Consider the following 121,896-nt stretch of genomic DNA (forward strand, 5'->3'; position numbering starts at 1 on the left):
TGTCCTCAGCTAGGGCAAAGTGTGCTGTCCTTGCCTTCTCTTGATCTCCTTGCAGATCTCATGTACTCCTTCTTTTTACATATCAGCCCACCTACCAGAATGGGGGTTTTAAATCCTCTATCCATGCTGAAAAAAAATACATTTTCTTCACATCTCTAACAAACCGTGAATAGTGAGTTGTATTTCCAAGATGATTCCCTGGCAGAAAGCATGTTTTTCTTCCTTTTAAGACTAGGTAAATTGTGAGTACCCAGATAACGTGGTTTTCTTTTTTTCACTCTTGTTGAAGTTTTTAGCTGCGCTCAGCTGTTCTACATTTTGCATCACCTTTCTAAACAGCTGTCACCACCCTCATACATAGTAGCCTACACAGCTTTTTAAAATGAGGTGGTAATTTTGTTCACTATGGAAACAAATAGGAAAATATATCTAAAAGATATACAATGTTACAACAAAAGGAAACTGCAGTTTCATGACATGGCCATAATGAGTCTGTCCTGTGTCAGGCAGTACAGTCTGTACTGTAAGAACCTCTTGTCTTTATTTCAGTCCTGGTTTTAACTTTTTCAGCTGAATCCAATGAATACTGATACCTGAAAGCTGGCACCAATGAGTGCATTTGGACCAATCTGCCAGTACAAACGTGTGCTGCAAGAGCATGATAGAGAGAATCATGGGATCAGTTAAGTTAGAAAAGAACTTTAAGATCACTGAGCCCGACCGTTAACTCTGCACTGCCAAGTCCACCACTATACCATGTCCCCAAATGCCACATCTACACATCTTTTAAATGCCTCCAGCAATGGTGACTTCACCACTTCTTTGGGTCGCCTGTTCCAGTGCTTGATCACCCTTTCAGTGAAAAAAATTTTTCCTAATACCCAATCTAATCCTCTCCTGTGCAACTTGAGGCCATTTTGTCTCGTCCTGTAACTTGTTATCTGAGAGAATAGATCAACCCCCACTTCACTACTGCCTCCTTTCAGGTATTTGTAGAGAGCAATAAGGTTTTCCCTAAGCCTCCTTTCCTCCAGGCTAGACAACCCCTGCTCCTTGTAAGACCTGTGCTCCAGACCCTTCACCAGCTTTGCTGACCTTCTCTGGTCATGGTCTAAAGAGGGAGCTGATAGTTGAGACAAGCAAAACAAAATCAGCTCCCTTTCAGCCGGACTGGGCAGAGTCAAGAGTGAAAAATAGGAAGGGCCTAACAGTGTACCTTCTGAGAAATCACTCTGCCTTAAGGTTTGTTTAGTAAGTTGGTTTCATTGAGCTGGTCAAACTGGGTTTGGCTGGGAGTGCTCTTTATTTCATCTGCTGAGCAGGCTGCACTTGGGTCCTTCAGCTCCCTGGCCCTGCCCCTGCACTGGAATTGCAGCCAGGACACGCTGGAGGAACCTCATCCCCAGGTCTCAATAGATTGTTTAGGGCTGGCCAGACACAGAAAGATGTTTAAAAGACAAATGTGATTATTTGCAATGGGGGAACCGCAGGTTGGACAGTGAATGAAAAGCAAAGTATTTTCAAGCTGTGGACTTGGATAGTATTTTAAAACAATGTAACCATGCCTGTTGTACACCTCTGTACATCAGGGAATACTCTGACTGTGACCACAGTCCATGGAGAAGCTGTCTGTGTTCATGCATATAGAACTGAAAATAATGCCTGTAGGAAAAAAAAAAAAAAAACCTTTTCCTGGAGCAGCAGGTAATCAGCATTCAGCAACAGCCTTGTGTCAGCATGAAGCCTGATAGGAAGCAGAGAAGTAAGATAATTGAAAAGGAAAATGTTTCAGCACTTAGGACGACTTCTGCCAGTCTCTCTGAACTAAATCTCAACAACTGACTGGCAGACAGTGTCTGCCAGTGTCTCTCTGTCAATGGAATAGGTTGGCCCTGACCCTCTTCAGAAATTGAGACACATTAAACAAAAGACAACAAGACTCATCCTCATTTCATCTCACAGCTATTAATTTTACGGTGTGACTCCTCCAAATAACAGATGCATAGCCAGAGCTGTGCCCAGATTCCAAGTGATGGGAGACCAATTTCCACCACCTTGACTCCTCTAATTACACTGACAAGCCTCCTGAAATCTCTGCTGTGGTTTTTCATCTGAAACAAAAATGCAGATGATTCTCAGTAGCGTCTGTTGAGCTGAGAGGAACGAGAGGATTAATTAGTTGCACTTCATAAAACAATGAGATGAAAATCCATGAGTAACTGCAAAGTGCAATTGGCAATAATGATACAATCACCTCAGTGCAAGAAGGATGGGATTGGGCCCAGATATTTTACACCTGTAACAAAATACATCACTTGCACTGGGACCATGGACAGGGAGAAGTCCGGACCACCAGCTGGCTCTTCCACTTTGCTGGTTGGGGCAGCTGCCTGCTTCTCCTCGAGGCTGCCATGGGGGCAGAGCAACTGCTCAGCAGAGGAGCATCTCCTCTACAGCTCCAGACTTTTTTCCTCGAATGTGTGTGGCCAGTATTCAAGAGTGAAATTTAAACTAGTCTGTGGCCCTTTAGAATCACATTAAGAAAAAATGCATGTTCGAATCAATTGTTGCTTTTCACAGAAAGCTTATTTCACCAGCTTTGCTGACCTCCTCTGGACATGATCTGAGTAGGGAGCTGACTTGCAATTTGTCTTTGGGATTGACATAGCCTTTAATTCTTCTCATGAAAAGACACTTGGCCCACATATTTTCAAGGAGCTCTCAGTCGACTTCTTGAACTGCATCAATGCAGTTTCTAGAGCAAGGAGGGGATTCATCTTGCATAATTTGCACTATTCAAAAATTCTGTAATTCAAGCTCCAATAACCAGCTAGAATTCTATGAATATGCCAGGAAAAAAATCTACTTCTGTCTCAGGTAGGTTGTTTCCAGTTATGAGTTCATTTTACCACAGGAACTATTGTTGAGAACAGCTGATCTGTGCATTTGTCTTTTTATTTCATTACATTAGCTCACAAAAGCCACATATCAACTATGCACACCAAGGAGAACTGTTCATAAGTGAATATGACTTTCACACAGTGAGATAGGTCTACCACCCCATTTCCTTACATCAGTGTGTAATTGGTTCAATTAGCACAGAATCATTGAATCAGAAAATGATTGGGACTGGAATGGACCCTAAAGATCATCTACCTTAAACCTCCCACCATGGCATGCACTAGATCAGGCTACCTAGAGCCCCAACCAACGTGGTCTTGAGCACCTCCAGGGACAGGACGTCCACAACTTCTCTGGGCAACCTCTTTAGTGTCTTACTACTTTCTGAGTGAATTATTTCTTCCTAACATCTAATCTAAATCTCTCCTCTTTTTGTTTATTATAAGCATTTTCCTATCACTATCTGTCCACGTAAACTGTGATGCAAAATCTATGCTACACTTGACAGGTTCTAGGCTTTGATTTTCTTCTGTGGATGTGATATCACCTGAGGCAGCAATTCCCTGTGCATCACTACACAATGAGACACAGGGAGGACAACAGGCATGCTGGATTACATCCAAGTGTTCTCCTCATTTTGCCCTAGACTTCCTGTCATTGAAGCAAAGGAGAGACATATTGCCTAATTTTAGGCTCAACCTATAATGCACAGGTGTTAAGACTTCAGAAACAGTGATCTGAGACTTAACAGAACACAAGGAAATCTGTCATAAGATTGGGTGGCTGGTTAAGAGACAATGTGATGATGTGACTTAGAAAAATATGTGTAGGACTCACAAAAAGGCATTAAAAATTTAGTTGTTATGGAAACTATTAGAAAAAGTTAACTAATTACAGTTTGTAGCAGGTACAAAAAAAGGGTTGAGAATCCAAATGCCTTAGTGTTAGTAAGAAGATGATTTAAATAAACTATAAAGGACTCCGTGTTATGTCTTTATCATAAAAACAGAGAGAAACACAGCTTCAACTCTGAGTTATCTACTCATAATCAGACACAATCATGGAAATTTCTAACATCCTTTCTTAACAAAGGGGCCACCAAGCATCCTGCTGTTGCTTTACAGTATGAATAAAAAAGCAATGCCTTCTTCCCATATCTTGCAATCCAGCCAGATTTTCATTTTAATTATTTGTATTTCCACTCACAGTCTCACTGATCAGAGGAGTCCCTGTTGTCCTGTTTGTCATACAGGGATAAAAGAAAAAATGCTATCACTGTACACATTGCACTCCCTATGCACCCAGTAACTGTTTGGATCAGGAAGTTTGACACAACTTATAGAGTTTGCCAAGTATAAATCATTACATAAAATCTTAAAATTCATTAAAGTGTAGGCATATAGCCATATAACAATTTCCTAAAGTAAGGCAAGGAGTCACCCTTGCCCTGCCTCTTAGCCTGAGCAGTACTGGATCATAGCTTGTGAACAGTATGGTTTGGCTGAGAGGAATTTCCCAAAAACTTTTAAACTTATGCTTCTCATGAAGACAAATCTATACAAAAACCTTCTTCACAATATCTCATGGGGAAGCAACATAATTACAAGTGAAAAGAAAAATCTTTGTGTCTGTTAAACAAGCACAAGATATAGTTCACATACCAAATATGATGGTAGATGACACCATTCAGAAATTTACAGGCAAAAATCACTTTTGGGGAACTATAATTGAGCTGGAATTTGGGGAAAACATTGTGGTTTATAAGGAAAGCTTCACAACAAAAACCACAAGTAACAGAGGATATTTTTACATTATGGGTAAATAGAAAAAGGAAATACATGTTCTACACTTGCAGCATTAAGTCATCTTTGTAGTTAGATCTTCAGCTGGTGAATGTCAGTTTGCTCATGCAGACTGGAAAAAAACCTTGGCTGTTGGCACAGGCTGATTCAGCTGCTTCAAAACAGGCATTTATTGGAATATGTATTCAATAAGACAGGGTGAATTCAGCTTGTTGTCGCATTTGAGTAAATGATGCTTTACAGGACAGAACCACCGGTAAGAACATCCCTGGTGCAGTGACACTCAGCCAGTCACTCAAGCACAAAGAGGAAGCAGTACCGTGCTGTCAAGCCTGCCAGAAACAAAGTCAAGTTACTTGTTTCCATAAAAACAGTGGAAACCATGTGCACATTAAAATCTTTTACAGCTTCCCTCTTAGGATTACAGTAAATTTCTTTAGTAAGAATGCATAATGCCTGGAAAAGATACTGACTTATAGTGGAAGACAGATTTTATCAAATTATATATTTTGAAAAATATTGAAAAACATGAAACACTTGATAATTACATTGTTTATTTAAAAAATTATCACAGCAAGAATATCATTGTCTGAATTCTATTTCTAACTTTTAAATGTCTGACTTGTGGGGTTTCACATGTTTCCAACAGAAAATTACTCATTTTCCCATAAAAAATGCATATATGCTGTTTTGTACATGTATTCTCAAACTATCCATATAAATCCTGTAATTGTACATGCAACATCCTCTGAGTATTGTGACATCCTCTTGTTAAGAGGAAAAGAACTCCCAAGATCTATAGATGCCCATCATTGAAAAGGAACAACAGAAGTCAGAGGGTTTGCAAAAACTTAAAAATTTTATTTGGGAGAGAGACAATGAATGAATGAATTACCAGTCCTAGTTCCAGCATCATCCTGGGTTTTTTTTCGCAGCATGTTGTTACTAACAAACTTTGGTTGGCTGCATGACCATCCAGCTATAGGTGTTTGAGACAAATACATTAGCACTTTATCTTCTGGGCTTCTACAAATATCTGAACTAATTTAAAAGAAAAATAAAAAAAGCCTTTTTTCACACAACTTTCATCATGCATATGTTTATTTTTGCTTGTCCAGTCCAGATTTTTCTATCTGTCCATCAAGCTTATAAAAATTAGAACTAGAAATACACCACATCAATCATGCTTGATGCATTCAACAATTCAAATTCTGAAAATACCTGTGTTTTTCCATGACCCATCAGATAAAGTATTCTTTGCATCCAGTCTGTTTTCAAATAACAAAATCTCTTGTCCTAAGGAGAACTACCAACACCTACAAACAGATTTCCAGATTCTCACTTTTACTGTACAAGAATCAACACATAAGAACAACCATTCTCCTCATTTTTAGCTCCCATCTTTCCTTTAATACACTCAATAAGGTAATTTGCATGAAACTATCCATTGGAAACCATTACTCATTATAATTAAGAGAAATTACATGAAGCAAGAGAACACATGCAAGACAAGACAAATGTATTTGTCCAGACGTTTAATAACTGGTGCAAAGCATTATTTCAAAGTTGTGTTCCAGACAGGTTCTAGCAACTCATTTTGGCTGAAGGGTTTTTTAAAGCCTTCTAGGGAGTCCTCCTATGAAATGGTCAGTGTATCCTAATTTTTCTCAGAACAGACCCCACAGCCTGGCTCCAGCATTATAAACAGATGCAAAACATGTTTACTGCAAAAGTGACATCAGCGAGTGTCACCCCGAGCCTCATGCGTTTTGGTGTCCTCAGGAATTACCTCAGCAGGTATGAACTGTTTGCATTACAGAGCAGGAAATCCAGAACTGTTGGATGCAGTACTCAAGGTAGGGCCTCAAGAGAGTCGAATAGGGGGGAAGATCACCTCTCTTCACTTGTTGACCACACTGCTTGTGATACAACCCAGGATGCCTTCTGGGCCACAAGCAAATCATGGGACCTTTCAAAATAATAATTTCAGCCCAAACTGCAGCCCACCACTCCAGATTTAATCTGAAGCCAGAGATCTGATTGGGCTGTTAAGATTCTGTTAAGAGTGGTATAAAAGCACCAGCATGCCAAAGTCAGTTTAATCACCTTTATTTTAGAGCCAGCCCAGACCAGATGAGCACTGCAGGCCTGCAGACAGTACAGGACACTGTCATGATAAAGGTGGGAAAAGATAACCAGGCTGCCTGGCACTGGCAGCTCTCTTGCTTGAAAAACTGTGGTGTTACCACTCATTTTCCTGCTTAAATTATGAAGACATAAAGCTTTCTCCTGCATCTGCTAGCCAGGAACAGCTGACAAATGAAAATTAACCTTCAGAACCCTCCCAGCATTCCAGCCATGGAGTGGCTTTTTCTAATGAAAAGGGGCTGGAGCAGAAATCACCATCATTTCCAGCTACAGATCCTCAGATTTATCCTCTTTCATCTGCTGCCATTAGCTTCCTAGACACTTGCATTCCCAGTTTTTTGTGTCTGTACACCTAAAGAAATTAAGAGCACAAGGTCCTTTGCATTCTAGTGACATTTATTTCCTCAACAAAATATGTTTCATTTCCTTTAAAATGCAAGGAAACAGGTGTGTATCTTATACCTGTGATGCTAGGCTATCCCAAGGATTCAAGACTGGGTTATATCACCAGTATTTCAAATAACATATGGAGAGACAATATAGGTACAAATTATGAATATTAAAATATTAGAAGCCACTTTCTTACCTTGTCACAGACAGAATGGAGCTATAACTGCAAGCTTCCATTAGATGTCATGTTTATCAGTACAATAATTACATAGCAGGCTTGCTTTTTAATTATTAAATCTAGAAACACTGAATTATCTATGTATCTTTCATGTAGCATTTAATTTCAGCAAGTTTTAATGGAAACCATGTAGATGCTTGAGATCACTCTGTCCTTGGTACCTACATGTCAGCACATATGTCACTCTTTTAGCACCTGCCTACGATTTCAGACTTGACAGCTACATGTATGTCAATTAGCTGCAAATTCCACTAAATTAGTACAAGCTGCAGATCTTCAATCAGCCTGAAGAACATTAGGTCTCCAAATGCAACAGCTTCAACAGAACAGCCAACTTCTATGTTTAAAAATTTCATTTGCAGAAGAATTATACTGTCCAGAAATGTGCACAAATTTTGAGAATATCTTGTAAGAGTTATATATTTACACTACACCATTAATGAACTCTCTTAGGACTTGGATAACTCTTTGGTGTATCAGTGTATTCACTCTATTAAAGAAGATAAGTGAATCATCTAAATCATAAACCTTTAAAAACCTTCACCCTCAACTGATTGTTCTATACCTTTATGGAGACTCTGACATTATTGCTTAAGATTGGCAGGATTATCAGGAATATTAGAAGAATGAGCAATGTACAGAAGACAATGAAAGGAGAGGTTTCGGTCAAGTTCAAGAAAGATACTTTAAAATTAGGACATGGAGTTGTAAAACCCTGTGCTCCTACTGATCTTTTAGGAAATTCAGAATGATTGGAGCCTGTAGGTGAACCTGCATGCTGTCAGAGACAGTCCATCCCATACACCTGAGGCCAGCACCAGGAATAGGCAGGGAAGTAAAACTTAGCATCTTTCATGCCTTGGCTCAGAGTATCTCCACATACAACAGAGAACCTTGTCAGAATGCAGATGCTTGTAGTAAAAAAAAAAAAGAAAAGTCAGTAAAGGATCATTCACTATAATGAAAAAGAAAGTTTATAATAGAAAGTTAAAAGTAAATTTTCTCCTTCTTAAGAAATAAATTGCTAAGAGCTGTTGAATCAGAGGCCTTGAGCATAAATGAGTTAGAAGAATCATGCCTTCCTGAGATTGTGTAATCTGAATCAAGAGGATTGAGTGCTATCCTTCCTGTGAATCATATATTGTCCATCATTTGTCTCTTCTGTAGAACCTTTCGCTTATCTCGGCAGCCAAATTAATTCTTCTCTGTACAACAGAAAGAATATTTGCAGGGGGTGCTTAACTATTCTCAATTCACTTATGTGATATGCTTACTGCAGCAGAGCCTTAAAAGATTCTGAGTTCCTGGAGGCTACAAAGAAGTGGAAATGTGCTCTCAGAAAGTAATTAGATAAGGGTATGACAAAGCCAATAAAACTATACTTTTGTCTTTCCTTTCATTCAGTGGTAGTTTTAGGGCCAAATTTTCTCATGGGTTTATACACCTATGGAGTGTGTCCAAAGCTGTTTTTTCTGGTCTTTCCACTCTCAGAAATCAAGGAGCACCCAGTGCAATTATGAAAGCCAGGACCAAAGCCTTCCCACTGATCCATATCACAGATGAAAGAAGGAGAACATAAGCATGGCATTATCCCACAGCCTCTACCAAAAAAGTGCTGGCTGTCTCTGTGCAAACTTTCCTGAGAATCACCTCACCATGAGCACCATACCAAAGCCTGGGGACAGAAATATGCAAGAGGGAGAAGCCAACAGACTAAGCACCAGGCAAAGCAGTATTTCCAAATTTGATTGTGACTACACTGGTGGTCTGGTCTTGGTAGTTTGATGTTGCTCAAGTTTTCATCGCCCAGTGCAATTATGAAAGCCAAGAACAAAGCCTTCCCACTGATCCAGATGAAAAGGAACATAAAAAAGAAGGAATATAAAAAGAAGGAACACAAAAAGAAGGAACACAGATGAAAGAAGGAGAACATAAGCATGGCACTATCCCATAGCCTCTACCAGAAAAGTGCTGGCTGTCTCTGTGCAAACTTTGCTGAGAATCACCTCACCATGAGCACCATACCAAAGCCTGGGGACAGAAATATGCAAGAGGGAGAAGCCAACAGACTAAGCACCAGGCAAAGCAGTATTTCCAAATTTGATTGTGACTACACTGGTGGTCTGGTCTTGGTAGTTTGATGTTGCTCAAGTTTTCATCAGTAAGGGAGATATTTGCCATGATTTCCCATATTGAAGAGTTTCATTGTGCATAGAAATCATGAAACTAGCCAGTTAACATTCCACAGAACTGTAGTTTGCTGAACTGTAAAGCTAAGGCATATTGCAATTTTGTCTCGTAAAATATTCCAAGGCAATTATGGCAAAGTCTGAAAAGCAACAGATAAGAACAACCGATAGTATTATTCCTACCCTGGGATGAAAGGGATGAAAATGGTATTCATCAGGCTGTAACAGAAGTCCGATGAACTTGGGATGACTAGAGGCTGTCTCACACTCTTGATCTGTCCTCCTTTACCTCTGTAATCCTTTCCCAGGTTTTAAAAAAAAACTAAAGTGTACTTCTTCCCAAGATGCCTGCGAGCTTTATAGGACCTGGAAAGCCTTGGGTTTTTATACATGCAGCAGTGATCACTATAAATGAGCTAGTCAAATGAGAACATGCAAAAATGAAGGCAGTTTTCCTGAAAGGTCTGAAGCCTAATGAAACAGGTTTTTTCATCTGAACAATGCTCAAATAGGGATCTGAAAGCACTTCTTTCAAGAGTCACTGTTATAAATATTTCTGCTACTCAAAAATAAAAGTCAATCATAAATGTGATCACCTGTGTTAAAATAAGGGAAACTCAATTTCATATTCTGCCCAGATGAAACATATTTTCTTCCTTAACACGATTTGACAGTAACACACATTCAACATATTCTTTATCAGTCCTCTCATTCCCTTGCCAAAAATCTTACTGACTCCACCTCTAATCAATAAATATTATTAAGTCAATAGTGCAAGTCTGGCATTAAGACTATTTGTGTCTTCATGTAGATTCTTGCCATTCATGTGCAGTTAGAAACAGCACACTTACCACTAATCCCCAAAGAGCTTTGAAATGCCTGCAGCAAATCACAGTACTGCTTAGCTTTACCAATAAAACATCTGTTTAAAGTGGCCAAAATAAAAAAAGAGGCATTAAATGGGTGTAATTCTTCTTTCACATCAAGAGTAGATTTACACATTGTAATGAATTACTGAGATTTAGCATCTCGTATCCCATAGTTGAGGGTCTTCTGTGAAGAGTAACCTTTATCCGATTTGATTTACATTATATTTCCTTCTATGCTCATAGATTTTCCCACCTGTAATTGGCCACATATTTCAAGACTGCCTGTACCAGTGCATGTTTAATACTTCGAGTTTTAGAGTAGTGTAACACCTTCCATTAATGTTTGTGGTAAAATTCCTAGAAATTAAAAAAAATATATATAACGAGGATTGAAAAGTCACAATCACTATGCCCATGCATTGTAAAAAAACAATTTAAGATAAATTAGCCTCCATGGTGTGCAGGTCAGGAATTTTTCTCCCAAAATTTTTCTCTGGAATTACATTCCAAAATTTAACAAAATCAGTTTCTCCAGTGAACAATTTTAGGAGAGAGATGTGAATTATTCAACCTTTTCCTTTTCATCCAAACGATTAATCAGTGTTTGAAATCATGTACTTCAGAGGTATCTCAGGTTACCTACACAAAGAAACACAAGCTGAATGCCAGGAGTTTTGTCCAAGGTCGTACTCAAAGTCAGAATTGGAACAAAAACTGAGCACAATCCCCCAGACTAAAGCCTTCATGATTTAAATTGAATGTACTGCAGACAATTCAGAGATGGTTCTTGGACAAATGTTTGATGAGATATCTTGAAATGTCTAGAGAGTACTAAGCTTGGTTTCTGAAACAGCTTAATACCAAGGAACTTCTGGGGGAGAGGCAATTTTCTACATCTCTGCTCACATTCATAATATTTATCTGTATTATCTATTGTGCTCAGAGCATGTTTTCTCCAGAAGTTGTCAAACCCGTGCATCAGTGAAGAGGTCACATGAGAACAATCATGTCCTCTGTATGTATTATAATTGATTTTTATGGAACTGTATAATAATAAAAGCAATACCAGTTATCCAACCTTGCAAATTCACAAGCACCAACAGCACTACAAAACTCCCATTAAATTTTTCAAAGGTCTTGCAAATGTCATTCTAAAACAGCACAGAAAAAAACACTGCAGACAGATGTTTTAACATGGGAAGTAGATTAATCATAATGTTACCTGTGTTTTATTGTTCTTTTTTAGTAAAAATATTCAATGCTAATAAACAAATAGATTAAAATTAGTTTTAATTGAGTGCTATGGTATAGTTATGTTAATATGTTTTAGGAAAGTGATAGCTACTTAATGTACAAGGCAAGAAAGATTAAAGGAAACTGCAGGAACTAGGTAAACCTATATGCTTACACAGGCATTTCCATGGAGCCTCAAAACACAGGCAGCCTCCAAGCAAGAGCTTCCATAGTCATATTTCTGTGCTTAGTCAGAATTGTAAAAGTCTCATTTTAAGTGCCCAGGTAATTTTCTGGCTTTAGCTAAGAATATAAAGCTTGGGCATTATTTAATGTCCCCTTAAACTGCAACAGATTGAACTCTCTCAAATTTCAGGAAAGGGGTTATTAAATTTAGGAGAGTCTGTATCTCAGGTATCCTATATGTCAGCTTTGAACAGTGCTACTATAAAGTCAAGGCAAGATGGATATTGCTCAGCTTTTCCTGGAAAAATCTGTTGTGAATGGAGTTAAAGTAATGAAAGAGGTTCTGTCAGCTGTCTTCATGTTGGTCTGAAATACACGGTGGCACAACTCCAAAAAATGTCAGTGGTATCACTTGCTTTCCTGCTATGGAGCCAGACCTTGACAACCCCCTGAGACCTCACTGCCATGCATGTGAGAGCAGGAGCAAAATGAGGACACTGACATGTGAAAAAAATGTCAATATAGCGGCTAGAGCAGATATGTAAAATCTCCCACATACAGGGTTTGACACATCACACAATTTAAGGGTAACAACCTCAGGTGCAACTTTCTTCTACCACAGTCAGAAAAAAAGGAAAAAGTCTATAAAAGACAAGTCCTTTTATTTATTTTGGTTTTTCTCCTCTCACAGGTTTATTGTCTTAACCAGTATTAGAGAGATTATCTGAAGCTGTTCTTGGCAAATGGAAGTTACCACAAAAATATGATGACGAAAGTTCAGGAAAATCCTCTAGATATATTCTTAGGCCCTTGTTTGAGATAATACATTTCCACTGTTGGTCATTTCTCACTTTCTCTTTAATTTCATTGAAGTTTTTTTTTTTTTTTTTTTTTTTTTTTTTTTGTCAAGGGAAATCTCTTGTTTCCTGCTTGATCACTGTGAAATGCAGCTGGCTCTTGCTCCACTGACAGCAGCTCACAATGAAATGGCAGCACAGCTTTACATGTTTGACTTGAGGGAAATGTGGGATATCTGAGAAAAAAAGGCACCTGGAGAATTTAAGACATCTCAGCAAACAGTTAAAGTTCACACTTAAGTCCTAAAGCACCTAAATCCACTGCATTTGAACTCACTGCTGGGTACCAACACCAAATAGTGACCTTGTAGCTGCATTTTTTTCCTTCAGTGTAATAAGAGAAAGTATCTAAATTCAACTTGCCATCTTCCTATAAGCTGCTTATTCTCACTGTAGCCCATCACTTGGTTCTACATAAACTCTTCTCAGTTTCTGTAATCCAGGACACCACCAATGAAACCAAAGAGGATGCCTGTTCATTCACCAGGAGCTCATTCAGGGAGAATTTTAAACCTCGTGCCTAAGACTAATAATATTCATGACATTTTAATTTTACCATTATTGGTTCCATTCATTAAACAAATGCAGCAGCAATTATATCAGAAGCCTCAGCTCTAGCACTTTCCTGGTGGCCAGTGCTGCAGCATGTGACTTTCCTTCAAGAAACCATAACAAATATGATGACAGGACACTGATCTGCTTTTTCCCAGTTTTCACTTGCCACTCTAAATGAAAATCACTTCAAGGCTGTTGTAGATTATTTAATTCTTTCTGTTATGGAAACTCTATTCCTACTAGCTCTCTTTGTCATATTTCCAGCACCAGATTGTGTGTAAAAATGGTAAGGATAACTGTGTCAGCCTTCTGTGTGATATCAAAATAGGAAAATAAAAACATATATAGGAATTTTAAAGATCAAGTAAATAAGACCACATCCTTGTTGATAAAAATAAACTCAGAAAATGTCCATTAAACAACATTTTGAGAATCACCTGAGCAGTCATTTCCAATTGTTCTTATTTGCAGTGTTTGAAAATCCCCATTCTTCTGAGCACTGTAAATATTTCTCTTTATTCTTTTGCAGTAAATTTTTATTTAAAATTTCACTTTCTTAGGACCAGTAAAGCTATTTTAATCTTTAATTCCCAAGCTGCTAAATCTCCAGAAACCTGCCACTTAAGCAGTTTCCAAGAACCTCCCCTTTTGCAGATATTTGTAGTAGTTTTAGAGCTAAATATAGTGATTAATTTTGCACATTAGAAGTCAATAACCCTGAATGGATTACATAAAAAAGGTTTAAAAACAAACAAAGAAAATTGAATGAAAAATTTCTTGTCACATAAGAATTCTATATCTGCTTTTAAAAAGGTATAAAAGGTGGAAAGGTTCTAAAAAATGTGCTGAATTACATTTTGAATTTTGTGCTTTCAGACACTCCAAGAGGGCACCACGCTCACTCTGACAGCAGTGCTGATGGTAAGGGAAGTGAAGTACTGCAAGGGGAATTGGGTACCTTGGGAACACCTCATCACAGCACTGCCCTTAATTTTCATTTCCTCAAAAAGGCGTTCTTTGGCTTTATTTCCCATATTTCCAGAGCACATGTCATATTACCTTCATTTTCAATAGCAATTCTCTCAGGAATTCTGAAAATAAAAGCAGAATGCAAGAACAGAGACCAATGTGAGCCCAAAGGTGCAGAGCTGATCATAGCAAGGCAACATGACAGAGAGTCCTCAGAACAGCCAAAGTTCCTGTTTTGGCTGTTATCACTGCTGGTCTTATTCCCTGGATTCATACTGTAGTTTTGGCCAGGAGGAAATGGGAAAGGAAACTTCCAGCAAATGAGAAAACATTTCCATCACACCATTCTGGTTTCTTTAGTTAACTGAATATTTTTACCAAATCTTTCAATTTATCCAGTGCAATTGCTAGAGTATTTGTAATTTTGTTCTACTTGTTTCAATAACTGAAACAGTAATGAGACTCCATATTTTATATAAATCTCTAAATGTTCTCAAGTACTCTATTTCCCGTCTCATTTATAAGGTGGAAAAAGACACTCAAATTTTCTACTTTCCATTTAGTTGTTTGCTACAATGCCTATGGGAAGCAGCTATTGTCCTCATTTTGATTTTTTTTTTTAAAGTACTATTTAAGAGCCCTTATTTGGTTTTGAGAATCCTTGCCAAAACAAAACCAGATAATGAATTACTGGAAATACAATTTACTCCCACACTGTAGATTTAATGGAACCCTACATCAAAGTAACAGTAGAGTTTGTGACCTGCAGGAAAACCTGACAGAAGACAGTTTCCCCCCTCAACAAGAATTTAGTTATAAAGTTCAGTGTCAGGATCAGGTGCTGCCATAGGAACCTCCTTGAGGCCAGGAAGTTCAGTGAGAGGAAGTCAGTTCTGAGAAAAGGACTAAATTTTAGGGGTCACAATAAGTAAGAGGTGGAAATACGATGCCTTGTTATCCCTGCAGGAACCTATTACTTCAATTTCCTTTTTTATTGTAAGTAGGATAAATACACCGGGTATTTCTCATTTTCTGTCTGTGCTGAAGGCTCTTCTAAAGTTATTCTGCTACTGCCACAGCACCCTCTAAGGATCACAGATGGCACTTTGAGAGACCTGTTGGTCTCTTACTAATGGAACATCCTCAACTAAGATTTCCATAAAAATACAGCTGGTATAGGAAGTTAATCGCCAAATGAAAAAAGATACCTAGCCTGCAAATTTCCTCCAAGCCACCAGTTAATAACAGAAGCACTGTTTTCTTCAAGAAGATGTCGTATCTCTTGTATTTTGCAACTTACAATGCCCAGCTACACCTCACTCCAATATGCACATGACCATGTACATCCTCACACGAGGTGGAAAAACATTTCTTAGAGATTAAGATCTGAAACAGATGAGGGAATCTCTTCTCTGATGTCCTGCTGTCAGTCCCTGTCTTGTGAGGAAGAAGTTGCATCACTTCAAATCTTCAAATTTACATCCTAGATTGCCAAAGTGATGTGGTCAAGTACACCAGACCAGCTAGAAGAAGAGTAAGGAGAAGGGGGATGGGGGGGTGAATGAAGGGGAAAAACACACTAACAAAGAGAAAATGTCATCCTGGAATGATGGGCTCCAGAACAAGCCATGCTTGCCAGCTCTGAACCAAAAAGATTCTTTCTGTAAGCAGGTGCTTTGACAGTGACAGCACAAAGGTCAAGCACTCACATGCTGGCTGCTGCTTTACAGACAGACACTGCTCCTCACTCCCTGCTCATCTGACATAGATGAACTTTTGACAGACATATGGAAGAATTTTATTCCTTTCAGATTAGAATTAGCTCAGAATGGATCCAAACTATTTCTTCAGAAGTGCTTCTTATTTCCACAACCATCCTAGCTGCCAGTGATAAACTGACAATGGATAATGAATGGGAAATATGTCCTCACTATTGTTTCTACTTCTTCCTTGAAAAATTGAAGAAGAGTCTTGTAGGTGTTGTTCTTCTAAGTTGGAGGAGTAAGATTTACGTATCTATAAAAACTTTGGAAGTATCTTACATTAGAAATCATGACAGAATTTTTCTAGCAGCTAGGAAAAGCTGCATGTGTCTCAGCCTGGGATCCTGAGTCTGGGTCAGAGAAAGAGTTTAAAGTCAATTTTTATGTACAACCTTCAGGAAATATTACTATTCCAAACTAACCTACTGGTCAAGCTTGAAGGAAAGGGGAAAGTTTTTCTAGGAATAGGAATCATGAAAAATACATTTCTTCAGTGCACAAACAGAAAGTAGATAGACATCAAGATTTGCAGAGTGACATGGTAAGACTAGACATGATTTTTTGACTTTTGCCAAAGGCATTCTAAGATTATTTTAATACCACAGTTCTGTTCAAAAAGTTTGCATTGTTGTTGGATTTTGCCACACAATAAAGGAGAAAAACCAGAGTATTTTCCAGGAGTTTTTTATGGCTCCAAATTCTTGCTAGTGTTTAGAATGACTCCTTAGGGAAAGAAACCAAACAGGAAAGGGTAATAAACAATCATTAACCAGAAAAAGAGAATACCCAGCAATGTGCAGAGGGAGGTCTTCAAGTGAAATGGATTCCTTATTCCTGAAGGATGAGACCATAACTCTGATATTGTTTTTATGAAAGAGAACTAAAATTGCCTTCTCCTTAGGGACTGGGCATGATCTTCCAGCTCAACTACAATGCCAACTAAGGAACTTCTCTTTGGAAGCAAGAGAAAACACATTGTAACTTAGAATTGCCTGGTCTGTGGCTTCCCCCAGGCCTGGCAGATGATAATAAGTAGATTTCTTCAATCCTGAGCAGTTCAAATGGAAAAGAATGAGAAGGAAAAAACCTTCAGCCCCCCTGCATGATTCAGAAGACTGGGCAATATAACGTTTATTCCCCCCCACAACACTACCTTTTCCTGGGACCAAGAAATGAGAAAGTAAAAGACCCACAGGATCAGCATCAAGCATCTGTTTTACCAGGGAATCCTCTTGCTCAGAAGCAGTGTTCAAATCTCAGAAGCATCTTCCAGGTTGAAAGGTTACATAGGCAAAAAGTCTTGGTCCCACTGCCACAGGACCCTGACATCATCAAGTCCAGAACCTCTACCTCCCATCTGGCCAAGGGAAAACAGCACAAAGTGGTTTTTCTTCCTATAGCAGTCAGGATCACAACCTGTAGCTGCTCAGAAAATCCCAGTTTTATAAAGGTTCTATGTCTGACAGAAGGCTGGATTTTTGAAGAAAAATAGTGTATTTCAGTCATGAAATATCTTGGCTATCAGCAAGAATTTGCTATTGGGGTTTGAAAGATGCCAGAAAACATATGTGCCATGCATGAATCCTGATTGCTACCAACAGGAACTCTTCCTGACAGGCCTAATACAGCATTCCTGTATTTAAATCTGATAGGCAAAATGCAAAAACCTCACCCTTCAACATTAGATAACATAGAAAATGTTGCAGTAAACAGACAGTTTCTTCATGCAGGAAAGCTAATTCTTTATTACCAATGCTCAAATTTACAGGAAAAATCAGAAGGCACTGTGTTAGACTTAATTGGCTAATAATACATTTGTACTCAGTTTATTGGTCAGTAAACGGCCAATGTACATCTCTTACATTTCTTTATTTTTGGTTAGTTTACATATTTTGTTCACTGATTCTTATGGGATAGACTTCTTGTTTATTACAGGTGCAAACAGTTCTCTTACCAGGATAGTTTGTTGTGCTAATTGCTTTTATTCTTATGATTTTTCACATGAGAAGTACAAGCTGACTGCTAGCTTAGCTAGAGTAGTAGCAGGGCCTAAACTATATTTTATAAAGTCTTTTTTTTATAATTTCTCTACTTGTATGCAACAAAAAAATGCCAGCATCATTCAGCTATGAGCAATCATCCAAAACACAAATTGTTCCAGTTCTTACTCCTTTCCAAGAGATGGCACACCTACAATAAATATCATGAGGTGTGTTGATGATCCCCCCATTCATTCCAACATTCCTCTGCAAGCAGCAACACTTTTCAGTTTGGGAAGGTATGTACTTATATCTGACCAAACATTCCCCAATGCCAAAATAGTCCCTGCATGCAGCCCAGAGATTTACAAGTCCACTCACATCATACTCTCTTTTAAGCTTCAATTCATTCTGACACAGAAACCCCATAATAGTTAGTCAGAACATTATCTCTTAATGGAATTTCTTTTTTTCTGTTTAAAAGAAATGTTTCTTGTTTAATTAAAAAAGAACCTCCTTTGGTCAGCTCTGACAGCAATTCTTCTTATGCAAACCAGAAGTATTCTCTCAGCTGGAGAAGCAGCATCTCGAGCAAAAAGACAAAAGCTCTTGGCATGAAATTCTTTCTGTCCAGTGCCTGCTCCCCCAGCCTCTTACACCCCTCCTTAGGATCTCACACATTCACAGCCGCTTGGTTTCTCTGCAAGGGAAGATGTGCTCCAGTGCTGTGCTGCGCCTGAGACTTTGTGTCTCCGAACATCCATAACTTGATGTTGAGATCAATAACCCCAGATCAATAACTTGGTAGTTGAGATACAAGACAGCGGAAAACCCAAAGTTTGCTTTCCACAGCTCAGTCCTTTCAAAAAGTGTTGAATATTTCAGATTCTCAGGTCTCACTTGCTGCTCCTCAATGTCTGATTAGAGGCAGATCATGTGCCCCTCTGCCCAGTCGCCAGGGCAGATGGGCTGTCTCTGTTTATCAGTGTCCAGAGGAGAGGTGATCCAGCACATCCCATGTTTCTTTCAAAGAGCTGACCTAAGGAGCCAAACTCATTGGCCCGAATCAGCTTTCAGCTTGGATGCAGCAGGCCATCAGCCTGCAAGTGATTCCTCCTCAGAGGCTCTGTCCTGCAGGAAGAATTGGAATACAGGGAAACTTGCCCTCCATGGAGCAGGACCAGGTTAAGGAACTTTTACACAAACTGAACAATCACAAGCCTATGGCCTCTGATCTGACACAACTGTGAGTGCCAAGTGAGTTGGCAGATGTTACCAAGAGGTCACACTCTATTTCTGAAATGTCATGGTGATCAGGATAGGTTCCCAAGGACTGAAAGAAACTCACACTAATTTTCCACTTCCTTTCTTAATTTATTTTTCAAGTGTTCTAAAGTAAAGCTAAAATAAAGCTATTCTTTCATAACAGAGAATACAGCTTTACCATGTGTTTTATCTAAATAGACATATGCACAAACAAATATCATATACATATATCTCCCAGGGAGGATATCTTCACCTGATAGCCATTTTTAAGCACCATCCTGCTCTTCCCTCACTTCTGTGTAAGAAAGTCTTCCAAAAGAGCCAGAAGGGCTTTGAGCCCTCCTTGAGGGCTAAGAGCACTCCATGAAGTGTTGACACTGATCAAAAACAAAGGTAAAGATCTTTCACCTTACAGAAAACAGATAAATAGAAAAGTATGATACGAGACCAACATGTTCTCAGGCAACTAAGATCTTTCTGCATGCTTAACTAAAACCCATGTGCAACGCAGTGAACACTTATTTTATTTGGAAGGTCACCAACCACACCATTCCACACACAAAACCTTTAAGTTTGGCATTGCCTGGTTTTTGTAGAAACAGTCCTAATTTCTGGTTGTTCAATGTGGATCTCACCCACAGGATGACAAAATGTGGCCAGTTCTAGTTTGCTCTTCCTGATAGACACTTCTGTGGAGCATTTTTAAGAGTGTCTCATGAGGGACATGGTATGGTCCCCTTATGGCGCTGTTAGTGTTTTACAAGGCTCAGAAATATGTTACTGTTAGAAAGCTTGTCCTAATTCTTCCTGATCTATCCAGGATGGCTACCCAAAATAAATTAATCCCCTTCCTCTTTGCAACAGCCTCGAATAATAGATAAAATGCTGTTATATTCCCCTCCCACTTCTTCCTCCTCTGAGCGAAACTCCTTTTCCAATATTTTTCATGCTTTCCTTTTAGGCAGTATTTTCTTTAAAATCCCAACCCATTCTTTTTCTGCATACCAGACTTCATCCTTCAGTTTACGGCCTCAAACTTGTTGCCATGACCTCTACAGCCCATAGGCACATATCTGTGGTTCCTTAACCAAGCATAAATTTGAACTAAATTCTGCTTGCTTTTATACTCTGTTTAAAAAATCTGGAATCCTCTGCAGTCACTGGTGGCTTTGGAAATGGGTAGTTTTAGAGATTTTCCATTCTTGCATCACAAGTTTTTTCCCCTGTGTTTAACAGAGATCATTAGAAACACAGTGGGTTATAAATGTTAGTACCTCATGCCCTGATCACATTGCCAACCCTCCCAGCAGTTACTCTGCTGACAGACAAACACTACACAGAGCTCAGGGAACAGACAGAACAGATGCCTATGGATCCACCAAACAAGCCCTTTTTCCCTGAACAGCAAATGCTTGAGTTTTGGACTTGGTTTGGTTTGTTTTAAAAGAGCAATTAACTCACTGGCCTGGCTCAGTGGTACACTCAAACCAGCAGATCATAAAGGATGATTCTCTTTAGAATCTTCATTTTTCGGCATTTTGCCCACAAAAAGTAATGGTAGACATAAAATAGTGGAGTGCAGCTACAAGCAAATTCTTTCTTCTTGCAGGAATTCTTTTCTAGACCTTTGATATTCACTGCACCTTTTCTTGTCCTGCTACATAGTTTTGGGGATGCACAGGCTACAGCCACAGGTAATACCAGTATATTGTGGAACTCCCCACCTGTAGCTGAGTAACAATTGCTCTCACACGAAGTCCATCAGCCCTTCAAATGACTTTGCTTTATACCAAATACTTAAGCCATTCTCTTCTCTATCTCAAGCACTTTACTTAAGAATTCCAGGATTACTTTGTCCAGCTTCTCAAAAGGACAGGTACAATACTTTCACTTAACTGTATCATTTCTGCATTTGTCATTGTCCTCATCTGTTTCTCTTAGCTGTCCCTTACTCTACCTTCTTGCACGCCAAATTTATTTTGCTTTCTTTTTTTTTTTCAGTTGTCCCCCTTTTGTACTTTAAAGCAGAGTTTGAAGATTACACATCTTTTTAGCCTTTCTCCTCGTATTCCTTTGTAAACATTTTTATTGGCTGTAGTGTCTTGATATTATAGAACTTCCATCATGTCACAGGAAAAAAATTATAAAGAACTCTCCTTCCATGACCTCCACCAGGACAGCTGTGACAGAGCCCCCAGATGATCTTCATGGCATCAGGCTTAGTCATTCACTGCCTGAAGAATCCTTTCTGTATGGAGTCTAATTCCCTGTGACTTAAAGGAACATTTCTTATGTCTCATATGATATTTCTGTAAGCCCTGAGGTCTTGCAGGATGCTTGGAAAGCTGCTTCAAGGTTTTTCTCATAAGTGAGAGTTTCTGGAGTTCTGGGGCTTTTGAAACCTCAGCGATTCTTGATATGGTGCCATGAACATGCAGATGCAGAAACGTTACAGGGTGCTAAAGAAACCTGGCACAGACCTACATGAAACCATGTAATACATTTGCAGCAAAATTAATGCTACCTGGATATTACCTCCTCCAGGAATTCCCACATGATGCTTTCAGGCACATGGTGTGATTCTTAGGGCTGTCCTGTGCAGGACAGCCAGGAGCTGCACTTTGATGATCCTTGTGGATCCCTTCCATCTCAGACACTGGCACCCATTCCCTGAAGAATCACTTCCTCAGTTTTGGGGGAAGAGGAGGATGGTGAGGCAAAGGAGGGAATAGCTTAACTTTGAGTTTTGTCTCCTCAACTGATGACTTTAGCCACTTCTGCCAACTTTGTTGAGTGGTTTCCGTTCATTCTGGTTTCTCTCCCAGAATAAATAATTTGCAACCTCCTAATCTAAAGGAAAAATACTGTTTGTAGAACATTCTTGCAGCATCCTGAAACAGTCTGAGGTTCAGGTGCCATGCACACCCTTCATGTGGTACTGAAAGTCTTTGAAACCCTCTGATGGTGGTTACACTCTTTCAGTTGACTCCCTATCATCTGGTTTGGAGCTCTGAGAAAACCTGCCCAAGTGTTCCAGTGTTTGGACACAGCTGCTCACATTTCCTGCTGCCACACAACAGCTCCTGCCTCCCTGTGTAGGAAAAGATTAGTACACATTGCTCTAAAAATTGGCATTATCCTTTCACCATGTGACTATTAGTGAAAAACTGAAGATGAACTGCAGAAAAATGTCAAATCTAATTTTCTATTATCACATGGGAATAAAAACCACAGTTCTTGGTGTTTAAATTTCTCTTCTTATGAACTTGTCTGAACTGAATTTATATTTACCATCACAAAAATCCAGTAGGAAACTGGTTTAAACACTGGATGTGTTTAATACCTAAGAAACATTTTTTGTTTCAGGTCAAAGTACAAGCAGTTTATGAGGTGCTAAAAAAAATGAGGAACGAATCCATCTCCTCTACCTTCACTAATCACATCTCAACTTCTCTAACAAATATTCGAACACCTGGAGAAATCATTTTCTAAGCTGTGACAGGCAAAGATACATTAAAAATATCTCTATGCAAAAGCACTGCGAGAATAATAAATTATATTGGCCCTTCTACTAACCTCAGGAGCACTAACTCGTGCAGTGTGGCTCCAGAGAATCACTTAATTTTTTTATGGATCATGGGATTTTACGAGAGTAAATTCCAAATTTCCATTCTTTGCCTAATGTTTTGAGAGACTAAGAAGTAATGCCTTCAAGCTTCCAGCTCGGTGGATAGTAGCCTACTGTGAATCTACAGATTTCCTGTAATTGCCTGGATCCCAGAACTGGCACTCCAAGCATGATGACGAGGCGACACGGAGCAAGCAATTCACGAATGGAGAAGGTCAGCAGGATGAACATCGGTGCAAAGCTCCGTAGATTCCATAACTGCATCACAGATACAACACCCCTCATGGTGCATCAGCGAATGTCCCGGGACGCCTTTAGAGCAGGAGCACCCCAGGGCTGCCAGCAGGCAGGTGACAGAGGACAAGGACGGTGAGCAGGAGCGCTCCGGGCCGGGGACACGGCACAGCTCGCCCAAGAAATGCTCTGCCAGCCAGAGCCCGGCCTGGAGCCGTCCCGATTTGAACATCCCACCCCTGCAAAGCGGCGGCGAAAGACGCGCTGCTCCGGCCGTGCAGTCATCCATCCGCAGGTTTGCGGGGACTCACGGACGGGGCGAGGAAGGGATGGATGGAGCCTTGCGGGGAGCCGGTCCCTGCGCCCCGCAGCCGCCCGCAAGAGCCCGAGCCCTGCGGTTCCGCCCGGCCCGACACGGGAGCGTCCCGGCGCCTCCGCCCGGGAGCCCGCAGCCGCTCCGAACCCGGCCCCGGCTCCCCGAGATGTGACACACGATGTGACACACGATGGGACACACACAGCACAGAGCTGTAGCTGTTCCTGTCTCGCCGGGAAAAATCTCCATCCCGGATTCCACAACACAGGGGTAATAAAACTCCAACGAAAACGCAAACCAAACCATTTATCTCTGCCATAAAATGTGGCGTGGTCTCACCAGTTAAAAGCCCACCTCAAAATCTTCTGCTGCATACAGAGAGGTGAAGGGGCAGCCCATCTGATTAACCAAAGCAGCTCTAGAGCAAACCCGGTTCAGCCCTGGAATGTCCCTGCTGCCACACCGTGCTCTGGGGCTCACATCACATCCAGACCAGAGCAGAGGAACCAGGGATGCTCCACATCCCTGCCGGGACCCAAATCCCCACAAGCACCCAGGAGTCACTGCAGCCAACCTCTTCCATCCTTCCCAGGTACCAGAGGAGGCCACTGGGTCAAATACAAGAAAGCCATAAAAGTAGCACACACACACATCCACACCCACACCTGGCAAGAAACACAGATCTATTTGTCACACTTTCAGCACAAGCTGAACCCAAAATGTCTCTGAAAATAGAAACTGCCCCCAAAAGACCAGCACGTGGTGCCGAGGCAGAGGGTGGAGGGTGGCATGCCAGCAACACCACCAACCACACAGCACCATTTCTGAGTGTCCTCTAAGCCATGACACACAGGCACTGAGTTGAAATTATTGCTCCTAAATAGTCATATTTTATAATTTTCCAAAAAGTTAAAAAGAAAAGAAAAATCCAATAAAAAGCACCTCCACTTAAAACCACTGATTTTTGTACAAAAAAAAGAGAAAAGCTATTATTTTCCATAAAGTTCACATTTTATTCCCACCAAAATATGATAATGAAACAGAGAATAATGCAAATCAGCCTTCTTGCCATTTTTTATTTTCTCGCCATTGAAATATGCCTTTATTTTGATTTATTCCTGTTCTGCAAATCAAGAAGTCACATAGACTGTTGATATTACAAGCTAAATTATGGCACAGTATACAATTCCCAATATAAGCATATCTCCCAGAAAACCTAAATCTTGTTTTCAAAGCTAGTGTGCACCTGGAAACTGCTCTGACTTTAACAAAAGCCTCCAAAATATCACCAGTCTCTGAACTGATAGACTAGGAAGCAAAGTAACAATATGTACTATTCTGTCCCAAAAAGTAACGCTTTTAAAGAAAGGGTTTCTTAGGAAGCAATATAACCTTATGGTCATTTTTGACCTGAAAAATTAATAGTCAAGGAATTTGAATTGATTTGCACTGATTATTAAAGTGAAGCAATACTTTGATGGAATGCAAAGAGACAATACCAGGAATCCTGAAAGTCCCTATCTTCCCTGGTTCTTAAACTGCTCCTTTTCATTTTGAAGCTCTGCCCACAGACTTCCTGCCTTAGATTTCTGTCTGAGCCACAATACAAATACTACTTCTCCTTCTGTAATTTTTAGGTTTGTTTTGCCAGTTTCATTTTGCTTTTGCAGAAGATAGTTGTCATAAGTAGCAATTTTAGAGTGGTCTGTGATTATCCGTCGAATTCTTCTGACCTCCAGCCTAATATTCTTTAAAGCAGTATAAAGGATAATACAGATTTCATCCTTGTAAAAACCAAAACAAAACAAAAAAAAAAAAAAAAAAACAAAAACAAAAAAACAAACAAAAAAAAAAAAACCACAACAAAAAACCAAAACAAACCCTTTAGAAAAGTTCTCTATTATAGGACACAAGTCTCATGTGAAAAATGAAAAGCTCTATCAAGCATATTCCCTGGGTTTTGCCGGAAATATCCACCAGAGCATACCTGCCCCTACTGGTGTTTCCTGATATTTCTACAGGAATCTGAGGGAGAAGGAGGCTAAGGCTTTTATGTTTATCTCCTTTTCCCATACAAGATGAGGAATGATGGTTATATCTTTCCTTCTTCCATTCTGCTCATGAACTAAGAGCAGGCAATTTCAAATAGCAAACTTACACAACTTTTCAGATACCATTTTCCACCCTCTTCCTTCTCTTGGCCACAGGTGCAACTGCTCATTGTCCTCATTTACCCTATCACTTTGTCTTAGGTCCAGTATCAGGACAGAATAAATTTAATTGAGATTAAATATTTATTTGGATTTTTTCCCCTCTGTCCCTTTTTAGTTGCCTAGTGACTGTCCTACTTGCAGATGGGATAGAGTTCATTTTTTCTTAGTGGAATGAGAATATGGACTCAGGCATTTTTGTCCCTGCTCCTAAAGAAATATAGCAATCTTCAATTAATTTCATAGACACAGACACTCTATCAATCAGTGATTTCCAATGTCAAACAATAGCAGAGCATCAAACAGTTGGTTTTGTACTATTAATGTGTAAAAGCAGAATTTTGAAATGGAGACGTTGACTTTTTTCTCCTCAGTCAGGAGCCAGTGCTGTCAGTGCTGTCATTTCTCATCTCTGTGTCTTTGGAAACATTGCATTTATCAATGCATCCCTCATACAGGTGCTGTATAAGGAACAGCAGACCTGACTGTACAATGATAAGCAGCCACACATGACTGAACACCCCTGACAGGAATAATTACCTGTTTAACAAATTTAACTGTCTTCAGCAGCATACAGGATTTTTACTGAGACAGTTGAAGCAGAGCATTCTTAATGAGCAGGACCACAGCAGGATACTCACAGCAGACAATTCTATTTGGTAAACTGCCCTGATTAAGGATATGGATAACATAGTCCTCATTTCATTGACCACCAAAGTGTTGGAATTTAGCAACTTGCTTTTAGTTGCTAAGTTCCTCCTAAACTATTTTTGCAAGCAGGAGTTTCTGGACTGGTGTCTCATCTGCCCTGAGGGTGCCAGTGCAGGTGTGTTGGTCTCACAGCTCACTCTGGGATAGCTCATGAGATCAACCAAAGAGCAGGTGCTTGAGCTCTTGTTTTCATACTATTTCTCCAGGGCTGCTTGGGGCTGCAGGAATCCCACCAGGCTGGAACCCTCCTGTCATGCTCTCCTCACTCTCACTGGGATATAGAGCACTGACTACACAGGCAGAGCACCAACTCATAGAAAGGATGTTGGTTTCAAACCAACACAACTAAATGCACAAAAAGGAGGGGAGGGGGAAGCCACAAAGCTGCTCCTCCACAACATTTCCACCAATACTTAATGAAGCCAAAGTGAGGAAGAGGGTGGTAGCACAGTGAAGAAGGTTTCCACTACATATCTGCCCTTGCACTGTCATCCCAATGCACATGTTCTTGTTAGTCTTGTGTAACAAAGACCTACCACTGCGCAAAGACCTCCACTGAAAGGGATTTAAACATCCTGTTTTTAATTGGCATTTTCCCATGCCAAGGAAATGAATGCGTTTTCATGGCAACCTTCATCAATGTCAAGTTTCACACACAGAAATTATAGTGCAAAAAGCTGAAAACACCTACGAAGCCTTCTGAGAAATTCCAGCCCATAGCCAGTTACATGAAAGAGTAAACAAAAGTAAACTTTTCTCAGGAGTATGTTCAACACCCACACAGATTTGCCGAACTCTGCTTATAGAGTAAAAGAAAGTCTTATCTGGTAGGAAAAAATGTGGTGACAAGCAACAATAAATTATTCCCTATCTGCTTGCAATCTTTTACAGATTCATTATTGAAAAAGTCCCAGATATTACTCTAAAAATATATGTACTTTAAAGTGGCATTTCAATAAGCTAATAAAATATTCTGCTCTAATTTGCATCTGTAACAGAACAAATGAATTTAATAGTGTTTTTAGTACATCTGAGGATACAATTCATCTAGAATGCTTAGCACTCATGTGACCTACAGATGAAGAGAGTGGACTTGAAAAGCAGCCAGAAAGAGAACATGAACCTCTAAGGCAGTGACATGTCCCCTCTGTGATCTGGAAAATAAAAGCTGTGATCCTTGAGGACAGATGTTAAAATGAAAAACAGTATTGCTGTGATTCCTGAGTCTTGTCCTCTTAACCTGACTGACGTGTTCAATCAGTTCTGTCAGAGCAGGAAAACTTTCTGGGACAGTCTTCTCTCGTAAGCCTCACACTGCTCCTCCCAAGCAGAGCCAGAAGTGCTTTGAACAGCCACTGCCCTTTCCTCTCTCTGGCAGCTCCCTCCAGTTGCCCATGGCATTACAATTGGGATGGATTTTTACAGAGGTTTTTTTGGTTGTTTTTTGTGGTGGTGGGGGGGGGGGAGGTTTGTTTGTTGGTCCATTTTTTAAACTTGTCTCGTGGCTGCAGAACTCTTGGTACAAGCGAATCATGTTTTCAAGTATTTCCCGTACATCATGAGAGCTACCAGTGCATATTACAAAAACCTGGTATTTTCAAAGCATCTCCTGGGTTCAAGAGCTTAAGGTTAACTGCCACTAAAACCAAATGCACCTAATACAACCCTGGTGTCAGCAACTATAACAAGTGGAGCCCATGTCCTGAGTACACTTTTGTCTCCCCCTGGCATGCCCCAAACAACAGCATCTACACTGACAAGTGGGGAAAGGTGGGTCTATCACTGATGCTTTCTTCACAAGGATAGCAAGAAATACGTGAATTTCAGAAAGTATTTCTGTTCTTGGTCAGAAAGGGTTCTTACTTCCTCCATAGACTCCTCAATACACAGAAATACCCCCCTCATCCTAGGGCTTCAAAGTACCCGAGGATTGTAAGGTAGCTGTTTAATGATCATTATTAAGTTATTTCCCTCAGTAAGTAAAAATCTATAGGCAGTCTTCTTTTCTTGTTTCTTTTTTTTATGCAGAATTTTCATAATCCTGGAGGAAATGGTAAGGAACTATGCCACAATAATCAGGAGGAGAACAATACATCTGTTCTAACTTACAAAGAGGAAAACCCACAGGAATAACATTTGCAAGCATCAGCTGAATTGATGCATACACTGCTATAGTCTACAAGCAACAATTTTTAAACTGTGTTCATTTTTCCACTTCTTCAGCTACCACTAAGCAATTAGCAGAACTCATTAACCAAGTGACATTTTACAAATTAATGATTTACTCCTGTAAACTAGAAATGTGTAGTAAATAAATCTTGACTTAAATAGGATCAGGAAACACTCAGTGTTTAATCAGTACTCACAGTTTTAAAAACAGAAGTGTTGAAAAAATTATCTTCTGTTCCAGCCTAGCTTTTACTCTGTAAGAATAATTTTTTTTCATGAAATTGTTCAAGAGACTGAAGAAAAGGCAATGTGCATATGAAGAAAGACTGGAGTTCCCTCAGTGGATTTCTGTTACTGCATACATCTTTAATATATTCAGAAATAATCCCTTATCTCACTGGAGCAAGAGTGTAATAAGTGAAAAACACCCAGGAGTCTCTACTGCATTCATTGCAATTCAGTGACCTGACTTCTGATACACCTGGGCTGGGTGACACCTTTGGGGTAGACAGCTCTGTGTCACGGTAGATTCTGAATTAAAGACAATTTTTAATATTAAAAGTTCTGCCCCCATTAATCTGACTGTGGCTGTCATCGCACCACATGGTTGCATTCTCCAGGCAGTCTTACAGGCAGGGTGATGGCTTCTCAGTAAGGCAGCTGTACTTACATTTACAGCTGAAGAATAACAAAAATGTTGATTCTGTAGTTTAGTCAGAGGAGGGAAATTTTAACTTTAGATCAGTAAGAAAGCTTTGGTATAGTGCCCAGATTCTTTACATTGCGTGGTTTCTTCAAATCAGATCTTCAAACTGTGACCTTAGGTTTAAATAATGAAAAACAACCTTTTTTTTTTTTTTTTCCATTTTCATTATTCCATTATACACTATCCTCTTTTCCAAGGCATGTTCCAGTCACTCTAGCACTTTGACAGAATTTTTCTCACAACTTAATTATACTATCTTCTTTTCTTAACAAACATGCTAAACATGTATGTCTCTGTGTTACACAGGGAAAGAAATTTGGTAACAGCTCAAAATACAGCCCATGCAGTGGGACCCACATTGGCCGTGGGCATTCAAGTATTATTTCTGCAGAAATTCACTATGTCAGTGAATCCAAATTTGAAATCCTTCTATTTTTATCTTGGAACTTTATGTATTTCTTCTGGAGCAGCACACAATTTGAGCGACTGCCAAAGAACAGTTACTTTGAACCTCTCTATTCTGCTACTGGACTTGGCAAAATCCTATCACAAAAATGAAACTAAAGCGCAGCTAACTTTATGCTTCTAGAAACAGGAGAATTTCCTAATACCAAGAACTTTTTCAAAAACATCATGAAATTGTACTTAATAGCTTAGGTACTTTTCCTGTCCAGAGGGAAGAAATACAACTCCAGAAGGAGCCCAAAGTCATTTAGTAAATGAAACTAAATTTTTTTTTGTAGAAAGTTGATGTTTCAAGGCACAGGTCACTAGAGCATTTGTACCTGAACAAAAACTAGTTACTATCAAAACTGAAAATGAACTGGTGCTCATTTCCTTTGCTAGCTTCAAGTCTAGGATCCTGAGAGTCAGTAATTACCAATGACCTATGAGATGAGGGATAATAAGGAATACTATTTGGCTTTGTGTGTAAGGACTCGGTGGGAGAGAAACAGATCTTCAAATCTGCTATTTGAAGATAAGTTTCTAAACACAGATCTGACCTCTCCTTACATCATTTTTACCTCCTGCTATTTTCACCTTTGATCGATCAATCTCTGATACCACAAGGTTGTTATGAGTTGCTGAATCTGTCCTCAGGCAAGTAGCAAGTTCTTGACGGACAGAATAAGTTCATTTTCCCTCCCTATAATGGTCATATCTTTAATGCCATTGTAGTGGGTACATCTCAGTTATTGCAATTTATCCATAACCTTCCCAGTGCATGTCTATGGTGCTTTTCCCAAAAACTACCAACATTTTTGGGAAACATTTGTGTTTCTGATTTTGCTTTGATTTTTTATATACTATCTCATTTATCACTGTAAAAAAACAAGATGAAAAAGTTATTTTGAGTGGAATTTTTAGAAGTCTCTGGGAAATCTATTAGGAGAAATTTCCTTTTACTTAGGAAAAAATGTTATAAAAATGCAAAATGGATAAACTGGTTCAGTGCCCTTTTTCTACTTAGAAAGTTAATGTTTTATTATTTTGAAAAAAAAAAAATTTACTTCTTTTTCCCCCCTCACCTTTCATTCCAAATTTTTCACTGACCCTATGTGTCTAGTCCTACTTGTTTCACTGTACAGTCTTTCCAGGACAAGTAAATTATTTCAGAAACCTGGCAAATTTTAAACTTTACAAAACTCTATTTAAATGCAGGGGACTTGAGTGGATTTTGTATTAATTGGTATCAAGTCAGGCTGAGTGGCAAAGACCAATTATCTCCAAACTTCCAAACCCGGAATTGTAACCAACTCCTGCAGAGAGCACAGGTTTTCACACATGCTGAATATCAGGAGAATATAACCTGTCTTAAACCATGGTAAGAATGGACTTTTTATGTAATTTACCAGACACTTTTCTAGTAAGACAACAATAATAAATTAAAATTACAACAATCACAAGAGTAAGTAAACAGCCATTTTGTCTACAAGTTAAGCAATTAATACTGCTTTTGCTACAAACTTTTAGCTATTTATTGCTAGTTAAGTCATTATTGCATTACTCAACATTTAGACAGGATTTTAATAATGTCATTTCAGCTAGAGACAAAGTGAATTTCTGTCATAAGTAATTTAAGCATTAAAGTTATGTTAATTTTTCCTGTTTTGAAGCACAGAAAAGTTTAGCTTACAAGACAAGGCAACAAATTCAGAAAACTCCACAGCTTTATCAGCATAACCACCCCTTCAAAAGAATTTTTAGAATAGAATAGTGTCCTACTTTCAGCCAAGACAAGTACACAGTATAAAAAATGTAAGAGGAATACTCCATGTAGAACGATTTCTGCTATTTTTGAGGAAGCAGATGGGAATTGCTGTTTGAGACAAGTAAAAGCACAAGACCTTGCTACGTTATCACAGTCCTCTCCTACAGGATCCACAGACTCTGACTAACTCTGTAAAACCTATCACTCCAGATTTGCATTGCACAAAATAGTAATCTGTCAATGCAGCATTTCAGCAATTTTTGGCAAAGCAACTTACAACCACCTGAATTCCTCTGACAAAGGATGGAGCAACACATGCCATGAACTATGGAAGGAATGGCAGAATTCACCTCATCTCAGGAACAGGTTTGTTGGTTACTCAGCTCAAAGGAAAAGCCTAATTTTATGTGTATTAGTATATGGAATTATTTCTGTATTTTAAGTAATACAAGATAAAAATTTTCCCAAATTCCCCAGACTGAAACAGGGCATTTTATTTTCACCAAAACCTCCAGCTTGGCAAGTTTTATGTTGCAAAGACAGCAAGACAGAAATCAAGATTCCTAGTGCAAAAAAGAACCCTTGGATCTCATTGTCTTTGAGAGCTTTTGCTAGCTATCTCAAAAGTAAGATGTGGTATTACGATCTACTGTGAGCCACAACATTGCTGTGACAGAACCACAAGCATGCCTTTGCAGATTACTTATTTACTCAACAGCAAGACAGGATTAATTTTCATTTCAATAGAACTGCTTTCCATCATCACTGGGAGTCCACAATGTGGACACAGAGTTTGCCTTGTGAGAATCCACTAAGGAGGCATGTTTTAGCTCTACTTCCATGCTAGCTCCTCTCCTAAGCAATCATGATTTTTAGAGCTCCCAAGCTTAGAATTCCTAATGACACACCAGGAGAGACAAAGAGCATGTCTCCAGCTAACCATTGCTACTGCAATTCCAAGACAGGAAAAGCTCCACCATTATATTTAAAATCCAGAAAAGCAGGTTGCCAAGGACCCTCCTCCCCCAAACACCCACAGCTCCTGCTGAGTCTCAGACTGATGAATCACAGATGGCATAGACGTGCAGGTGAGCGTCACAGCTTACGCATTTGGGTCTGCAGTGCTGAGAAGCTCCAGGAGCTGCTTTGCCCTCCATCATCTCATCTCACTGCTCCGTCATTAAAAGATTCACAAATTCTCACCTGCTTTTTACCTGCCAGCCACCGCTCAACAGCCAGATCTCACTGTAAGTTGCCATTTGTATCATCTCCAGCCTCCATCAGAGAAGTTCCCAGTTCCCTCTACAGGGTCCCTCTTCATCCAGTTTCTAAACATGATGCTCTTGATAACCTGCTTTGGACAGGCTATCTTAAAATATACACCAACTGAGACTTAGAACATTGTGGCCTACAGAGCTCAGCTGAATGGCATCAATAATGACTCCTTTCCCTAAATGGGTGTGAGACAGGAAAAGCAATGATGACGCAGCTTAAGGCTACAATGCCGAGAACCTTTTAGATTATTCCTTCAAGCTGTACATCAGCAGAGGACTTAAGACCTAAAGCAACATATTCATTGATAGAGAATATTTCAGTATTCTACTGATATAGCCACACAATCCACAGTCCTATTATGCTTGACTATGAAAGGTTATGTGCTGTAAATGGGTTCCAAGACTCAGGAAGTCTGAAGTCCTGGAAACAGTCGTACGAAACACGAGTAAAATTGGAAGCCTTACCTAAAAAGAATAAAATGCATCAGAAAGTAGATGCACTGTCTCATACACCAGCGCTGTCCTGTGATGGCAGCAGCACCTGTGGATTGCTACAGCTGTATGCAAAGGGAAGCAAAAAGGCCACCAGTCCATACAGTGAATATGGTGTATGCTTTATTCTATTTACAGTACATTTGTTATAAATATAATACATTTCTTGAAAATCTTGAGTAGATTTTTTTTTAAACAGATCAGTTGTTATAGTTACATAATAAAGTAAGTGACAATTTAAATGACAATCTCATGGTTGTGAAATAGTGCATTCTGTTTTGAGATGAATGAGAAAATACTCAAACTGGTTCAAATTTTTTTTTTAAACACCCTAGGTGGACTTTTATGTAAACCATGAAAAGTCACCTGTTTCCATAAATATGAAACCAAAATCTTAAACTAAAGAACCGAGAATCAGAAATGGATTTGAGAGACCTTATTGAACTTCACAGTAGGGTTGGGATTTACCTTGACTAATGGCTTCAGACAGGAAAAAGCCAGTGAGGTTTTCTTCCTGAATCATATCCTAATACAGCCACAAATATTAAACACACCATGCTGGAAGTTGTAACAGCAGTCAAGCTGCACTTTTGACAGGGCATTGGACATACAAGTATGTTCAGATCTGCAGTTAAGAGTATTTTATGTTATGAGTATCTTAATTACCAGAGAAGAAGTACATTATAAAAGGATAAACGTATGTTCAGTCCAACGTGCATTGCATTGAGAAACAAACTGACAAGTCATTTGAATATTTTGCTATTTTCTTTTCTACACAATCTTTAGTAACAAGTTAGATGTTTGAGGTGCTATTTCAAAAAAACTGCAGCAAAATGTCAACCAGCAATGTAAGAAAAGAATCCCATTTATTTTTTCTTTTAGTGCCTTTTTTGTTTTTTTAAGAAGTGGTCAGATATTATTGATAATAATCAGTGCAGGCATGGAGTTCTGCTGACTTGTTTCAAACAAAGTAACTTGGTCCACGAGCTTGGCAAATACTCTGGGGGTTCCAAGGTTATAGACACCTGTATGAACGAAGCAAGCCTTGAGCTGCAAGCTATAGACCTCCTGGCCTTTAAGCTGAAGCTTGTACTGTGTTTGCCCAAGCCATGTAAAAGATCCATGTATTTCTAGCGCTTCAGAGCTGAAAAAAAAAAAAAAAGATTAAAATGTTAATTCTCTGAACTTGAAGCATGTATTACCAATTTACAGGACTCCCTCCAGGTTTTCCCAAGATTTCAGAACACACTGTGTCCCCCTCACCAGGCCCTTACAAAGTTTGATACTTTCTAGAAACTTTTCAGAAGTCAGCAGGGAACTTGTTACTATTCTAGCTCTCCTCTCTCTTTGATGCTGCTGAGTCTTTTTGACTACTTGCCTACAATCACTAACCTTAAATCACTGCCTTCCCCAAATGCATACTGCTATCTTTGCTCTGCAAACCCTCCTTATCTTTAAGAGCAGGTTTTCTAGTAGGAGGAAGCTGGACTTTGCCAGGATTAACAGCTGCCATTATAGCTTCACACAGAACTTCACTTAACATTTTATTGAGATACTGTAATACAACTTTAAAAAAAAAAAAAGATCACCTGTGTTTGTCTTCTTTCCTACTACATCCCCATCCACTCACACCCGTTCCCACAAATACATAAATACATGCAGACTCAGAGTGCCCTGGGTAAATTTAGGGATGCTTATGTCCATCCATCAGCTCAACTTAACTCTGGGTCTTACCAAGTATTTTTTGATGTTCTCTGTCTCACTTAAAAACCTTTAGAGCGGCTCTCCCCTTAGCTCAGATGAATCATTACAAACCTTTAATGCGTTTCTTTGGTTCCTAATGTACTGTACACTATACACAGGACATTAATTACACATAGATGTATAATGAAGAACTCCGTGTATTCTCAGCTTTCTACAAAACTGGCAAGTAACACTAACACTAAATGTAGTAACAAGATTCAAATTGTCACAGTTTAAGGAATTCCTATTTCAGGCATTCTTAGGTCTGTCCCATGAGCTAGAATTAAATCAGAATGCATGTCACACAGGAATAATCAAGATGGTGCTCTAGAGACACTGCACTAATACATTAAGAGAGAGTGTGTGGGGGCTTTCTTTTTAAGCAGTTTCAAGGTACATGAGGAGTACCCTAACTTTCCAAAGACATGTCTCATAATGTAACACAACATGACTATCTTTTGAAAAAACAGATCAGTGAATGGCTTCCTAACTGCACCTGAAAAGTAAACCACACTTAAATTTTCTGTCTTCTATTTCCGAATCCATGTATTAGGCTCTGGGCTTTTAGTATCTTATTTGGCTCCATGGACTGCTGACAAGAAGGCACTGCTCCCCCATGACTGAGCCCCCACAATGTCTTCACAATCTTTCTCTCCTCCCTGGTGGCAAACAGACCAGGTCGTACTATACTTAAGAGGGTAGAAGGGGAGCTGGCACCTGCACTAATCATGAGTTGAAGTTGCCTTGTTTAAACAGAAGTCTCAGAATTACAATGGTATAGATATCATGTACTGAATTCTCTATCCCACAAAAATTCTTCCGTAAAACTTTTAGAAGCAATTCATTAACACTTCCTCAAGGTTAATATTTTCCCACATACTACTACACTACTAAGCAAAAAGGCAGCCATAAGAATCAGGTGCTAAACCTAGAGGAAGTCTTAAAAATATCCAAGGTTCTCTGAAATTTTACACTAAGCCAAATTGCGGGAGGAAGTTGCTGTCTCCAGATTACTCAGAATTTTAAAAATGAAAACCTAACAACTTATGTTTAATAAAATTTGGTGAGGCTCCTATTTCACTAGTGGAAAAGCATTTGCCTTTCTCTAGGAAAGATGTGCTGAGTTTTAACTATTGAAGAGTCAGAATTAAAGGCCCTGTCTTAGCAGAAACCGAAGACTCACAGTTAACTATGAGCCCTTTATCAACTTCCATTCTTTCAAAGAAGCCACTGTTGAAAAAATCCTATTCTAGATATTCAATACAGTTAAAATATTACAAGACTCCCCAAGCTAGGAAGGGTTCTTAAAAAATATTTGTTTATTAACATTTGCACACTACCTTGCTGGTTTATGCCGCAAATCAATCATCACATCTACAACAGCTTGGGAACAATTGGAAAGTAGGAGAGTGACAGGTACCAGGCAGAGGCTGCAAAGAGAAACAGTTCCACATTAAAGAAAAAAAAAAGTTATTTTGTATAGTCTTAATTATGCTCCTAAATAGTTAAAATGAATTCCAGTTACATGGAATTTATATATAGTTGTCAATTATGCCAGAGTCAAGACACTGTAGGTAGAAATATAATCACTTACACTGTTAGAGCTACTTAGAATAAAAGTTGTCAATTACGGCAAACAGCATTGGCTCATTTGGGCCAAATGAAGTTACCACTGCCCTTCATTCAGCTGAGAAAGGACAGAAAAAGCGTAAATACCATCACAGTTTACAGGAAATTTGCTTGTGTGACATAAGACATTCCAGAATGGGATAACATGGTCCAGTACACTATTTTCTGAATTTCTGATTGGCACACTTTGACTGGATACTTTTCTTCTGCACTGCCTCCTGTAGCAGAGTTGCTGACACTGGGCCTTAAATTATAACCTGAACAGTGCCCAGCCAGAATAGATAGCACATGCTTTTACAGGCTCCAACCAATTCACTCTAGCAGCAGGCTTTCTGAGAGAGGTTAATACTGATATTCTTCCAGGAGACAAGCCCCAGTGATCTGAATTGTTACCACCTTTCCTTCTGACCTAAGTCAGAACCATGTGCAGCTAATTTGGCAAGTGAGATGTTGTAGACATAACAATTCCTTTGAGCTAAAAAAGTACATCTTTCTTTCTGTCTGGCTTCTCAAAGAAATCACATTGTTTACTCTGACAACAAAAATAAACACAAAGGGAGCAGATTATTTTTTTTCCAGTAAGTTTGATAACATTACTTGTTAACAGTGAAACTATGATCTATGGTATTACAGTCCATTATTTTCTACATGAAACTTTTATTTTACCTATAAACTTCTGAAGCAGTGAGTTTAAAAATTAAACAAGATTTCACTCTTGCATACCAGACTTTAATATCATAACACACACAGCATCTCTCAAAAGGATTTATGTCCAAATAACAATATTTTTAAAGTTTCTAAAAGTAATGTTTCACTAACCTTTTTTGATGAAAAGAATGATTAAAAGACTCTGGATAATGAAGACTTGTCTTAATAAGGTTAGAAAGCTGCTCTGGTGTTGGTCTTGCAGGTACTGGTGTGTTTTCTGGTCGAAAAAACTTTAACAGAACTGTTTCTGGTAGTTCCTGAAACAAATTTAGAATAACATTGAAAATAGTAACATAAGGTATGAGAAATCCATTCACAGAAGTCTTACTTCTCCATTATGAACTATAACTCATAAGGAAAGAAGTTTGCAGCATCATGAAGCTCACATTTTTTTCCAATGTGGTTTGTATTTAAGCATGCTGGATGAGGAACTGGTATGATTTGTCTATTACCTTCTTTTGAGACAGATTTCACAGTTGCTTATGAAAACACTATCTGTGCAAGTTTCACAAAAGCACACTATTGTTGCAGTGGTTTGCTAGTGCTTGGGTTTGGCCTCTAGGGAAGAGGGACAGCATTTACACTGTTCCCTGTTTAGCAGCTGTACCTAACAACAAAAAAATTAATTACTTGCCCTAGGAAGTTCAAAACAGGAAAGCCAATGCACAAGTTTCCCTCAACAGATCCAAAGTAAAGCAAACAGAAACTTACAGGAACATGTTAACACTGACAGAAGGATTGAACAACAGAGTTTCTTTGAAATTGCATAACAAGCAGTTACAGATATGAAAGTTACCTTTCATCCCCAGCTGAAGGCCTAAGACTATCTCTAACACACTACTTGGGATTCCCCCCTAACCCTTTGGATCTAATGAGTCTCTGAAGCAGAAGAAATTAAGTGATACAGAAAGCTGCAACCAGCCTGCATTTGGTGCAGCATTTCTGTCCAACATCATCTAATCTGGTTTGTGAGCAGTATTTATTCAGGAAGGGGCTGCCCTTTAGTACTTCCTTATGAACCTACTCTGCAGAAAATCCATCTTTAAAGGAAAAAAAGAATTTGCAGCAGTAAATGTCACTGCCTACTAAAAACACATGAAACAAGATTTTTAAAAAGCCACCAGTAAGTTGGGTACAGTACAATAAAATTACTATTTTTCATTAAAAGCTGATAAATTGCACCTTTTAAGTTGAAAAGAAACAGTACAGGCAATGAAACCTGATTTAAAAAGCAAACACACTGGGCATTCGGAAATGTGTGTGCACACCTTAGTCACTGTGCTGATAATACCAGGAAGACACCAAATGTTTTCACAGGCTTATAAGTCTTCCCTTTGAAATGAAGAGTAGTTTTTTCAAAAAGCAATTTGAGAAGAAAAAAGATATTCCATAGTAACAATAAAATGTATTTGAAGTGTATTTGGTGTTTCCATCCTACCCTATCTAACAATGCAAACTGACAGCATGAAACACAGCAGAGATTATAGGTTTTCATTTAAATTATTCTCTCCCCTCAAATAATAGTCCAACCAATTTTCAAGGCTGCCTTCAACCACACAGCAATATCCTATGTACTGTAGTTTGCCCTAGAGTCAATTACCTGTTCCAAGTCCTCCCAATCAGAATTCCCGAGTATTTTTTTAAAACCCTACAAAAGACAAATACGAATATTTACCTCTACAAGTAGACAAGAACATCATGAAATGTAGCAGAAACATTTACTGGTGAAAGTCCACAGTGCTGTTAACACTTCAAACCTTTAGTTCTAATATTACACCTCTGATGAAGGACTGGAAAGCAGCAAAATTAATAATTTTCCAGCAGAGCTAAACCTTAAATCCAGCCACCTTCTGAGTGTCAGAGTCAGAAAAGATGTCTGTCTCTCCAAGTTTAGCTGCTCAGACTCTAGGCTTTTTGTGATTGTGTACCTAGAACAAAGGCTAAGATACAATATTTAGCCCATTTTTCTCTTACCTAATGAATGGTTCAGGAAAGAATTAAGGACTTCCAAACAATAACCAAGTAGATGTGCATACAGATCAGAAAGCTACCGCTAATAAATGCTAAGTTTAAGGATGCATTAAACTCCTGCCCTACTCCAGAGCTTGTGAAACTGGATCAAGGCTTAAAAAAAACAAACCAAAAGCCCATACCTACTTGGCACCTGTATCTTCCCTTCAAGAATACACACCAAGCAGTAACAGCCTTATACACACAAACAAAGCAAAAGAAAAATCAAGAACTGAACAGGTGATATTTTGTTGCTGAAGTCCATGCCTATCAGCCCAAGTGAACTACTGCCTTTTAAAAGGAAAAAAAAAAAAAAAAAAAAAAAAAAAAAAAAAAAAGAAAGAAATTCTGACACCTTAAAATCTGCTTGCTGACCCCATGTGGTTCTTTGTAAAGCCTCCAGAAGTGTCACAAGCTCCAGTAACCACCATAAACTGCATACAAGAAAATGCCATAAACGGTTAGGATTGTCCCTTTCGAAAAACAAGTTATGGTGTAATTTGAGTGTCTCATCTATACAAACTGGTAGAGGTAGAGAGGCTTGACTGGAAGAGGTTGGAAGAAGGGTGTGTGTTTTTGTTATTGTTTTACATTTTACAGCTGCATTTTAAAGCTTTTTCAGTTTTGCCTAAAAATACACAACAAGCATTAGCACCAAAACAACAGTGCTCCCTCAGTTATGTTCCCAAGAGCTACAAACTGTCCAACTGGTGCTTGGAAAGTTATTTTCTATTTTTAGAAAGCTTCTTGTTGCCCAAAGCCATTTACAAAGGCCAGCTTCAAACAAATACACTCAAATCTAGACAAAAGATTTCGAATTCAAATAGAATAATCTCAATAGCTCCACTTATTTGTGTTACAAGAAAGTCATTAGTATCTGGTATTTTGCTACTTTGAAATAGCTATAAATCATCTCTGTATACACTTTTGAAATGGTGCTTTAGTCACTCATACCAGTTTCAGCTCTCTCCTGCAATTATACTTAGCTAAAAGTTGAAAAAGCAATGTTTTAACAATTCAAAGCATCTTTTAATAGATGTAACAGACAGACCTACCTATAATACATTCCTCAGTATCTTAGAATACATTTTCAAATTGACAAGTTCTTCCTTTCCAGCAGATGAACACAAGTGATGGTATCTTCACATACAGTCACTTTAAAAGATTTCTATACCCAATATCATACAACCTAAAGTTTTCAGTTTCATAAACAGTATTCTTAGAGACTGGGTCAATGTGCCCTTAAGCACACCAGAAAAAGGTAAGCACTGTAATTTGATTTCCAAGTTGTACAGAAAATCAGCATATTTGCCCCATAAACCACAAGTCACACGTAGCCAAAAGGATTGACATGCTCAGTCAAATATGACGGACCAGTATGCACAGCACAGAAGAAAACCTAAACAGGAAACTCTTGAATGGAGCTAAGTATAAGTAAAAGCAGAATATAAAAAAGCAGTAGAATAAGAGTGAGACATTTAAATTATGTGCTTTTCTCCCTTTCCCATTTTAGATCTGAGAATTTCCATTTTAAAACCTCAGTTTTAACTTGCTTCCTTCAACATGTGACTCATCTATATTCATTCTAGCTCCCAACTACAGAAATGATAGCTCCAGGAACAGTATTTTACTGACACCAGGAATAACACATTTGAAAACAGATACCTTCAGCTCTGCAGTCCATAATGGGTAAAGCAGCAGATCAAATGTTGCAGCTATTTGTAATATCTCATTCATGGCAATAACATAAGCCAGACCTCCCAAACTGGTACTGTATCTGCTCCATTAATTGATACAACAGAGTGAAAAATGTGCGTTTCAGCTCCTGATGTTGATTTACCCTTAAGAACTTTGCTTTTTCTCTACTGAGGTGGTTTAAGGAAAGTCTTAAATTCATTCCAACAATCTCTGTTTTATTCAACCATTTCCCCCCACGTTTTCTGTAAAAAAATTCCTGAACTAGCAAAAGATGTCACTTCCAATAATAGGAAAAATAGTTACTTAAACCCTACCCTCTCCTACATTTCAAGAATTCCTGCTTCCAACCAAACTGTTGCTGACTCACTAAGCTGCATGTATTTTAAGAAGCAGTCTTACCTGAAGTTATCCTCTCTGAAGTGAAATACTGCCAAAAAGCCTGCATCCATTCTATACACATTCTATGGATTTTACTTTGGGCTAGCACTGGTCTAATTCACAGGACTAAATGTGCAGTCCTGAAGCACACCTGGAAAGGATGGATGCTATTCCCAACATGCCAACATTCAAATGACAAGCCTCTAGGCTGCTTCTCACCTTCCATCGGTGTGAAGTCTGCAAACCAGAAGCGTGTCAAATGTCCTATTACTTCCACTACTGCTTCCATCCCACCATATTATGCTGCACTTTTCTTTCGGAATCTTTTGGATTGAACTCACCAGATTAGAAAAACAGGGAAGAGAGCAGTAAGAAATAATATTAATCAACAGCCCTAACTGTGACTGGATATTTAATGCATTTCACTAATTTAAGGCAGAGAAGTCAGGAAGAAGAGACAGAGTAGCTGTATTTCAGGTGCAAACTTAAATTGACCTTCAGTTAAAACAACTTGATTCCAAAAAGCATGCTTCAGAAGAGAAACAGAACCTACAGCAGTACCACAGTCAAAAAAATCAGCCATGATTTACAAATACTCAGCTGAATTTATAAGTGGGGCTTTTATTACTTGGCCTGAAATGGATCTATTCTCAAAGCAATTCACTTTACTTACACCTTATGTGATTTTTTCTTCATATACTGTTGTCTGTGACTATTAACGCATCACTTTGGAGCACGTTCTGATTCAAGGCAACAAACTATATTTAGCATTTTTTCCCCTACCTTTAGCCAAAGGACATTTTTTCAAAAATACAAATGAGAGGAAGAATAAGATGATAAAAGTTTTCCATATAATACAGAGAGATTTCTAGAGGAAACATACACTTTAACAAAGTCAATATTCTGTAAGTGCTCCTTCAGCACACTACATGTTATGACGCCAAAGTTCTAGAACATAAACGTGTAAGTAGCTTGTCACATCTCCTGGTAGACCTACTATGTCCAGTAGCCTATGCTCAAAAGTAGTGCTATCTTGCTATTTAAAAAAACTCTAGTGTAAACAACAACAAAAAACTGTATTCAGTGACAGAAAACCAGCTTTAAAGCCATAGTTATTGTAGTGGTTGGAATGAAAAAGGATTAGTATCTCTAATTGTCTTTTGAACAAATATGGGAAGAAAAGGGAGCACATGAATTTGAGCATCAAAGAACTTGTACAGAATTTTACTGTTACTTACATTTTAATAGGTCTGTACATATAGAAATTTTACCCAGAAAAACATTTTAGCCTTTTCTCAAGCCCCACTGCAACCAGGAGTTATATCTTGATTTTATCAAATACTACAGCAAGATATGCTACTGTGATACAGGAATAATTGCACCTGTTGATTGTTCCACATCCCTGCTGTGCATTAAATGTCCCAAAAGGAGCCAAGCAGAAGTATCCACCCATCACCATGGCTCAGTCAGCAGTCTAACATCTTACAGACATATGAGGATGAATTTATGTCAGTTCACCCAACTACCACTACCAGCAACTGCTGGAACAACTTAAACATATCAGTGCTGAAAAATATTCATCTCCTGTTCTTCACTACAGCGCTTTCTTTACTGAAGCTTTGTTTCCCTGAACAGTAGTAAACTATGTGTTAATCTGAGATACATCACAATTGACAATGTAGCAAAAAGCCAACCAGTACAGAGAATTTAACCAAAATATAAAGTAAGTGATCTCATTTTTTTCAACAGAATTATCTGATTAATTTGGCTAAGATTTGAGCCATTTCTCAGAGGACTAAAAGAAATAAGGGGTGGCAGGGCAGAGAGGAATTTTGTTCATGTTTCCTCAATGTCCACTGTAAGACTGTTCTTGGGCTGGGGATAGTTGTCTGTGTCTGCCAGACAGACAAAAATTCTTTTACTGGAATTCAATGGCATGAAGCAAAAGAAGTCAAGAAGAAAGTCACTGTAGAGAAGCAACAAACAAAACTCAGCAATAAATGCAGACAGTGGACTCTTGCATCCTAGGTGACACCCTTTTCAGAGTGCAGAATTATTTTTGTTTTTTCCAGATCAGAGCAGCCCTCTATCATTTATGAACTGGTAACCCACATGTGTTGGTAAAAAGCATGCATCTCCATCTCCCTCTGCTGTCGAGTCCTCAGAAAACAACTAACTTCAATACTGTCAGCACAAGGCAAATCAGAAAGAGTCTAGAGTAGTTTCCAACCCTGTTCATGACTTAAGAGAATAAATACAGACGTACAAGACAAAATTATATTCTTAAAATACTAAATCAGAGGTAAATTCTGAGTTTGGGATTTTCTACCACTGCTCCCCCCAGCTTTTCACTGCTTGTGTCACATTAAAAGAGCAAGGTAATTCGAAGACAATATACAATTCTTAAGAGGTTAAGGATATTATTTTCTTTATCTAGACTAATTTAATTCTATTTTGGGGAGTCTTAATTTGGAAATGTGGACTGAATGAAGTAAACTGCTACAAAGTCTCCATTCAATCAATTAGTTACACCTCACCTCCTCCCTCAGAGTAGTCTATCTGCTCTCCTCACACTGTTAAGAGCCAGTTAAGAAAAAAAGTAGTATGTGAGGACACGCAATTTCTTAATTCTTAGCAGTCCTGAAATCCTAGCATGAATTAGCATGAATTTTAAGAACCTGAGATCACAGGTTCTTAAAATTAATGCTAACTCTGGGCTTTGGTTATCATGAGGACACAATCTTCATGTTTATGAAAAAAACCCTAACAACCAATTACTCATAGCAGATTTCAATTGCATGACAATTCAGATGCTTTTTTGCTTCCAAGCAAAGTACAGAATGTTTCAAAGGCAGTGTACTCCTCATGCTCAAGGAAGTGAATACAATAATCAATGTAGAATCTATGAAGATAGTTGCAATAATACCTGATGAGAAACAGATTTTAGACAGAGAATGCTAATATAGTAGCAGACATTCCTCAAAAAAACATTGAGAGTACATACAGATCCTCCTTGCTGCTGGTGGCAGGATCAATTTCTTTAATTTGAAATTGATTACGATACAGACAAATAGGGTTCCAGTCAACAAGAAATGTGAATTTCTACCCATACCCTAATTCAGTAATTTGTTTATTTTAGGATGCAGATGTGATTAATTTCTATTTTGTCTTCCTATTCATTTGTGAGAACCAGAACTTGATGAGATCAGAAGCTCACAGTATTATGCCTCCTAACCTTAGATGTCTACAGTGTCATCTACTGTTCCACATATACATTAAGACAGGGAAAGTAATACATGAGGGGGCAGTTGTCATTAGATTAATACAGCCTCTTGTACTGCTCAGCATAGCTAGAGCACATGTGTGCCAATTCCTATTTATTTCACATAGCACAAATAACTAAGTGGAAAAAATTATCTTAGCAATGTACAAATACTTAAAGGCTGATGAACCAAAGTGAAATGCACAGCTTCAGAGTGATTCACTACTTGCATTATAGCATGGTATTTATAGGAAGACATTTGTCCTGTACTGTTTTCTTGACAAAATTAGTTCATTGTACTCTTTCCTGCAACTTTAAGAGCTCACTAAAAGCTATATATATGTTTGCAATATTGGTAAAAACATTAAGAATGAAACCAAAATAAGAGGGAACAGCAATGTGCTGCTCAGGAGAAGTCTAAACAAGCATAAGATTTATTTCCTCTTTTTCTAAACATTACTATTCCTCATCCACATAAACTGAATTTAGTACAGAACCATGTTTTTACAGAACCTTATCTGTAACTTCCATAGTTGTTATCAATTCATGTACCAGAAGACAGCCACCAGTTTCTTATAGATGCTGTTTTCTTTAATCAAGCCAAACAACTATAAACTTCACCATTTTACTATTAACGTTCTTATGAAATAATCATTACCTTTCATACCATTAACAAGTTTCTAGTTCTACTTGAAACACCAAAGAAGAGTTTACTTCAACAGCTCATCAACATGCTTACCGCATAATGCTTTTCTCATGTTTCAACTGGGCCTGGCTAGTTCAATACAGAAGACTAAGCAAATCTGGAGTCAGCCTGAATTATTTAGTAATAACACATATCTGATGTTAAGATTATACAAAAGCTTCCACTTACATACTAGGGAATTCATTAAGTCTATTTAGAGAAAGAAGCAATTGTAAAGGAAAACTTCACAGTAGATTACCTGCTTCTGAGGAAATGAAAAGGCCTCCTTCCCAACTGTGTTAAGGGCAACATGATGCTGGCCCTCCAAAATAAGCTGCTTGCTGTCTTCCACAACATATGCCTACAGAACATAACAGAAAGACAACTGCAGACCATCATTAGATTCATAACATAGAATTACTGACTGCTCCCTAACTTAGGCAGAACATACTGTACTGATCAAAACTTAGAGGCTAGCATGACATGTTTATGCCAATTTCCACTTCAAATTAGACTCTTTTCTTCAAAGCAAACTGGGTCACTCTTACACTCTATAAGACCAAGCATTAACAAATCTCTTAGTTTAAGATTTCATAAATTTCTCTTTTAAAAGAGAAATTAGAAGAACTGGATGCATCCAGAGTAATGTAAAACCATTTAGGACACTTATTACAGTAGATACCAGATACTAATAGATACGATGACTATCTTTGCTGCTTATATCATTATAGTCTGTTTGATTGTTTTCAGGAAAAAAATTTCACCCATAAATTTCATATGTTCATATGCCTGAAAGTTCAGGATACCACACAGAATTATTTTCTAACTGTAATGTTTCATGTCCAAATTACCACAAAGGCCACAACCATACATACCTTCCACAGTACCACAATGTTCAAATCAACTTCACTGCATCTTTGTATCAATCTGACTGTTTCATCAAATGTTTGTTTCACTGCCCTTTGAGACGCATGAGTATGAGATTGCACATGTGTTCTTTTAAATTCAGAAGATAAGCTTTGGAAAAAAAAGTCTGCACAAGGACTCGCTGAACTTATTATCTACAAGAGAAAAAAAGGAAGAAAGTGTTCAGAACAGGATGTGAGCTGACTCAAGTTGCTCTAACAGAGCTAGCTCATCAGTGTAGCATTTCAGTTTCATTATCCCAGTGGGCTTCCAGGATGCCAGACACCTTGGTTTCTGTGCCTGACCTGTTAGAGATCAGTCTATCTAAAGGGCCGCTAAAGGTAACATACGCAACACAGCACTGTAACTTGCTAGTTTAGAACTACAAATACCAAATCTGGAAATAGGAGCTTTGATTACTATCACAAAGCAGGCTACTGTGATATTTCAAATCTATTAAAGAGAGCTGAAGCATCCAACTAATTCACATAAAAGTCATTTTTGCTTACTAATATTTTCCTCAGCTTAGCTACAATTATTTATCTAAGTTTAGAAACATACACTCTGCTAGCAGCAGCAGAGATAATAGATGTGCACAGCACATCCCCACAGACACATGGCACAAACAGAAGCACTGTGCTGTCATGTGTACCAAGCTCTTCCAACACCAAAAGCCTGGTAAAGAAACTGGTTTCTCAAAGCAACAGCAATGATACTGTGTCCTGTTGGAGGCAACAAGATAAGCAAGGAATTTCAGCTTTGCATCCCCTCCCTTTCAAAAATGCTAGCTTTTCCAGAATATGCTGCTGCAAACTCCTAATTATTGCACTAGCAGAATGCTGATAACCAGGGAGAAAATCCACCTTTGGAGCCACTGCTTGGAAGGGAGGACTCCCTCCCCATCTTGCCACTGTAATAAAATGTTCTCAAGGAAAGCTAAAGTTCCTGTAGCTCACATTCCAACTCTAAAAATGCACAGAAGTATCATCTACCTCATATTTTTAGTCTAAACTTCAATTTATATGCCTATGAAATGAAATGGCAGTGAATAGGTTTTCTTTGGCATTAAAAGCTGAATAAATACAGGAAAAATGCATGCTCAGCATAAAATAAGCAATCTGTCATTCAACTGACTAAATCCACTGCGCAGATTTCTGATCTAATGCAAGCGGCCTATTTTCCTCAGGTTTTGGGAAAGCATTTGTAGTACCAAGATAATTTACTGAAAGGATTATTCAATATCTGTATGTTTAAAAAAGATTGGAAGAGCATGGCAGTCTAGAATCCTAAACTTCTAGAAAAATCAAACAGACTCCTTGAATCCACTGTAACCTCCTGTAGTAGTTTTTTTTTTTTCCTGTAGAAATTCTGGGACCAACATTGATTAGTTTTCCAGTTTTTCAAATAAGCTGTAATTAGAATTTTTAGCCTGTCTTAGTAAAAGTATAATCAAGAACAAGAATCTAATATCCACAGGCCTCTACCAGAAAACTAGAGGGCTGGGACATATTTAAAATAACTACTCTGAAGAGCTGAAGAGGAAGGAAAAGCATTAGCAAAAAAAGCCAGCATTGTAATGTGATTCCAAAGTAGTTCAGTTGTGGAGCTGGGATCCTAATATTCCTGACTACAAGCTAGCCAAAGTTACCTTACCACGTCTTTGTCCTTTCACATGACAGGGACACCTTACACAAGACAAAATATGTAGTTATACACATCCACCTACCTGTTCATTTCCAAAGACAATATCTGCAAATGTGTAATTTTCTAAGGGATAAAAAGAGAAAGCACTGTTTAAGCATCATGGGAATTCACAACTTCAACATACAGTATCCAAAAGAGTATTTTTTTCAAAAAGTTACCACATTCAGGAAAAAACCTACCTTCTGAGTTTTTGCATCTCACGGCTTTAAAACACAACTTTGCTCTCTCTCTGCTAGCCAGTTTAGTATCTGAAAGAAAAAGGTGGCAAGATTTTTTTATTTGCCCTCAGCATAGTCAGAGTCCCTTAGACAAAAGCCACAAGTCTTGAACATTCACAAACAGGAAACACACTGATGACACTCAACAAGCACAGCTGATCAGGCATAGCACTGGCACACAACACAACCATATTTCTTGTGGGGAAAATTATCAGCCACCCCACACATGGATTTCTCTACGTCACAGAAAGAATTTATCTGTAAATTAAACTTATTTTTAAAATGCCTTAAGTCTGAATAAGTTATCTGTAAATATACATTTCTTGAAATATAACAAAAGAAGGGCTTTAGTATTTTTGGAATCGAATTATTAGAAACTAATTATTCTGAAAGCCAAATTCAGCTCCATGTAAGATTCTTTTAACTGTTTTTATCAGCCAGAAGATAGACTTGCTATCATTTTGGTGATAAAGATACACACCTTTGTCTCCAGAGATGTTAACAGATTTTTGAAGCTTCCAGTGCTTGCTGTTGCTTGAAACTTGCACTATATGAAACTCCTTAACACCCGTCTCACTCTATGGAACAGACAAAAGTTATGTCAAAGAAAACCAACCACAACTGTGATGTGCTACATTGCACAATAAGTGTTCACTGCAAGGTGACACTTAGAATCTTAACTCATTATTCACACCACTCATAAAACACAGAACTTAGAGACAAGGAGAGATTTAAGACCCACTGTAAAGTAAAGCAACAGACCCAGATCATAGCAATTTCCAATTCCAGTAAACAAAGCCACAAAAAGAGGAAATAAGGATCCCCCAGAAAAAGACTCACAAGCTAGTATTTTAGATGAAGAACAACTTGAACAAAAATTAGGCTTTTTAACTCCAATGCAGAACACTGTCCACAAGGCTGCTTAGTTTCTAGGATTACTTTAGGAGCATTTCTACATCATAAATCCTAGAAACTCAAGGTCTATTTTGGGTTTACATATATATACAATAAAATGTAGGCTTTTGGAGTTGGTTTCCTTTCTTGTAAAGAGTGAGGCGGTAGTAGAAAAATAAGCCTCACATTGTTAACTTGGTATGTCCTTTATAAAAACATTCCCCCCTCCTTAAAGGGGTGGACAATATTCAGTAAATGAAGAAAAAAACCAGAGTGTACACACCTTTAAAAGAAATCAACAAATCAGCTCAGTGGTTCCATTACCAACTAAGTGTCTATGAATTTTATGAAGAGACAATTCAGTTACCTTGCTTTGTGATTGAAAAAATGGGAGCAGCTTTGCCAAAAAAATGAGTAAATTTAAATTAGCATGGTTTGAAAAACTGAGTATTTTCATCTGCTTTAGTAAGTTAACAGACATCTGTATTTGGATTATATTAGTAAAAATGTCTTTATAGTTTGGTGATAAATGTAAACAGAGAAACTTCCTTCAAACTGGAGCTTAAATTCTGACTTGGACATTACCACTAATTCTACCAGTGTTTTCACTGAAAGGGGACATACTTCTGAATTAGACAACCTTGGAAGCTGAGATCAAGAACACTCATCAATTTGGAATAAATCTTCCTAAAAACTCTATGAACTGTAGTCTTGTAATATGATTAGTATAGGAGATTTCCAGAGAGTTAGGATATAACTTCACATTAATACTCTTTCCAACAGTAAGTGAATGATCAAATACGCAAGGTTAAATTTTTTTGTTTTGTTTGTTTGTTTGTAAAGTTACTGTAGAAAAACTTGAGTCTTGGTTCATATCTGCTGAGCCTCAGGACAGCACTATTACTATTAATACAAATAAGAACTTACAGTATTGATATTTTCTACATCCACAAAGAGCAACATGTTGTCCCCTCTGCCTTCTTCATCCCCAAGTGCATTACTTCTGCAGACAGTAGCCCGAATGTGCAGAGACCGACTGGTACAAATAACTGCAGTGTGCCTTAATACTCTGTGACTAGGAAAGGGAGGAGAGAAAGACAATATTTTGAACAACCAGGACTGCCCAGAATATGACATCAAGAAATTTAGCTTTTATGTTTGTCAATATTAAGGCCATTAGACAATTTGTTCATTCCAACCACCAAAGATACACTTTTCACTGAAGATATCCTAGCAAACCTACTTCATTTTTAACCATCTTGCCGCATGGGTAGGTGCTCTTTAAACATGCAGTCTAAGCCAGTGTGAAATACTGGAGAGAAAGTTTCAGGTGTTTTACCATGAGGAAAAACACTTCAGAAATGTTTCAGATGTAACACAACTGGCAGAGTGAAAGCAAACAGACCTGTATTAGCATACAGATATCATTAAGCTTTTTAATGCCACCAAACGCTCTGGAAAACAGTTTCTGAGTAAATAAGTGAGAGAAAGACCACTACTTAGTCACAACTCTTGCCATAAATATTTACTAAAAAACACTTAGAATACCACTGCATTCAATAAAGTCTCCTGAAAAGAGAATTTAAAAAAAATAAAATCAAACCATAGCTACCCTGCCTATTCCAGGTATGCTCAACCTCCAGGACAGCAGTCCCTTTTGAAAGTTATCTTCCCACTTTTCTAAAAATGAGTACAATTCCATTCCTAAACACCAACAAAACATATGAGCTTTTCCTATGTAGAAGCTTTTAGTTACTATAACTTCCACTTGGAAGCATTTTAGAGGCATGTAAAAGTTTGATACACATTTCCTACTAAATATGTTGAAACATCATGTGACACTTGGTTTTGGGAGGGAAAAATCAGTGGCTGCCTAAACTCTACTTCACAATGTCACAATTACATAAGAAACTTTTAAGTTTTGCAGTTAATTTTCAGATATACAGATATCTGTATAGCTTTCAAGTGGTACAAATTACATAATTTTTTGAACACTATGCTCAGTCTAGCAAAAGCACTCTTAAACCAGAGCAGTTCCCTTAAGTTCCCCTCAAAATTGCAGTACAGTAAGGAACAAGTACATGAGTCAAAAAACTCTCTTCCATCTCTCAAGCACCTCCACTTCTGAATACTATGAGTCGTGAGGGGACAAATTCCCTATTCCTATAGACTAGCTTAGAGCCAAATGAAATGCTAACTTTGGTATTTCAGAAGTTACAGAAAAATCTAAACCAAGGGTGCATTTGCATGACTTCAGTTTTGAGAATATGCTACTGACCCGTTCTCTCAACCATCTTCAACTTACTCTGCTTTGGTTCACACCCCAAACCAGTCTCAGAGTACATGAACTTCGTTTCTCTCTCAGAACTAGCCTAGAAAATAAGCTTCAGCCACAAGAAAATATTCAGTCCATCTTACTAGAGCTTATTTGAAGTAACCTTGGTACAGACACCAAGCAGGTTTAGGCTAGGATAGTTAATTTTCTTCACAATAGCTGGTAAGTGGCCAGGTTTTGGATTTGTGCTAGAAATTGTGTTGACATAGGAAATGTTTTTGTTATTGCTGAGAAAGGCTTGCACAGGAACAAGGACTTTTCTGCTCCTCACCCCACCCCACCAGCAAGCAGGCTGGGGCTGGGACAGGGGGGAAAAAAGGGTGGGAGGGGACACATTGGGATGGCTGACCCCCAGGTGACCAACAGGATATTCCATACCACATGGTGTTATGCTCAGCAACAAAAATAGGAAGAAGGACAAAGCAGGGCCTGACGATGTCTTCCCAAGTAATCATTACACATGATGGAGCCCCCCTTTTCTGAAAACCTGCCTGCCCACCAGAAGCAGTGAATTCATTTCTTGGGAGTGTTTTAGCTTGTGGTGTCAAACTCGACTGGATTCTCTCAAGATTAAATTAAACTAAATTAAACTTATAAAAATAAGCTAAATAGTATAGTTGTATAGTTCCAAAAAGGAACTATACAACAGCGTGCAAGTCAAACTTGGTATTTAACTCCTCCAAAGGGAACATCCTTCATCACAATACAATTAGTAACTAAATTTTAACTAACAACAAAATCCTTCAGTCAAGGTAGACAAGATTTTGTTTTATAAAATGTAGAAACAAATTAAGTTATGATTTTTCACCCTATACCTTAGAACAATGTGGTTCCAGAGGAACTAAATACAAAGGTTGTTTTAACAGAATTCTATTAACCCTCCTTCTATTAATTTATTTTAATAATTTAGTATTTACTACTTCAATAGAGGCAGCATAGGCTACCCAATTTCCTATGGAAATTAGATCATATAGTAGAAAAAATATTGCTTAGAATAGCAGGTAATAGACCATTTTCACATCATCACAGTGACTGAGAGAAATTCAGTAATATTTACTTTTACCATTACAATCACAGAATCTAATGTGTCTAATAAGTATGACAGAGAAGGTAGATTAGAAGAACTTACCACATTTTTGAGTGCTTTTTAATACTTTCGTAGTAAAACAAGAAGTTAATTTCATGAACACCTTCTTCATCTGGTCCCCGTAACCACATTGGCAGCTGCACTGAAGCCCCAGGAAGAAGAACAGCATCAGGAAGCGGAACCTGTATTACTTCAGGTGAACCTCCCGTGCCAACCCCAAAGTCTGCAGAAGAAGCTGAAGACAGCAGTGCTGTTCGCACAGAGGTAGGATCTGTCACAACAGTCTTGTAAGCACTACAGTTCTCAGAGGCTGAAGGACTTAGTGGTGTTAAAACAGCAGTATTTCCACCAAAAGTGAAAAATTCTGGATGCTTGGACACGACCTTCAGTGCAGTAAGAGGACACTTGCTTACGTTCACAAATTCTACATACGCTTTTCTGATTTCTCCACAGAGAAGTCCTGTAGGAAAATTTATAAAGAACACCTGTATGGGAGAGAAAATGAAAAAATAAAAACCTAAATACTGAGCCAAGTTGGGAATGCCATGCAAAAAACCATTAACACAAGCTATACTGCTGCCTAGAGCTTCCTGAGGAGAAGTGAAGAGGGAGGTGGAGATCTCTTCACCCAGAAATCCAGTGATCAGACATGTGGGAATGGCTCAAAGCTGCACCAGGGGATTTTTAGATTGGACATTAAGATGCATTTCTGTATGGAAAAGGTGGCCAAACAGTGGAACTTTCCAGAGAGGTGGTTGATGTCCCAAGCCTGACACTGTTCAAGAGGCATTTAGACAAAGCTGGACTGGATGATCACTGTAGTCCCTTCCCTTCCAGCCAATCCATCCCACTCTATAGGCCCCTGTCATTAACCAGTTACCCAGACCATTTTTAATAACCCTACAAAGGAAAAGCACTGTATTTTAATTAACCACTGGAATAACTTTCCTAGGTGAATGGCAAGCAAACAGAAAAAAGCTTCTTTGCCTGTCCCTGTTTACTTTAAAATCTGGCTACCAAAGGTGTTGCCAACTAAAATTCTAAAGGGAATATAGCAATTCCAGAAGGATCCTAATTTTGAGGCTTCAAGTTTCAATTAAAAAAAACCTACACAAGTTGGTCACTGACAGATCAGAAATTACCCAGAAAGATTTAGGCACTAACAAGATCCAAGCCGCCATTGCTAGAATTACGTTTATAAACTGCATTCAGCTATTTTCTCAGAACTGCCAACAGGAACTAGCTACATACCTCTAACAAAGGCATTTCTTCTGTAATAATGGGATCTAACCGTCGATCGGGTCCATATTTAATCGATGTTTTTTCCTCTTTTGTGTTATTAAGTCGAGGTCCTTGGATTTCTAAATCTTGTCTTCCTCGTACAGATAACCCATTGGAAACAAACTTTCCTGAAAAAATTTTAGAACTTTCATTTAGTTGAGGTTTTTTTAAGTAATTCCTGACCTCGTCTCTAAGAAATGATCCAAAGCTCTCAATCCAATTTCAAAAGTTAATTTTTGATATTGAGCTCATGCAGTGTTCATTGATTAAGAAGCATCACCAACAAAGAACTATTCAAAGCTTACAGTCACGTAACACATGGCTAGCTCAAGTTCCAACAGCCAGTTATCCATCATTGTGGATTTACTCTGCCCTTCAATAGTTTGACTACAACTGGAAGGGAAGGAGCAGACATAGTGCATGAAGTTGATGCATTTATTTCCTATCTCAATTTCTGCCAGGCTGGAAAAGTCACTTAGAGGATAATTTCCTTTAAAGACAGCCACCACTCTCCAAATGGTTTTTATTCAAAAGGTTTCCAGCCTCTAAACAAGCTTCTTTTTCTTTCAGACACTTTCATACATTTTCATCTCCATTTCATCTAGCAACTAAATTCTGCATGTGAGAGTTTCAGGTGAATGATTCAACAAAACAATTCAAGTAACATGCAATTAATTGTCAATTTATATAGCAATGTAAAGGAAAGAAAATTAAAGATGCTAAAAAAAAAACCTATCAGCCAAATTTAAATTTAGAAATCTATAAAAAGAACTTCAGTGCAACATTTAGACAAAAGCTGAAAGTTAACAATGCAAAAAGATGCGGAAGAAAAATTAACAGCAAGAGTCCATGGAAGTTCTTATAGATTCAACACGGCTTACATGGAATATTTACATTTTTATTTTTTTACTGGTTTCAAAAATTCAGCAGATTTAAAAGCAACAATGAAGTATGGATCTGGCATCCTTCCTTGTGGAATTCCTACAAGAGCCAATTTGTTCTTTTCCCATTTCAGTTGTTTCTCTTATTTCTACATCCCTACCTGACGGAAGACCTTGTACCACGGTAGTCAAACACTAGACACTAGAATTCAGCTCTATTCTACAGAAGCCATGTTTCCTCCTTCCAGAAACACACAATTTAAGGTAATAATACACTTACCTGTCTGTAATCCAATAGAAGGATCTAGCCCATCTAATGACACAGCACCTTGAACACTGCCAAGATTATAAACGACTCCCAGAATATGTAGCTCCCCTGTTTGATGGGGAAAGAGCTTTAGTCTTGCCTGTGGAGATATGTTAAATTTTTGTTGTTGTTGCTACTAGAAAGAAGTATTATTACAGTTAAATGTCCAATTGCTAAACACACAGCTACATTTACTTTATAGCTGTGTCAGCTACAACTGCAACAGCAAATATAGATAATTTACTAGATTGAAAATTTCATATACACAGAATTTACCAAACCAGTTCACAGCTGAGAAATGCTCATTACTTTAGAAAAAAAAATCCTTAAAGTTCACTTCTACTGTGATTAACAGGGGCAGAATCACAGAATGATTGAAGCTGGAATGGACTTCTGGAGGTCATCGTGCCCAACTTGCCTGCTCGAGCAGGGCCATCTAGAGCCAGCTGCCGAGGACCACATCTAAAGAGCTCTGAACATCTCCAAAGATGAATACTCCACAATCTCTCTGGGCAGCCTGTGCCAAGTCCATCACATTTACAAAATAAGTAAGTGTTATAAATGAAGCTATAAATGTTTCCTGATGTTCAGGAGGAGCCTCTTGTGCCCACTGTCTCTGGCCCTGTCACATTTATACAAATTGATAAGATATGAGGTACTGGAATTTCTGATTCAGTCATGTTCTGTCAGTTTAGTGTTAAGTTCAGATCATAACAAGTCTGAAATGCACACTCACTAAAGTTCAAAGCTAAAAAGACTTTTTAAAACCAAGTATAGTACTTACCACTTTTGTCTCCTCACTATTAATTAAAAATTCTGCTATTGCTTCAGTTCCTACCATATCTTCATCACATGTACCCTGAAAGAAGAAACAGCTCTTTAGATACTATTACTCCTAGGCAGATAAAGTGCCATAAATAATATTTCCAATATCCTTCCTAAAGTGCTCAAGGGAAAAAATTATACAAATTTCCAAACAGTTAGGAAAAGCAAGTGCTGCATGCTCAGCTTCTCGGCATTTACGAATTTAAAAAGCAGCTTGAGAGATCAGTAAACATTTAAGAGAAATTTAAGATTTAGCACTGTAAATTGGAACCATTCCCAGTCTGTTTCACGAACATTCACAGAAGTATTTATCACATCATTAAAGTACCAGTTCAGATCAGAACAGAAGGGAAAGTGTATGGTAAGCCTTGAGACTTAAACTATGTAGAAACACGTTTAGAACTTTGGTAAATACTTACAGAACCTTTAGAGATCTCTGTGTTCCCAAAGTTCTGGCCAGGAAAACAAATTATTGAGGAATTTACTGTACTATTCAGTATTAGAATATATTAAAACCTTTAAAACCTGGATATGACAACAGTCTATCAGAGCTTTTGTCAGAATTAGTTGAAGTATTAAGTCAGACAGTAGCACAACAGCTCATCTAAAGTATTCAAAACATTAATTTTTAATACAGTAAGTTTTCATTTCTCTTCTAATCAAGATACTAATATGTTCCTATGTTATATGAGCACAGTTTTTCAGAACAAACATTTCACTATGTACAGCAGCTCAAATAAGAAAAGGGTATTTGATAATCTACCTACTGACGCTCATACTGGCAAGTCAAGGCTAGTGTGATTCAAAATAGCCGTGGTAAATATATCATGAAATCTTGTAAGTATTTTGTTTTGCATTCAGCTTTACAATACACATTAGAATTTTTTGCTAACTTGGATGCTTCGTGCCCTACAGACCTAGAAAAATCTAGATAATATAAAAATTATTTCAGTAGCTACTGTTTTTCTTGCCTTTTTTTTTTTTTTTTTAGTTTACTCTTAAACCTTTAATGTTTAATGTTTATGCTGAAACATCTTCATACTACAAAATTTTGAATACTCAATATATACTCCATACCTGCATCTGTTTGGGTTGGAAAAGGATGAAGCTTTCTTTACCTGCTCTTTTGTTTCTCCATCATGCTTTGCACTGAAGTCTTTAGGTTGAAACTTCCACAGCAATGAAAGGTCAGTCAAAAGAAGCGGAACTTTCAGAGGATTTCGGAAGGACACTTCTACAGTTATCGGTTCTATTAAAAAAGTGCAAGAAAATAATGACAACAGGCTTTCCCCACCACAATCTGAAGGCTATCTCAGAGTATTCACATAGAAATAACTTGCATGAGAAGAGTGGCTCAAATCTCCAAGACAGGAAATATCAATACAAATTTATCTAACCCAGTTTATTTCTGAAGTGTAAAAATCTTAACTTTACCTTCTATGACAGCAAGCGGAAATTTGGAGTTATCTGAGTAGCGATTTAAACAGAATTGCGTTGGTTGAAAGTTTGAAGGTATTGTTCCTTTATTTATCACAGACACAACCTGCTCCTCGAGTTCCTTCCACTGTTGTGATGATTCTGAGTCATACTCCTGATCCAGGCTTACGTGCGTAGCTGCCTGCTTTTCACCTGCAGAGAGAAAGGTCTTAAAGGTGAGAACGGCGATGTGCAACAGCTGCATCGGAGGGTTGCACTGGCAGTTTGGTAACTATTCTTAAAATATCGAAGTTCTAGGTCACTACCATTCTTATGCTATAATTGATTTTTAAAAGTGAATTGCAGGACATTTTGAAATACACACATGGAAGACAACACTGAGAATAATTTGAGTACAGTTCCATTCAGATACCACAGCATTCCAAGATTTTAGCATGCTACATAGTATACTCAGGCTACAGATAATTTTTACTTTATAACTGACTACAACCCCATAATACACACTTGGAATATATAAGAATTTCCAGTCAGCTTTCTTTACACTCAGGAATCAGAATATTTCAAATATTTCATCCTAGAGGAAGTTAACTGTAAAGCTAATTTGCAGCATCGCCACTAGCCTCCAGTATTTACTACAGCAATAATAATCCCTTTCATGAAGTTCATTACAGACTTGCATTGAAGCTTTCCAGGTGTGAAAAACAGTGACAGTCCGGACAACCACATACACAGATTTCATATTTACACAGAAAGTCTGAAAACATCCAACCAGTAGATACTAAGATCAAGCTTTTATTTTGAAATATTTTTAAGTTATCCAGCCACTTGAGTTTTACATAATGCCAGACTTCTTGTAAATGGCACCAACTCCTACATGTATTTTGGTTCCTTAAAAAAGGAACTTGAAACTGTTTACTTTAAATTTTCTAACCTTCTGCTGGTCGTCGATCATGGCCAAAGAAAACACGAGTTGCTGAGCTGTTAATATATGGTAAAGGAAGCTGCGGTAAGGGACCATCAGGTGACAGCTGGGTTGCATTCTGGAGCAAAGGATCAAGAAAACAGAGTGTCACATACATCACCAATGGATGAATGAAAGCCAAGTTAAAAACACTCAATGTTTGAATAGGGAGTACATTTAAGATGAAATAAATAATTTCAATTAACTGTTTAACATAGTTTTGGTTTTTTTTTTTTCTTTAATAGGAGTTTGAAGTTTGTGAAATCCTTATGGGAAAAGGAGAATAATTATTTTAACCCTGAAACCTTAATCACTACCGTGGTTGCATTGCTGTTACGAGCTTTATTTGATGCAAAGCTTGACTCTCTAACTCAGAATTTGATAAACTGTATCTACTATCCCAACACCATTAAACAAGACTCTCACCAAGCTGAGCTGTGGATTCAAATACCAGCCTTTGAGTAGGGTCTGACATAACTTAAACACCACAGAAATTCTGTTCATAAGCTTTAAAAGACAGTATCTACATGGCTGCATATTGTGTGGCAATATCAGCACTAAACACCCCATGATGTGTACGGTATTCTGCAATCCAGAATCACCCATGAACTTAAACACAACTCAATGAGTCACTTGATCCATCAAATTCTATCCTTATTAAAGAATGAAATTCACTATATAGATGATGACAGAGCTACCTAGTCTTTATTAAACATGTATTACCAAAAGCCCTCAAAAGCATTATATATTGATCAAAACAGAACAGATCCATTTCCTCTAAAAGACTATGAAACTTATCACAACTATAATTCAGCTATGACCCTCAAAAAGAAGACTTTATTGTAATAAAAACACATACATTACTGTGATAATAACCCATACTTATACCCATCTGTGAAAGTACTACACATGTGAAAAGCAGCATGCGCAGGTTTTTTTAAGTCTGAAGTAAAAAATTGAACACATCAACTAGATTAAAAAAAAGAAAAGCCCAACTCTGGAACAAAGCAGATAAAACAGAAAATAATTTAATGATTTAACAGAAAATTGGTGGTAATAAAATTACTTATTACTCAAGAAACAGAGACAAGGCAGTCATTTACCTTATAGACATAAAGATATTCTCTTAAAAAAGCTCCTTGCTGGGCTGGAGGTTGTTTACTGTCATTGATCAAAATATGCCTGAAGGCAGACACAGCGTTGTCCAGCTGACGAAGCGTAAAGGACTGACGACCGATGGTGAAGTTAATGTGGTCTTCTGCAAGAGACCAGCCCTTCCCTTTGTACACCTGCATGGCTTGACAGTAGCAACGTAAGGCATGTTTCTTCTGCAAGAAAAAAGGTAATTTGTCAAATTATCGTTATCCACTGACTGTAATTATAACATTACAAAGACTGAACAGTAAGTCAGAAAAGTACTTTTTACCACATCCCTGCCACTATGTGAACTGTAGTGTTTCAAAACTGTGCCTCAGAATCTGGTCAATACTAATCTAAGCACAGAAGTGCTTGTTCCTACAGTACAGAGCCTGGCCTCCAGATTAAGTTCACATTTTCAAAGACTATAGCAACAGGCAGTAAGTTAGAAAAACAAGTAAGAAAAGATTACTTTTAAAACAGTGTTTGAAGTTCCTTTAGGACTGGCTGCTAAAGTCTACAGAGCTCTACTGCCAAGCCTCAGGACACAAGCCAGATTTAATAGATTTCATGCCACCCAAACTGAACTTTCAGTGTGATACTTTCAGCCAACTGTTGCACAGCATATATGTATCTGGGACAAAAATCCATGCCAAGAAAACCAACAAAACACAGCCCTACACAAGAAAAATTACCAATCGTCATATCAGCCACTGGGAGATAGATGGTCTGATCCTAGTCAGCCACATAGCTCCTTCCTTGCACATACCACAGGACCCAGGCATTCAATCCCAAGTCTAGGTATTGAACAGCTGTATAGATATTCACTGTACAGGTAAGTCTCAGCTTCTAAAAAATGGCAATACCATTCCCTTATTTACAGCACTAATGGGGAAAAAATCCAATATACATTCACATCGGTATGGTGATGACAGCAGAGTACAACCAGTAAATCCTTAACATCAGCACATACTAGTGACACTTTAAAATATGGTATTATGGTCTGCAGCTAAACAGCCTGGCTGATTTCTCTTCAGTAGCATTTTATATCTTCATACCTCTAAGGAAAAATAAAACAGCTACATTTCCTGTAACACTGAAAAAGTACTTCTTGGAAACCAGAATCCCTACAAATATTATACAAAAACAACAAAGAGAGCTGTTACACAAAGTCAAAACTTCACAAAATGCATTCACTTTCCCAGACAAAGGAACAGGATATAAAAGAATGAATACATGAAAAACTGCTCAATAGCTTCCTGTCATTACTGTTCTGTCATAACAATAGACAGGAAAACTATTGCATGAAGAAAACCAAGGAGGGGTTGAAGTACTCCTATTCCTCACATCACAGAAGCCAACAATGCAAAAATGCTTTTCCTAGTCCTTACCAGGACAGTGAGACTAGGTAGGGTGGGAGAAAATCCACAGCCACGACCACAGGGTTTTGTTCAAAACAGCTCCTATTCCTCACATCACAGAAGCCAACAATGCAAAAATGCTTTTTCTAGTCCTTACCAGGACAGTGAGACTGAGATTGGGTAGGGTGGGAGAAAATCCACAGCCAAGACCACAGGGTTTTGTTCAAAACAAAATTTTAACACCTTGGTTCTCCTGTATTATTGTCTTGCAATAACAACCCCAGCAGCATTCAAGCACAAGCTATCTTTACAGTATGTATCCCACAACTAATGCAAGAACAAAGCACAAAAGTTTTATCCAAAAAAGTATATCTACCACTGTTAGAGCTGCCTGCAAAGGAATGTGAATGGGAGTAAAAACAATCTGATCTGTATTGCTTTAACTGCCACTTAAGTCTAACACCCACAGAGATGCTTTGGTTTGTCATGTAGTAACTGCTCATGCACCTGCACCTCCAATAAAGAACATGTATTTAAGTCACCAGGAAAAACAAATATCTAAATTTTGCTATTATTCTAATAAGCTAAATTTAACAAATAATTATCTCCCACAATTCACTCTTATCTCAAGAGTCAAAATATTCCTTTGCCTAAAAAAGCAAAATTACTGTGTATAAAATGAGACCCAGAAATGAAAACACATATGACTTAAGTTTCAAGTCAGCGATCTTCAGCATTACTTCAAAAACAGAGGTAAAAGGCTAGGATGACCAATCCAGAAATCATTTTCTGAAGACTGTAGAACAGAATACTGCAGACTAACACAAAAGTGTCAGAAGCCAAGCATCTTTTTCCAAGACTAATGACACACTTCACATATTTTTCAAAGTGCCTAATACCAGGCATATTTTCCATATGGAAAGATAATACTTACCTGGCCTGCTTTACTAAATCTGTGGCCAGCCAATATCATATGAAATGCAAACTTTCTAACCATGGGACTTTTCATGTTTATAAAACAATGGGCTGCCTGCTCCAACAGGAGTGCACTGCGAAGATCTGAATCCTGTTTAAAAGGAAGAAAGAAGAATTAGCCTGAGTTGAATAAAACCATAAAGGTAACAGTGGTCTTGTTTTAATGCTAAGAGGGACAGTAAGTTTTAAGAGTTCTGTGAAGCTGAAGATTATTTTATATGCAAACATTATATACATATGTGAGCACATAAAAATAAGACTAAAAGTATTTTTCAATAGTATTCAATACCATAATGTTCTTATTTATTCTAGTGAAGCATATATGAGCCTGTTTCAGTCTGAGCAACAAAAGAAGTATTTTCTGCTTTTTCAGTTACTCAGGCTACAGTTCCAAACACTAACCATTACCTCTGAAGCACTCTCCCACCTTTTCCCCTCCCCTTCCCCTGCAGATATTAAGGCTAAAACCAAAAAATAAGACCTCTACCAGAGGTCTTGAAAAATGACTAAAAAATACAGGGAGCAATGAAACTTGGTGAATTTTTATCACATGAACCTTTTAAACCTATTGATTTCTTAATGTACAATTTCTTACTATTATATCCTTCTCTTCTGGCAAGACACAGCTATATTACTTTACCCAACCAGAAGAGAATCTACTTGATTTTACCACAGCTGAACTCCACGCTATCAGTGATGCTCAAGTATGTATCTTGACTACAAATATACTCTGGGACACCAATATATTATCCTGTGAAGATTTTCCTTGCAACTACCAAAATGCTCCACAGGCACACTACGTGGAATTTTAAGCTGTAAAATGACCGTGCAGAGCTCACAGTATTTAAATTCCTCGCTTAAATATCTTAGGCTGCTCTTGTAAACACTGCTAGAAAGCTTAAGTTGAAAGGGAAAGAATGAAGCTACAGAGACACTTGAGAAAGAAAATTACAGAATTAAACAGATTTATTCCATGCTTAAGTAGTCCAAGGAAGGTCTCAGAAGCATCACATTTGGTGCAGCTGACCATGAAATCAGAATTACCAGTCAGACTTTCCTCCAAGCTTTAAAGGAGATGCTACACTATTCCTGGAATTACATTTTCTTCACTCATTGTAAAGCAAGACAATTCCTGGGTTAGAAGCTGACCCATGCTTAACTTCCACCAATTAATATCATAGAAGTGTAGAGTTTCACTTACACAGCAAGGTTCAAATGATTCATACCAGCTGAGCTACAGTAATCTCTTAGCGGCTTAAACTACAGAGAACTTTTGATTATATATGGGGTAACATCCATTATGGCTCTAGCAAGCCATGCTAGCACTTTTAACACTTGAGTTTGTAAGCAGATGTCAAAGAAAATTAGTTACAAAGCCAAAGATAACATATTTAGCATGGTTAAGGAAGTCAAGCAAGTAATTTGACTAGAAAAAGAGTAACTGTACTAGTTCCTTCACTTACAATGTACACAGTTTTCTTCACTTCATGCTCTATACCTGTTCATTTGCTACCTTTGGCTAGAAAATATCAGAAGGTGAGCACAAGAATCAGAAGGTAACCTAGAAGTGTTTGGGTAAGAAAACAAATAGTGAGAAGGCAGAAACGGAAAAAGCTATTAAGTTTTACCTCACTGGTCAAACGAATCAGAAGAGCAGCTGCCTCTGAATATTTGCTTTGACTTTTTAAGATTTCAGCACTAAGCAGTACACAGCGTTCAGCCAGAACCATGTTCCTAAAGTAAAAACATGCATGTATTAATAAACATTTATCAAAATAAACCTCAGAGAACTTTTTTTATCTCAAATCTTACTGATTTCCTGCACATGGCATCAGACTGAGGTTCTGTTGCTTATTCTTCTTAAAGCAAATACATGAAAGTTCATGCCCCACGAAACAACCACATACAGATTGATACATTAAGTGTCCAATCCTACATACAATCCAATAACAGGAACTTTATTAAAGTCAAAGCTGGAGAGCATTTTCTAGAACAGTATTGTATTTGTAAGAGTACCAAATAAAATGATCTGATAAACAGAAGTCCAACAGCTAGAAGCAGGTTGTACTGTCAAGTTGTATCTATGTACCAGGTGCCCACCAAGCTGCTCTGACACACCCCCTGCCCAGCAACACAGGGGAAGAAGATCAGACTAAAAACCTCATGTGCCAAGAAAGGGACAGGGAGATCACTCACCATTTAGTCATGGGCAAAACAGACTTGTTTTGGGGAAGTTTGAATTAATTTATCAGCAATTAATAACTGAACAGCACAGTGATAAAGAAAAGCAGAAATAAAACACCTTTTCCTGACAAATCCTCCTTCCCAGGCTGAAGTTCACTCTGAATTCTTCTACCTCCTCCTCCCCACAAGCAAGGCAGGGGAACAGGGAAAAGGAGCTGTGGTCACTTAATAACATTTCTCCTCTGCTGTTTCTTCCTCCAAATCCTTCTCCCTTGTTCCAGTGTGGGGTCCCTCCCACAGATGCAGTTCTTTAAGAATTGCTCCAGCATGTATCCTCTTTGCAGTGTACAGCCCTTCAGGAACTGTTTCAGTGTGGTTTCCCCACAGGTCACAGCTCCTGACAGCAACCTGCTGTGGCACAGACTCTGTACAGACTACAGCCACCTTCAGGGTACACCCACCTGCTCTGGCATTGGGACAGATGCTACAGGGTAGATCCCTGCTTGCCCATGCACCTCCATGGGCTGCAAGGGAAAATCTGTTTCAGCAAGGTCTTCACCACAGGCTGCAGGGAAGTCCCGCCTTCTCCTGACCTTGGTATCAGCAGGGCTGTTTCTCTCATTTTCTCACTCCTTTCTCACAGCTGCTGCACAGCTATTTTTACCCTTTCTTAAATGTGTTATCACAGAGGTAACAGCAGCACTGCCAGCTTGGGCAGCAGCAGGTTCATTTTGGAGATGAGTGAAAACTGGTTCTGCCACAGGCAGCTCCTGCTGTCTTCTCACAGAAACCTTCCTTGCAGCCACCCCATTACCTAAAAATCTACCAGGTGAATTCAATACACAAGTTTAATAAACACTCTGTTAAGAAGAGCCCAGATCTCCTTTCATGCTATCCTAAATATGTTAGTTTGTCTTACTCCTTAAAATGTTACCATCATTCCGTGATCATCTGGCACTATTACTGTTCAAGGCAAGAAAGTTAAGCCACCAGATCTTTTAACTCTCACTGTACAAAGATCAGTACAAAAGTAAACAACATACTTGCAGATATCTCGATAGGTCTGAATTGCTGTCTCCATATAATGAGCAGGATACGGCCTAGGAGCTCCAGGCTGAAGAAAAGCTGATACTGCCGCCATTTCCTACGAGAGAAATTCAGTAGCGTCAATGTTATGTTTTTCAACAAATCATAAACCTCAAAAGACTGAGGAACATGTTTCAATAACTATTAGATTCAAGATCTTCATCTAATCAGTTACTGGCATATAAAAGTATACAATACACTGTAACTGATGAAAGGTTTAATACAACAGACTACTTATGGCTCTGCTTATAATTAGCCAGAGAGTTAGACACCAGTGTTGGCAGCTGACAGTACTCCCAATATTGTGCAGAAGAACTGATTCAGTACAGTTTTACAAATCCAAAAGAACTTCCTGTTATCAGGAAGATTGTTCCTGCAAAGTAGCACTACCATGTACTTTAAAATGAGGACTGTTTTTTGAGTTTTGCTTAACTGAAATTACATTAGGAGCTCCCAAGGAAACTCTAGAAAACATGCAGTCTGAACTTTTACTTCTTTTCTCATGGATTGAAAATATTACAGCAAAGATTTTCTGAAGGAAGTAAACACTTAAACTAATAGATTGCAAAAAATCTGTTATTAAGACTGCTTCCATTCATTAAGAAATTAAGATTTCTTAATATTTTTCTGCTTATTCAGATTATCCAAATGCAGAGCAAATTAATGAACTGTAAAAACAGGCATTTCAGTAAAAGTTTTAATCAAGATGCAAAGATGTACAATAATGCTTCCATGGCTCTGTGAAGCAGAGTTTCAAATTTTAGCAAGTTAACCAGACTAAAGTTTACAACACATATCTTCTAAAAATTGACAGAATTACTCATTTTCCCCCATACTCCCATTTATCTTTTTGAAAATTACTTTAGTCATAAACACCTTCAATCTTAGGAGAAAATTATGAATGAGTTGGTGTTTAGAGTGAAATTCAGTAGCAACATACTCAAAGTATAGCCTTCAAGTTTTAAGTCACCTGAAAACAGGTACAATACCATATTTATAGTGACAGAGTCCTGAATTTCTGGCAAATAAGTATTTTGCCTAAAGTCTAAAACAGGTAGTATAAAACTATTTTATGTCTGGCTTTGAGTTATCAGTTTAAAGATAAATTTTTCTGGAGGTTGCATTCTAGGTTTTCTCCTTTCCAAATTTTAAGAATTAACTGTCCAGTTTTTATTCATACCTTTATTCCCTTCCTATAACAGCAGAAAACAAATTTTACAACACCTTAGAGTTTCCTAAATATATGCAGTCTATTTGGGGAGACCCTTACAAATTTGGAGGTGGAGGAAAGAGATTGCATTTTGTTACCTTCCGACAAATGTTAGAGATTATTAGAAAAAGTTCACAAAATGTTCATGTTATATGAAGTACCAACCAGTGCTCCAGCTGCATAAAGCATTGCCTGATCATTTAAGAAGTCCTTCTTTGCTGTATGGTAACAGCTATATGCAAGTTCATAGTGCTGCACCAAAAAGCACAAGTCTGCCATCTTCCGGATTTGAAGCTCTGGCGCCTCTGGTGGATACCTATAAATACAAATATTTAAATTCAAAGTCATCCTCTCTCAGCCTTGCCCCAAAACAGCCAAGAAAAGTGAATCTGCTTCCTTGTCACCACACGTAACTTGGTTTCACATCCCACTTTGACTAGCAAGATTCATTGTTGCAGTAACATTGAAAGCACACACTCCTCTTAGCCAAGAAATACTGAAGCCCTTTTATAACTACCATTGAAACTTGAAACTGCTCAGTCAGATTAACCATTAGAGCTAAGCAGAACTGTATAAGAAAGAAAAAAAATAAGACTTTGACTGTTCACTTGGCTTCAAGTTGTTATTTCTCCACATTTCTCTTGAAATAAATAAGTCCACTAAAAACTATGCTTTATGCCAAAACACTGTGCAAGTTCCTGTCCTCTGCAAGCATCAATCTAATTTTTGGTTAATCCAATGCATATGATTCACTTCAGTGATAATCAAATACATTTTAACAAACACTTCTATGTCAAATGCTGTAGGAAGTGACCTACACTTACAAGTTCAAAACAGAAAGCTGGAATTAGCAGCACTTTGATTATGAATCCAAAGACACACAACATAGACATTTGAAGCTGTATGTGCATGTCAAGGACATTAACCTTGACCAGACAATGACCAAAATTATTTAGACTTCTGTGGTCAAGACAGTTGGAGAGTGTTTTTCAAGATTATACTCCTAATTCACAGAGGGAATTACCAAATCATACAGAATTAGTATTTTGGTTACACTCAAAACTTGGTTTTAGTGTATGCCAAGACACAGGTGCAGTAAGTATGAAATTCCCTTTAGTTTAGCTCTTGAACACATTCTCTCAACAACATACTCAATACTCTGCTGGAACAAATTGCATAGTTACATAAGCAAAAACACCTATACAGGGGGTTTGGCTGTAATGAGAGGTGGAAAAGCTTGTACAAATTCTTAAAAAATCCCTCATGACAAACCATAGCTTCTTTTTATGACTACTACTCTTAAAATCATGTGTTCATATTAACTTAGAGAGCTTCATTGTAAATAGAGCAGGCAGATTACTCTGCAATCTATTTCATCCCCTTCTTCTTTAAATTCTGCTACTCCTTTATTGTACATATTCAGGCACAGTACTTCCCATGATTTTTGTAACTGAAATCATTCACAACATTGCTGGTTTAGTTCACTTTGCAGAACACCATCAAACACATGCTTTCCTTCCCGCCCCTAAAAAGGCTACATTTGCAGTTTAGAACTAAAAGTAAGGACTGAGATTACTTACAGCAAACCAGAAGTATTCTTGAGCTCATTTATGCTTTTCTCTGGAACCTTGCTGCCACTAAACCATTTTTTAGTAGCAGAAAACAGTGATCGGCTCAAGCCTTTCCTGGATATTAACTGGAGGAAGACATTGAATTAGAGCACTACATTGCAAGAGATGTAAGTTAAACTAATATAAAAAGCCAAGTTTCATTATGGCTTTGTGAATTGATTTTTCTTCCATAAAACAATAAATAAAAGGAGTAAAATGACTAAGAACACTTTCTTAGAATTAATTTCTGACACTGAGACAGAAGTTCATATATTTATATTCATATATTCAGAATTCGTATGTTTATTTTATCTCAGTTGAGGTTCACTATTCTTTCTGTAAAGTGGGGAAGCATCCATCTTAAGACCTTGAACATTTGATACACCTGTTTAAAAACTATATATATTCTAAGTAATTAGAATATGTAATTTTGGGTAGTAGTCCAACATAAAATCTAGACCACTTATAAAATAAAGTACTTCACTGTGATGCAAATACTTTAATGCATGACCTTGACTGAACACAGACATGCTATTAATCCCACTTCCAAAATATCCTAGCTTGAGAGAAGCATATTCAGCTGCAAAACTGCTGAAATCAACAGAACTACACAATTCAGGGTGTCCCCTACATTTCTTCCCTGTCAAGTAGTAACTAAAGGATACGGCTTTTTTTGCAAATTATTATTGACTAAACAAATTTCTTAAATTTAGTTGTGTATTCTGATGTTGAAATACTAAGTCTATTTTGTTCCCCATGCCAGAATTATCCAAAAGCATAGAATATTACGATTCAACAGATTTCCCTGGAAACAACTCACTCAGGCTTTCACCAAGAAGCCACGTTGCACTGGACCTGTTGATACACACTAGTTCTTGTTTTTTTAAAAGACAAATTAAGCAATAATGAGAAATTTTCAGTTATTTCTCTTAAATCTACTAACAGTTTTCAACAAGACTGTTGAATTTTTAGATGCAGAAGGGAAGTAATACTGTCAAAACAGATTTCTGGATAACTGGATTTATACCCCAGCCATTTTCCCTTGTTTTAGCACAAAGTGTTTTTAAGGGTAAGCTGACCTGATCATTGAGCTGTCGAATTGTTTTCTCTATGTGTGGCAAAAGTCCCCGAAATGTGAATTCCTGTATGAACTGCCTAATTCGATCGTGATCTGTCAGAGTTAAACAAGCACCATGAGGTGTCCCAGAATTTGACTTCTTCGAGTCTTGAAGTGATGTAGAAGCCTTCATGTAATCAGTGCTATCCAAACTGCCACTGGGATGATCCAGTTGAAGCGGGTGAGTCTTAAAGTTATTTGACAAGCCATCTGTTCAAAGATTGAAATAAAAGCTCCAGTAAGTATAAAGCTACTTAAATATTTTTATTAACCTACTTCAAAGCTTCCCTTGCTCAGAACTCTGGAAAGCAAAGCAATTAGCCAACTGTTCTGCACTACAGACCAATGCTGAGCAGGCAGCAGCTGAGCACTGAGTATTGCACCATTCCTGCAATTCTCAGAAAGCTCAGGGAATCTCAAGAATTACAACATGACTGAATATGTATGGTTTTGGTTCTCAACTACAGTGCAAAAAAAAACCTCCAGTATGCTGACTAACATTAACAACTTTGAAGGGAAGCTATGGAAACGTTAAAATCAAAATAAAGCATTCATCAAAGTTGGAATTGCAGCAATTACTACAATGACTCCATTGGTTCATTCTCTTTTCTTCTGCTTATGTTTTAAGGTTACAAAAACAAACAAACAAAACAACACAACAAAAGAAAACCTAATTTTCCACGTCCTTCCAAGCAATCATGATGTAAAACAACTTCCTCCAAAGTCCTCTTTGTTCAATGAGACGGGCTACTGACCACTATTGCATTTAGCTCTCTGAAACAGACTGAGACACTGCTTCACTCTAAGACTTAAGCAGTTCTCATAAGAAAACCAGCTTGCTCTATCTGGCAACAAGGAAAGCTGAGCTGTGAAAGCAAATCTTCATTGGATATTACTCATGAAATCTGATCTTGAGTTTGCAAAATTCAATTGGTAGCTCCCAGACTACATCTGGGCTGCAAGGCCTTACAGAGATGGCAACTGTAGGGTCCCCTACGCGTGCTAGGTCTCCACATGCCTTTCAGGTGAGATATGAAGGATCTGGGCCAAGGTAGGCCAGGTAATGCAGGGTACCTCACTTTTTCCCTATTTGGTGATACCTTTCATCTGAATCCTACACAGTTATCTTGATTAAGTTAATTGCTTTTAAGGGTACAATAATTTGCACTCAATTTCATTTACTATCCTCTCCCATCCACAAGGCGAGTTCTCAAGCAAGTGTTTCCAAACAACTTACAAACTAAGCGCTCCCTTAACATTTACAAATTTAATACCAAAACCAAAAGCAAACTCCAAAACCTCAGCTTCCAAGTTATAGCAAAGCATACAAACCAAAACTTTCATTATTACGAAAATTGAACATTTAATCCTATGCTATTTTCACTAATTACCAGAGTTTGCAGACAATATGCTTAGACTTAAAAAATATGAGCCCAAAACATCATTAGCCATCTCATTAAGGAGATGTCACCAATCCAGTAGGTCAGTACCACAGCATTTTTCTTTGAAGACACTTAGAGCATTAAAAAAACCATTACTCTTAGTTGCCTAAGAGACCATCTAATTAAATACTGCCCTAGACAAAAGACAGTTGTGTAAATGCTGTAAGATCAAGGTTTTCATAAAGTTACAAAAATACCTTTAATTTCACTTTCTACGCCATCTGATATCAAGTGATCAGTATTCTTGTTTGAAACAACAGTATAATCTTCATAAGAATCCTGCCAGAAAAGACGGGGGGGAAAAAGTCAGAACTTGAAGACTACTCATCCACATACAAAAGCCATTAAACAGTAATTGTCAATTTCAATAAGTTAACTGAATTACTACAACAGCATGTTTGCTCGTATGTATTAACTTCTCTTAAGTAGTTTCTGAGGCTTTAAGATACTGTCTTATTTTAAAGATGAAAGTTATATTCACCAAATGAAGCAAGTACCTTCTAACTTGCTCAACAGTCTTCCCTGTCAACCAAAGTAACTCCAACTCTTGCACAGCAATGCCTACAGCAGCAAAAACATACTCTCTAAAGCAGTTCCTGAATAAACTCGCACACACAAAGATCTATATTGCACAGTTGACATGGGACAGAAATAAAAAATATCTGATTAGTTTATGGTGGACTGTAACTCACTTGTCCTCTTAGCTTATAGAATATGGAATGTTTTGACTTTTCAGTAGCAGCTGATGCCAAGAATGGCTACCTAGAACACACAGCTACATTTGGTAAAGAAATACGATTCCAGAAACCTTTCAATCATAAGGAGTTATAACTGCAAGTCAGTCAAAAGCAAACTCAAAAAAGAGTATTTCTGGTTCTAAAGCCAAAAATACAGATATTTATGGCAAACTCAAAACACACTATCCCTTGCAATCTTAGCAGATGACAGACCAGACTAGACCCACAATAAGTTATTACAAAAACCACACATACTCCCACGAAACACACCCAGACTATTCAGTGAAGTACAGAAGACCCAGGGGAAAAAATTTAAGACTGAGGAAGACAAATAAAAATGAAGGTAGAAAGTTACTATGAACAGGACACTTCTGAGGACACTTCCTCTTTCAGCTCTTATTATTATTTCTTATTTATTGTCTATTATTTCTGTGCCCCTGTCAGTTTATTTCAGTCCAGTATTTCAGTGCACCTTACTGTCAACTTAAGTAGCACAGAGGACAGTTCCTACTGAGAACTCATCTTATGCCCTCACAAAAAGTCACAGCTGTGTCAGAAGTGTCTGGACTGCCTACTCAATCTGTAGAAACACATACATAACACTAAGGTGAAACTTAATGCAACTAAAATGGACTTTCACAAGCACGATAAAATCTGTTTTTAGAACACTGTAATACCTGGTTCTGGATAGTGTTTTTCTGAAGGTACTGACTCCAAGGATCTGGTATCTGTTCGTCTGCTCCTCTGTTAGACACCCGAGAATTTATTTTCAGCAAATAGCAACCCTGAGTTCCATATCTCTGTTTCATCTCTTCATAAATGGAGTCAGCTCTGAAACAATAAAACAGCATTTATCCTGTCTTGGTATCAAACTAACTTTAGAGTGTGTACTGCAACAAACTATTTTAGGCTATTATCCATAGTGCTTAAAAGGAAAATTCTCCTATTCTTAAAACAATCCATTATGCAAGAGTAAAACCCAAAATCTTTGAGAATTAGTTCAGAAAGCTACCAAAGAAAGCACCTACCCCAAAAGCTGGGACTGATTAATTTCATTTTACATGAACAAAAGAAGATCTAAAAATACTTTCAAATATCTGTCTTGGTAATAGCATACTGACTTGTTGGATCCTGTTGCATGTCTAATCTCAACAGAACTTATCAACACAAATATTTTGGCCAAAGAGCTCATCTGTAAGCTCACTGAAGGCAGATGACCCACCTTTGTTCTTCTCCTGTGCTTACATCATGCAGTAACACATAATATTTGAGTGTGTTTGGTATAAACCACTTGGGATATGAGTATTCACTACTGTGCTGAATCCGATGTTGTTCTTGGGACAGCTTCAGGAACTGCTCCACAGGGTCAGGTTCACTAGAAGAAACTACCAGCATACCTGAATTCATTAAGGACATATACCCAAAGAACACAGGGACACCACTGATCATAGAATAAAACAGGAAGTGTATAAAATAGAACAGATTAGTACAATACTTCGGCTTGCAAAACATGCTATCACAGAAGTATGTGCAATCAGAATTTGGCCTTACTCTCAATAACAAACAATCAGTTAACTAACATCTGTAAAATGAGATGTAACAGGAGTTTGCTCCAATTCTGACAGTATATCTAAGTTTAAGCTCCTACATGATAGCCAATTTAAGATTTTAGATATAGACCAGATGTTCACATAGCAAACATGCAGCTGAAATTCATCCCCACTGTATTTTAGCTTTCAACTTCCAAGGAGAGTTGGGGCTTTAAGCTATCACCTGAACAACAGTGATGACCAGCATTCATAAACACATCAACAACACCTGGGTAAAAAGCAGAAGTGTTCAGATTTTTACCTCAATGCAACTACATAATCATTAATAAGGAACATCCCAGCCTGCTACATCTACTCACCAAATCAAAAGACATCACTTCAGAGAAGCCAGAAAGCAAAGTTATAATTTAAATGTTATTAAAATTCAGAAGCCAGAATCATTATTTTGCAAAGTTAATTCTGCACAAGTGTGGCCATTATAATACCTTACCACTATACTGAAATTATAATGTTCAGTACAGAATTTGGAACAGTGTCATAATACCTGCAGTATCATAATTACTGTAAGCTTAACACCAGCTACGTCATGAAACAGTGATTATTCTCAATTTCCCTGTAGACAAGCAAATTGAGCTCTTACTTTGGTAAAAAAAAAAAACAAAAAAAAAAACAAAAAAAAAACCCTAAAAAAAAAGTGAAAGCATTCAGGCATCATTCCAGTCTTTCCAGACTTCTTTTTATCCAGCATAGCTCAAAGTTCACCAAATTTCCAAAATATCATCTCCCCAGCCTCCACCACTCCATCTGCTTACAAAAAGCTATTAAAAAGCAACAGATGCATCCCAAACACACATTCCTCTGCTGTAGATAAGGGATGGACAAAAGATACCTAAAGAGCTACAGCAGAAAGTGTCTTAGGATGATGGAGTTTCATTTACAGGTATTGGCTCTGAGCTCACTTTGACACAAAAAGAGCGTGTAGAAAAGGAGAAAAAGCCCCAGTACAAACACTACAAAAAACTCAGGCCAAACAGTCACAAAGAAAACCCTGACGCCCTTATGAAATCAGTCTGTATAGTCAGACATAGTGGAAAAATACATAGGCTTCAAATCATAATTGTGAAAGAGTTACTGCAAAATTTTCAGTGTCTCCTACATTACATTTTGTAATAGCCTTCCCTGGAGCGGCCTGTAATGTTCAAAGGATACATGCAACATAGTGGTTTAAGAATTCGTGATCAGATGCAGGCATGGACTGAAGAAAGCATTCTCTGTAAGACTCAAACCAAGGAGTAGTAGCTGAAATACACAATAAAACAGGACAAATTAGACTATTGAGTGAAAATTGTTTATCCATTAATGAAAAGGAAGTATGAAAGACTACACCTGAAAGTGAAGCCTGCAAACTCTTGACAAGGTTTGCATGGCAGGGGAAAGAAGAGGGAACAGTCCAAGGAGAAAGTATTTTAGATGCAACACAAGTAGGAGAAACAGTAACACTTGAATCAAATCCTGTGAAACTGAATGTGAAACTGAAAAGCACCTTAAGCACCACATTCCTCACCACTGAAGGCTCACTTGAGTCCTTGTTAAACCGACTACTCTTTACCACCCCTTTAAACACGCAAACACTTGGCAAAGAAAGAAATAAATTATTCTAACAGTCATTGAATTTCTGGGCCAGGTATGTAAGAACTGACCAAGAAACAAAATTCATTTTTGAGTATGTAAAGGAGCTAAGGATTACCAAAACCCTATGCTGCCTGTTTTCTACAAGTGTTGACTTGGCTTGACAGCAGTCCCCTTCCCATGCCTTGCTTAAACAAACAGTTCAGCTGGCAAAGATCCAAAAAGAAAAAACCTCAGATCCAAGTTGTGCCATTAATGCCTAATATTTTAACCTGCCATGTTCAATACCCTTTTACAAGAGGGATTTCATTTTCCTAAGAGTAACAAATCAAGGGAAACTAAGGGTGTCTGGGACATCAAAAAAATGTGAACATAATATTGTCCATTTCTTTCCACTCCAGCTATAGGTCAAACAATGAACTATTATTTCTTCTTTTAAGCATATTCTATTATATCTTTACTCTCCAACTCCTTTCCCTTGAGTGGAAAACAGACTCTAGAGCAAAATCAATTCACTTTCAATAACCTGATTTCACACTGAAGTAACTGGAATCCAGTGTCATGTCACCTGCTAGAAAAACTAGAAAACAGTAACTAGTAGAGAAAAAAATCGTTAAGAAAATCTGAAAGTATTTTCTTTATATGACCCTAAAAAATGCACATCGCTAGACTTTAGTAAATAAAAATAAAATAAAAGCAAATAAAAATTTCTAATGCATTGTAATGCTCTCATGCACCCCCTCATAAAAACCAAGCCGAACCACCACTCTGATTTCTTAAGCTAACTTTAGGAAACAGGTTCATTTTTATGTTGAAATTATCTTGTATGGCAGTTTAATTTAACGCATTTGTTTAACCCTACATTGTCAAGCCATCTTAGATTGGCTTCAGACACACAGAAGTCAGATACAGCCACACTTGAATTCAGTCTAGCAGTCAGCACATGTCACATTAAAAAAAAGCCTAATAGGAGACAAACCTCCAGCTTTTGGTTACAGCCTTTCCAGAAACTGCTCTCTGAGTACTCATCTAGGATATAAAAAGCTCTTGGCTTTACTGAGCCCTACATGCAAACATGCCAACTATTTAAATTAAGGAAAACACAGCTTGTTATTATGAAAATCAAGCCATAAGAAAGTGACTCATATGCATTTTTCCCATGTATAACAAGCCATGCAGTAACTCTGGTTCAAAGTAAACACTGTTAAACAACCTAAGGCAAAAAGTTTTCACTTCTGTTTTACAGCTGAGTCACAGAAGAATTAAAAAAACATGTGTTTTTTAAAATCTGACAGTTACAAACAGGGAAGTACTACTTTGTTTTGTGGACTGGTTCCCCTGCCCTCTTTTTTCATTAGGCCTATTTAAAAACCTTGGAAACAGCCTCAAAGGCAAGTGGATTCCCTCTAACACAGCAACATTAACAGGATTCACTTGAGCATTTTACAGAGCTGTAATCACTTATCACAGATACTTGATAAACATACAACACACTCAAAACAAAAGCCGTATTTGAAAAAAATTTCACAGCTGTAACATCTCATAACACATTTCAGCAGTGCAGACCAGCACTGTCATTCAGGTCTATACACTTGGCATTTTTCCAGTATGCTGGAACAGAATTGAAGTTTTGGCAAACTTGTTAACACGTTCAGAACTTATTAAGAAAAAAAAAAAGTAATATGTCTACATAACAGCTTAAGAATGAAAAGTCTACTTAATGAAGTTTTGTACCCTTTAGGCATTTAGTAGGATCTGAACAGATACTACTGAAAGGATAGCTATTATTAACAAAAGGCATAAATTACATTAATATATAAAAATTAAAAACGTAAAAACCTGGCTCTTATAGACCCCAATGCAGAGCCTTGAGAGGTCAACAACCAATGTGGATCGGTAGCAATAAGTCTCATAAACTACATAAAAATGTATTAGAAAGCTTTTTTTTTAAGGATCATACTCCAGAAAGAGTATCAGTATAGCAGAGACATATGTGCTCCAAGTACAGTCAACAGCTGAGTTCCAGCTTAAAAAGTGTTACTATCCCCTGAGAAAGACATTCCCCAGAGAAGCAGAAAGTACATTTGAAATACAGCACAGTGAAAGTATACAGTTCCATAGGATCAAACAATCCAGTGTTTTTAACAGGATCACGTAATTTACCACCGCCACCCTTACTGATTGTATGGAAAGACCAAATGATTTTGATTAACAAGAGTAGAAATGTGATTAAAAGAAAAATTAAAACAACCACCACCAACGATTTTTCAGTTAGGGGAAAAAAATGGAGGAACACACATCTACGTCCAGAAAAGTGCTGAACAGTTGTAGCAGATGGTAAGGAAAGGTGGATGGGGCACATGGAAAAGGAGTAAAGGGCAATTTGGCAAATCGGCACCAACCACAAAAAAATACCTGAATAAAACGTGGATGTGTTCAGTTCCATCAGTGTCTCTTTCCAATTACTGTACCAAGGAACACTAGCTTTAACTGAGCGATCTGATAGAAAAAACATGATATTATTATACTAAAAAGGGTCAGATGCAAACACACTCTTGGCTTTTACACTCTGGTAGCGTGAAGGAGAAAAAATCTACACCATGCAGGCCCATGAGGGGCATTGAGGAGATTTGACTCCAGCTAACCTTAACCATTAGTATTTCAGGCTTCTCAACATTTGACAATGTACTTCAATGGAAATCAAGATTAATTTCTAGTTCAGACCCAATTCCAGGCTTGTACAAAAATGGAAATTCTATCAAGTAGCAAAGACTTAAGCTGCATCAACACTTTATTCCTATTTTACTAGATGGAAGATACTCTAAATCTAAGGCACTAACTTGTGAGAGTTCCAAGCCTATAGTCCTAGTTAAAAGTACCTGAATATATTAGTTGCCCCAACATTCTCTTTCATCTCAAACATATTCCTCCAATGCCTTATGCCAGCATTCATATCATGCAGCCCTGAACAAAGAGGGAACTGATCTAGTAGAAAAAATTCTTTCCTTCTCTCAAATAATTTAGTTCTTTAATGGGATCATTTTTTTTTCACTTTATATGTGCACCAGTACATGGGAGAAGCAGGCATGGCTGAACACGAGCAACTTTTCAGCAACCAAATGAGTCTCCCAGCACTAGATTATGGAACTATAAGAATATTAAACAAAACTGTAACTAAGTAGGATTACAAACAATTAAATCAATACAACACAGCAGTTCCAAAACTTTTATCAAAAAAAGAGTGGGATTATGACCCAGTGCCAGAAACATAACTCAGCTTCTTAAACACTGTTATCTTTCTTTAAAACAAACTGCACTTGATCACCATTAAAATTAAGGAAATATATTTTAATATCATTATCCTAGAAAACTAATTCACTCCCAAAAAAGAACAAATTAAGAACTGATGCGAACATTTCCCATTTGCAATGCCAAATGATTATGTTCTGTTGTCAGGAATTAATGCATCCCTTGGTTTGAAGAAAATGCTCTAAGAAAGTTAAAAAGAAATACCCTAAATGCCTTAGTAAATACTCATATTCATTTAAGCATAAAGAAACCCTACTTGGTACTTCTTCATATTCTCTTACACTGTAATGGGATACAAACTCCTACATCAAAAGCCCTGTCAGTGTTTTGTGAAACAGGGTTCCACTGAATGACAAAGCTACTACACAAAGTTGTCCTTCTGTGTGATCTTAAACAGCTTATACACCTCTCCTCCTGTCAAATAAGCATATAGCCAGTCTGAATGGAAATAAGTACCTAATCACTGACAGATAAAAGATAGTCAAACATAGTAATTTGTACATCCGAGGCTCCAGCAGCAAATATGGAAAACAAAAGGAGAGATATTTGCTTCTACAGCTACAAAGCATTGCTTAATATAGCCACTATTTTTCTTCCCTTCTTTCAACACCTTACTTCTAAACTAAGGTCATTAAAAACCTGATGGAAAAGTCTCCTCACTGAAATCATTCTGCTTTCTTAGGGTCTTTCCATCTCTAGAATTGAAGCAAACTTTCCATCCAAAAAAAAAGTTTCATAGCAAAATGGCAATTCGCCAATGTGATCCATAAACAAGGGCACAGGAATTTAAAAATATGTGGGATTTTCAACAAATCTCAAAAACAAGAGGTTTCCAGGCTCAGGTCTTTTGCTTTATAACTAACATCAGATAAGACATCAAGTTGAAGACTTGTCTTGTAAATTAGGTAGCCAAGTCATAAGAATTATGCCATTTTTCTGTTATCAACATTAAAAAAAATTTCCTACAGCTACATCAGTCACTAATCCTCATGAAGTTTTACCAGTCCACTGCTATAGCAGAGCCAAACTCTTCACTGCAGGCTGAACTTTAAATACAATAAATTACGCATGTTTAAATAGGGCAGTGCATACATGCTTTGAACTAAGTACATGCTCAGAGGCTTTAATGGATTAGGGTCTTAACTGGGAGGAGTTCAATCTTCTCAGCTACTAAGATCAGGTCTCATTTAGCATTGTTCACAATGCCTCATCCCTTGGAGATCTGAGAAAAAACATTTTTAGAATACTCGAGTCATTCTGACGGTGAAATATGAAGCACAAGTTCCACAGAAGAAAACAAAATTAAAATAAAAGGAATCAAAGGAGTCACATACCTTTCCTCACAGTCCCTTTTCCTTAAACTTTTTATGACTTTATCATAAAAAATAAAAGAAGCCAGGATAACTAACTACAAGATAAAGCCATACATTAGCACCCACAATCTAAGTTCTGATATTTATTCAGCTAAGTGCAACAAGTCACTGTATCAGTTTTGTAACAACAAGATTACAAAACCAAAGCATCGCTAATGGCCACATTAAAATAATGATTTAACAGAAGTAGAGAAGAACGACAACATTAGAAAAATTAAAATTATTAATTCAGTTCAACCTCTCTTTCAGCATTATACAAAGCCGAAAGTATTCGATAAATCCGAAGTTTCAGTAAAAGCAATCTCTCAAAACTGATAAACTCTGAAGAATTTTACTGCATGCCATGAAGCTGAAATGAAGGCTAGAAACCTCTCAGCCAATTCCAGTTTAATTTATGAAAAATACAATACCACTACATACCACTGATGTTGAGATCATAATCTCCAGCTGTGATCACATTAGCTACCAGTCCTTCAGCAGGCTGACTGACAGACACAACATCATGCAAAAGTTTCCGAATAGCACCGGGCTGAGGTGGGTGAGTAATGATGTTGTTGACAGCGATCTTCAAATTTTTGATGATGTGAAGCTGATTATTAGGATCTCTCATGTGAACTAAAAAGGAAAAAGAAGAGGATTTGTTGTGGAGTATAACAGACAGTTAAAATAGTTGTCATAAATTAGTCTTTTTCCAACACATTTTCTCTTTAAAGATGGCTCCACTAAACTTCCCCATGATCAGTTTTAGATCACAGTCCATAATGCTTGACTACCAAAAACAGCGGGGAGGAAGGTGGTAACAAAAATTTATTTGATGTTCAACATTAGGCTCATCTAGGCAGACTGATTAAAGAACAGCATAGCATCTTGGCTGGTAAGAATATCCACCCCATCTAACATCGTACGTGCAGATCCTACACTGATACACTCACTTCCTTGTAGAACACATCAACTTTCATGGAAAAGCCATAGGAACCATGTATGGATTTGACAAAACTCATCATCAATTTTCAAGAAATCCCCTACACGCAAATAAATAGCATTTAAGAAACTTGACAGCGATAACATAGTATTCATTCATCCAAAAGTAACATATCCTAAAAGACAAGCTGAGAGAGTTGGGGTTGCTCATCCTGGAGAAAAGGGGAGACCTTAGAGCAGCCTTCCAGTACCTACAGGGGGCTTTCAAGACAGCTGGAGAGGTACAAGGGCATGTAGTGACAAGACAAGGGGGACTGGTTTAAAACTGAAAGAAGGGAGATGTAGATCAGATATTGGGAAGAAATTAAATTCTTTACTGTAAGGATGGTGAGGCATTGGAACAGTTGCCCAAAAAAGCTGTGATGCCCTAACACTGGAACAGTTCAAGGCCTGGCTGGACAGGGATGTGAGCAGCCTGGTCCAATGGAAAGTAACTCTAACCACAGCAAGGTAAACTTAGAACTAGGTGTTCTTGAAGGTTCCTTTAAACCTAAACCACTCTATGATTTTTAACACTATAGCTTCCTTTGTAGAATCTTTGTGAAAATTGCTCCCTAAAGCCATCTGTTTTTTAAAAACTGTTCACAACATTTTCAACACTCGTTACAATTCTGGGCCTGCTGTGATTTTTCATGTAATTTCACCCTATTTCAAACTACAACCACCACCAAGCAAGACAGACTGTGAGTGCAGGCAGGACACCCTGACTAAGGCTGCCTAAGCCACCTGGTGCCACCATGTGCCACACAGCACTGCCTGACTCCTCTGCATATTATTTGCACAAATTCCTGTATAGCATATAAAAGGTAGCACAAAGGAAAATTCTTACTGTTTTCTTCATCTTTAAACTAACTGCAGGATTCACACCATAAAGGTCTCAAACTGAGTACTCAATCTGCTCCAGCCTGGAAAGCACTCCACACCTTCTCCATAAGCCTCTTCAGAAGTCACAAGGATGTAGCTAAAGTCAGATCACACTAGATGTGCTCACAATCCATCTTAAATGTTAAAATAGATTTCTAATGTCGTTCAAATCTTGACTGGTGTAGTTCTACCTTCCTCAATCACATATTTACTCCCAAGCCTTACCAGCACTCAAGCTCATGGGAAAACACAGTAAAGCAAGTCAGAAAACTCATCCTGCCAAAAACAACCGAAAATTGTGCGGGTTTTTTCAACTATAAGTTTCAAACTGAACTCATACACCATAAGGCTTTATCAACACCAGAAAAGGCACTTGTATTGGCTAAACTTTACTTATTTCAGTTCAGCGTTTCTATCAGAAAGCTGAAGCAGTTGTTTTGGATGGGGCTTTTTTCATCTTATCCCATTGGTAAATTATCAACCCTATTTTGAAATTATCAAATGTAAAGGAAGTGGCAGGAACAAACAACTAGGAAGCTAGTTTGTCTTCACCAGCACAGCCGTAACACTACAACCCATCCTTGCTGTCTGTCCTCAACATAGCAGCCATAATAATGAAGAGCAACCACATTTCCATACAGAACACAGATGACATCTCTGGCACGTGTTTAATGTTAAGGACTGAAATAACAGACATACTTGGAACCACAAAAAGTGCTTGTTTTAATACCAAAAAAAGACATGTCTAGTGTTACACATGTTTATAAGATCATTTGTTATAAACATCAAATGTTTATAAGATCATTTCAAAAAGTACTTTGCCAAAAGTGGCAGCAGTATCATGTATTAGAACAGTATCTTTCTCATCAAAAGTTGAAGACCATCAGATGCTAAGATACACACAAAGAAGGAATGCCTAACATCACACTAAGCTTGAATAGCACAGTGTTCCCATTATAGTTCCTTACATCTTGCATATACTTAGGGCTCAGAATCAGATAGTTATCAGAAGCTCTTTTTTTTTTTTTTGTTAAGGTCAAACACTTTGATTTAAGAGTAACCAATGCTATCTTAAAGTGACGCTTGCTAATTGACATGTGTACTGTAATCCTCCCTCTCACAAACACAGTATTAGTTCATAAGAGTATTTTTAAAGAATTTTAAAAAGAGGATCCTATTTTAAAGAAAACCTACCTATATATATAGTATATGCCTAGATTTCTATACAATGCATACACTTGTTAAATCAGGCATCAGTTGTTACTAAGAAACAAAATATTTAAGAAAGACAGCCACTTTGAGAATAAATATGAAGGTATAAAATCCTCAGTATACTTCTGGTTTCCTTTATTAACGGAAGTTGAAAGTTTGGGGAGGGTTTTGGTTTTGCTTTCCTCTAAAGTCAAGACTTATGGGGACAGTAAAGCTGTCCTTTCACTTTTTTAAACATTTCTCCTTCACTAACAGGAGGTGACTTACTTACAGAAGTCAAGAGGCTAAAAACAACAGGACAGAGTATCCTGAATCTGTGCTCAGGACACACTACCATCACAGTCTGCTGAGTATTGCAAGTGTATTTTTGGCTACACCAACATTAGCAAGTCTTTGATAGGCCAAAGTTGATGAGTAGATTAAATACTGATTTGTGCACAGGGTGGTCCTGCTGCATCTACATTACTTATCTTTGTGAGGTTCTACTTGAAATTAGATAGAATCTGGCCTCCTTAAATTGAGCAATCTCAACAGTGTGTGGTTTTACACTACCTGAAGGACTACGCTGTGTTCTGGTCCTTCCCATCTCTGTCAGCACATGAAGGATGACTGATACACGCACAGTAGAGAGCTCAGCTTAGCTCCTGTTTATCAGAGTTGTTTTGCACATATGTCAGTAGATTAATTTCCTACCTGCACTGCTTCTCTAAGCAAGAAGCCTGATGAACACACAGCCTTCAGCTGGTTCAAAAGCTACATAATTCCTAATTTCAGACAAAAATATGTATTGTAACAGGACTTTAAAAATGCTGTAGCAAATCCATGACCGAGCTTTTCAAGTTATAGAAGAATTCAAGAAGCTATTCATGTACTTTAAACTTCTGCACAAGCAAGGGACAGCTTATTTCTAAAGGGATGAAATACCAATCAACCCGATTTCATGTTACAAATTCAATGAAATAGCCACTAAGTAAAGAGAGATGGATTAATTTAAAATGGACAGCATTTCACACCCCCTTAAGAAAAATTGTGCTTAGAAAGGAAGACATCAAAACAGAATTAAAGAATCACAGAACTGTTATAGTTGGAAGGCATCACTTGAGATCATCTACTCCAACCTCCCTGCCAAGCTAGGATCACCTCGAGCAGGTAACAGGAACTGCCTGGGTGTGTTTGGAATGTCTCCAGAGAGGGAAACTCCGCAACCTCCCTAGGCAGCCTGTTCCAGTGCTCTGCCACCCACAATGGAAAGCAGTTTTGCCTCATGTTGAAGTAGAACTTCTTGTATATTAGCTTATGGCCACTGCTCCTCACAGAATCCCAGAACAGTTAGCACCACAGTATCATAACCATACATAATATGAGAATAATAATATCTTAACGATAAGCAGTAAAGCACAGAGCATGTCATGTCATGTACACACATTCTGCTGTACCACAATCAGATCATTTAATCTCTCTGTCCTTATCCTCACACATGCTGCTTCTAACACAAGAACTTACAGTCAGCATGCAGTAACACTTTTCCCAGGAAGGAGGAAGAGGAAGTCACTCTTGGAGTGGAGTGAGGAACTGGAGTCAGGCTTGTGGCCTGCTGGAGCAGAATATGCACTAAGTAGTGCAGCAACAAAATCCACTGTGCCAACTTTCACTCAGGGAACACTGAGGATAATTCAGGTTTGCAAGTTCCTTAACTGTCACAATAATTGCACCAAAATAGTTGCAACTAAGTGAATTAATTAACCTTTCAAGTGAATGCATCATTTTGAATACTCTGCCTGGTTTTGCTTGCTAGATGCATTTTGAGAGCCTTTCACTAAAAGATAGAGATAACTTCAGAACTCTAAAGATGTGAGCATCTGCATTTATTATTTTTATCTCTGCTGCATTCTCACATAGCTCATAAGCATTGTTAAACAAAAACATTTATGAACAAGTTCTAGTTGATAACCTACTAAGACTCACCTGAAAATTAAGAAATATTTTTAACACAAAGTAGCTCTTAAGCTGTTGCCATTTTTTTAAGAGAGAAATGCAAAAATCTAACAAGAATGACACTACAAGCTTCGTTTTCTTGCACTCTTTCCTCAGCACATGACATGCAGAGGCTGCAGTCTGAGCTACATGTTTGTCAGAAACCAAATCTGACAAATGTCACTTCATCACTATTCTGACAATTGCAAACTGCTGTCCTGCACACTACTGTAATGAGCAGCAGCTTGAAATGCACAGCTCACCTAAATTAAAACCAAACAAATTCCGGATACTCAGTTAAAACATCAAGCTAAAAAACTCTGTTGTTTCTCTTAAGTGGTCAATCTCCTGTTTTTCCACTGCTTCACCACGTGGTCATTCTGCCACATAAGCAGCTCGATTTGCACTTCTTTGGACAGGTGTTACAGAAACATCAACCAAAAAAAAAACAAACAAACAAAAAAAAAGGCATATAGGATAAAACCACAGGCAAGAGAAAGGAAAGCCATGCAACTTAAATTACGATTAATGTTTCTGAAAGACTGGCCATACTTTCAACGCCTGGCTATGACAAGTGTGAAATCCAGTAAAGTCTACAGCAAGAGTCAGGTACGAGCACTAGGCAGGTAACAGCAAAGTGGTTTTAATGGAAGACAAAGATCCGTCTGGAAGAGCTGAATTTGCAGACATCTTCCTCTCCAGCCGTGGGATGTCTCCAGGAGAAGCCAAACTTCCCCGCTTCCGCAGACCGAATGAAACTAAGCTGACTTAACAGCTGTCACCTGCGACAACCGCGGCAAACGCGTGTCTCCGCCAAGGCTGTCACGGCTCCCGGTGACACCCGTCCGGGCACTGGGAAGGGGTGTCGGGCCCGTCCCGCCGGCGCAGCCCCGGCGGCCGCAGCCCCGCGGGACCCCCGGAGGCCGCGGGCGGAAGGGAGCGGCGGCACCGCCTCCCCCGCCCCGTGTAAACAACGCGCTCCGCTCCCGGCACCGACCTTCCGAGGTGAGGCGGCAGAAGGGCCTGACGAGCTCGGCGAAGCTGAGGTTGTTCCTGCGGGTGAGCCGCTCCGCCTCCTCGCTGCACAGCGCGGCCACCAAGGGCACGAACGAGTCCTGGATGAACTCCTGCACCGACTGCACGCACTGGGCCATGGCCGCCGCTCGGGGCCGCCCGAGACGGCCCCGCCACCTTTCTCCGCAATTCTCCGGATTATTCCGTCCGTCTCTCCCTCCTTCCCTGGCCGGTGCCTGTCCGCGGCTCCCGCCCGGGCCCCGCTCAGCGCCCGCCGAGCGCCGCCATGTTGCGCCTCAGCCGAACCCCTCGGGGAGCGCCCGCTCCCGGCGGCCCCCGCGCCCGCTCATGTGATTGGCCAAAGGGGCGGCGCCGGGCCGGGAGGGGGAGGCGACGGTGGCCGGCCGGAGGGGGGGAGGGAGCACACAACCCAGCCCTCCCCCCCACGGAGCGGGCAGTTGGTGCGGTCCGGGCGGAGCGCGGGATGCTCCAGGGGATTCCTGACGCCGGGAAGCGGCTTTGGCCACCGAGCGGGAAAAACAGTGCTGTGGGATTTATTTAAAAAAAAAACAAACAACAACAAAAGAAGCCCAAAAATAACAACAAAAAGCGCCAAAATGACCCCAAAACGAGAAAAATAGGGGGAAAAAAGTGCCACAAAACAACAAAAAAAGCGCGCAAAAGTAAAGACTAAACAAATCAAAACAAGAAAATTGAAAAAATAAACAAAAAACCCTCAAAACAAACAAACAAAAAGGCCAAAATGACCCCGAAAGAAAACGGGGTGGGGGGGGAGTAAAAAAAAAAATCCAAACCAAAACAAACAAAAAAAAAGCCCCAAAGCAACAACCATAAAAAACACCAAAATAACCCCAAAACAAGGAAAATATGCAAAACAGCAACAAAAAAGCACCACGATTATGCCCTCCCCACCCCAAAAAAATGGGGAGGGGAGAAATAAAAAAAAAAAAAAACCACAAGGGGAAAGAAGCCCACCAAAATAACCTCAACACAAAACCCCCCCACACAAATAAAACACGTGAACGGTTAATCATAAGTTAATCATAAAAAAGAAAACAAGTTCCGCTTCAACATGGGGAAGAATTTCTTTCCACCAAGGGTGGCAGAGCACTGGAACAGGTGTCCAGGTAGGACATGGAGTTTCCTTCTCTGGAGACATTCACCCACCTGGACACATTCCAGTGTCACCTGCTCAAGGTAACCCTGCCTTGGCAGGGGGGATGGATTAGAAGATCTCCAGAGGCCCCTTCCAACCCTAACAATTCTGAGGTTCTGTTAAAAAGAGTTGCTGGGGTGTTCTCTGGCAGATCTGCTCAGTTGTATGCAAGACATTCAAACTGGGCAAAATAGCTTCATTTTTAAAGCTTTGCCTACTAAAGCGTGGTATTAAACAAAACCCTTGTGCACAGCGTGGTGGGCAGCTGTCCTGGGGGATTTCCTGGCACTAGGAAGCTGGTTTGTGGTGGGACAAGAGCTGGCATTTGGCCCCAAAAACCTCCCCCAAAGGAAAGTTCTGTCAGTTTTATTAAAAAAAAATAAAAAATAAAAAAGGAAAGAAAAGAAACAAAACCCCCACAACAATAACCACCCCAACAAAACAACAATAATAAAAGCAGAAAAAAATAACCCAAATAAAACCAGCCAAAAAACCCACAAAATCCCCCAGAACAGTTAACTTTCCACTTGAACATGAGGAAGAACTTTACAATGTGGGTGAATCTGGTGTGATTTTCTAGAGAGGTTTGCTGTCTCCTTCACTGGAGGTACTGAAGAACTGTGTGGATGCAGTCCTGTGCTCGTGCTCCGGGTTGACCCTGCTTGAGCAGGGATGTTGGACCAGATGGCCACTGTGGTCCCTTCCAACCTGACCCACTCTGTGGCTCTGTTAAACATTAAGGAGTTGCTTGGGTGTTCTGTGGCAGACCTGTCCCTGCTCAGTCATATGCATGAAATTCAAATGGGATGAAATAGCTCCTTTTCTTTTATTTTTTTTTTTTTTGAGATTTGCATTTTAAAGCAGGATTATCACCCAAAGTCCTTTTGTATTTGTCACCTGAGCAAGGGAAGTCATGCAGAAGACGAGAGTGATTATCCATGGTGAAATAAGTGGTTTTGAACATGTTATTTACAAAAAAAAAGTAGTGCTGATTTTTAATACCCTACCAGGGACAGTCCTTGTGACAGAGGTTGTAAACATCACAAAAAAGCTCATCTTCTGTGAATGAAAAAATTGTTTTAATGTAGGCAGTAAGAAAAAAAATCTAATAGCCCATACAAGTTGCTATTGTTCAGGGTTGGGTCCTGGGAATGTTATCTAAAAGCTACTAAATATTGCAGAAAAAAATGTTTTTTTGCTTTGATAGATTATTAGAACAAGGGGAAGGCCAACTTTCGCAATATTTATGGCTTATCCGCATTTCAAAATTCCCCAGAGTTATTCCATAATCATGTTTTCACAGATACTTTAGACTAGGACCTCCACATGGATGCTTTGTGAAAATGGTGTTTGTCTCCCATTCCTCTTGCATTACTTCTGAACACTACATGAGTTATATCCAGTAGAGTGAAGTGGATCAGAACTTCCGCTCCTGTGCGCACATGACTTGAGGTTAAAAATTCTTTTAAAATTCTTACCATTATCGTGTCCTTCTGGCAGAGATTCAATTTTTAATTTAAATTTCTGGCAGAAATTCAAATTTCATGTGGCTATTATCAATCTTCAGTAGCCACTACAGAATGACAAATCATTCATTTTAATTGTAATTGTGTTGGAGGTTTGTTTTTTTATTATAGCAGCTCTAAACTTATATTTGTGTGCTCAAAATTTATTCTCTCTGAATGCAAATGTTGTACACATTTTCTTTTTACCCAGTATTCTAAACTTTGTGCTTAGAATATCTCTGTTTGGATGATCTCTCCCAGTAGGACACTGTCTACAGGACTGTCACTCTACACTCTACTGTCACTACAGGTTTTGTCACTCTAGTTTAGTGCTGCTCTGCCATCTCATGGACTGCTCTCCTCAGACAAGGTAACAGAATCACAGAATCAATTAGGTTGGAAAAGACCTCTGAGATCATCGAGCCAGCCTTTGACAGACCACCTTGTCAACTAAACCACAGCACAAGTACCATGGCCAGTCATTTCTGGAACAACTCCTGGGATGGTGACTGAGAACCTTTTGATGCAGCCTCTCAGACTTGTCTGGAGTACTGAGGAGGGATGAACAACCCCATCTTCAATGAACACAGCAGCTCAGGGTGTTGTATCCCAGATCTCTTACTAAAAATTGAGGCAGTCAGAAGATTCATTAGAAGAAGTATAACAGATCATTGCTAATTACTTGTAGCACCCTAAGTCTGGGAATGTGTGCACAACACTTTGCTTTCAGATTCTGACAATGTATAAATAGATAGGACAGACAGTGGACAGAAGTACAAAAGGATAATGAAATGTCATGAGTGGATGTTTTAACCATCTGAATTGTTTAACTGAAAATACTGGGTATTACAGAGAAAGCAGTGGATCAAAGGAAATGGTATCTGAACAGAAGTCAGAGAGTATAGGATGAACAGTGACAGGGGATGCCTAATCAGGGAATAAAAAAAGAGAACAAATAGTAAAAATTGTGAAATTAATAGATCGGAGCATATCCACTGCTTCATTTGTAAGAATAACCAGAATGTGACTGTAAAATTTGGAGCTGAAACTGCTTAAACTGCTTAGCTTTTACCCTTTGATGTTTCTTTGTTGCTGCCGGTTGTGCTTTTGTACTCCTTTTGGGCTGGAAGTTTCCTCAACTTGTAAGTTTTGCAATTCTTTTATGCAGATAACCAAGCTAGATCTTTCTGCTGAACTCAGCTACTGCTGCTGCTGAGGAAGTTCATTTGAAAGGGTTTTTCCATCTGTTAATAAAATATTTGTATTACTGTGTAGGTTTAAAACAGAGGAAAAAGAATACAGAATTGCAAGAGCTGCAATCTCAGGTTGAATCCAAAACTTTCATTTGCAGTCATTTAAATATGGGATGTAGTTGTTTCCCTGTGGTAGTTGCAGATTAAACTATGTCCTTGAAAGTCTACAATGTGGATTCCCAGCTCCTTGCAAATTTCAACTGCACATTTGAGTTTATGCTCAGTTCAAATTTCTGAATTACAGAATTAATGTTTTTCACAGCAATCCTCTGCAGCATAACTTGAAATGAAAATTTTAAGATTTAGCTAAAGTCACACAAGACGCTATCTATTGGAGGGGTGGAATTGATTGAGGGTTTTTTAATAAACCACAGCAATGCAAATAATTTCAAGTTCAATACCAACATGGATTTACAACCAGTTAGCTGTTGTGTGGTAACTACTCAAGATTAATCTGGGACCCTGATTTTTCAACTTTTGGATTTGGTTATGACCTTCACAAACCTGAGCATTGTGGTCATCTGTGTTTGCAGACACTGGTATGACAGACAGAGGTAAGACAGATTGCTGCCAGAGCGAAGCTGTGGTTCCTGCAGTCTGCCATGCATCAGCAGCCCTCTAAGTTTCACTGCCTTCCACAAATCAGGAAAAGCTCTTTAAATGCCCTTCTGCAGCTTGCAAGACAAAGGAAAAACAACACATGCACAGAAGAAAGAGGAACTCCTCCTAAGCTGAATAAACACAGCTTGTCCTTTCCCAAAAGACAAGAACAAATCCCAGTTCTGAAGTAAGATTTTAAACAGCAAGGCAATAAGAACGGCTCAAGTGTCTATCAAGGCCAGGGTGGCTGGGACATGGTCCAGGTGATCCTCTGGACAGAGTCTGCTGGCTGAAGCAGAAGGTCAGATCTGAAGCTACAAGGATTAATGAGAAAGGTTTGCCCAGCTATGCTTCAAGGTGGTAGCAGGGATCAATCTCCTGCTCTCCTAAATCAATGGTACGCTCTCCCTGACTACTCAGGATCCCAGTGCCCTTGATGGGCACGGGGTGGGAATGTGTGATCATGCAGTTCTCCTTCCAGGCATGATAATACAGCTCTTCCAGTGAACAGCTCCAGGTATTTAGAGAGAGCTAGGAGTAGCTCCTGGTGATCCTGCTCTGGCTGGGAATTCTGAAGTTATTCTCCATAACCTCTCTCTTGGTAGAGAACCAGCCCTCTACCACCCCCCGCCCCGACTCAGCCCAGGATTAGCAGCAATCTTCTCTTCTTTGCCGGTAACAAAAGAGTAGAAAACAAGAATAGAGTAACAAGTAGAAGGAAAGAAGACATTTAGTAAAACAAGGGGATCAAAACTCAGCAACAGAGTCCTTGGATCCATTCACTACAAAACTTTGGACACATATAAATATTGCCACTCTCCTTGTAAGAAAAAGTGAAGTTCTCACGCTCACTCTCTCACACATTCTCATACTTCCTTTTTCCTAATTATCTCAGATATTTCTAACTAAAGTCTGTCGTCCTTGCTGCTCATTTATTTTAAACTGTAGTCAAATAATCTTCTTGATTCTGGGGGTCCCTTTGTCAGGAAAATTCCTGGGGTTGTTGCCCGCCACTTGCTGAAACTGAGTCACTAAACTAACAAAGGACAAACAAAGTGGTTCTTCATTTGTAGGAAACATTTGCACTAATTTCTCCAGATCAGTTCCATTTTTGCAGCCCTAGTCACATGCAAAAGCCTTACATGTAATGTGTCCCTATAACAAGGTGTCTACTGCAGTATTTATGACTTAGTGTGTGTGTATATTGTGCAGCTTTGATTTTTAGGTGATCCAAAGCAAGCAGGTACATTTTAGTGGATGGGAGGCAAGCACTGGTTACAGTATGCATACACATAAATGTAGACAAATAATTGAAAGTATGAAAAAAAACGACTAATTAAATCCAGTTCCTCAGACTTCACTCTGCTTTCACTGAGCTTAGCTATCAGAGTGATGTTAAATTTAGGCAATATAAAGGGAAAAAACTCTCACTGGAGCAATAATTAGAGAAATGACAGCTGGGAATGTGGAAATGCAGGTGGATATGTGATTTCATGAATAAACTACATATATTCACCTGAGGTGAATCCATGTATTTTTTTTTTAAAGTCAAATGGCAATGTCCTTTATGCAGAGGAGTTTACCAAGGCATCTTAAAACTACATTTTTTCTTATCTTTTTTTCTTAAAACAGAGTCATGGCACATTATTGTTGTATCCAACCAGATTTTCTCTTCTATGTTCAACATATTTAAGTAATTACTCTTGGAGACAGAAGATGAAAATGAACCAAACAGTAGATTCTCACCTAGAAATCAGTATTTTCCTGGTTTACATAGAGTATTTTTTCTGAGATTTTTTCAATACATAAATACAGTGCTATGTAGTGCAAAGTCATAAAATAATAATAAAATGCTGTGAGATGATAATATCAGTTTTCCATTGTTCACCAGATATTACTCCAGGGGATAAAATCAGTTTGAGATTTCCTGTCTTTCCTATTATTAGATTCACCTCTCTATCCTTCTACAAACATACTTCTTTTACTACGTTTAAGAGGTCAACAAATGAAAAAGTCTAAACAAACTTTTCCTTGTCATTTAAAGAAATTTAGTCTTTGAATCAGCAGTTCAGATTTTCACTGCAAAATGCATTTCAATGCATTGGAAACAATAGGTAGGCATAGAAGGGCCATTTTGAACTTGACAGAGTTTACCTGTTGCCATAGTCAAGTAGATGAGATTCATCTGTCCCATCACAGGGCATTTGACAGAAATTGACAGAAGTTTTTAAAACTGTCTTTATTGTATGCTTAAAGATGTGAGAAGTAGTGTTTCCAAACAAATAATTTGTTATTTGGTTTCTAGTTAATAGAATTTGCTGTATTCCCAGAAAGTGCCTTGTTTAGACTCTCTGTCACTGTAAATTATTATTTTTGACAAAAAAAAAAAAAAAGTAATTAAAGAGGAAGAGAAAAGCAAACGAGAAATGCTACTCAAGAGATTTAGTATCTTTTTACTAATGGCATTATCAAAAATGCTCTTGGGAAATGTTAAGTTACATATTCTTTTTATTCTCTGTGCCTGGAAAGTTTAGGGAAATATGAAACTGTCCAAATAGCCTCTAAAATCGATAAGGTTTTCTCATTTTAATATATCTTCCAACCATAATGCTTGTTGAATAAGATCAGCATTAAAAATAAATACTATTTATCTTAGGATCCATCATGTGTATTTTAGTCTATGATATTATTCAACACCTTAATTGCTGCATTATCATTTAAAGCACAAAGGAATGAATTCTGATCTGAATTATCAGAAGCCACTGGATTTAGTGTGCAAGACATGATTGCACCTATATTCTTCTAAGGATATAGGCCTCAGCTTAGGAAGAGATGAGGGTCAAATTAGATAAAAAATCAGAGCACACCACTCCATCAGCTTCCAGACAGAATAATGCAAATACATGAGAGAACCATCCTCCCTCCTGAGAACTAGAATTGAATGCATAATTATATTTTTGCTGTTTGGGAAGGAAGGGAAATGGAGGAAGGAAAGGAGTGTGATATATTCAGTCAATACCGGTTCCCAAATTAGAAATGACAATACTGGTTCCCAAATTAGAAAGCCCTGACCACAGGATATAATCACTTTTTCTTCCATGTCTTGTGTCCTGTACCAGACATGGCAAGGTAAAATCCAAACTTTCCAACCACTTCTAAACAGCCTGCTTAAATTTTTGCATTCAGTAATTCTGTTTAAGGTATTTCACATTCCTGACTTTTTCTACCCCCAAAATGCCAGCTGGTGGGAGATTTCAAAATTTCAACTCTTGTTCCAGTTTAAGGGGAAAAAAAATTAATGAGGTCATTTCTTGAGGAACAGGAATCAACTGTTAGTTCTACACCTACTATACTTCATCAAAGTCGTCTTATGCTCCTGAGCTGAGCCTGACAAAGAGGTGTAATGTCACTAATCTGAGTGTGGTCGCTGTGGCTATGCCCTTCTAAGGCAATTTGAAGTTTTTGTGATAGCTTTCTTCCCCTTTCCCTCCTATTCATGATTCCCCAGGGCCTCTTTTCACTCACTTGGTTCACTTTCCAAAAGCCCAGCCTGGTGAATCAATCAAACTGTCTGGATTCCTCAGCTAGGCACCAGCTCAGGCCTGCTGGTTCCTTCCAGGAAAAGTTTCTGCAGAGAAAATTGCAGGGAAGATACACAGAAAAATTGAGCATTCAGACAAGCATGCATTCTCGCATGGAGAAAAATAATATACTCATTGCAAATAATTTCTACTTCAAATTGATCAGGAAAGCAGTGAATGCTGTCACTCACTGGTCAGGCAACAAACACTACATGGCAAAACAACAGAAAAATCTAGAAAGCTAAGCCAGCACACGTGGGTTACTAACTTGCAAAGAAACATGGGTGGGAGAAAAAAAAATACACAGATGAAGAAAGCTGGACTTGGAAGGACAATGCTGCAAGGAAAAAGCATTGGACTCAAATCTCAGTTAGAGGAGGATGACAGAGCTTTCATTACTCTGCGGGTAAGTAAAGGACAGGCAGGAGAGAAGGTCCTTGTGACTGAAGTGGGGTGGTCAATGAATCTGTGTGGAAGCCACAGCTACAGATAGGATCAGAGCCTGAGGCAAATATGAGGCACGGGCAAATCAAAATACCGAAGGAAGTTTCAAAAGTTTTCCTAAATGTTGATACCAAAAAGTAAATTTTGGGCACTGTATTGCCACTTTGCCATGAAAGAAGTGATTTCATAAATTAACAAAAGGATTTAAAACCTGCTCTTAAAATCCTAACCATTAAAGATATCAGTACTTACATGGCTTATCTTTTCAGACATCTTTTCTTATTCACAAGGGTTTTCCCTGAGGGAACTATAGTTTCTCAAGGTACAAGCAGAAGCTAGAAATTACACCACGATTTTATAAAACCAGCTTCATGTCAACACATGCTTTCACCAGGCACCATGTGTCTACTTCAACTGACCTTATCCAATTACTTAATTGTATGACTCACTCTAACAAAGGTTAAGACATTAAGGTTTTAGAAAGTTACACCAAATAACATAATCATCACAGATTACTTTCTCATATAATAGTGTCATTAAAATCAGGTAAATAGATGAAGGGTCATGATGTAAATAAACTCACTGAAATTAAAATTCACATTTCAAGGCAACAGCACTGCTGCCTGACATATGTGCATGGTGTAATGTCTCCTTTTTGGGAGTAGGAAATCCTTGCCTCTTTCTGACTTGAATAAATGACAGGAAATTCATATGAGGAAATCCTCTACAATATTAGCATTTTCAACTAGGACAAGGGAACAAAGAGGAAAGGCAACTTGGTGTGCTCTTTTCAGGTCAATCAACAAACATCCCTTGTTGTGCTTCAACATGTATCCTCAACTGTAAAACCATAGCTTCTGTGTGGGTGGGAAAATGCCCTGTGGTTTAACAGCAGTGTTCATTATATGCATGCTCAGGTTACACCAGAAGAATGTATCCCAGATCCACTGCTGGGAAACGTTGTCCTGTTTCTCATCCCCTTCCATTATCCCCTTGTCGTTTTGCAGATTATCTGTGGGCACAGGTTATCTGATGTATGCTATGCCTTGGATAAGAAAAAAAAATTAGTCAAGTTGCACTAGCAGAGTTTCTTTCACTTGCTCTTCATTTAAGAGCAGTGAATCCCAAGCAATAAAGATCCGATTTTTCAGTTTATACTGTTGTTTTTCCCATCAGAAGTCATTTGGCTTCTTTGATAGCAGAGCTACCAGGGAAGTGCAAGCTGCTTCTTGAGCCTGCTGCCAGGTTGTGTTCAGGCACTAGTTAATCTTCCAGAAATATAGCACACTTTTTTTTTCCCCCTGGATATATGAGATTGCACTTGACATTTTAGGATCTGCTTTCTCTGAATGGGTCCAATTTATCCTGGAATGCAGATTGTGCTGTGCAATCTACATTGCCGTCTTGATTTATCTTTTCATCTCTGCTTCCAGCATCTGCAAATACAGTCACTTGGTGGTTGTGTATTTGTTTCCAAAATGTCTATAAAAATATTACCTGTGGTAAGGTCAAGTATGTATGTTTTTGATGCTACTTTGTAAGATCTGCCATACAGCATTTATTGTTTCCCAAGTATCTAATTTATATTATATGATGTTATTTTATATTAGTTTGAAGGCCATGAAAGACTAAGTTAAATACCCTACAGAAGTATATTACATCAGCACAATTACAAAACTCAATTATAATTGAAGTTCATCAGAGTACAACCTGAATTGATGTTGCCAAGTCCTGTTTCTAAAACCAAATTAGTGAGCATCAATATATTGATAGTTCTTCATATTTTACATTTTATAACTAATGGGTCAAACATGTTGAGTCCAGCATTGGAGGACTTCCATTGCATGCTCAGAATTATTAACAATGATGAACAGCAAGACAGAAAACTCTTCAGCCAGTTCATCTGGGGTTGTTGTGTGCAAGTTTTTTCTCTTCCTTCCTTTTAGAATATTTTTTTAGAGAATTTTTATTAATGCAGTTTAAAACTTACATTTGCATTTTGGCCTAGCAAATTATCCAGTACCCTGATCAGATGTAAATACATCCTTTCGCTCCTTATCAGAGTGCTAACATTAGCACTCTCCTATAAATCTAGCACCAAATCTTACCTGCAGTTTTACCTTCTCTAATTTATACTTTAGATTTTCTGTTGTCCCTCATTTTACTAGGCTTGAAGTTTCTTTGGATTTGTGCAGTAATTTTTATTTACATATTTATGTTTGCTATCTACTTCTAGCTATTGTCTTTCCTTCCTTTTCCAGAAATGGTTTTAAATAAAATAGTTCATTTTAATATTTAAAATACTGCTTAACACCATGTAATGAAGTCTTCTCATACACATCCTAATTTTCATTAATACTGTTAATTTTCGCATCTAATACAGTCTCAGTTTTCCTTATTTCTTAACTATTTTTTTTTCTAGGATACTTAAAATCAGGTTTATGTAGAACTTATTTGTATGTGTGTATCCACATTAAATGCAAACACTTCTGTAAATGCGTATTCAGCTGTAAACACATGTACATGTAACAGAGCTTGGCTGAGCCTGTTCTCCCCGTGACCTCATTTGATGTAATTGGTTGTGAGAATTGTGTCTGTCTTCAGGCCACCACAAACTTCTAGCCTGGTGCTCATTCCAACTCTTCCCACCACAATCAGATTTCCATGTATGCCATCTATTGAGTACTGGAAAAATATCATCAGTAATCCCTGAAATCTCTAACGCAGTTTTACCACTGTCTTCATGAGACTTCCATTCTTCACGTCAACAATGACAATGCCATTTCTGTTTTCACATATTATTGACAGGCACTTAATGGCTCATTTGCTGGGTATTTTAATGTTGGTTTGTTGGTCTGTTTTTTTTTTTTTTTTTTTTAAAAAAAGCTCTTTACTTTTAACCTTCCTGATTTAATGCTTTCCATATATTATTAATTCTTACATTAAGTCAGATTTTAAATGTGTGTGTGATTTACCAGAAGAAAAACCCTACAGATTTAGTCCCTGATTGATTTTTTTAATAATCCTAGCACTTAATTATCTTAGAGTGGCTAATGACCTTTTATCACATTAGGTTATTAATGCCGTCATATGCAAAGAAATTGAATTTGAGTCTAATTCAGATCTAAATCTTAACCAAGTGACACCAAATGTAATGCACTAATAGACAAAATTAGAGTCCAGCCTGTGGCATGGTATTACTATTTCCCTCCTGATTTATTGGACACTAAAAGAAACCAGTAGCTGTCAGAGGAAATACATTGACTTGATTCTGACTGACAAGATTTCACATGTGCTGGAACATATTTTGTTGCAGTTTCTATAAGAATGCATGCTGCTATCCTGTTTTTTGTGGGTTTTACCTAAGATGACATGCAATTCTTAGCTCTCCTTTTATTATTCATTGGGGGATAGCATAGGAGTAAATAGCAAGGACAGGATTTCCTGTCCTTCTTCTGTCATTACATGTTTGATTTAGCAAGTTAATAACATGACTGTAAAGGCTGTTTATATGAGATAATAATCACTGCAGAGTTTGGGCCCAGAAAATGCTGATAACTTCTCCAAAACCAAATCTGTGATGGAAATTTCCAAGAAAATCACTTTGACAGGAGATTACTAGTTTTACTGCAGGCCAGATGCAAAGTGAAAGATAACTGAACATGTTGATGCTTTCATCTTGGAGGTGCCAAGTCTACTGCATTTCCCATTTTATTTCTTACTCAAAAGTGGGTCATACTTGACTTCACTTCTGTAAAAATATCAAGCCGTGGAAAATACATTGGATACTGGAAAATATATTCATAAATTGCCAGATATTAGTTTTTTATTATTCTATATTCAAATTTTCTCAATAATAAAGAAACAATAATATTCTGTCATGATAAAAAAGACAAAGCCCAAAAGATATTACAACCTTTTTGAACTTTATTTAATAGGACAGATGCAGCTTTTAGCTAAATGAAAAGTACCTAGACAGATCCCAAAATACTTATATGCATTACTGAATGTATCATATATTTCCCAGTACCTCCAGAAATAAGTAGAACACTACTTTGTTCCTTGAGTGTTCACATCCCTAAGGATACCTAGAAGGAATCTGCCTTTTTTTTTTCTTCATTACCACCAAAATCAACCAACAGTTGGTTTGGTAGATTGCTTTGACCGCTGCATTAAGGTCACTGTGTGATGTTTGTACATCTTCAACTCCTTCCATGATTTTCGCTTGGCTTCAGCATTCATTTCCACTGTTGGCAGAGAAGCTTCATGCACAGGGATGAATGATGTGAGAGAATATGACAAGAAAAATCACAGCTTTGTTTCCACAGCTCAGCACTCCTTGAGCACCTTAACTTCCTACTAAAATTAACCTACATTTGTGTCTGTTAGCCAACACAAGGACATGTCTCATATCTTTTGTTGCCCTATCTTGTCATTTGCCACAGACATCCCCATCACAGCTATCATAAGGGTACTGGGTAAAGAAATAACAGGCTGAAAACAGATAAAAATTAGAATCCTTCATAACCTTTATAAATAGAGCAAAATAAATTTCTCTGAAATATCTGTTGTCATTGTTTGTGACATTCAGCCATTAAGCCTTTCCCTATTTTCTTTGACAGACGTAGTTCATGGTCCATCATGCCAGCACAAGGAATGTGGGCCACAGCTGCCCACACCTGAGAATACGCCACCTCCAGTGCTAATGGAAATGTGTTTTTAAAAGTAATCGATGATGACTGAATCATCAGCTTTGAGATAACCTACCTCTGCCTACCAGTATTTTAAATGCCTTTTCAATTACATCTGTGCTCAACAGTTGCTCCCTTTCCCAGCCTGGCACTTGGCACAGACCTCCTTCTGCTGCTCATGGCAGGCAGAAGGGTCACTTAAGCAAGTGTTCAGGAGTAATTCCGGGGGCAGAAAAATGAGAAAAAAAGGATGAAAGGTTTCCTTGCATGTTTCTGAGCTCCCTTGTTTCCAGGATCACTCATTGGCCTCAGAAGCTAAGTCAGCTTTGCAATGTTCCTTCCCATCAGTGATCCGGCTAAACACTTGAGCCTTTTCCGCTACTCATCCGGAGGGGCTTGTTTTCACTATTTATGCCAGGTCACAGATTATGGACAATTAGGTGCTCCTGAGCTGAGACACACAAATATATGCATGCATGTCTGAAAGTGCAACTGTTTAGAGCAGCTTCAGCATCTCCTAGATAAATTAATGTATTAGCTTTTGTGGGATTTGGGAGGTGTTAGGCAGCCTCTGGCTAAAGACTCATGGCAATTGTTTGGAGGCTAGGCAGGAAAGGAAAAGTTCAGAGTCAATATTCTGAGATACTTATGTTTTATTTAATCTATCTGCACTGTGTTAAGTTTTGTTTGTTTGTTTTATGTGTTTAGATGCAGTCTGAGCTAACAAAATGATAAATTGGGTTAAGGGTAGAGGAGTTTTTGCGGTTGAACCTGAACTTTTTGCAAATTGTTTTTATAGTCAAGTGAAGAAATCACTGGCTAGCAGCATAAGACCACTTACATATAATGCATGAGTGCGATTGTTCTTCACCAATCCTTCTATTCTCGATATCAACTTTTTTTCCTGCTACTGACAGTTTTAGAGGGAGGGTGAACAAATTGGCAAAGGGTAATCTGATTTTATATTCTGTTACATTAAAAGGGGAAAGCTCTCAGACAGTATTTGTGAACCTTGTACAGAGTTATTTATAGAAGATTCATCTGTTCCTCAGGGAAACAAAGAAACCTTTTCAACCCTGTCTAAAGTACAGGAATGATCTAAGTTAAAACCTGCCTGCAGGCAAACAGTGTGTAACAATTCAGAGTTTATCCTTGGACAGAGAGCATGTCGGGTCTCTGCTGCACCCTATTTGCACCTTGTGCAATCATTTATACTTCTGTGAAATAACTGCAAAATACTACCTTTTGTGTGACTTAGGTTTTGATTGTATTTTATATGGCTCCATGGAGTTACAGATGATGGTGGCTGCGGAAGAAGAGATTACATCTGCAATACTCCCGTAGATCGATGACAGGCTGTCAAGTATGTTAGAAATGCTGTTGCAGAGTGCTCTGGCAAGCTTGGCTGGTTGTTTTACAGTGGTCTGAGGTTTTACCTCAGCATCCAACCCCACTCCCTTGTGGAGCTGCCTTCTACATTGCAGAGCTGGTGGGAGCAAGGTGGACTCCTGCCTTAGCAGCTTTGGTGCAAAGATTAGCATTTTAGGAACAGGGAAAACAGGTGGATTTGCTCTAAAATGGCCAACTTAGTAGAAATATCTGAGGAAAAGTCTGTGATACACTGAAAGTTGCAGTCTGGTACAACAGCTTCCTCTAGCTCCTCCAAAGCCAGAGGGGCTGTCAGTGAGTCAGTCAGTGTGCATCCTTTCTTTTGTCCTTCCATGCAGCCCCAGGCTGTTATTTTGAGTTTCAAATCCGTATCTCGACATGATAGTAAAGAGTAAGCAAGTGTAAAGGAAGGCCTTTTCCTCTCCCATTAGGACCAGGAGTTTTCAATAGTGCTCAGACACTTAAAAGGGCAGCAATGTTTTTTCTACATCTCTGCAAGAAAATTCACCAAAACTTATCTGTCATATCTGACAAATTTTACAAAAGCTGAAAAAAGCTTTCAAAAGCAGCTGCAGTGAGCACTAATTCAATCTGCTGTTATTCCTAGAACCAGAGACGTGGCTAAAATACTCGCAGAGGTAGGTGTGCCTTTACCCAAGCCAGACCCCGAGATGGCTAAATCAAGGAACCACTTGCCACACAACAGCCCAAAGCTTCGCCTCCAACTGCTGCCTAAAACCCCGGAGTGTAATGCTCAATCTCCTGACTTCACCATGTGTTGGAGAAATTGCCTTGTCTCAACAACCTGGATAGTTTATAGCATCATAGAATATCCTGAGTTTAAAGGGACCCACAGGATCTTGGAGTCCAGCTCCTGGCTCTGCACAGGACAGCCCAAAATGATTGTCTCTTGTAGGAGCAGCATGAAGTAGTCTTCTGTTTCTGGGCTCAGGAAGACTTTAAGTAAGCTGTTAATGTGCGTATTTGTGACACTGTCCAGCAGCAACCCTACAAAAATGAAATAATCTTTGTTGTGATGTCAGGTTTTCAAATCACTGACTATAGGTTTTGCCTGGCCCGTGGGGAATGAGATCCTCACTTCTGCTCTCAGTGAATCCTCACACTCATTGTGCATTTTGGTGCTACCAGGAGGCTCAGCTTGTCTGTTTTCAGCTCTCTGCTTGATGCAAGCAGGGCTGCAGGGCCAATTAGCACAATCTTAGCAACATATTCTAAGAAGAACAAATACCCTGCATGCTATACCAGAGATGTCATGTGGTGGAAAATGTTTATTCTTTTTTATACCCCTTGCCTTATTGAAAGCCTATTTTAAAGCATTTGGGTTTTTTTTTTTCTTTCTATATATAGATTCTGTCATTTCTGTATTTTTGCAGGTCTAAATAATATGCCATGGATGTGTCCTTACTGTTGCACTTATCTTCCTTCTGCAGGAATTCCAGCCACTGATATGGCCAAGACAGAAAGTACATACCGAAACTGAACAGAATGCAAAATATGGGTTTGCAGCCTTGAACTCTAACTGCTAAATAATTCCAGAGATGTATCCATGCATGAGAACTAACACTATTAAGATCTCTTTTTAATGGCATGTATAAACATGTCTGTATAAACAGAAATTCCACCTTTTTAATGACATGTATAAACATTTCTGTATAAACAGAAATTCCACCAGCATAATGATGGAAGAATTAAGTTTTTTGAATTCATCAAGCTGATATCTAACAGAGCTCTAAAACATTCTGCCAGTGCCATTGTAAATCTTAATCTCAGACCTAAACCTACGGGAGCTGAATCTTCTTGACCCACTACATTGACTTTGACCGGATAAAGGACATAAAAAATACCTCAGGATTGTGAAATACCAGAAGTATAGTACTTCACTGTTATATGGAGATTCTGAGTTCATGGAAATCAGACAGCCAGTAGCAGCAGCACTATCAAACTCCAGTTATCCTTAATGAATCTACAAGAAAGTTTTGCTGAAGTCTATTTTGAGGTCAGAATCAGGCCCTCACATTGGAATATTTTTTGCTTTTAGTGCAGTTGGTCTAGATTTTCATCACAAAAAACAAACCAGATGTGATCTGGGAGGATCCCCCTCCTCAAACTAAATTTTTTTCCCTTTTGCCTCCCAGGTTTAATTCAAAAATATTAAGAGCCAATATAATGGACAAATAAATTCACCACAAACTAATAATTATTTCACCCAAATGGACTTTACTTTTATAAGCTGAATGTTATTATTATATAACATATTAGTGCAATACTGACCCAGTAATACAATGCTTGAGGAACTGAGCCAGTAGTCAAAGGAGATTCTTCCCTAGGTACAGCCACAATGTTATAATAAGGTTTGAACTAGAATATATTGAGTAATGATTTAGCATGAATGAGTCACAGTATAAACCATAACAACTGCTGCTTCTCATTGCTTAGGTATGTCTGAGTAAAATAATACTTCATTTAAGAACTTAGGAAAAATATGTAGAAAAATACAGACCTATAGAGAAGCTTGGACTTGCTGCAATAAGGTAGACCTCAGTGTTGAAGACTTTTTAAAAGCACTTTTAAATTTGTTATCCCAACATAATGAATTCAATTTGGTAGAAGAATTCTTTGTTAATTTTGTTCTGTTTTGTTGGAATTGTTGCTGTTTCATGTAATTCAACATGAATCCTTTACTAATATTTTTAAATTATAATACTGGAATAGTACTTAAGATGGATGCTAATTTTTGTGTATGGCTACAAAACAATACATTTTACTGGCATTTGGTAGTTTGATAGACTTTAGCTCCACATGACCTGCTTTCTAGAAACAGCCGTATTTTGAAAAGTCAGCAGATTTTGCTGTTTTTCTTGGGGGAGAATTATGTTTACTTTCAAATAAAACTCCTTGAAAATGTTGAATAAGACTGATCATAATCTAAATGTAATTGACCACCTCCTAAGAATTTGTTCTTTAGAAAGTTTTGAATTATGAAGATTATTAATATATAGTATATAGAAAGAATATATCTATTTTAAAAATGTGTGTATTGTATGTCAAAAGTTCAAATTCTTTGTTCCTTTCATTCTCTTTCAGAGCAGGACACATTAGAGAATTTGATTAAGTGTGTAGCCATTCTAAAATTACTCAGGTCTTGAAATTCAATGGCCTGTAGTTTTGCTCATTAATGATAAGAAACAATTTTGATATAATTATTGAAATGTTTTTATTTATGAGCTTAAAGTCCCTATACTTTTTGCTGTGTAAATTCCTAAATGACATGCTATTCTGAAGACAGACTTATCTCCTTTTCAGTTACTGTTCTGATGCTCAGAAAAACTTGAACATTTGTCCACGTACATTTGAAAATTACACTGACCTGAAAAATTGTCTCCACCATGCAAAAGGACCATGCTCTGTACTGAAAAATGAGTAGGAGTCCTCTGCTAAGAGGTGTCAATACTCAATGAGCACTCCTGAGAATTGATAGTTTGGTCACGCCTGCTCCAAGAATATCACAGCAATTAAATTATGCTTTCAGAAAATGCCTGTAGTGGTAGTGATCAGTATTTTCATCTGTTCTTCCCTAAGGTCATGGATAACCATAACATAAGTAGAGTGCTTTTCTGGATCGATATCCTGACATGCTGGCAGAGAACTGTGCAGCATCCATTAGCAAGGGTGACCTCTTGCCAGCATAACATACATCAGGTGCCTGTTACACACCCGTGCTGCAGTCTGGCAAAAGAAGGATCCTTACGATGTCTGGCCAAGGCAATCTCAATACTGCTTTTATAGTTTGTAGTAACAAAAATGTATCAGGTACTCAGTATCCACTAAAAACATACTACTTCTTATTCCCAGATCCTCTTTTCCTTATTGCCCATGCAAAGTTGATGAGGGTGAGCTAATGGGCCATGTCTCATGCACCACAGATCAGAAGGGACAGCAGCAGTAATGTACATAAACATATTTTTTACTGAATTTGCACATTAAACTGATTAATTCTAGCAACCATTGCAGATAGGAAATAATAGAGAAAGTGTATTAAATGTTTAATTGATTTTGACAGCAGAGGACAACTGTACCTATATTTTTCCCCCTCCCCATTTCTCTTAGACAAGCAGGTATACACATAATATTTAAAATTGTAGCATTCCTATCATTGTGAGTGCTTGTTGGACAACTGAAAATGTGTAGTAAGTCTTATTATGGTTACAACAAACAGTTACTTACAGCCAGGTCAAAGAGCATTGTTCAGTGATTTGCCTGATTTTAAATCCAGCATGTGCTATTTCTACTTCCCATGTGTACTCTTGTCTGGGTTTTGAAGTTATAATTTGAAAACTGCTTATGTGGTCTTATATAGGAGTCTGTCATGGTGGGAGGGTTAACTTTTTTTTTCTAAGTTTTGATAATTTCACATAAATGGCTTAATTATCAATGTTCGTGGAGAGAGGTTGTGGGGTCTTAGTGACTCCATTTGTAGGTTTGAGGTCAACAGGGTGTTGACTTGGATCTTGATAAACATAATTTACTTCTCTGATCATTATTTGCCATGGCATTTTAGACTCTGACTTTCACATCTCACAGAAGAGGTGTTTTAGAGAGGTTACAGACTCAAGGACCTGTAGACAAATCAACCAACACTCCCATTTCTCACAGTGGGTGGGATGGGGGGAACACACTCTGTTCCCTTTAACACTGCAGCTTAGTTTTCACCACTTTAACCATGATCATCTAAGATTCAGAACCCCAAGTAAATTGAAGGAAACATTCACAGAGAGTCTATACAGTCTGCCCCTTTACATGAGCTAATGCTTCAGTGCGTACAGTATACGGGCACACTGGCTTTTACAGCAGCCTCTCCTATTTGTCTGCAGCTCCATTCCAGGAGCAGGCCAGGCTTGTGTATATTGAGGACGACTGCAATGCTGGACGTAGATGACAAACAGCAGCATTTCAGATGCAACAGGACCAAACAAATTGGAACAAATTTGGAACTCTAAACAGTATACTACCTACTGCCAAGGGCTGCACATAAGTTTCCATTTACAGTGCAAGATGAGACTTAAAATAAGCAAAGTTGGTTAAAGGAAAGCTATTTTGAAAGGATAGCAAGAAGCGAATATTCTGTTTATAATAAGAACAAATTGAACCCTGTTCAAGAGAATGGAATCTTTTAACTAACCTCCATTCTTACTAAGTTTAAAAAAACATGTCCAATTTCTTACATGTACAGTATAATATGGTATCTTTCAAAGATGCACTTGATCTGTAAAAAAATCTAAATTCATGTTCATTCATTGAAGCATATACAGTGATTAGAGCGGCTTTACTTACATGGTAACATATTAACAAGGAAACTGCCCTCTACACTTAAGGTTTTGGAATCAGAAAGGGGCTCCTTTTTGGGAAAAGAATGGTTCAATGTGTCATGTGCCTAGGAAAGTTGCTTTCGTTTCCTCTGAGAACTGCCCTCGCAAAAGAAAACGCCTCAGTCATAAAGATAGACAGTGTTGTTCCAAAGTTGCTTGTTGCTTGCAGTGTTGCTTGATATGGTGGAAGATTTGTGTAACTAAAAAAACATCTAGTCTGCCGGAACACAGTAGCCTAAAACATAGGAGAAAAGTTCATTTATTGCTTCCTGGACATCCAAAAAACTTTTTACTTGTATGAAATAAGCTGTAGGATTGTTGTCCTTAGTTTTGTCTGTGGCTGCCATGTTTGCAGATACACCTGGCAAGAGCAAAAAAGACATCCTTCCCCTTGCACATAGCACTTTTTAACCTCTCTGCAGTTGCACAGCTTTCTCTTTCCCTTTCTGCTCACATCCATCTTTGACTGCTCCCACAGAACAAATCTCTGCATTTTTCATATTGGCAAGTAGATGCGATGTTCTTGCACCAGCACTGTCAAGAAAGCAGCAGAATAACAGCTGTACAAAAGTATTTCTAAAAAGTTGTACAATAGTTGTGCAAAGGTGATCTAAAATGTGCTTTTTGAGTGTCAGTTTACCCCTGCGAACAGTAGTTTACAAGCAGTTCTAAAAGTTTTCACTGTTGAGGTTTCATTTCACAAACACATTTTATCACAAGGAATAAAAAGTTGGAAGGGCCATTGGTTTCATTTCATCTAAAAAGTCTGATTTAAAATGCTCTCCTTCAAATAAATGTGTTTCATAAACTTCAGCTGCCTGATTTCTCTTTACATGTTGTTTATGTGAATGGCAAAAACTACATAAGATTTACAAGGCTTGTGCCATGCTCTGTATTGCTCCACAGTGCACCAGTTGTCAGCTCCAAGGTCACAGCTTTATTAAAGGATCAAGATTTACAATAATGTTAACAAGAGCATGAATGCCTTCACAGACACCTTCCTGTAGTTTACTTCCCTGAAGTCACCTGCACAATTTCTCCCCCTGCCAAAGCTACTAATCAATAAATACTGCACTCTCCTGAAGAAAGTTCAAATGGATCTACCATGTTGCATTAGTAATAAATCTTTGCTTTTGTTTAATACCTGCCTTCAAAAGACATAACCTTCTTTACCTGAAGTAATTAAACTTCCTAACAGCTTTACTTGGTGATTAAAACCTGCTCCCTTTTTAAAGATTGAGAAACTGAGGCATAAGACCATGAAGTCATGCAAGAAGAGTAAAAGACTTGGGAGCCCATCTCTGCCAGCCTCCCATGTGCTGAGGCTGAAGGCCATGCTGCCTGTACCCCAGTGGTAGTTGTGTAGCATCTGAACTGAGGCTTCTGTAATTCTTCGTTTTCATGTACTGTCACAGCCTGGCTAGTGTGTCCCTGAAGCTGATATACAGCTGTGGTGTCATCCTCACTGACACAAGCATGTACAAGAAGCACTCTGCAGGCTGCTTAGCACTTAAGGTGTAGCTCTGTGTCTTCTTCTGGCTGTCCCTTCAGTGTTGATGAGGTTACTGCCACCAGTCACCCACTCAGATTGACTGGTCTGGCTTCCTGCTCCATTCCATGGAAGATAATCAATCACTTTAAACAGTAGGGGGTTTGCCAGCCTATGAACAGCCAAGATAACCCATGTCAGCAGGGATGAGAGCAGGATAGCAGTAACCTCCTGAGCTAGCACAGCTAGCACAGTTACCAGAGGACAATTTTCCATAGCATCTCAAATCCCAGGCCTGTCTTCCCGTGGGAGATCCCTGCCCAAGGAGTTCTGCCTTTTCCACCAGATTTTCTTTCAATCTGAAGTATGGGCAGCAAATATCCCAGCCCAGGCAACTTATTTCACTTTGGGCCAAAGGCTTTGTAAGTGCTTCCCTTGAGAATTTCACAACTCTTGGTACTTAGAGGCATGCAAATTTTGTCTCCATATGGTCTAAAAAGAAGGCATTCAGGCAGTGATTGGTTTTTGTTGTGCTGTCTCTACTCTCCCTTAGGAAGATACTAACATTAATAGGTAATAGTCATTGTGACAGATACTGAACAAGAAGAACATCCTTCACAGAATCACAGGATGGTTCATCTCTCATCTTCACCTGAAGAGAGACCTTGGCTTCAGCTTCAGTCCCTGCAGATCCCTCTCCCCTCCAAACCAAGAGCCCAGATGGTGTCATGGGCATTGTCTCTTGCCGCTGATCACTAGCAGCTACAACAACCAGCTCTGATGGATGTCTAAAGCATTTAGGCTTTCATTTGGTTTTGAAATGCTGGAGTCTGAAAGTATATGTGAACCACAGCTCTTAATGTTTTGTACTCTCTTTCCTGAAAGTCTAACCCCAGGTCAGAGAGAGAGGAATCTGCCCACCTAGAGATCTCCTCTGAACATCTATGGTACAGACAGCTGCAGTCAAGGAGACAGGGGAACCAAGATGAAGGATCCATTTTCTCTCAGTCCTGGGACTGGAACAGGTTGCCCAGAGAAGCTGTGCATGCTCAGTTCCTGGAAGTGTTCAAGCCCAGGTTTGGATGGAGCTCTGAGCAACCTGGACTAGTGAAAGGTGTCCCTGCCCAGGGCAGAGCAAATGGAGCTACATTATCTTTAAGGTCTCTTCCAACCCAAACCATTCTATAATCTCTGAGCAAAAAAGACCAGGCCTAGTCTGAATCTTAGATTTATTATGATTACAACCTTCACAAATTAATATAGTTGATATACTCTCTACAAATCTGTTTCTTTTTAAAGCATTCTCAACATTTTAGGTTTTTTTTTTTTGTGTCAGAAGGCTGAAAACCTGCCCCAGTTCTCAGTAATACCACTAAAACGACTCCATAAAATCACCGCTAGAACCAGTCACAGAATTCTAGCATCAGTTAGGTTGGAGATTTTTTTTTTTATATGCCAAGAGTTATGTCCAGATGAGGTCAGTGCTAGATGTGCTTAATAGACCAAAGTCTTCTCCACCTGCAGAAGTCTGTTGGCATCAGTATACAGCTACATAGATATTCTTTAAAGTTCTTATTCTGGAAGAAAAACGCAATCATACCACCAAATTGCATCAGTTAGGTTGGAGAAGACCTCTGAGATCATCAAATCCAACCTATGACTGAACACCACCAAATCAGCTATAGCACAGCACTTAGTGCCATCTTTTCTTAAACATCCCTAGGAATGCTGATGCCATCACCTCCCTGGGAAGCCCATTCCAATGTTTGATCACCCTGAAGAAATTCCTCCTGATGTTCAACCTAAATCTCCTCCAGCACAGCTTGAGGCTAATTCCTCTTGTCCTGTCACTCCTTAATCGGGAGAAGAGGCCGATCCCCACCTGGCTACACCCTTCTTACAGATGGAGAGCGATAAGGAGCTTCCTTTTCTCCAGGATAAACAACGCCACCTCCCTCAGCCGCCCCTCACTGGTGCTCCAGACCCCTCACCAGCTCTGCTGCCCTTCTCTGGACTCGCTCCAGCACCCCAGTGCCCTTCCTAGACTGAGGGCCCTAGAACTGAACACAGGATTCGCGGTGCGGCCTGACGGGTGCCGAGTACAGGGGGACTGGACAATTCCGTCCAGGAATAACCCACCGCCCGAGCGCCGCCACCGTGCAGGTCTGCGAGCGCCGCTGCTGGGCCGAAGGGCGGCGGGGCGGGCGCAGCGCGGTGGGCGGAGCGGGGAAGCCTCACGGACAGGGCGGAGCGGGGGCCGTGTCGTAGCAGCCCCGCCGGGCCGGGAGGCGATCGCCATGGAAACCCCGGCCCCGCCCCTGCCCCCCCGGGTGCCGCCGGGAGCGCGGCCGGAGCTGCCGGGTCCCTCCTCCCCGGGCAGCGCCAGGTAGAGCGCGGGGCGGGGGCCGCTTGGGCCGGGCGGGAGGAGCCGCGAGGGGCGGCGGGCGGAGCGCAGGCCGAGCTCGTTCCGCTGCCCCGCCGCAGCCCGGCCCGGATCCCACCCGGCGCCGGTGCCCCCAGCCATCCGCTCTCGGACCCCGGCAGCGCCCCTCGGGAGCGAAGCGGGGCCGGGCTCTCCTCGGCCCGCCAGGGCGGGGCTTGTTCGTCGTCCCTGATCCTGGCGGAGAGGCCCTTACGTGTTGCCATGGCCGAGGGGGCCGCGGCGGCCCCGGCGTGCTTCAGCGAGGATGATTTTTACTGCCCGGTGTGCCAGGAGGTGTTCAAAACGCCCGTGAGGACCGCCAACTGCCAGCACGTGTGGGTATCCCGACCCCCCGCCCCTTCCCAAGCCTTTTCCTCGATTCCTCCGGCTCTCCGCCTTGTGCTCCTCGGCTCCCCCGCTCCCGGCGCACGGACCCTCGGCCTGGAGACGCTGGCGGTGAGGATGCGAGCCCAGTGCTGCTCCAGCCTCCCCTCGCCTCTGCCTCTCTTTTGTAGCCGACGAGGACCGGTCGTTGAGGAGAAGCCCCCCCACCTCCCCGGGTGTCTGGTCGGCAGTGGGGGAGTTTTGCTGTGCCGTCTGAGCTAACTCGCGGTTTTTAACTTCATGGTTTTCCCCGTTCCTTTTCGAACAAGGACGGTAGTGTGAGTTGTTCTCTCTTTTCAGTTCATCTATTCAGCATTTTTTTCCAGAGGGACGTTTGATTACAACGTGCTACTTTGTAGAAAAGCAAAATAGCTTTGGCAGCTGGTGCGTAAGGAAGGAGAGCTGTAAAAGCTGGTGACCTGAGGTCTCTGGAAACGCGTGCTGAATGAAGCTTTGCAGTGGTTTTGGCTCTGCTTAAGGACAATAAACAGGAGTTACGCTGATAAGATTGTCCAAAATCACGTGCTTGCTGCACCATTTAATATCTCATTAGTGATCAATCTGGTATGCAGCTCGGTAATACCAGTCAATAAATAAGAAGAGTTTTATCTAGAGTGCATTCCCAAACTCCCCTGATTTCCATATACTTCATCATAAGTACCATTATTTCATGTTTCTTTTAAATGCCCAACTTTGTATTCGGTAAACTATTACTCTATACTTTTTTTTTTTCCCCTAACAATCGTCCGTCTCTCTTCAAGGACAAAGTATCTGACTCTGTATATTTTGTTAACCTGTGTTTGTGGTAACTTTTCAATTTAGGTTTTGCAGGAAGTGCTTCTTGACAGCTATAAGAGAAAGTGGAACACATTGTCCTCTCTGCCGGGGGAGCGTGACTAAAAAAGAAAGAACGTATCCCAAAAGGGCTCTAGATGTTGAAAACAGTATGAAGAAAGCTTCTGGGGGCTGTAGATGCTGTGAGAAGCAGGTAGAGTAAAACTTTAAAAAAAGTTGAATAAATTGTTCATGTTTTTGTCCAGACACGCCTTTACTGTGTGTCATTCTCATCTTGGAGCTGAAGAGCCTATAGTATTTTGAACTTAGCTTTGTATGGCTTGTTCATATACTGGGCATGCAGTGCCTGCTAGCTGTAGCTAACAGGCGTAAACTGAAAGAGCATCTTGAATTGTCAATAAAGGCATTTTAAGTGGAGTGCCAGTTTTCCCCTGTAAAGATGGAAAAAAATGGATATAGCTATAAAACTGGCAAAAGGAAAATTAAGGAGCTGAACATGAAAATTGCAGATATGTGGAAAACCTCAGAAACTCTCTAGTATGGAAATGAAACTGCTTTGAGCTGCTATAAAATTTATTTGAAAACCAAAATATGTGAATTGATTAATTGCAGTGCCCACATGATTAATCATATGTAATTTCCTCCTATCCCATCAGTCCTTTCACATTCCTTTCAATTCCTTTCTAAAGGGATCATTATTTTCGGAATGCTGGGTGAAATCTTGACCCTCATTGAAACCAAGACTTATGTCTCTTTTCATATAAGCAGATGCAGGATTGCAGCCACATTTCTTGTTTATAACAAAATGCATCAAATCCAGGTAGTCTTTATGTTGGTTTCATTTCACTTGGGACTTCTGCCAATGTAAAGATCAGCGCTAATGGAACCCTCAGCTGCTTACATTGTTCCACATGATTCATTGGGATGAAAAGTGGGGAAAAAGAAACTGCTTGCAAGTTGGTAAACTGGACAGAAGAACCAAACAGAATAACTTCAATGGAATTTAGGCACAGGCATGTGAGATACGATCTTGTTCAGCCTCTAGACCTGTGAGCACCATCTGACAGTGCTGTTGGACCTGAAGTTCAGGGGCATGTCCAACACAACTGTCTTCTGGCAAATCCAAGCAACTCATTCTCTTAATTTGAATTAAAGGTCAATTGGCAGCCTTAAGCTGGTGATCATTCACCTATTTGTTTCCCTTCCCTGCCAATGAGTAAACAAACACACCTAATGCAAAAAGAAAATGTTCCTTGCATGAGGTAACAGCAGGCCAGAGAAGACTGAAGGAGCAGTGGTGCTTATCCCATCCTCACAGCCACTCTGTTGTAGCTCATCACCTAATGATCCTGGATCTGGGAGGTGTAGTTCCAGTGACTTTGTTTCAGTTAAATGGTGTTTTCTTGCATGTTTAATCCCTGAGAGAGCTCTCAAATGTCCAGGAGTTTGAGTGACAATGTTCTCCAGTCTCACAGAGTGACACTGGCTCTGAGGAGAGAGGAATTGGAGATGTCCTGTTGGTGAAGAAAGTGTTCATGCTCAGAAGTGAGACACAAGTTCTGGTTTCTGCTGCACATGAAGTCTAAATAATTCCTGCGTGCATTGCTTTCTGTTGGCAGAATTATCTCTTCCTTCTATCTATCCCTGGATTGTTTAGTATGATTTCAGTAATTTGGCATTTTATTTTCAGGTTAGATTTTCATGGATGAGACAGCATTATAAAACGTGTAAGAAGTATCAGGATGAATATGGTGTTGCATCAATTATGCCAAACTTACAGATTTCCCAAGATGCAACAGGGAACAGGTAATCGGGGTGTTCTGTGTGTAACAGTGCATCTTCTTTCCCCACCCCTCCCCCATGGAAAGTTTTTTTTTTTCCCCAGGGCATTTCTTCTTTTTGCATTAATTATTATCCATATTTTGTGCCTCAGAATAGGAGTTTTTCCAAGTCTTTTTCTCTACTCTTAGCAGACAGAAGAAAACCTTTCTGCATGATGGCTTTGAAATGTCTTCTAGTGACTCTCCTAAGAAGTATTTAATATTTGTAGTTTGCTTTCCTTGCCTTGACAGCATTTGAGCAGTTTACTTTGTAACATATTTCATAATATTTACCTCTGGAGAACTTCCTGTCTATTTTTATTCCCCCTCCCCTTTCCTAAGTTTGTTTTAGTGGGTATCCTGTTTCAAAACATCATTGTGCAAGCTTTTGCTTTCTGATTAAATTCATTTTGAACAGATTTCTTATGAAATATGTAAGGAATTCCAGTATGTTATACACCATAAAATCAAATCACACTTGCCATTTGTTTTCAGGCAGTAAAGCTAACCTTTTTTTTCATATATTCTCACTGATGGTAGGGGTTGGGAATTTTTGGTTATTTTTGAAAAGCTTATTATATGTCCATTTCACAGAGCTTTATTATATATATCCTTTTTTTTTTTTTTTTGCCATTGATTTTCTATTTTTAGCAGTCTGAACTTCTGTGTTTGGTTTTCAACCCATCAGTCTATTGCAAGTTGAAGGTGTTACTGGAATTAGCTACAGCAGTGTTTCATTGAAATGTCTGCATATTTTGGTATCACTCTTTATGCAGTTTGCTACAGTAGAATACCTGTGATTATAATATCACAGAAGTATAAAAAAATTTACCATTACTGTATTTGTGCTTGTAAATATTAATGTTCTTAGCATGTCTGTACAGTTTCTTCTGGCTTAGCTGGAGGTGCATATACAGTCAAATTTACTTTCTAAAATGTTCTTCTGCTTTACTCTTCCTTTAGGAAAAAAAGTTTATTTTGTGCTCAGCATAAGAAAGCTTACCTTGTTGTAGTTAAAAATTGTGAATTATTTGTGTGAATACATGGCAGTTAAAGGCCTTTTACACCTTCCTAAGTCAAAAAACTTAGAAAGTGCTACCTGTCTTACATTCATATAGTTCATAATGCTTTCATAATACTTGTCTGTCACCTGCATTGCTAATCTTGTTGACAAAATGTTTGTTGTATTATATGCCATTTTCCTGTAAACGTGTGTAGTGCGCCACCAAGCATCACCATGGTAATTAAATTATCCAGAGAGGTCCCAGTTGATTGGAAATTAGCAAATGTAATGCCTATCTACAAGAAGGATCAGAAGAGTGATCGAGGGAACTACAGACCTGTCAGACTGACTTTGACGTATCAGGGAAGATCATGGAGCAGATCATCCTGAGTGCCATCACGTGTCATGTGCAGGACTGCCCAGGAATCAGGCCCAGCCAACATGGGTTTACAAAAGTCAGGTGCTGGTTGACCAATCTTGTGACCCGCATAGTAGATGAGGGAGTGACTGTGGATGTTGTCTATCTAGACTTCAGGAACATATTTGACAGCATCCCACTGTAGTTTTTTTTGAGAAACTGGCAGTCTATGGCTTGGACAGGTGTGCTCTTCACTGGGTGAAAAAAAATGTCTGGATGGCCAGGCCCAGGGGGGAGGTGGTGAATGTAGTTACATCCAGTTGATCCCTGGTCACCAGTGGTGTTCCCCAGGGTTCAGTTTGAGGCCACTCCTGTTTAATACCTTTATTGATTATTTAGATCAGGGGATTGAGTGCTTGCTCCCTCAGTGAGTTTGCAGATGACAGCGAGTTGAGTGGGAGTGTTGACCTGCTGGAGGGCAGGGAGGCTCTGCATGGGGATCTGGACAGGCTGGATCAATGGGCTGAGGCCAGTGGTGTGAGGTTCAACAAGGCCAGGTGTTGGGTCCTGTACTTTGGTCACAACAATCCCAGGCAGTGCCACAGGCTGGGAAAGAATGACTGGAAAGCAACCCAACGGGAAAGGAGCTGGGTGTGCTGGTTGACAGAGGTTGAGCCATGATCCAGTAGTGTGCCCAGGTGGCCAAGAAGACCAGTGGCATCCTGGCCTCCATCAGAAATTGTGTGGCCAGCAGGATCAGGGCAGTGATTGTCCCCCGGTACTCAGCACCAGTCAGGCTGCACCTCGAATCTTGTGTTCGGTTTTGGGCCCCTGAATCCAGGAAGGACATTGAGGTGCTGGAGTGAGTTCAGAGAAGGGCAGTGGAGCTGGTGGAAGGTCTGGAGCACAAGTCCTATGGTGAGTGGCTGAGGCAGCTGGGGTTGTTTGTCTTGGAGAAGAGGAGCCTCAGGAAAGACCTCATTGCTGCAGTTACCTGAGATGCGGTTGTAGTGAGGTGAGGGTCAGTTTCTTCTGCCATGTCTTGAAGTGAAAGAATGAGGTGAAATGGCTTCACAATTTAAGTTACATGGGGAGGTTCAGATTACATAGTAGAAACTTTTTTTTTACTGAGACCATGGTCAGGCACTGGAATACATTGCCCAGGGTGGTGGTGGAGTCACTGCCTGTGGAGGTGTTCAAGAGGTGCCTGGATGTGGCCCTTGGGAATATGATTTAGTGGTGATTATGGTGGTGCTAGGTTGACATTTGGACAGAAGGTTTCTTTCAGCCTTGGTGATTCTGTAAATACTGAGACATACCTTGATCCAAAGGAAAAGTTGTGAGGGTTGGGATATGTGCCTTGTGTGTTGCCTTGGAATTCATGGGACTTAATGCATATTCCCACCCAGCTCTGTTACTGTTAAACTTTTAAAATGTTGATAGTTGAGTAAAATAATCTGAAGTTTAATTAGATTTTTTTCCTTTCATTTAAAGTAGCAGGAGTGATGCAATATCTGGTACTGGCGAGATGGCTAATAATCAAATACTTCAAGGAGAAACAAGGTAGGTTGCTTACTTGTCTGTAGTTGTTATTAGAATAGATTCTGATAGTCACAGTGCAATGCTAAAACCAAAACACAGAAAGCCTGCACAAAAACACCAGGAGGTGTATTTATAGAATGCTGTAGTTTCTTGTACACTTGTATCTGTTTGTCAGAATTTGGGTATTTTAGTACTTTCCTGAAGGATTTGCGCTAAAAGGTGTTACAAGAAAGCAAAACCAGGGTGTAGCTGCAGTGGGAACAAAAGAAGTCCAAGTCTCAGAAGAGTGCATTTAGGCATACTAATTGTAAATGTACTTCAAAATTGCAATGTGGTAGTAGCACTGGGACTCCATTAGATCTGCTAATATGTCAGTGGGGGTGTGGGGGGTTTCTTGTTGATATCAAAGTAAGGGAAGACAATGATAGCTTAATTCGTATGCTTTCTTAACAATACTTCTGAAACTCTTCTGTTTAATGCTCTTGTATTTCTGTTTACAGTGGACACCCAACCTTCAAATGCCCCCTGTGTCAGGAAGCCAATTTTACCAGACAGCGCTTGCTGGATCACTGTAATAATAGACATCTTTATCAGATCGTTCCTGTGGTAAGTAGAGCTGCTTATGTATGTTTCTTAAGCTACTTTCATTGTAATTATGTGGACAATTTTAACTGTGCAGTTGCTGCTCTTTATCTGTAACAATCACTGTGGTTTGAGAAAGACAGACAATATACTTCACACAGTGCATTTAAATTGAGGAGTGACTTTGATGTGAAAATGTTTCATGTCCAGCCTGCTGGTTCTAAGGCATTTCTGACTTAGTTGTCTCATTTATCTTGGTGTGAAACAGGCTCAGTTTTTGAGCCTGATGCTTAACTCTTCTTTATTTAGTAGTTCAGAACTGTTTCTATAGAATCCCATTTGTAGTATAACTACTGTTTCATGTGAAACCTGCAGTTAGTTTAAAAGTAATCCAAGGTAACCAAAGGGTCTGAAAAAGAAAAATCTGTTTGGTTTTCTATTATTTTCATCTGTATAGGGTGTGTTGTTTTTCCTTTTGGCCTACTTGTTCATCTCAATTTTATGAAAACCCAAACAATAAGTAGGATGCAGTAGTCACTTTCTTTTCTAAATTAACTCAGACAGATAGGATAATATTTCATTATAAAGAGAACCACTTTAGAAATCAACCAAGTTGAAATGTAGTTTTTGAATGTTACACAATTGAGGAAAAGCACACTTAGCAGTATGATTTGATGTCAATGTCTTACTGTGTTTTGGTAGTGGATGAGTAGTAGACTAGTTATTCCTGTATAACATGTCTTTAATGCATTCTGTATTGCCAATAACTTTTTTTTTTCATTCTGTCTCTTCCCTTCCCCCTCCAAATTCAGATCTGTCCTATTTGTGTATCTCTTCCTTGGGCAGATACTAACCAGGTTACTAGAAATCTTGTTAGCCATCTAAATCTAAGACACCGGTTTGACTACGGAGAATTTGTGGTAAGCTTTTTCTTCTTTGATGTGTGGAGGAATAAATGGTAACTTTTTTCCTAAAAATCAAATTGCCAAATAAAAATTTTGTACTTAACATGTGCTCTGGACATGCTGTGTTCCTTTTCTGTATGGAACTCAGAAGCAGACCTGTCTGTTCTTTAACTTCGTTATCAACATGAAGTACTGCTGCGAATAGGTGTTGTCAATAGTCAAACTGCCCCAAGCTGGTGACATAAGCCTTTGGCTTAGTGTTCTCAAACTGAACTATTTATTGCTTTTATTCTGTTTATTAGAACAGTTTATTACTGCTGTTTCTGGGGGAAGTAAAATAGATGCTACTCTCTTTATGGACATTATTGACCTTTTAATACAGAAATTGTGAAGTTATATTCTCAGGACTCAATGTACAGCTTGACTAGCTGGTATTGCTGCTACAGCTGCTCTTCCTGTATGTTGTGAGAGAGACTGAAAAAGAGATGTGTCACTTAATCAGTGTTTAGGTTGTCTCTTTTCAGGCTCTCTTAGAGTAAATTACCTTAAGTAGATGGAGAACTACATACACAGATGTAGTCAGTGGCTGATTCATAAATCAAGCCAACCATTTGGGTTCTGCATGTGGGATCAGAGGGCTGGAGAGTTTGTGGCTTTTTCTACAGAGTTTGACAGGCTTTGGGGTGTGCAACAGGTCTAGTGTTTGAGTCACAGGCAGCCTCACTGGGTCGTGGCAAAGATGATGTATCTTGTCCTTTGAGTTGAGTGAGCTGTGATGAAGGCCTGAAGAGCTAGGGTTTGATAGGGGGAATTGGGCTCTTCACCATGAATGCATCTTTGATGACCTAAAACTGGTGATAGGAATTCTGATTTGGGGAAACTGTCAGAATTGCACTTAAAAGATTCATCACTCTGGCATATTAAGAGCCTGAAGGATATTCCTACAAAAAAGTAGCAGACTTTTTGGTTCTGTGTTTGCTTTCCCATTTTAGGGAATGTATGCTCAACAATCTCTGATTACTGTTGTCTGAGGATCCCATTTTAGTTTTTATTAATGGAGGATGTTGTGGCTGGTTAGAAACCCTGTTAAAATAATTGCATGACACAGTCAGCTTTCCTGAGCTGGCTGTTCTGTTATGCACTTGAGCCTGGGAGAGAAGATGGACCCTTCTGCTTAATGAGCCTTGTCCTACTCTACTGATTCTTCTCCTGTCTCACATATGTCTCTTGGTACTTGGTTCAATAAAAAAATTCTGTGCAATATGAACAATTATCTAGTAGCAGAGTCTTTGTCTAGGTGCCATTTCCTATGTAAAAACATAGCAGATGAGTGATTAAACTAATGACTGTGCTACATCTTGAGTATTTGTCCATTTTGATGATGTTTTCATTCTGTTTAGAATCTTCAGCTTGATGAAGAAGCCCAATACCAAAATGCAGTTCAAGAATCCTGTCATGTGAACTTTTAGAGCCCCCTTCATCTTCATACTGATTATCTGAGAGAAAAATTACTTTGTTCTGTTGCCAATCCAAAGGGTATATTAATAAAAATGTTTTTCAGTACCCACTTTTTGGGCTGAGCTCCTTTTCACACTCATAAGGACTTCTGATAAATGATTTTGCTGAAACTCAGACTTGACATCTTGACTGAGTTCTGCCCCTGTGGAATTAGGGACATTTCTGGAACTTGTCATTCATGTCTTGATTTTCTCTAACTTTTACTACTCTGTTAATTACATATGGTTCATATGATTAATGTAGGATGTTTTAATTCACCAAAACCAACTTTGAAAGTATCTTTAGAAAGACATGCAATGATGCTCTGTTGCACCATTGGGTTTCTTCAAGTTCAGCTGTCTTCTAAGGTATCTTAAGAGATGATAATTTATTTTTTTTCTCTTCTTGCCGAGGACAGGCATTTGTCCTGCCAAGGACTAATTTTATTTTGATGTTGTGATTTGTTTTTTACTATTGCTATGTGATTGAAAATAACAACAGCTTAAAATATTAAAAAAATTTCTACTGATCAACAATGCAGAGCAGGGCTTTTTTCACCTTTCATTGAGAAAGAAAGAATGATGCCATTGCCTAGGAATAACTACATCTATTTTTTCCTCTTTGGGAATAACTAAAATAGGATGCTTGCTTACTAATGTGATGAGGTGTATTCTCAGTACTCCTAAGGAAGATTACATATTTTCTGAGCAATTCAAGATGACATGCAAAAGGTATACTTTTTTGGCCTGTGACCAGGTCTTACTGGAGCTTTTTAAGAACTTCTAGTTTTGTGTTTGGAATTGAAGTTTTGGTCTGTCCTGTCTTTCATTGAAGGCTGTGTAGCTAAATAACTAAACTGGCTCCACACCGACAAAAACTTTTATTTTTGTAAAGCTGTTTAAAACTTGTACATCTCCTGCATCCAAAGGCTTCAAAAAATTGTTGAGAAGAAAAAAACTTACTCTAAAATAGTGACCAACATATTTTAAGAGTTTCTGTTCTACATTTCCACCTTCCCAGCAGGAACATCGTTAAAATTGGAGAAAGTAGTAATAATGCAATTTTCAATTTAAATGGAAAATCCATTTGTAAAAACTTTGGTATCTTTTATATAATACTAAAAGGGAGAAGGGGAAAGAAGGCTGCACAGCATACATTTTGGAGTTTTAAATAGAGAGTGTTCTGAATGTACACCTGTTTGGACTGACTGCATTCTGTGTTTCCATCACCCATTGTCAATCTATTGTTATTAATGAGCATTGCATATGTGGTGGAAAACATCCCCAGTAATTTTTTTAGTCTAGATGGTGATTTATGTGTCATAATATCAGTTGTGCAGCCAAAGTACAGTCTGCTTCTTGTGCTCTGCCTCCCTGTTCCTCTCCAAACAGGTTTTGATTATTCTTTAAATGCCGAGATACTTCATATTCCAAAACTGGTGAGGTCAAAATGCCTCATTTTACAATGTAATGTGTTTCAGAACTGAAAGTTCTAACTTATTGAGTGTTGGAACTAACCCGCTATACATTTTAACTTGCCTTTTCTATCTTAGTTTTTTTTTTGAGTGTAAAATGTTACTGAAGGCTTTGCTGGCTAAAATTCAGAGAAAGTTGTCTATTTCAGAAATGGCTGTCTATTTCAAAAACCTTGTCTGAAGCTTATATACTTTTTTATAACTACTTTTTTGCATTTTGTTACTGTCTCACTACAGTATTTTGACAGCAGACCACACTTGGAACTTGTATTCCAGTTTGCCCCCATACACGTCTGTGTTCTCACTTGTCTGTCAGCTCCATTGCTTGTGTGACCACATACTGATTTGGAGTGGTTCACTGAGCCAACAGAAAAAAAATGTAGATTTTTACTTTTGCTCAGTAAAGCCAACTATTAAACAGTGCCCTTGTACAGAAAAGAACGTCAAGGTACCTGATGATGAAGTTTTACCTTTTTAAAATAAAACCACATTCTATGGTGATTTATTACTGCATACATTTCCTAAGGAGTTTAACAGTTAGATGTAAGTCTAGTTAACTTTTTTAGATTCAACAAAATGTTTATATGATATGGCAATAAATGCCTACAGCCAATACAGATTCTGAATGCCTCATGGACGCTGGAACTACTTATTTCTATTACTTGAATATATCTTGGGAATTACGAGTGAAATGACATCTGTTTTAAAACTCTGGGAAACAATGTTTTCTATAGCAATAATTAGTTGTCACTTGATGCATAGTTGCTGAGCATTTTAGTCATGTTTAAATGTTGAGAGACTTGAATACACATTTTAAAGCAACAAGTGTGTATTAATGCAATATTAAAAAAACCTTTCAAAATGTTTATCCTCTTTATTTAAAATCTGTATTGGCAGGTGCTGCCTTGCTTAAGATTTTGTACTTTTAATATTAAGAGATTGCATCCAGTACATTCACTAGGTAAACATTTAATGAAAATTAAATTATTTGAATATGTTGCTGCTGGTCATGATCTTTCTCACTGAAACTCAGACATGCACAAAAAGCTGTGTATTTGTGATGGGGGATGCCCAAAATATGACATCTTTACGAAAAGATTGCTTCTTAACAATGTTTTCATGTTCATGTTGCGTTATGTATGGTTTCAATATGTTATGTTTGAATTGTACCTTCTGGGTTTTTTCCTATTAAAGTATTTTATTTTCTATTTGTCTTTTTGTTGCATAATAAAGATGATCTGTTCCCTTGGTGCTACTTCTTCCTTTTCAGATGCTTTCTAAAACTTAAATATGTGATCAGTTGTATGTCTACACATTTTGAGTTATTGGAATGGTGTGTATGCTGCTGGAATGGTGAGATGTGACTGGTGATGCATCTGTGAGCTGAGACAAGATACCTTCTATCATACCTTGGGTATTTCCTGCAAGCAGAAAAGATTATAGGTTGGCCCAAATCTGCTTTGTGCATATTTTCTTGTTGCCATGCTTGTTTTTTGCTGTCCCATGTAAAATAGAGATAACATCCTAAAAGGAGACAGAAAGAAGTATGTAATACTTGGGGTCATGAACAAACCTTGTTGTTAAAAGGTTTTCTGAGAAGATTTAATGCTTTTCTGAAGAAATAATTGCCAGTAAATTTGGGCTGGTTACAAGTTTTAGCCAGCAAAGTGGCAGCTAGATGATTTCTCCTGCCCTTTGTTCTTGTGTTGAAAAAAACTTTGGTTATTTCGTGTGCTTTTGCATTTTAAGGACACACAGATACAGTAGTAAAATTGACTTAATGTGTTACTTTAAATGATGGAAATGTAACAGAACTATGTAAATTTCCTTTTTATTAATTTATTCTTTCCCAGTAGAATCTAATTTTCTGATCTCTAGGTAAACCACTATCTTCTGGATCTCTTTATTAGCCCTTTGTTAGAGATTTAATTTAATTTGATTTGATTTTATTATAGCAATTCATATTTCACTACTTAGAGAGAATGCATGTGCTGTGTTTAATTCTCATTGTCAGTATCTTGGTTATAGGATACTTGAGCTCTGTAAAACTGCCCTTTGTTCTCCAGCCTTAAGCCAGGGCCTCATTCCCGGGGAGAGAGGGGGATTTTTGTGCACCCAGTTCATCTTCTGACAGGTTGTTGGGACTAGAAGGCTTTCTGTGTTTGGGAAGCATTTCTGGGTCCCCCCTTTTGAGATTTGACTTTTGAGTCTGGTGAGATTTGAATGAGTGTCTGTGACAGCTATAAAAGAGTGAGTGGTGTATTTTTTTGTATCTTTTGTTTTATGCAGAAATAGACACTAACTCATGAACACTGTTAGGGGATGGGGCAGTGTTTACTGCCTGTGGTAAAGTGCACATTTGTGAAATGACTGCAGAACCTGGCATCCAAGGCTGCTTTATTGCAAGACAGAAGAGCCACAAGGACATCTGATCAAGGTATCTTCAGGTTTCTTTTAGAATTGGAGAAACAAGCAATAAAAGAGTGCAAAAACTGCATAGTCTTGTTTTCCATACAGTGTACATTTGCTCCAGAAATCATGTTTCTTTTGTTTCCTGTTGTGGCTGTATTTGAAAAAAAAAAAAAAA

The 121,896-nt window shown here is 38.6% G+C and overlaps 2 protein-coding genes across 8 annotated transcripts; one reads left to right on the top strand and one right to left on the bottom strand.

The window, feature by feature from the left end:
• Positions 1-33,398: 33,398 nt before the first annotated feature.
• On the bottom strand, positions 33,399-85,343 carry TRAPPC8 (trafficking protein particle complex subunit 8). 5 transcript variants are annotated; one of them, XM_041477644.1, is made up of 31 exons: positions 84,995-85,343; positions 79,387-79,581; positions 76,700-76,783; positions 73,865-73,954; positions 72,328-72,502; positions 71,783-71,936; positions 70,566-70,647; positions 68,889-69,136; positions 67,780-67,895; positions 66,365-66,515; positions 64,947-65,047; positions 63,348-63,453; positions 61,679-61,810; positions 59,350-59,574; positions 58,217-58,325; positions 57,283-57,477; positions 56,967-57,097; positions 55,808-55,882; positions 54,997-55,123; positions 53,806-53,963; positions 52,597-53,039; positions 50,060-50,207; positions 48,720-48,816; positions 48,200-48,268; positions 48,043-48,083; positions 46,286-46,471; positions 45,670-45,771; positions 38,978-39,025; positions 37,489-37,634; positions 36,381-36,470; positions 33,399-34,441 (listed from the first exon to the last, which is right to left on the bottom strand). In XM_041477644.1, the coding sequence occupies exons 1-31, from the start codon at positions 85,149-85,151 to the stop codon at positions 34,207-34,209; spliced, it is 4,416 nt and encodes a 1,471-aa protein (XP_041333578.1). In that variant the 5' UTR covers positions 85,152-85,343; the 3' UTR covers positions 33,399-34,206. The 5 variants fall into 5 exon arrangements, with proteins under 5 accessions (XP_041333578.1, XP_041333580.1, XP_041333579.1 ...); XM_041477646.1 differs by lacking the exon at positions 76,700-76,783; XM_041477645.1 differs by lacking the exon at positions 38,978-39,025.
• Positions 85,344-108,782: 23,439 nt separating this feature from the next.
• On the top strand, positions 108,783-120,554 carry RNF138 (ring finger protein 138). Of its 3 annotated transcripts, XM_041477749.1 has the most exons (8): positions 108,785-109,284; positions 109,465-109,611; positions 110,156-110,321; positions 111,819-111,934; positions 114,804-114,872; positions 115,352-115,457; positions 116,246-116,353; positions 117,739-120,554. In XM_041477749.1, exons 2-8 carry the CDS (start codon positions 109,574-109,576, stop codon positions 117,805-117,807), a joined length of 672 nt encoding a protein of 223 aa, XP_041333683.1. In that variant the 5' UTR covers positions 108,785-109,284; positions 109,465-109,573; the 3' UTR covers positions 117,808-120,554. The 3 variants fall into 3 exon arrangements, with proteins under 3 accessions (XP_041333682.1, XP_041333683.1, XP_041333681.1); XM_041477748.1 differs by lacking the exon at positions 109,465-109,611 and having other exon boundaries at positions 108,783-109,284; positions 114,807-114,872; XM_041477747.1 differs by lacking the exon at positions 109,465-109,611 and having other exon boundaries at positions 108,787-109,284.
• The last annotated feature ends 1,342 nt before the right edge of the window (positions 120,555-121,896 follow it).

The sequence above is a fragment of the Pyrgilauda ruficollis genome, unplaced genomic scaffold (assembly GCF_017590135.1).
Source record: "Pyrgilauda ruficollis isolate IOZ18807 unplaced genomic scaffold, ASM1759013v1 scaffold41, whole genome shotgun sequence".
Classification (NCBI taxonomy): domain Eukaryota; kingdom Metazoa; phylum Chordata; class Aves; order Passeriformes; family Passeridae; genus Pyrgilauda; species Pyrgilauda ruficollis.

Coding starts and splice junctions, on each gene's coding strand:
- TRAPPC8 (XM_041477644.1), bottom strand. CDS start 85,151: ATGGCCCAGTGCGTGCAGTCGGTGCAGGAGTTCATCCAGGACTCGTTC. Junction 73,955..76,699: donor CACATCCACGTTTTATTCAG/GTATTTTTTTGT, acceptor TGTGTATTTCAG/CTACTACTCCTTGGTTTGAG. Junction 53,964..54,996: donor TTCTATTGGATTACAGACAG/GTAAGTGTATTA, acceptor AAATTTTTTCAG/GAAAGTTTGTTTCCAATGGG.
- RNF138 (XM_041477747.1), top strand. CDS start 109,172: ATGGCCGAGGGGGCCGCGGCGGCCCCGGCGTGCTTCAGCGAGGATGAT. Junction 115,458..116,245: donor TTTATCAGATCGTTCCTGTG/GTAAGTAGAGCT, acceptor CTCCAAATTCAG/ATCTGTCCTATTTGTGTATC. Junction 116,354..117,738: donor TTGACTACGGAGAATTTGTG/GTAAGCTTTTTC, acceptor CATTCTGTTTAG/AATCTTCAGCTTGATGAAGA.